The sequence below is a fragment of the Pogona vitticeps genome, chromosome 3 (assembly GCF_051106095.1).
Source record: "Pogona vitticeps strain Pit_001003342236 chromosome 3, PviZW2.1, whole genome shotgun sequence".
Lineage (NCBI taxonomy): Eukaryota > Metazoa > Chordata > Lepidosauria > Squamata > Agamidae > Pogona > Pogona vitticeps.
In genome coordinates, this window is record NC_135785.1 from 171,450,912 (window position 1) to 171,568,544 (window position 117,633).

Below are 117,633 nucleotides of genomic sequence, written 5' to 3' on the forward strand. Positions count from 1 at the left end.
TTCTCGGCGGTGGCTCCTCGCCTCTGGAACAATCTCCCTCCTGAGATTCGCGGGTCCCCCTCGCTGGGTATCTTTAAGAAACAATTTAAGACATGGATGTTTGGGCAGGCCTTTCCATCATATTCCTCTTGACCTCCTTCTTCCCTTTTTACTATTTCTGTTTTGCACTCTATGTAATTGTATTGTGTTTTTACTGATTAGAATTGCTTATTTATACTGTTACTGCATTTTATTGCTGTTAGCCGCCTAGAGTGGTCCTCACCGACCAGATAGGCGGGGAATAAATTAAATAAATAAATAAATAAATAAATAAATAAATAAATAAATAAATAAATAAAAATAAAAATAAAAATAAAAATAAAAATAAAAATAAAAATAAAAATAAAAATAAAAATAATAATAAAAATAAAAATAATAAAAATAATAATAATAATAATAATAATAATAATAATAATAATAATAATAATAATAATAATAATAATAATAATAATAATAATAATAATAATAATAATAATAATAATAATAATAATAATAATAATAATAATAATATGAGGAAGAACCAGACCCACTTTGGACTGTTATGATTGTCCCTGTGTTGGTCTTCGAAAAATAGCTTTTATAAAAGAACCGTACCACAATCTCAGCCCACACATGAGCTGCCATCTTTCAGTAGTTGGTTTTCCACAAAAGGATGCATATGAGATGCAAAAAACCAGTAAGCTTATTTTTTAAAAAAACTCAAGTACTTAAAAGAATTTCTAAGTCTTGAGAGAGCCCCTTGATCCTCATTCTAATGTCTGTGTGCACTGCACCCAGTGTCATTGTCGTGTTCACAGAAGAGCTTTTCAAATGAATATGTGGAGGCCTCCACTAAGGAAATAGAGAAAAACATTTTCAGCAAATCCTCTGCTTTCTGGAGCTCCCTGAAAATTTGCTTTGGTGGGGGTAGGGGAACCTCTGGCACAATGCCAGAAGTGCTAAGGGCACAATGCCAGAAGTGCTAAGGGCAGGAAAGTACGTTAGTGAAATTTACCAGTCCTCTTCCGTCAATGACGACTAGAGATAGGCACCAACTGCTGGTTCAGCAGTTTGTTTATTGGCTGAACAGGTGGTGGTGCTTCGGAGGGGGCACTCCTCCAGTGGGCACCCCCTAGAAGAGAGCACCCTAGCTTCCCTCCCCCACTTCCTACAGGCACTTCCTCTAAGTGGGTGCCTGCTGGGGGAGGCAGGTTTCTGCTATGCCAAACAGCTGTTTAGTTGATAAATGAACCCCTGAACCAGGGGTTCATGCCCATCTATAATAAAGACCAAGGGATTTCCTAAAAGAGAACTACTCCCATCCACATATGGGTACCATTTTAGATACAGCCCAGTCACATATAACTGTAGGCTGTTGCCATCTCCATAAAACCTGCAGCATGTGTGTAATGTATACTGTATATTATGCATTATTTTGGATCATGCATAATGTTTGTTTAGGCAGATGCTATTACCATAAAAGGGACAACGAAGCCTTCACTCTTCCCCAAATCCAGTTGATAAAATTCCAGTTTTTGAAAAGGGGGGGAGGAGGGCTGCGTGCATGGGAAGTGGGCAAGAAGAGAGCAGTAGAGCCAAAACAAAGTTGGTCGAGCAAGCTGTGCTTTCCACCAATTTGACATGTCCCCAGTAAGCACAGAAGGCCTCTGATTTCCATACTTCCTCTTTGCAGGACTGGCTGAAACACCACATTCTCTCAATAGCTTCTTTAAATCATATTTAAAGGTTGAATGTCTTTAAAGCCCTTCTTATTTCACAGATACAAGTGAAGTTTCCCTGTGCTTACTGAAGAAAAGCTGTATTTCTTCATTGATAAGCAGAGAAATCCTGACTCTTATCTCTAGCTCGCAGAGAAAAAAGTGAGGCTTTCCCGCACAGCACATGGGGAGAAAGAAGAAACTCACAGGCCAGGTGGGAACCACTGACAAGCTGGATCCAGTCTGTGGGGCAGAGGCACCCCAGTCTGGTCTATGTGCTACTTACAGTATCTAGCATAGAGGGAAATCCAGCTATTTAGTTTAAATCCAGCTGAAGATACTTTAAAATTTGTGTCTTCGGTTGATATTTAATCACTTTAACCATATCTCAAAAAACAAAACAAAACAAACAAAAAAACAACATTCTGGTCCAAACCGAACATCTCTACCCTTCAGATTGTGGTTGATTACTCAGATGGCTACTTCCTATGCTATGCACAACAACACAAGGCCAAGTTTACATAACTCTTTTCACATCCCTTTCTCTTCTAACATTGTCTCGAATGACATTTCAGTTGGCTCTAGAATTAACCTGTAGACAGGTGGAACAGTGCATAACAGCTATGGACAGTTTAGTTACTGACACTACCTACTGGGCATTCTAGGACATACATGAAGGGACTGTTGCAATAAAGCATAATGGTGCTATAATAATCAGATATTTTATTTAACTTTCTAAACAAATGTAAGTTTCATGAATACTTGTAAACAAGATGCGAGTCCACAAAATAAATACTATTTCTTCAAGGAGCCTTTGAGATAAAAGATATGGCCATGTAAACATGTCTTTCGTGCTCTTATGTTTTCTCACCAGCAATGAGATAATGTATATATGATGCACTTTTCAAAATTTAGTCACACGAAGAAAGCTATTGTTTTCATGTCAGTGATCATTCTGCAAATAGTCATGTTTCTGCCTTTAAATCATAGTCATACATTTTTTTCCAAAAGAGGGAGCACTGCTTCTAGAAATGGAATCACTGTCTCATTTGGTGAGGGCTTAAATCCTACTAGAAGTAGTTTTTAATTTGCTGTTACATTTTAGTCCTGTGGAAGTTTATTTCCTACTAGCAGACATTTCTGAAATTAAAGATAGCACATCAACACAATTATGTGCAGTCAGTCACACGCACACACACCAGGGTGAAATCTGTCCATAAAATGGAGATAATATATTCTTCATTGAGCCTTGAAGGCAACCATCTGCTTGGATGTACAGCATCTGAATCCTTTGCGATGTTCTTTCAGCCATCACAAGAATTTCTGACAAAAAGATATCCACTTTGCTCAAAGGAAACCTGTATAACATCCTCCTCATGGAAACCCAGAGCACAGTGTAGAATGCTTTGACTGCTGACATTCCAAATGCCCCAGTCTAGGAACAGCTGGTTTGTTTCTAAAGCAGGGCTTAGCAGGCATCATACAACGAAGCTTTTTCCAAAACCTGGAATTCAAAGGCAGCGATTTTTCTTCTTTCCATTTCAACACTTGGCTGGATGAAAGCAGTTCCAGAGACTCGGGCAAGAACTCAAAATTCTTTATAGGTGTGTATTCTATTAATATTACTTTAATTTTTCTTTCAACTAAAGCTTTATGGAGTCCCACTTCAAGTTCAAACATGACTTTGTCAGAGATGTAGTTTTTGCTCAGTACAATGATCAATCTTCGACTTCTGTCAATAAATGATTGCACATCATCAACAACAGCTGTAAACAGAAAGAGCATGGGTTAGCTGAAATAATTCAGAGAGAAAATTATGCAGTAGTAGTAATAGTTACAGTATATTATTAGTATATTGTCTATATTAAAATCATGGGCAACCTTTGGTTTCTAAGTAGCATTTAAAAAGTAGGCAATAAGTGATTACAGCTGGCTGAATAACTCAGAAATTCAGATAAAAAGTTATTTCTCTAAAGGAAGGAAGGTTTGCAAGATATTATCTGCAATACTACTAGAAAGTAAGTGGCTTTCTCTTGAAAGTGTGGCCATCTGAGTAGAAAAAACATCCTATTTCAGTCACATATTCTTGTTCTGCTCAGAGTAATTCAGAAGCAGCAGCACCTCTTCAGCAGCCCACATTTTTTGAAGAAAGCAACAAATGAGTAAGCTTCTCCCTCATGTCAATATAGCTAGCCCAGAGAGGTATCAGAAATTTCTTTAGTTTTCATCACCGTAAGTTAGAAAAGTTCCTTTTTGGGACTTCAAATCCCTTATTTGCTTTTTAATGCATTTGATTTCACTAACTGCTTCAAGGGACTGCAACCACAGCATGCAAGGAGGAGAGGTCTAGGGACTGGGCATGCTATTAGCTATTGTTTGTTATGCTTCAGGACCCTGGAGGTATAAGTACTTTTGACAACTGGAAGTAAACTTTTTATTGTTTTTTCCCCCAGACCTTCAAGTATAATGTTCCAGCTGATCATTTCATTCACATAAAATTCATTCAGAGAAAATACCATTGCTTTTAACTGCGCAAACACACCTTGCCTAGCGACTTCACATATAACATATCTAATTTTGGTAAAATCTGGGGAATAAAGAGTAAATATTGATCCCTGAGAAGACCTTATCAGGTGAGAAAACTTCTCTTTGGACAAGAAGTCTTGTATTTTGACCAAAAAAAAACCCCACACAAAACCCTACCTCCTCCAGACAAGATATCCCGTTCAAAGATGCACAGCTTGTATCCAAAATACTCCTCTAATGTTTTGGGTAAGGTTTCCAATGCAAATTTTCTCTCATCACACACAGGCATAGATTCTTTCAGGTAAGACACAAAAGCGTCATATATTTTTCCATCTGAAAAATAAACACACACGATCTCAGATAAATTCCCTGGTATGGCTAATCATTCTCCTCTCATTACCAAACCTGTGCTCTTACTTTTGAAGTAGATGAGATGGGTTTTTGAGTTAAAATCTTTTAAGGCATATGGGTTTTGTAATTAAGAAATAAGCCAGAGAGGTTCCATCTTGTTTCTTTGTATAAAATATCTTTGCTATGCTGACCAGTGTTTTCCAGACGAGCCGACAGAATGTTATTCTGAAAGGCCTGAGAAAGGACTCTGTGTGATTAGATAGATGGGAATTGTTGTGACTCTTTGAGAAACCACAGTTAACCCAAATAACATCTGCTGTGTATGAGAAAGAAGACATGTGATGTAACAGGACTGTTTGCCTAGTAACGAACTCTGATTGGATGACATCGTGGGAAGGTGCATTAAGCCCTTGCCAGTTACTCTTGAAAAAGGAACTTTTTCTCTATGGACTTTGTCTTTCCAAGACCGACCTTTCAGTGATTCGTGACCTACACTTCAGCCATTTGGGACTTACCCTGATGTCTTTAGAGAGAGTTTGGTGGCCTACCTACATGGACTGGTTTCTATGATTTGCTGGATTACTTTTGGACTTATGGGATTTTCCTAAGAACTGTACATGGACTATTTTCTATGGACTGTTACCTATGGAATATTCTTTATGGACTTCTTTTCTTGGAATACTCCATATGGACTATGCTCTTGTAATTTTGTAAGGACTATGGTATAATTACTGGATTTTTCTTTTCTAAGGACTATGGGACATATAAGGGATTTTTACTTTTGTTAAGGGATTTTTAGTCTATAGGATCACTGAGGACTATAGCCTTTTTATAACCTACTTGGATTATTTTATTTTACTAATGATTTCCTGGACTGGAACTGTTTTGATTCTTTTCAATGGCTTTTTGTATTTTTAATAAGGTTTTTGAACTCTTTTATATTTTTCATGTTTTCTTTGCCTCACTACATCTGTGTAACTAAACAGCACAATGCTAGTTTATTTGTTTTGGTTTAATTTGGCTTTGAATATTTAGTAACATGCTTTTTCTTTAATAAAATAAAGATTATAAAACTCAATTGGTTTCCTGAACAGTACACTTGTCATAGGGTCATCTGAGAGTGCTGCCTCAGCCTAGCTTACTTAGAGTCCTGTCAGTGGTGCAAGTTAAGTCTAAGGACTACAAAGCCCACTTGACCTTTTCACAATAATATCTGAGAGTACCAGGGTGTTCTTATGTGGGCAGACCTGCGAGAAGGAGTGTTGTATCATGGCTAGCTGAATTTGGACTCTTCAGCCTATTTTAGCATGTGCAAACTCCTGATTGCTCTCTGTCCAAGCTTACACGCGTGTTTTCGAACCCGTGTTTGCTTACAGGTTTTACTTCTTTTTAGTCCTCGCTCAGCCACTAGGAGAAAAGATTTTCAGAGGCCCCAGGCTAAGCTAGCCAAAACAAAACAAGCCAGAGTTTGGGAGCTCAATTCTCCACCGTGTATTCCAAAAGAGCCAGCCTGTGTGGCCTGGGGCAAGCTGTACAGTGTCGGGGCATCCCCAGAAGAAGGGAATGGTAAGCCACTTCTGAGTACTCTCGATATAAAAAACCCTGGAAAGAATCGCCGTAAGTCAGAATTGCCTGGAGAGCATCCAGTCAGTTAAGATGAAGAACAAGAAAAATGTTCCTTTCTGCTGCCAGTCCTGTGAACTAGGGTCATAGCAAGCAATTTTGACACCTGAGGTAAACAGCACTGTCTCCTATTTAATGCACTCTGAGGTATGGACACATATTTCACCCTCAGGTAAAAGAAGCAAAATGTTGTGTCCATCCAAAATCAAGAGAAAGTTTATGCTTTCAAGGAATCGTGGGCAGTGAATGGTACTGATAAATCTTACTATTTATTTTCCTGACATTCGCCAGCACATTTGTCTCTAGATTTTGATGCCCTCTAAATTTGGGGGCCCTGGGGCAAAGCCCCAGTTTTTCTGCCCTCATTACAGCCCTACTAAGTACAGAACCTGATTGGGCTCCCCACTAAAGATATCTTCATGGTGGTGATGGGGCAACTTCTTTTGTGGATGTCTGGAAACGTCAGAGTAGCTGCAACACAACACACATTATTTTGATTGTGCAAAACTTTGCCATTGCTACCCAGCAGCCTCCAGAGGATTGGCTTTTCTTCTTCCCAGAGCTTTAGAATCTTACTTATTCAAATGAGTAATTTAACTCAGTAACCTAAATAATAAGCCTTGACTCTGGCTGATGGTAGGACTGGCATGGGGATATATAATTGCCCAAACCAAACCCATGGAAAATTTTTAATATCCACCATTTCCTAAAATTAATTGCTTAGTCCTTACTATCTAATCAACTGGAAGATCCTCTCCTTCTGAATGGAAGGAACAGAAAAATTTCAGCCAACATGGCAAGCCCCTCTACTTGCACAGCAGGCATCTGCAAGATGCAGAAAGGGTATTTGTTTTTGCAAAATAATTTGAGTTAGTGTATCATTACCCTCCCCTTCATAAGATGAATCTCATTATGCTTTACCTCCCAGTGTTTCATCTTTTCCTGTTATATCTCTGTACAGTAACACAAGGTCCACTTTGAATGCTGCACACAGAATCACTGAAAACACTGCAGCAAAGGAAAATAGGATAGCCATGAGAATTCCGGTAGTAAAGGTATGAACAGGAAGATCTGGATTGGTCTCTGGATGACAGGGAAAGAAGGAAAGGAAAACATTATGGCTTGGACATACAGAATCATCCCGAGATGGCCAAGACATTCCTTCAGTAAAAATGTTCATGAAGCTATACTGATACAGCTAAAATATTCTATAGTCAAGTGTCTTCCCTTTACAATTTTAGACACAATAAAAGATGATAATAAAGGTTTGGACCTACAGTAAATTATATTATTAATCTCAGACACAATATGACCACCGAATCCATGGAACTTATTAATTCAACACTTCTATAAGTGGATTCAACGGATGTACTCTAATAGGAACCAATAATTGGATTTAGAGGTCTTTGTCTATAAATGGGATCCCTATGCAACAAGGCTATATTTTGCTTGCTCTCAAACTTCCCAACCATTTAACTTCAAGGAAGTTCATCTCCTCCATCTTGTTCACTTAGATGCCATTATTTCACTCGAGCAGGCAACCAAAGGTTCCCAAGACCAGTGTTTCCCAAGACAATGTGAAAGAGGAGTACAGGACTCCTAAGGCACACCTCATGGTGTCAATGCAGACCATTATCCCCAAATCAATGTGGCTTTAAAACCTAAAGTTGTGGCAATTCAGCACATGCTGAACCGCAGTGGCTATTGATGAGGGTTGATGGGAGTTATAAGATGGTACTTTGCTCACCCCTACTACTACGAGACAACACTGCAGTACACTGCATTTTAAATATCAAATATTCTAAAATTCTAAGGAGGTTCATTTGATTGTAGTGGGGAAGATGATTCCCTTGCCAGATATTGGACAAACTACCCCTGCATTGGCTTGTCAGACACTAGATTAAACTGTAGAGTACCTTTTTGAAGTATAGAGACATGATATGCAGGTTTCTGCCCATTGAAAGAGAAAACACAGGTATATGAAGAATTGATGTCCTCCTCTTTAACACTTTTAATCCACAATCGCTTTGAGACATGCTTTCCGCCTTTCTCACGACTGTTTTAAAAGAGGAAAGAACAGCTACTTGAGTGAGTTCCATCACTATTACAGTCACAAAACACAGAATTATCTGGAGATTGTATTATACATCCCCTCTCCAAAACCTACACCAATGGGAGGAGTGGTTGGGTGGTGATTTCTGTAAAATGCCAATCCATCCAAAGGTAGAACAAACAACATGTATCAGCCTGGGACAACATGTTATACTGTACAGTCAGCACAGCAATGGGACAGGATTACAATGAGGTCATTATTATAGATAAGCAGAGCAATGCATAGAAAAAATGTAAATAAGATGCCCAAAACTTGGGACTGTCCCGAAGGATTTGGGCACTTTAAATCCGAAAGAAAACCCATCCTTCTTTCAACCTGACTCCAGCATCTTTCCTCACTCTCCTGAACAATATGGCTGCATTCATCTCCTGTTCCCAAACCCCTCTGGCTTACTTCCCCCAAATGGTCCTCCCTGCAACTTAAACTACATTTGGAAAACATAGAGTTTCTACATCCCCAACATGCTCAATCGGAAGTATAAGAAACACATTAATTGTTGTCCTGCCCCTAGACCATGCTAATTGTGAACCGACCTTGGGGAAGGTGTGGACAATCTCCAGCTCTTTGGGGAGGATGCACACATCCACACAAGGAACATGAAGGGCTGATCTTACTTAACCGAACCATTTTTTAAAAAAATTAAAATGGCAAGGCACCAGAGAAGCTCCCATGTGTTTTCTAGTTCATGCATTTGTGTATCTGTTTATGCATCTGGTATGTTTATATTATTGTTGTATTTACTGTCTGTTTATTTTGTCCAGCTCTTAGATTGTTCACCACCCAAGATACTGTATCACATTAATAAGGTGGTACAGAAATAAAAGGAAATTAAATGGATAAATAGTGGATAAATAGTGGCCCCAAAGTTATTTTTTACTTGTTCATGTAAAAGTAAAGATCTGTGGATTGCTAGGGTCTACTCAAAACATGGAAAACTGGTCCCTTGTCTCACCTGGGGGGCAGAATTTTAGCCAACTTTGTTTTAAAAAATGAATGAGTCCACAGGCCACAGATTGCCTACCTCTTCCTCCATCCCCAATACTTCTCTATTTTGCCCAAGTCATGTTTCTTGTCCCCATGTGTGTGTTAAAGAAAAGGTCACCCATTATAGGAATGATCCCCCCTCCAAAAAAAATAGTATGATAGCATAATCTGAGATCCAAATATGCCTACAAGTTGAGTGCAAAAGCCTGTTACCTTGAGGTTACCCTACAGAAAGGGAAGTGAAAGTCTAACATGCATGTTTTCAGGTCAAAGTGTTATTAGTGACATTGATCTGAAGTGCTGGGGTAAGCAAAGTGCTGTCTTCCAGATGTTGCTGCATGGTAGCTCTCAACATTCCTCACAATTAGTTACACTGCTAGGTTTCAAGGGAGCTGCAACTGAACAACATCTGGAGGACCATTGCCACAGGGGTAAAAAGAAGGGAAAATCTGAAGGATAAGAGGAATAGGCTGGCTCAAAAAGGAAAAAGAGCTAACACAATTATCTTGGGAATATTTTGCAAAATATCTAGGATACCAGTGTATGTCTTTGGTGCAACTAAGCCTTACAATAACATTTTATTTCAGCTGGTTTGACAGCAGATAGCATAGGACATTGTAACGTGCTGAAATGCCAAGGGCTGCACTGAACAAACATGGATATACGGTATTTTTCTGTGAACGTTACTTACAAAATATCCTCTTTCATCAGACATGGAGATATGTTTTCCTTAGTATCCTGACACGAATCTATTAATTCATTATTGTGGACCCAGTAAAGGACAAAATTAGATTCTCTCGATATGTTAGAATAACCTAAAAACACTGTGCAATTTAGGATCTCTTCTTTCCCTGTGCAGAAATAATTTTGAAATTAAGTACTTGGATGTATTAATAAATGCCTCCTAATGCTTAAAAGAAAAAGAAAACAGTATTTCTGAAGACCCACTTGCTACCCTCACCCAGAAGTCTTTCTTTCTCATTTAACTTTTTGCAGCATTAAACCCACAATTAATACCTTTAAACTCATAAGTAGTGCTTCAGCCCCAACCCACTTCCTGCAAACTTCCAGGATAACTACATTTTGGGAATATGCAACAGCAAATCTAAATTAGCTACTGAAAGTCTAAAAAGGTACTATATTTTGTGATGCTCAGGGTGCGACTACACTAGCCCTTTTGGAGCAGGCTGGTGCAGGCTGGTAAATCAGTTTACCAGAGGTCATGAGAAGCAGCAATATGGCCTTTGGTGATATCCTTGCATTGAAATGGCATACCATCCTCAAGCAACCCTTTTTTAGTCTGGCTCCATCTGCTGTTAATTTCCAGCATTGTGAAGTGGCTTAAAAAACAAACCACTTCAGGATATTGGACAATTGAATATTTCCCTTGCTCCTCTATGGAGAGGCAGGAGAAGTTAAATTGTTATTACTATTAATATTGCCTCTGCTAGACCACAGCTGATGTGCCAAATTGTTCGGATTAAATTAAAAAATACATTTTCTTTGTAGTCTGTGTAATTCCCGTTGAGAAACTGCCTGCAGCCGTGGCTTTAATTAGCCCTTCACATAAAGGCAAAGAAAATATTTTTTAAAAAAATAATCTAAGTCATTCAGTGCATCAGCAATGGTCTAACAGAGGCAAAAATATAACAATATCACTTCCTCTGCATCTTCATAGAGGAGCAGGAGAAGTGTTCAATTTGCCGATATCCTGAAGTGGCTCACTTATGAAGCCACATCGCGATACCAAAAATTTACAGGAGAAAGAGCCTTGAAAGCTCTGACAGCTCCAAGGCTCTATTTTGGTCCACTTCCAGTGATTCCAAGCACTGGAAACATACCAACTAGAGTGCATCAAAAAAGCAGGTTGTCTGATCACCAGAAAAATCTGCCCGTGAAGTGCACCAAACAGCCTATCTGATCAAGCTCTTTGATTACCATACTGAATTTTGAAAGGCTGAACATCTCCATAACTTGCTTGTGCAATAAGATATATTATTTCATGTTAACAAGGGGCACCATAGGGACTCTTCAATCATTATGTGCTGTCAGACTGATTCTTACTTATGTGACCTTTGCTAGAGTTGTCTAGGTACAGAGTACTCAGAAGTGGTTTACTATGCATTACTATGTGGGGAATTGAACTGCCGACTCCTGGCTCTTCTTGCCAGGTGCTGAAACTCACTGAGCTATCCAGCCAGCTAGGGCTTGTGCAGTGTAACTCATATTATTGTTTAATATGTAAAAATAATGCTTTTTTATTTAATAAATAGTCTCATGCTCATGGTAGAAACTCTTGGAAACCTCATGTTTATGCAGTCTGGAAATTGGGATGGCAAACATAATAAAGAAAAGACAATGAAAATTAAAATTAACGTTTTTGAACTGATTTTTTAACCCATTTTCAACTAAGGTATGCAGTCTCACTTATGGCTACAGAATGATTAACATATTATAATTAAATCATAATACAACATAATTCCTGCAAAAAACTTTCCTACAACCCTCAAAAGGCCTGCCTTGGTGTTATTTTTACTATCAAAAAAAGTATATGAGTAGATCTGCATTCCACCATTCATAACAGTGCAAATATCTGCAGGGTAGGCCCTTTGAATGTAGAAAAACCTCTGTAACTGATGAAATTATCAGTCTTACATGGCATAATTTCAACCAACATGTGGCTCACGCATCATCCTCTGTCTATCAATAAATATAATGTCTGAATAGTCTGGTTCTGTAGGTATGTCTCTGACATCTATTCAGTTTGGGACAAATGTGAAAGTACCTGCTGAATGTGATAATACATACAAGCAAATGTGATGTACACAACACCACACTGTTAGAAGAAACAGTAAGACATACCTATTTCTGTTTTGTAAACTTGATAATGAGGTCCAATTAGCATTGGTCTTGTGCTTTCCTCAGCACCTGGAAGAGGAATAAGAACTTTATTTGAAACTCAAGTTCCAGTCTAGCAACAAATGATTCCATTAATCAGAAGTGAGTTTTTTATAAACTAAAATATATATTTTTGAAATAAGCTGGTCAATCCATTAAAAACTGCAATTCTTCTTGTAGGCTGCTGATATGCCTACAAAAAGACACAGACATTGATCATTCTGGGATATGTTTCCCATGGAATTCTGCAAGATCAAAAATACCCAAGCTGGAAAAAGTTATTCTCTCACACTACAATTTCCAGGATCTCTTAGACAATGCAGGCACTACCTGAATTGATTTGGAACCCAAAAAGTATCCTGCTTCTAGTAAAGGACACAGCATTCTTCAACATTCTGTATGAAATCCTGCTTAGCATAGTAAATCACTTCAACTAGACTAGGCCCAACGAATCAGTGAGGATTTGGTGAGTCAGCTCCTCCATAGGTTCCACAAATTCAATGGGCCTATTCTTACTACAATTCACTATGCTAAGCAACAGAATTTCAACTTCTGGGTTAGGGGCAGGCAACTACGGGCAGCAACAGATGTTACAAATGGCCCGTGATTAGAGTCATGACTCAGGCAGATATTGAAGTTCCCAAAATCTCATGTTTAAGTGATGGACCCCACTCACAAAACAAAGCATGTTAGTTTGCGAATTATGTGAGTTGAAAAAAATCTCCTGTGCAATCACTCTGAACACTTCAAATGACGGATTTGCTAATGATGGATTATCTGTAATGCCTCTTTTTTGCCCTAAATCTCTATTGTCCTCCACTCTAAGCTATGCACACAGAATTTTTTCTAAGCTCCTTATATGAGTGAAGGTGTTTACAACAAATTAGAAGAATTTTTACAACTCATTTTCTTGTTGTCTTTCAATATGGTATTTAATACACAGTATATTATATCTAATATAATATGTGAAAAGATAGATCTCAGTATTATTGAGTATACCAAAACCAGAGCTTGGAAATATTGTAGGGTTGTGGGTTTTTTTGGTGGCGGTGGTGAGCTACAGTGGATATATGACTGGGGGATCCTTTGAGCTGTAAATGAATCAAAATATAAGAAAACATTTCCAAACCCTAGCCAGAACTGACCAGCTTCACTTGGTATTTTTACCTCACCTTACCTTTCACTGTTAGGCTTATTGTATGTGTGCTGTTGTATATCTTTTGCCCATGAAGGAATGATGCCACACAAGTATATTTCCCAGCATCTTCAGCTTTTAACTGGTTAATGTGCCACTCTTCCTCCGTTTGGTTTACAATCCTGGTACAGTTCTGCTTGTAAGAATTTCAAAGGGGAATTAAGACTGCCACAAAACCTCCAAAGCCAAAACATGAACAAATACACAAGCCAAGCTATAAGCCATTCATACCCCCACTTCAAATCTGCAGACCCATTAATCAAGTAATTGTTTTCAGTTTGCTATTTTTTTTATCATGGGGAATAGCTAGATATTCCACCCAATTCCAGTTAACTGGGGGGAAATTACGGATTCTCAGGCCAATATCATCCACTTATACATATAGGAGCAAGTATCTTTGAGCATTGTTGGACTTCCTTAGTAAAGAACCCCAAGGACTACTCCACTAACATCAGTGGATGCTTTACAAACAAGGCACCCCTGTTACAAACATAGCTTCAAATCTATACAACTCATTTCCCGTTCCTATTTGGTGAAATGAGCAATCTAGACATTACTGCTGGAAACCAGCTTTCACAAAACATCCTTAGTGTCACAAAGAACACTTAAGGAAATATCAATTAGCTGATGAATCAAAGTAACACAAACTTTCTAGATGCACCAGAATAACAACTCTAAATGAGATCAAAATTCTGATACCAGATCATCCTCATATGATTAGGCACCCTTCAGTCTTGAGAGACTATGGTATTGTGCTCTTTATGGAGGACTTGGAACAGTGTCTAGTGTGGCTGAGAAGGCCAATTTGAGAGTGACAACCCCTTCCAAACTGAAGACAAATACAATCTGCACCCCATCTAGCTCCCTGATTTTGCTGCTTTCGTGACTGCCTCTTTGCCTCGGCCTGCTAGACAAGGCTCTCTTCAAGTTGGGAGAGGCCATGATGCACCGCCTGCCTCCAGGCTGAACACTCAGATGTCAAGGTTTCCCATCTGTTGAGATCCATTTCCAAGGCCTTCAGATCCCGCTTGCAGATATCCTTGTATCGCAGCTGTGGTCTCCCTCTGGGGCGATTTCCCTGCACTAATTCTCCATACAGCAGATCTTTTGGAATCACAGCATTCTATGGAACAGATTTTATGACATGAATCTCTTCACTAATAATTGATCACCCACTCAGCCATATGCTCTGAGGCCCTAGCTTGCGAGCTAGCAGTGAAGACCACTGTTACATTTCTTAGAAGCTAGGATTAGGTGGCAGCATCCTTATCATATTCAGTACAATTGATTTATACCGAAAATAGAGAAAGTCCTGGAAACAAGTTCTGCAAGTTGTTTCCACAACTTTCTCTATTGGTGGTAAGAAATGACTCTATTGGTTGCTTAGAAATTACATCAACACCAGAGTACAGGCTGTAAAGTTTAATGGTCTATGGCAGTGGTTTTCAATCTTGGGTTCCCAGATGTTCCTGGACTGAAACTCCCAGAAGCCTTCACCACTAGCTGTGCTAGCCAGGATTTCTAGGAGTTGCAGTTCGAGAACATCTGGGGATGCAAGGTTGGGAACCACTGGTCTATGAGAACAGGATTCTTAAATATAGAGTTATTGGTTCCATCTGGAAATACTAAGCAAGGTAACTTTTCTGGATAGCTCACAACTGTGATCAAATTATTAGGCATTATAGACAACAGCTGTGAGAAGCTCCTGCAAATTCTAACCCATATTTTGTTTATCCAGCCCACTATCTTATACTCAGTAATCTACTATATTTATACCAAAGCAACATTATTAGTACAAAACAAGACTCTTTCAGCTATACCACTGCCATACATTTCTTCCAAATATATACATCATTAAATGGGAGGCTGTTGGTTCCTTCCCCAGGGATTAAACTAGCTACTCGATTCTGCTGAAGTCATTATGCTCGTAAAATTATTTGGTTCAAAAGAAATTGACAGTAAGTGATTAATGTTGCTTTATCAAACTACAATTTCCAAATCCTGAGGCCTGCACAGCCACTAGCCTTGTTGGCTGAGGGATTCTGGGAGATGCAGTCCAAAAAATTAATTCCACAGCCTGACAGATAATGCATATAACTTGTCGAAGGCAGAGCCTGCCTTGATCTGCATGGACCATTTTATATATAAAATTTAAAACACAAGATTCGTTTTCCATGTGAATTGGATTCAGATTCTGCATTGCATATTTTAAGTGAAAAAAGCTCCCACCTCCAAAATTATTTCAAACTATTAAATTTCATACTATGTGTAACTATTAAAACCATAATTATTAATAAGCTCATCAGGCCCACAGTCTATCCAGAAAAACGTACCTCACTTAAATCTCCAGGATGATAACAATAACCTTTTCAAATTTAAAGACTTAAAGTTAGAACACATAAGAACCAAATTCCATATGATTCTCTGCCCTCTGAGGTCAGTTTTGTAAGTCCTGCTGGATGCATTTATGAGATCAGGTGCATAGAAAAAAGATTTAGGGCCTTCTTGTTAGAAGCCTTGACAATATAGAACTTGTGGAACAAGTTTCTTTCTCTTCATTTTTACACAATAAGGCTTTTACAGTTCTGACCTATTTTTAATTGTTGGAAGTAACAGCAATGAACAGACTATTCTGTTCTATCACATGATCTCTGGATGTTTACCCCACTTCATCAGGTAGCACATTACAACTTGATTTTAAACAATCTACCTCTCCACTGTATAATTAAAAAAATGTTTTTAAGTAATACCTTGTACCACATTATGTTGACAATATTTCCATACATGTGAAGTTTGTCACATTTAAACATATATGATCTTCCAACTATTCCAGATATTCCAGTTACTACATGATCTGCATTGAAACAGCTGTTTTTGTTTCTCTGGAGGACTTTCAGGAACCACTTGTAACAGCTGATGACCTGCGTTTCGTTGCTGGTGAGAAAACAATGAAGGAAGTGTGTGACTTTAAATGACACTTAAGTAAAATAATTATTTCACAGTAACATACATATTGTATGTTTGTTTTTAGGTTATCAACAGAATTTACATATGGATGAGAAAGGTATGTCTTAAACCAATCAGGCATTTAAGCCATCATACAGAGAAATTGTTGTTGTTGTTTAGTCGTTAAGTCATGTCCGACTCTTCATGACCCCATGGACCAGAGCACGCCAGGCCCTCCTGTCTTCCACTGCCCCCTGTTGGGTCAAATTCATGTTGGAAACTTTGGTGACACTGTCCATCCATCTTGTCCTCTATCATTCCCTTTTCCTCTTGCCTTCACTCTTTCCCAACATCATGGTCTTTTCCAGGGAGTCTTCCCTTCTCATAAGATGGCCAAAGTATTGGAGCCTCAGCTTCAGGATCTGTCCTTCCAGTGAGCACTCAGGGTTGATTTCCTTTAGAATTGATAGGTTTGTTCTTCTTGCAGTCCAGGGGACTCTCAAGAGTCTCCTCCAGCACCACAATTCAAAAGCATCAATTCTTCGGCGGTTAGCCTTCTTTATGGTCCAGCTCTCATTTCCATACATCGCATAACATAATCAGTCTGATTTCGGGATTGCCCATCTGGTGATATCCATGTGCAGAGTTGCCTCTTGTGTTGTTGGAAAAGAGTGTTTGTGATGACCAGCTGTTCTCTTGACAAAACTCTATTAGCTTTTGTGCTGCTTCATTTTGAACTCCAAGGCCAAACTTACCTGTTGTTCCTTTTATCTCTTGACTTCCTACTTAAGTCCCCTATAATGACAAGAACATCTTTCTTTGGTGTCAATTCTAGAACGTGTTGTAAATCTTCATAGAATTGGTCTATAATTATTCCAGCTCTGTATTTAAATAGCACAGTGTGGTATAAGTTAAGTACAACTGACAACCATGCCCTTCCTAAAAAACCCTGAAAAATGCAGTAGTTCATTAGTACAGCAATCTTTCTTTTTGTAAAAGTTGGGTCGTGGCAACTGGACTTCTTTCTTGTCAGGTTAAAATGTTTCGCTACTCATCCTAAACATTTCAACCTAACGAGAAAGAAGTCCAGTTGCCATGACTCAGCTTCCAAATAACCACATCTGGATGACTGAGAATCTTCACAGAAATATTTCTGTTTCTTTCAGACTTTAGATTATTTACTGAACAGAATTCACATCATCTACATAGGAAAAGCCCGTGTATATTTGTTGATAGCCACAAAAACCACAGTTTGAGTACTGAGAAAGGAAAAAGCCCACCACATAGTAGCCCAGCCTAAGATTTTTGAAAAAGATTACTTGTCTGCTACATCCCATCAGCTAGATAAACACATATGGTAGTAGAATAAAGGAAAACCCCAAACCACCAGTTTATCTTTATTTGCTAGATTCGCTTTATATTGTTGTTGTTTCGTCATTAAGTCATGTCCGACTCTTTGTGACCCCATGGACCAGAGCACACCAGGCCCTCCTGTCTTCCACTGCCTCCCAGAGTTTGGTCAAATTCATGTTGGAAGCTTCAGTGACACTGTCTATCCATCTCGTCCTCTGTCGTCCCCTTCTCCTCTTGCCTTCACACTTCCCAACATCAGGGTCTTTTGCAGGGAGTCTTCTCTTCTTTATATTAGGGATTATACTGTATAATATTTGCCAAGTACTGGCTGAAATCCCTTAGCTCCTCCCTTACTCCAAACATGCAGAGAAATGAAAGGAAGAACAAAGGTGCAACATTCAGACAGTGCTTGCAAAGTGCTTGCTGTCCATATCTGGAAGTCACTGGTTGTTTGCAAGCACTGGCTGAGATGCCCTGAAGCCCCTGCTTTCCCCTGCACAGGGAAGGGACAGGAGAAATAAACCAAGTCTGCGAGGTGAAAAACTTTGACTGGGAGCCCAATGGATGTCGTCAGACACCCAGAGAGAATCTGATCCATGCTCAGAAGTTGTTCTCAACCTTCAGATTAAAGCCAGGGTGGGGAAAGAGCAGCCCTCCAGAGGCTGATGAACTGCAACTCCCATGAGTCTTAGACAGCGTACCCAATGGCGAGAAGTGCTGGGAGCTGCAGTGCAGGAACCTCTGGAGAACTGCAGCCTACTATCACATTTTCCTTCCAGGTAAAGGAATACCCTTCAGTAAACCAAAGCACACTAGGCTCTCAACCCAGAAACCCTACATTGCAAGTATCAATCCTTTATCGGATGTGGAAACCCATCCAAATATAGAGATCAGCAACCAATGTGCAGTGTACACATGTTGAACAACTTATGTTGAGAACTGCAAGGCTGTACAGATTGACAACTGATGAGCTGTAGGCATGATCACATATACGTGCGCTGGGTGTCACATGTGTATGGTCATTTTGTGAGAATGGTGAGTAGTTACTTAAACATGAAATAAAGAAATAACCATAAAGAAGAGGTTCCAAGTACTATGGGATTTCTATGCTAGTTAACTGAAAGTATGCTGCCCCAATTCCTATGGGAATCACTATCCCTGTCTTAGTTTGCATACAAATCGTCCAACAACATCTTCTCACCTACTGCTGGAGGAAAGGATGTTTGCAGTAGATGGGCTCTTACACTGAAGCCAAAAGATTATGATACAGGTCTTCCGGCAGAGTCCTTGTGCGAATTATCTATTTATCTATTTATCTATTTATCTATTTATCTATTTATCTATTTATTTATTTATTTATTTATTTAACTTATATGCCGCCCACTCTACCCAAAGATCTCTGGGCGGCTTACAACAATTAAAATACAATAAAAGATAAAACGATTAAAATACAATTAAAATAGATACTCTAAAAAACACTTGTGAGTGTTACCCATACCAAATGCTGGCTCTTAAGCTTGCCTGTAAATGCATTTGCAGAAAGATACATACACAATTTAGCAAAGCACTACCGTAGTGGCATCAATGTATGCAATATCTGATACAAGTAATCTAACTACCCCATGTCTTGCAACACCCTTCCCACTGTTCACACACTTAACAGCAGAAACTGTGTCATTTCCTTCTGTGTCCTAGCAACTAATTGCTTCAAGTATTAGACAAACCAGAAAAGCACAACAACAGGTATGCTGTAATCTCTGATCCCACAAGGTCTGTCAATTGCACTTTATAAATGGAGCAGAAAACAGAAATTAGAAAGATCCAAAATGTTTTCAGCTGTACACATCCAAAGATCACAGGTCAGTGACTTTCCTCTTGTGATATGCATTGCATAAAATGCAATGCATATCACAAGAGGAAGTTTTGGATTGTGTTGAACACAGAAATAATTAAATAATGTCCATTTTTGGAGTAGCAATTGAAAGCTCCAGATAGATTTCTATGTAAGAAATTCAGTGTTTTAGTAGGAACTTGATGATTCTTGTAGTCGTGTCTATCCTGCACTAAACCTATGCAGGGGACAAGATGATTCATTCTAAGCATCCTTCCAGACAGATGGTCCCTGGTTCTTTCTGCCTCTCAAAAGGGATTTTATAGTTACTGCCTTGCCCATCTCCAGGTCAATCTGGATGGTGTCCTTCACCTAATATATTTTTTTCTTCAGGAGTGGTGAAAGAAGTGGCTGTGAAACACAAGGAGATTACAAGTGGAAGACACTGCCTCTGGACAACTTGTGAATGAGGCAAGGCAATGAGCAACAAAAGTCTCTGCTGGAAGCAGCCATGTATCAAACATTTGCCGAACAGTAAGGTAAAGGAATTCCAACTCATGTCAGCTGGAGCTCTGTGGGAGCACCATACAATCCTCTTACATTGCCATTTGTAGGAAGAAACTGTTGGCTGGCATCCTGAATAGGAGCCCTCAGCACTGTAAGTTCTACTTATTCCTCTCCTAGCCTCTGATAAGAAATTCTGAGGGACAGCAGAGAGCCATAGAAAAAAGTCAGGCACAAGGGCATGTGATTTTTTTTTAAAAAAAAAAACAACTACTAAGATGAAAAACTCGCCATTGGCCCTCCAACAAAACTGAGCCTTACACGGAGGAAAACATTGTTCAGCTTAACAGAATTCCAAGGTCCTATTAATAAGATCTATTACTCTGGTGTGATCTATTTAAAATGATCTTCCAGTTCACAGTTCATGTATTTTCTGAATAAACATACGTACTAGAAGGATGTGTGTAACTATTTAAAGATACTGAGAACTAACCCAGTGCTCAGAACAGGGTTTTGTTTATGACTTGGATTCATTTGGGTATTGTGGTTGATTTTTTTGGTTTTCTTTTATGGGTTGTTGTTTTTTACGGTGGTGGTGATAGTGGGTTGTACAACACTCAGAATCCCCAGTCTACATGGTCATTGGCCATAGTGACCTGGAAATTGTAGTCTAAAAAAATAGGATTTCTTAACATAGCCTCTATATTACCTAGAACAGCAGCCATGATCTCCAGAGGTCCAAGGGCTGCTGACACCCATCTCTGGATTTTGGAGGGCTTCACTCACCCATGTAACTTCCACTGTTTCCTCCTTTTTTTTTTTTTAAATGGTGCTTTGCTAAAAGGGCTCCTTACTTTCTCAGTAACAAGATTGGCACCAAAAGAGAGCACCCCAAAATATTTTTTCCAAGAATTATAATTGGGGCAGCGAGGAATAAATTATCTCCCTCAAATATGACAACAACGTTCCTCCACCCACTAGAGCAGAAGCGGATGTTCTGAGAGAATTTCCCCCACATTAAATATTTGGGGAGATGGGGGCTGGGGTTGCTCCCAGTGGTGGTGGGAGTGTGCATTAGAGTAATCTGATGAGACCAGGCAAGCAATTGTAAAACTAATTGATTTCTGTTAATATGTCATTACTAACAAGCAAGTATAATAAGCAAGAGCAATTACCTGAAGATGCCATCTCCAGAATTTTCCTGGTAAAGGAAAAATCCTACTTTTTATAGGACACTATGTTTCTCCATGAGATGAAAATTAAGTGTGCATGCCAAAGTTAAGCATATGTGTCACAAATTTCTATGAGAGAATAAGGATAAACTTGGGTATTTCCCCCCTCTGAAGTCATTATGACAGAAAGTTCCATATCTGACTGTTAAGATTAATCATAGTAGGTCACATAAAATTCACAAAATAGGTCATGTTTCTCGTGGTAAATCAATATGTACAACTGTCAAATAAGGGCTAATTTAGATGAACTTGTACTCTTATGTCTCAATCTGGTTTATAATCCAAGGTTTCCTAAAATATGTTTCATGAAATCATTTGGTTTGTGGTGAGATTTAAAGCTCTCTCTCTGCACACAGGCATAGAGGCTCAAGGCAGAAACTAATGTCACAAGTAGCTCCTCCTTAGAATAAGAAAAGCGCTAAAGACGTTGCGTGTCAATATCACTGCACCGTCGCAGGGCACCTCCACAACCACTTCTGAGTATTCTCTGCCTGGAAAAAGCTGAAAAAAGGGGTCACTGTAAATCAGAATTGACTTGATAGCACATGGTTATTATTAGCTTCTTTCACCTCCCAGAGTTTATAAATTAACTTGCTTTGTTCTGTGACTGATCTTCAGAACGGAAGCACAGGAATTTATTTATATATATATATATAAATGGCAACCTCAGTCATATCTGTCGACTTCTAATGATGGGCCATTACAATATCTGTTTCAGCCTTCAAAGAGTGTGGCTTGTAGAAAGTTATTATTGAGTTATTATTGAAGCACATGGCAAACACCTACAAGTGAGATGGAGCACGGTAGCCTTGCCCCATCTGTCACCACTTCCACCAAAGCGGGACAGACTACGATATCTGTTTATGGCTCCAGCTCTCCACAAGGGATGGAAGCCCAGTTTTTCCACATTCAAACTGCTGTAACAGTACTGAGATAACAGGATACATCCAACTATGTCTGTCCAGGGACCACTATAGGAATGGACTTCCCCTGCCCCTCTTGCCCCACCACAATATCCCAAATATACTCTGGAGTGCTAGTGGAGGTGGGGGGTCCCTCTGCAGCAAACTGAAGGGATGGGCAGGTAGCTGCTGCTGCTGGAAATCCTGGCAGATTAAGTAATTTTCTAGATCAGGTCAGCCATCTTCTATACTCTTTATGATCCAGACAGCAGTTCAACTATGTTTTGAAGCACTGAATCAAAATCCAAGAGAAATGCAACAAAGTTTAGACATATCTCACACACAAAACCCAGGAAGAACTATTTCCTTTCCCTTCTAGGTGAAACTGTGTGAAAACAGCTCGTACTTGCCTTGATTTAAATTATGATATGTCTTCTAAGAATGGGACCACCATTTCGCCCTACTTGACTGATGCCCTAGTTTTGTGAAGCCATTGTAGTAGCTATAGTTATTCATAATATTTGGATGTAGTTGGTCAATTTTACAATATATTTGTCAAAGGTATCTTTGTAAATCATAGCTGGTTTGCTAGATGGGCAGTATAAAAATCTAATAAATAAATAAAGCTAAAGGAGAGCCGAATGTTAATTATCATAATTGATAATAGGTTTTGACTGGTGTATCATTGGTTTAAGCAAGTATAAAACTAGCACATCAAGACAAACTACAATATTGTTTCCTTTGTAAACATAAGAACAAGTATGCATGTAGCTAACCAAGTGGCATGAACTGTGCCTACCTGATGCAACAATTATAGTTTCCTGTGTCATTCAGGACAGCTGGCCAAAACCGCAAATATGTCCCATTCAAATCAGTTCTGCTGTCTTCTTGAATTGCCATCCACTTCCCTTCTTTTTCTCTGTACCAGTTTACAGTGTATCCTTCATCTTGTTCCATTGAGGGGCAGCAATTTGAAAAATATTCATTTTCTATTACATTAATAGGCGAGTGTCTCCTGCAAAGCTTTTCTGGGGGGGGGGGGGGAAGGGGAGATAGAAGTTATTGATTTTCTCAAAAACTAGGCAATAATATGTTTCATTTTTTTCAGACAAACAAATAAACTTTTCTCTCGAGCCTTGTCACTCTAGCAGTATATAAATATTATTTGGCTATCAAATGATTGTCTTTTTATCTACTTTCCGATTAAGCTCATCAAATTTATCATAAGCTACAGCCCATTTCTTGGGGGGGTCCAAGAAATGGGCTGTAGAAATGGTCCATTTCTTTATCCAGTCTGTCCTAGTTGAAGGGAGACTTTCCCACTAATATGAGAAAGATGCATTTGTGTAGCTGTTACTAAATGCAGTTGATTCTAAATCTTCTGATTTCTTTCTTTACTGAGCAAAAAATATTAGTTACAGATCAGTGACAAAACATAATCAGTCATACTTTCAATGGCCTCCAAAACAGAAAGCTACCCTATTTCCCCAAAAATAAGACCTAACCTGAAAATAAACCCTAGTATGATTTTTCAGGATGCTCGTAATATAAGCCCTACCCCAAAATATAAGCCCCAGTTAAGTGAAACCCCACCCTCCACCATTGTGCAGCAACCAGATGAAGACATGACTGTATTTGAATAAATGTAGATTGTTATACATGAAAAAATAAAACATCCCCTGAAAATAAGCTCTAATGTGTTTTTGGAGCCTTCTTAGGCATCCTTCAGTCTCGAGAGACTATGGTAACATGCTCTGTATTGAGGACTTGGAACAGCGTCTAGTGCAGCTGAAAAGGCCAATCTGAGATGTGTTTTTTGGAGCAAAAATTAATATAAGACCCTGTCTTATTTTCAGGGAAACGTGGTAGCATTTTCTTAAAAATGCGTAGCGAATAACTGCAACGGAAAGTATCATCCACTGTTGCATGTGTGTTATTCTGAATCTGTGACACTTATACTTTGACCAGTATCCTATAAAGCTTCTCCTGAGTGAAACATCTTACAGTACTAAAGTAGAAACATAGAATTGTGCCACTAATGCAAGTATTGCCATTGGCAAGTGGCAGCAGGGTGTGTTTGTGGAGTGTGTGTGTGTCTCCAAGGAGATCGTTACTTGCACAATGTAAGTATGTAGGGAAGTGGCACAAAACAGTGTCACTAAACTGACAGATTTTTCTACTCTGCAGAAATGTTAAAGGCTTCTGGCTATGTTTTTAAGTTTATCATACCTTAATTGAAGAAGGTGAAAAGTCGAATTATTTTTACCTGGGCTGGCAAAGCTAAAGATCAGCAACAGCAAAACTGATAGCTTTCCAAAACACATTCTTAAATATATGGTAGCTGTAATTACTTCTCTGGCGGGGGGGGAGGGAAAGAAAGAAAAGGAGGATTTAATTTCAAAAAGCAGAAAATAAGAACAAACAATCTGATTCACCAACAGATTTTTAACAGAAGAATGTGAATATTATAAAAACTAAACTTTAAATTTTTAACATAATTTTTTAAAAGGACATTAGTCTTACACAAAAGACAGCAACTATTTGCATGACCCAGGTGATCAATTTAAACTCTTTGCCTCTACAGCTCATTCCTATGTCAGATTTTTTTTCCCGTGTCATGTACTATACACCTCTTTAAATAGGAAGGCTTCGTTTTAAATCAACTTGACCTCATTGTTCAACAGCTCTCACCTAGCTTTTACTGTCAAGAAATTCTTCCTAATGTTCAGCCAAAAACGATTCTACTGTAATTTTAAGGCTGTTCAATGTATTCTAAAGACAGCAAGTCTTCACTCTTCTTCTATGTGACAGTCTGTCAGGAATTTAAAGAATACTGTTATACCTTCTCTTTCAGCCTCCAGGAAAAAAGGCAAGTGGTTCCTTCACCTTTTGCTGGTGCAATGTTTTTTCCAACAGCTGACCATCTTCCCATGACTAGAAAAGCCCCACATCTGAAATGTTGGGGGTAAGCCTCTCCTATGTGCTCCTCAAACCAGCCCTCCAGTGACCACTCTGCACTGCATCTTCTATGAACTTGTTGCAATCCATCTCGCCTAGATGAGGCTTTTAGTGTGTGACACACACATTCAGGTTCAAACATGAAATTTTACAGTGAAAGTCCTGATGATACTACATTCCACGTTTCTATCTGCTTCTGTCTTTTGTTTACATGGACAAAAGCATCCATTAAGGAAGAACAGCCGCACAATGCCTTCAGCCATCCATCTGGAAGCATCCTTAATGAGGAGTACCTAAATATGGGGTGCTTCTAAGTGCAGGTCTCATGGAACTACTAATGAGAAGCCATTCCCACTATATAATGGAAATATCTCTCCCTCCCCCCACCAAGGTGTAATGGGAAAACACAGGAAGGTTACACATAGATCTTCATGAAATGCCAGGAGTAAGGCAAGGCAATTACACCATAAGAGTTACAGATGGATTTCCCTTGTTACTACAGGTAAAGTATTGTGCATACACAATTAAGTAAAAAGGCTTTTGGCCCACAAGTTGAAAAATAATGGAAATGCAATATAGTAAACTGAGGAAGAAGACAAAGATGAACTGAAATGAAGAAGAGATGTGTGGTCCGTACAAAATGAAATACAAACACAAGAATAGGCAATACCTGTACAGACCACTAGAAAATCATCATATAATACGTTACCTTTTGTGGCTCAAACACCAGTTCATTGGGCTTGTACCAGGGTGAAGAATTTAAAAGATCAAAAGTTCTTGGCAAGATGGATTTCGGCAGGAAAGTTGCTCTTAGATGTAACCTCCAAAAGTTCTTGACAAGACCGAATTTGCCAGAAAACGTCTTTCTTAAATGTAAATCAGGCGATGAGTTGGAAAATACTGCAAGAAGGCTCTGATGGAAACAAAAACTAGTGCCAAATAAAGCAAATTAGTCTTTAAGGTGCCTTAAGATTCTTTGAAGCGCTGTAAGACTACATCTATTGATACTCTCCCCCCGCCAATCGAAATAAATAAACTTTCAAGGATTTCAAGGAAACTGATTCTAAAGACACGTGTCGGCGTCACGGCATAAACCTTAGGGTCATGACATTTTCAGGGATAAGGAACCCACCGAGCAAGAGGAACAGGGTCGGGGAGAAGTACAGCTCCTTACCTTCACGAAAGTGAAGCACCGACCAAGCGGGACCGAGAGAGGACAGGTTTTCGACAAAAGGGGAGCGAAAACGTCAGAACGGGCAGAAGCACGGAAGGTCCCCCCCACGCCCCCTCAGAAGACACGAAGCAGGCGCTTCTTTTTCCTAGGTCCCCCCCCCTCCCGACCGCTCTTCGGAGGCTGTTTCGGCCAGGTGGAGGGGAAAGAGGCAGGGCAGGTCGGGGGTGCTGCATTCAGCAGTGCGCTCCTTCGTGTCAAGGAGAGGTGCTGACGGTGCCATTCCCGCTTGCTTGCCTGGAAACCCCGCCCTCTGACCTGAAGCCCGCGGTGACTCGGGGGAAAGTACAGTAGTGTATACTCTTCGAGGGTGGCGCTGCCGCCGCCTCACCGCGGACTAGTTGGGAAGAGAGGCGGGAGGAGGAGAAGGAGGGCGCCTCGTCGAGCGAAGACATTCCAGCGGGATACCCGTGTTTCGAGCAAGAGAGACTCCCGAGGCGCCTGGGCGAGCTTAAAATAGTAAAATAGGCGCGTGTATATCGACCGCCAACCTTGCTCGCGAGGAGACACGGAAGCGCTTGGAATCGGAGAGCAAGGTTTTCCAGCGAAGCTTGCCTTCTCATGATGAGCCCAAAGTCGGACAGCCTCAGTTTCATCATTTTTGGCTCCAGAGAGAGTTCCGGCTTGATCTGCTCTAGGACCCTCTTATTTTCAACACTATTTCAACAAAGTGCAGTATTCAGTTCCTAGGAAAATGCATTTCTTCCCAGACAATACAACCATTCATTTTGGGGTTTGTTTGGTTTTAATCAACTCTGGAGGACTTACAACAACCCTAATAGGGCTTTTCCTATCGTTTCTGTGATATCAAAAGGTCCTATATCACATTTCAGGTACCCTCCTAGGAGTGGAAGGTCCGCCTCGGCTCATGTCCTGTGTTCGAGAGTTCAGACTAGTCCGAAAGATAGTGCAAAGAGGGCCTTTCCTCCCCAGCCTTTAGAATTCAGGCTATGCTGCTTCAACAATGGAAGCTTGTATTTAGCACTTGTGGCAAATACACATTCACAGCCCACAACAAAAAGCACAGCACAGCAAATTAAAGGAAATTGTATCTTGCTTTCCTGTAAAGTACACAGGAATACTGTATTTGGTAGTAAAAATAAAGGCAGAATCACAGGAAACAGTTTTTCCAGTAAGAAAATATGATGTGGGCTGGTCTTAGAGTGTGTTCCAGTTCACATTCAGTACAGTAATTAAGAGGAGAAGTGCTAGATATTAAAAAAAAGTAAACAAAGACAATCGTGTTGTGGTGAAAATTGTGCACAGATCTATCGTGTATTGGAATTTCAAAGACAGGGTCCGGTCAGATAAAGTTAATTTCGGTGTAGCAACCAGAATGAACATAAGGGTCACCTTTCTCTCTAAAGAACATTCAAAATGATATTATGAACATGAAGTGGTTGAGAGGCCGTTGCTAAGAAGGACAGGTCACCCTGTACTTGTTTGGAATATGACTTTTTACATATACCCATGGGAGCATCAATTGCTGAAATTCTCTCAGTGCATCTGCTGCCATCCCTCCCCAGTGGTTTGTTTGGTCTGGATCATGATCTTCACAAATTACACAGTGGTGAATATGGAAGTTCTGTTTTCCTGCAGCTACCTTTGGGCTGCATGTTCTTTACCAAAAGGAAAAAACTGAGCATATTCAGAATCTATATGTTGATTCAGTTGTTTTCTCCTTCAGAAAGAAGCAGCCCAAATGTAGCTATAGGAAAAAGTAACTGAAAGATTTAAAATGTTAAGTGTGCATTTATTTATTTATTTATTTATTTATTTATTTATTTATTTATTTATTTATTTATTTGATTTATAGAGTGGGGACCTATCTGGTCTACTCGACCACTCTAGGTGGCTTTTAGTGTGTAACTAAAATAGTTACATTTTAATAAAATAAAATAAAACTGAAAGAATATCAAAGTTTGTTCAATGTAGTTTTACTATTTATGCCACAAGACACACTCTCCACTCTATCCTATATACCCTATAATAATAATAATTAAACATTTTATTGTCATAATTAGCCCAGTGATTACATCAGAAGATCCTTAAACCTGGCTCAAGGAGGTTCAAACTATGCTACTTTTGGCATATTCATTGTGTGTGCGAAGAAGAATGCTATTTTAGTGTTACACACTAAAAATTTATTATACAGATAAATGCATTTACCACATTCCAATTACACCAAGACCCAGTATGGATGTGCTGGATGGGGGCAACTCAGATTTGAAACTTCGTGAAGCTAAGAAGCCCCCTGGATAAACCTGGACAAGTCACTTTGACTTGCCTCATAGAATAGTTTCCTGGGAAGGAAATTGAGAGCCACATACACAACCTTGAGAATATTAGAAGACAGGTGGGATATAAATATAACTGATAATTAATAAAAACAAAAATCCTGTTCCTCACATGTGGAAGGTAACATTCTGCCTAGAAAGCTCATAGCTTATGGAAGAGATCTCCCCCATTGAGATACCTCATTGGTTCAAAAATACAAGAAAATACAAGGTTCAAAAATAAAAGAAAAACCTCAACGAGACAATGTTAGTTGTGAATGGGTACATAACTTGCAAAGAGAGTTTTCTTGAGAATCTGAACAAGCCACCTGTTTCTCACTCACCTGCTGCCACCTGCTGGTTATAGCCAATTGTTTCCTTTTATATTTATTTAAAATATTTTATCCCGTCTTTCTCCTTAAAAAGGATCCAAGGTTTTTCAAATGAAAATGAAAAACTTCACAGTTTTTCAGATGTCAGTCAGTTTCCTACTTTTACTGAAATAAGGCCCCCGAAAGACATGGGAATATAAATAAAGCACAGAATTTTCTCCTTGCCCACTTTTGTACTAGAAACAGAAATGTGAAATAATATAAGAAAGGGGGGGAGCAGCCACAGTGGCCAGAATCTTAGTGGCATTTGTGTGAAGCTTGCACAACTCACCACATCTAATTGCTGCAAGTTGAAGAAACCTTATATGTAAATTGGGCAGATATGTACACCATGCCTGTATAATCTCCAGAGCCTGGAAATTGTACTTTGTATCCTCCAGCCAGAATGGCCACTTGGGCATGTCTATTTTGTACCAATTTTCAAACAGTACCAAGCTGCTGTGTCCTCAAAGGTGTCTCTATATCCATCAAGCCAACAATCTACATATTGCGTGCCATACACTGAGGACTTTTCGTCTTAGGCTAGGCTAGAAACTATAATAGCAATCAGGTGACATGAAGTAAATTTTCTTATATGGTGACCCTTTTTATGGTTTTCCAGGTACAGAATACACAGAGGTAGTTTACCATTGCCTTCTTCTCGGGGTGCCTTGGGACTTTGCACTTTGCCCAAGGCCACACAATCTGGCTTTTCTCAGAGAAGGCACAATGGGGAATAGAACTCCCAACCTCTGGCTCTGCAAACAGGTACCTAAAGCACGGAGTTGTCCAGCCAACAGAAGCCGTATAGATGGAATATAATGGAGTGTTAATTTCTACCTTTTTTTTTTCCTGAACAATTTTGATTTGATAACTTGCCTTTTCCCAAAATACTCAAGTGATATCCACATTTAATTTCTAGAAGTTTTAGTCAGATCCGATAGACAAAAGAGCCCATAAAATTATTTCCATCTGTGTTATTTGTGAGATTTCTGGAATAGAAAACATATGCATTGTATATTTTCCCTTCTGTGGGAGAAACTGAGAAGGAGGCCCACAGCTATTATTGTAATGTAGGTTTTTCATCTTTTAGGCAGCTTGCATTAGGTTAATTGCATCACTGTATCCTCAATTGTAAACCATTTTCTATTTCTGCTCAGCACATTTTAAAAATATATTAGAAAGGATATGATGCTGTCTACGGCTGATGGGAATTTTAATACAACAATATCTGAAGGGACAATGCTACCCATCCCTACAAAGTTATTTGGGAAGTACTGCACTTATACAGTTTGACTAACAGGGAAATTAAGATTTCTGCTTGAACATACAAAACATTGTGCCCAATATAGTGATCAGACCAAGCCTGCTGTATCTTGAGGCAAAGGATAGTGTGGAGGCCCCACCTCCAACTTGACTGACAGCATCTGTCAATCAATTCTTATGCCATTTTGCTTCACTAGGATGGGACATCCTCCATCTTACATAGTTTTGGAGGCCACCAACTGTTGTGCTACCTGGAAGATACAACTCTGTCCTCCAATACAGGAGAAAGGCCCGTGGTAGGGTTGCTGCTGCTTCTGGTGCAAGTGAAATGCATACATTTCAGTGGTCAATTGCTGTCAGTTAGGGAGTCTATGTTTTTATTCCTCATCATACGCCAACTCATGGAACTGGTACTCACAAAAAATGCACGCTTGGACACTTTAACAGCAATCGGCTATTGAGATTTACACTACTGAATATATATGTGGCCAATAAGTTGTAACTTACTGTTACGCTAACTTCAGCTTCACACACATATATGAAATAATTTCAGTGGTTTCAAGATTCATGCTGAAATAACCCATTTTGCATTTCTTCAAAGTTGCTGCAAGAGACAGATCACCTTGCCTGAGAAATTCACATATTTGCATGCAGAGTCTTGCATGCTTAAAACCATGCATACATTTTAAAATGCAAACAATAGAAACACATATTACAGTATTGGAAAATAGACACAAATATGCATTAGTCAAGGAGTATAAAATATGTACAATATCTTTAAAATGTGCACATTAAGAAAGATATAGACAGATATATGAAATGTGTAACATCTCTGTGTGGCAGCAAAAAGCAAGATCTGGCAACCTAATGTAAACAGAAAGTGGGAAGGAATGCAGGCTGGATTTGGAGAAATGCAGTGAAATTGAGATATTTTCCATCCCTATCTATGCTGCAGCTGCAACTTTCCTCTATAGTTTTCCACCAGAGGTGGACAACCCTGAGTCCTCCAGATGTTTTGGGCTACAACATAGCTAGCACAGTCACTGATGAAAGACTGTGGGAGTTGTCCAGATACCTGCGGGGCAACAGCTTGCCTCGCTTTGCTTTACAAGAAGCTAAAAATATCCTTTGATGAGCTGTTTGGCAGAAGGAGAAGACACAAGATTCACTCCACAGGTCACCCACCACAGGAAAGTTTGGGTAACATGGCTGAGTTGTATGGGCCTCTCTTGACCAGCCATACTCTCAACACTGATTATTGTTGACTGTGGTTCCACACGTATTTAAATGGAACAGACTCATGGTGTAGATTTCTTCTTGCAGGAGAGCCGCAGCTGCTCCAAATGCTGTTCAGTTGTCCTTTCACATTGTTTGTTTGAAATGTCGTATGCGCCCTGCTCCTGAAAACGCCGATCAGTCATGAATCTGCTTGAACATGGATAAGCCGCCTTGTCCAAACAGGTGATCTAACAGTGTCCCGCCAGATAGCTGTTCAATGCTATCATTTCAAGAGTCAGCAAAAATGACATCATTCTGCATCAAGATGTTTCTGTCCTTTCACAAGTGTTGAGAGAGGATAGTCTCACAGATAGCGCTGGGGAAATAGGGCGTTCTGGTGGCATTAAATACCTGACTTTCTTCCAGAATTTGTTGTGTGCAGAATAAGAGCTTCTTTCTGTTAAGTCCCCTTTCCATCTGATGGCACCCTGCTTTTGCTTGATATACCTAATGGATTCTGGCATGTTGCTATAATCCTTTATTTTACCCATTTCGATCAGTATGACTTTCATTCCAGCAGGTACAAGGGCATGGTACATAGCTATGTGCTGCTCAGGCGCCTCTTCGGGACATGGCTCTAGTCCTGGGACTAAGATAATTATCAGCCTTCTGCTCTGTTGAACCGTTTCATCGACAACACTGACTACAGCTGTAACCGACAAAAGACAGACATCACCACCACATTTTTATTCCTACAAATAAATCACATACTTTGGGGACACGCATATGGTGTTTACAGTGCAGTGCATTTTTGGAATGAGCTAGAAAAATCCCAGAAAGTGTCTTATGCAAATGGCTGGTCAGATTTCAGAGATGTTTCCTTTCAAATCCAGCACACATGCTTTGCTTAAAAGCAAAATCATGTCCTGGTATCGTTTTCTAAGGAAAAGCTGCAGGCTTTGCTATTGCTGCCATGATGCCAAATTTGGGGGTGTGGGGGCAGCAGCTTCAGGGTGTAATGCAAACAGCCCTGACCAAGCCAGTATGGTGTACTGAGATAAGAACACAGCCCACGGGGAGGACTTGTTTCATAAAAAAAAAAAATCATTTCCTTCATGTCAGCTTAAGGAGGGACTATTTTTTTTTTGTTTAATCATATTACAGAGAAAGTTCGCCAGCCCCCCATGCACCCCAATGTCAACACACCCCACTCTAAAGCATTTGCCAGGGTTCCACTGCTAAGACAAAAAAGTATCCAGGCCCCTAGCTATAGTTTTATTTATGGGAACACTATTTGGGGGCCCATTCCCTGGTTTGGATACAAGAGCTGTCATTTGTAAAACTGGATCTGATTTATAAATCTGGTGCTCCACATAACCCCCCCCCTTTTTTTTTTCTTTTTTCTATGAGATGGCAGCCCTCTGTCTAAATTGCCAGGCATTGAATGAGCTCAAAGCACCATTTTGGTGATTCACTGTCAGATGCTGCCGACAGAGAAATCCCTGAAGCCAATCCAGCAGTGACACACATTCACGTGGGTAGAGCACACCCAAGATTGAGTCTGTGTATTACATAACATCTCTGATTTAATATCAACAAGATTAAGACAAGCCTATTTGTTTTATAGTAAAACCAACGAAGGGGAAAAAATGATTGTCACATTTTACCTTTTCCTGGTAAATCATCTCTCCCAAGTATAAAGAGATTATAGCCACACTGTTTCTCCAAAACCTCGGGCAGCACTTTCAGGGCAAAGTGATTCTGAGTATCTGATTTTGGGTACAACACATACGCATCATAAATCTTCCCATCTGAAACTGAACATTGCAAGCAATGATAATTTGCCAGGACTCAATGATACCTTAAAGTGCAATAATTGCCCCTTTCCCCCTTCCTCGCCAGTATTTGTCACCAGCATAAAATCTCACATGCAGGGATTGTTTGCCCATCCATTTCATAGGGAGATACCCCCCTCACTCCAATCAGAAGCTGCCTTTGTGCAATGTTTTATGGCACCCTCCGGATTTGAACCGAATTCTTACAATCCAGAAACAGTATTGGGGGCAGCTCTGCCATTAGCCTTTGACTGTGTGGACCACAACAAACTACGGCAAGTTCTTAATGAAATGGGAGTGCCTGACCACCTTATCTATCTCCTGAGAAATCTATATGTGGGACAGGAAGCAACAGTTAGATCTGGATATGGAACAACTGATTGGTCCAAAATTGGAAAGGAGTATGGCAAGGCTGTATATTGTCTCCCTGCTTATTTAACTTATATGCAGAATACATCATGCGAAAGGCTGGACTGGAGGAATCCCAAACCAGAATTAAGACTGCCAGAAGAAATATCAACAACCTCCGATATGCAGATGATACCACTCTGATGGCAGAAAGTGAGGAGAAATGAAAGAAGCTCTTAATGAGGGTGAACGAGGAGAGTGCAAAAAAAAAAAAAAGCTCAACATCAAAAAAAGTAAGATCATGGCCACTGGTCCCATCACCTCCTGGCAAATAGAAGGGGAAGATATGGAGGCAGTGACAGATTTTACCTTTTTGGGCTCCATGATCACTGCAGATGGTGACAGCGGCCACAAAATTAAAAGACCCCTGCTTCTTGGGAGGAAAGCGATGACAAACCTAGACAGGACCTTAAAAAGCAGAGACATCACCTTGCCAACAAAGGTCCGCATAGTCAAGCTATGGTTTTTCCAGTAGCGATATATAGACGTGAGAGCTGGACCATAAAAGAGGCTGACTGCCACAGAATTGATGCTTTTGAATTGTGGTGCGGGAGGAGGCTCCTGAGAGTCCCCTGGACTGCAAGGAAAACAAACCTATCCATTTTGAAGGAGGGCTTTAAACTGAAGTAGATGAAGCCTTACTCACAATAAGAGGAACAGATCAAAAAATTATGGGGGTCATAAATGGGCGTCATAAATAAGATTAAAATTTAGAATAATATTCAGAAAGGTGTACAAAGAAAAGCAGACCACAGTTCACACAATCTCTGATGTCTATATACAAATGCCAGGAGTATGGGAAACAAACAAGAAGAATGGGAAGTCTCAGAAGGGCAAGTGTGACTTCGTAGGAATAATTGAAACTTGGTGGGATAACTCCCATGACTGCAATAAGCAACTGAAAGATATAATATGTTCAAAGAGAACAGAAAGAATAAAAAGGGCTTTAAAGAATTTTTAAAAGACACAATGTAGTAGTGGTGGGAGAGTTTAATTATACTGATATCTGTTGGGAGGCAAATTCTGCCAAGTATGGCCCTTCCAAGAAATTCCTGGCTCGGTTGGCTAATAATTTTCTCCTACAAAAAAAATAGAGAAAGAAACTACAGGACTAGTTATCTTTGACTTGATTCTAACCAATAGAGATGACTTGGTGGAGGAAGTGGTAGTAAGGGAACTCTGTGCAATAGTGACCATGTTCTACTAGAATTCTTGATTTCAAAGGAAACCAAAGCAGAGTGTAGCCACACATATATGCTGGATTTTTAAAAACCCAATGTTAATGAACTCAAAACAAGGATAAGTAAGGTCCCATGGCCAGAAATCCTAACAATGAGTCCAAGAATCATTGGAGCTTCTAAAAAAGGAAAATCTAAAGGCACAACTACAAACAATTCCAACAAGAAAAAAAGGTGGGAGAGAGCAAAAAAGGCCGATGTGACTTCACAAAAAGCTCAGAGAGGACCAGAAAACAAAAAAGGACACAAATAGGAAGTGGAAAGAAGGCTAGGCCACAAAAGGTACAGACAAGTAGGAAGGAATTGCAGGGACATCTTTAGGAGGGGAAACGCTGTGAGTGAGCTGAGGCTAGCTAGACAATAAAAGCTACAAAAACACATTCTTCAGGCATGTGTGTAGCAAAAGACAAGGAAAAGAAACAGTGGAAAGAAACTGACTCAGTTACTAAATGGAGGTGGAAAAATGATAACAGAAGACAAAGAAACGGCAAAAATGTTCAATTCCTATTTTAACTCAGTCTTTTCCCAAAATACAGACTATGAACCTCCAAGACAATTGTGAAGTGCAAGTGGACAGGACAAGATTACAGCTGAAGATTGATAAACAAATAATCAAGGAATACCTTATTACCTTGAATAAATTCAAATCTCCAGGGCTGGCTGAATGGTATCCAAGAGTATTGAAGGAACTGATTGAGGAGCACTCGGAATCACTCTCCATCATTTTCTTGAAATCATGGGAAATGGGTGAGTTGCCAGACAAGGGCTAATTTTGTCCCTATCTACAAAAAGGAGGAACCTGGGAACTACAGACCAGTCAGCCTGACATCAATCCCAGGGAAAATTCCGGAACAGATTATAAAACGGTCAGTATTCAAACACCTAGAAAACAAAGCAGTAATAACTAGAAGTGAACACGGATTTGTCAAAAACAAATCCTGCAAGACTGATAGACAGAGGGAATGCTGTAGACATAGTATACTGATTGATGCGGAAGCTAAATGGTGCAGAAAGCGGCAGCCAGACTTCTCAGTGGGGCGAGAAAATATCAGCATATCTCCCCAACTCTGGCTGCCTTGCACTGGCTGCCCATTCGTTTCTGCATTGATTTCAAAGTGTTAATGACATATAAAGCCCTAAACGCTTTAGGACCCCGATATCTAGTGGAACACCTTCTCCCACCTAGATCTACCTGAACCAGTCGTTCTAGCCAGGAAGGGTGGCTGAGCGGCCTAAAGCTGAGGGAGGCCCAGAGAGAAAGAACAAGAAACTGGGCCTTCTCGGCAATGGTCCCTCCCCTTTGGAACACTCTGCCCCCAGAGATCTCTCTCACTCCCTTGCTGGGTGTTTTTAAGAGCAAACTTAAGACCTGGCTCTTTAGGCAGGTTTTCCCTCCTGTCATCACTTGAATTTTTTCCCCCATCTTGAACTATATTACTATTGTTGTTTTTTATTTTATTATATTGTTTTTATTCCATTTTTTATTGTTAGCTGCCCAGACTTTGGTCTATATGGGCGGGGTATAAATTTAATAAATAAATAAAATATATCTTGAGTTCAGCAAAACATTTGACATAGTTCCCCATGATATCCTGATTAACAAATTAACTAGGTGTGGGCTGGATATAACAACTGTCAGGTGGATACCAGTTGTCTACAGAGTTGTACTCTGAGGGTGATGATTACTGGCTCTTTCTCAAAGTGGAAGGAGGTAATAAGTGGGTACCCCAGGGCCTGGATCAGGGGATACAAAGAACGTTAATCAAATTTGCAGATGGTACAAAATTGGTTGGAATAACTAACATCCTGGGAGACAGAAATAAAATTCAAAGTGATCTAGATAGTCTTGAGCACTGGGCTGAAAACAACAGAACGAAATTCAACAGAGATAAATGCAAAGTAGGAAAAAGAAACCAAACACACAGTTACAAGATATTTGGCTCAGCAAGATCTTAGAGTCATTGAGCCAACAGTGTGATGTGGCTACAAAAAAGAGCCAAATGCTTTTCAGGCCGCATTAACAGAAGTATAGTTTCCAACTCCCACGAGGTGCTAGTCCCCTCTATTCAGCACTGGTTAGGCCTCACCTTGAGTACTGTGTCCAGTTCTGGACACCACACTTCAAGAAGGATGCTGACAAACTGGAACAAGTTCAGAGGAGAGCGACAAGGATGATCAGGGGGCAGGAAACCAAGCCCTGTGAGGAAAGACTGAAAGAACTGGGCATGTTTAGCCTTGAGAAGAGAAGAGTGATGGGAGATATGATCACACTTTTCAAATATTTGAAAGACTGTCATACAGAGGAGGGGCAGGATCTGTTCTCGATCATCAAAGAATGCAGGACATGCAACAATGGGTTTAAGTTACAGGAAGCCAGATTTTGGTTGAAGTATCAGGAAAAACTTCCTAACTGTTAGAGCAGTATGGCAATGAAATATAATTACTTCAAGAGATGGTTGGTGCTCCAATACTGGAGGCATTCAAGAGAAATTTAGACAACCAGCTGGCAGATATCCTTTGAGCTGTATTCCTGCACTGAGCAGGGGGTTGGACTCGACAGCCTTATAGGCCCCTTCCAACTTCATGATTCTATGTTGTTGTTTGCTTTGTCTGATCAGGAATAAAATGTTACTTTTTACAAAGTTCTGTGTACACTCAGGGTACTGACACTGATCTCGGGGGGAGGTGGGCACCTGGTGCTCACCTTCAAGAAGCAATATATCTTGGGCCAGCCCTGAGTAGCATAGTTGCAACTTTTCTGTGGTTCTTCCTCCTACATTGCTTCTGTAGTGCACACATGAGGAAAAGGCACAAGAGAGAATTGTAATGTCACCCTCATGGTTTTTAGGAGTCAGCCATTACAATAATAGTGCAGTCTGGAAAATTTCCTTTTTTGAACTACAGTTCCCAGAATCCTTAGCCTATGCTGACTGGAGGACACTGCAACTTCTACTGAAAACAGGAACTTTCCCATCCTCTAAAAAACCAATTAGGGTTAGGCTTAATGGTAGCTCCTTTAACCATTATAACTGGCCCCAATTTTAGCAATTAACAATAACCTATTTTATTTTTTATTTATTTAATTTATATGCCGCCCACTCGCATCTCCTTCTGCAGAAGTTCATGCTACTGTCAGTTTTTCACTTTAAACACCATGCATTTATCTGTTGTGGCATGCTTTATTCAGTCCCGAAGGTAAATACCCTGTTTCCCCGAAAATAAGACCTAACCTGAAAATAAGCCCTAGTATGATTTTTCAGGATGCTCGTAATATAAGCCCTGCCCCCAAAATAAGCCCCACTTAAGTCAAACCCCACCCTCCACCATTGTGCAGCAACCAGAAGAAGTTGACACGACTGTATCTGAATAAATGTAGATGGTTGTACATGAAAATAAAATAAAACATCCACTGAAAATAAGCCCTAATGCATTGTTGGAGCAAAAATTAATGTAAGACCCTGTCTTATTTTCAGGAAAACAGGCTACTGCATTCCCCCCACATTCACATTTGCTTTAAAGCAAACAACACTGCATTACCTTTTTTATGACAAAAGGGGAGGCACATTTTTCGATACCACAATACTATCTCAATCTTCAACAGCAGGCAGATTAAAATGGGAATAATTATTAGAAGCACCAACGCAGCAAGTCCTGTAAGATTTTTGGCTGCGTTAGAAAATTAAAAAGAATAAAATTAAAAGTGGAGTCATTCAGACATTGCTCAAACCAGACAAGCAAGTGTCGATGAATCTTGCTATTGATTTGCTTCACTCTCTGGTTCTAAAATCTCAATTGATAAAGCAGGCTGTGTGTCACCTATAAGCAGAGAATATGAGGAAAAAATAGCCCACCATTTTCCAATATAAAATGTTATTGTATTTACACATAAAGGCTAAATCCTAATTGGACTTCCACCCAATATGAGAGAGGCTAGCACTCCTCGCAGTTTTGGTTAGATCCACAGTTCTTTCACAGACAGGACAACGAGGCTGTTCTTCTGCCAAGTAGGCCCTGACCTCTTCTGCACGGGAAATGCCTTTGAAATGCACCCAGGTTTTTGAAAGCAGACTCTGAATGGCTAACGAAAATGAGAACCAAAGAGTTGTGGCACTTCAAAGGCTAACAGATTTATTTCAGTGTGAGCCTTTGTGAATAACAGGCCACTTCCTCGGACATATGGAAGTGAACTGTAACACACATTGAGGTAAATTAGGTATTCTTTATGCTGCCACAACTCTTTGCTTTTCATCGCATTTTATTTACACAGTGCTAAAACAGCCTTACACATCTTGGTCTTGGTGAAGGGTTGGCCCTTTTTCGAGGCCAGCAGTCCACAGAGTTGCCATAAGTCACAATTTACTTGATGGCACATCATCATCATCATCATCATAAAAAGCATGAAGAACACTAATAATCCTACTAAGACTTTAAAAAGCTGGGAGTTGCAGTCAGTGGGTGACACTTTGCATAACCCTGATTGAGAAGATCTCCCTGTTCATACCCCTCTCCACCACTGTAATACGATGGCCCAAATCCTGTTGCTTATTGTAGTAAACTGCTTTAGAGCAGGCTTATCAACCAGTATTTGGTAAGTCAACTCCTTTATATGTTCCATTGATTCAAATGGCCGTACTCTAACTCAGACTTACTTTTGAGCCAATATTTCAGACATCTGAAATGCTATAGTTTCTTAATTTCTTCCAAGTCAACATTGTCTCCTTTCTTCCCTTATTAATTTGTATATTTCACAATTATACTTTTTTTAAAAAAAAAACTCATACAGGTAAGATTACGTACTTGGAGGTTGTATTGTGATGTATGCAGCAACTGTTCCAGCATGGCAAACAAAAAATTGGTTGTAATCCTCTCTCTCCAATTTTGTAATGTTCAGTGATACCACAGAAAGCTGTGCCCCATCAACAAGGTAATCTTTTCTGCACCAAAAAGTAGTGAACAAAGGATACCCTGAATAAATTTACTAAATAAATAATACTAGGTATAAAAATGTCAGCCCAGATGTTTACATTAGCTCTTAAGCAGACAAGGTCACCCCACTTAGTATCACTGTGGCCGATTCAGATATTCAGGAGCTGACCTGATCTGTTTGTCTCATGCAACAAGGCTAACTCAGGTTTTATAGGTGGCTGCTTTCAAAAAATATATACAGAGTTCCCATGTGAAATCCATATTATAGGGTACTTGTGGGGCAAGGCTATTCATTTTTATATAGAAAAATTTTTCTTGCCCTTCTGGTGATTACCCACCACTCCAACCAGCTAACAGCAAATAAAGCTGACATAAAACATGATACAATTCCAAGATAGCAACATATCAATAAAAACAACAGACACAGCATTGGATAAAATGTGTTAAGGCTGCCTAAACAAGAACTTGCTGTCAAAGAAAATAGCCATCCAGCCTTCCCAGGAGCGACAGATTCTATTGCTTTGGCAAGGCCACCAAGAAGGGCCTTTCTATATAAATCAGGACTACTTGCAACATGCAACAGTCATCGTCCCCTTAAAATGTGGCTCCTCAGCATCCTGAGCACCCCTAATCTTAAAAAAAGGTAAAAACTCAAAAAGTCCTCTTTTTCCTTCAAGTGGCACTAGGGGGATTTTTGCTATGTTTTCAAGTGCCTGAGTCGGCCTGCCCCATGCCTCCAATTTAAAAATGGCCACTAGGGATGGAATGGGGCTTTGTTACTTTAAAAACCCTCCCATTTTTAAAAATAAAAAATAAATAATGTGAAGGAGGTCACAGAAGCACCCCTTCAAGGTGCAGGGGCAAGAACATGCAATCCTTTGAGCCTCTGGTGATAACTGCCCACTCTTGCCTTAAACCATGTCTCCTTGATAGGACACAGAGAAAGGTCAGATCTTAGTGTGTGGGCAGCTGATATTGGAACAGGCCACCCTTGCCGTATCCTAGACCGAGCCTTTGAAAGTCATTGTCAATACACTGAATTCTGCTTGCAACAAAATCGTAACCAGCAAAGCTCTTGCAGGAAAGGTGCAACAAGATGACATGAGCAAGCACCCGTGGGAATCATCCCATGACAGTTCCCATTTATGCACAATGAGGAAACAACTGGGATTGTGTTTGTGGCATCAGCAGCACCATCTAGTCTAATAAGTTTCTTTAACAAAATGGAGGAAATCACAGTGCTGAATCCAAACAAGAAACAATCACATCTGGTACAACCAAGAGACTGAAGTGTACCATAATCTGTCCTCAAAATAATCATTTGAATAATAGGAACCTGAGTGACGCTACCGCACAATCCAGAATCTGGAGGAGATGTACGAAAAATGTAGACATCACGCTGCAGTTCTTTGTCTCTCTTTTATTCCTTAAGATACGTTTTTGTCTCATATTCTGGAAGCCCCGGGATGCTTAAAATATCTTTTGCAGGGCAAATATCATGTTCTTCAGGAGGAGGATAATCAAGAGATCAGTTAAAGAATACTAAATGGTTTACTGTTATGATTATTGTTTCTTTATTTACATTTCTATGCTGCTTTTCTTCAAATTACGGGATCTAAGGCTGATCACAAGTTATTTTAAAAAGCTGATTAAAACCACGAGAAACAAAAACTGTGAAAAAGCAATTAAACATACCACTGTATAAAAATGATTGATGAAAACTGCTAAAATACCTTTAAAAGGTATTAAAAACAAACATAAATTAGTAAGAATCTCCAGCACACAAGTTACAAAAACTGCCCAATTTGTTGTTAAAAGCCTGTCTAAAACAGTTGGACTTCACTTGTTGCCAGAAGGACAAGAGAGAAGGAACTAAACTAGCCTCTTGCTATTGCCCAACCTGGTAGCAGCCACACACAGAGAAGGTCCAGCCTCACATTCCCACCAGACACGCCCCCGAAGGAAGTGGGTCTGAGAGAAGGGCTGCCCCTGAAGAAAAGCTAAGAAGGCTTCATATGGGAAGGTCTTTCAGATTGCCTGGACCCAAGCTAAACAATCTGGAGTTTTTTGCAGGGATGTTGTTAAGTCTTTGGGCCCGAGTCCGAGTCCAGGTCTTTGGTATCAAGACTCAAGTCAAGTCCTGAGTCTTTGGTACCAAGTCCCAGGCCTTGAGTCCAAGTCCCACGTCTCAGATGGAGGCTAGGAGGGGACTTCCCAGAGCTGGCCCCTGCCTCTGTGCATCATGTTCAGAAGCAGTGGGCCTAGTTCCTGCCTCCCCACCGCCTTCCTGCTCCTGCTACCTGAGCATGCCCAGAAGCAGCAGGCCTGGCTCTTGGAAGGGAAGCCGACCCGGCTGCTTGCTTCTGAGGACAGTGGTGTGCAAGAGGAGGAGGAGGAGGAGGAGGAGGAAGGCACCAGGGCTGGCAGGGGCAGGGGACTTACTTACAGTGGTGCCTCGCTTAACGAGCGCCTCGCTGAGCGATGAAATCGCTTAACGAGGCGCTCTGGGCCATCGCTGGAGCATTCGCTCAGCGATGGCCCCTATGGCGATTTTTCGCTTTGCGATATTCGCTAAGTGATTCGCTTAGCGAATATTGCATAACAAAGCGGGGGGAAACAGCTGATCGGCGGTTCCAAAATGGCCGCCGGAAGGTCCGCACCGCATTTTCGCGCCCTGCCCTCGCTTACCGAGGGCGCGAAAATGGCGGCGCTATGGAGGAACATCGCTTAACAGTGAGTTTTCAAGCCATAGGAACGCACTGAACAAAGTTCAATGCGTTTCTATGGCTTTTTTTATTCCGTTTAGCGATGTTTCGCTATAGCGAAGGTTAATCCAGAACGGATTAACCTCGCTATGCGAGGCACCACTGTACTTACTTACTTACTTTCTTATTTTATTTATTTATTTATTTATTTATTTATTTAATTAATTAGTTTGTACCCCTGACTACTCTGGGCAGCTTCCAACACATATAACAATATTAAAATATAACATTAAACATCAGTAATAGAGTTGTTCAAGATGAAAAAAAAATAAATCAAATAATAACTGAGGGGAAGGCCTGCCTAAACATCCAAGTTTTCAATTGGTTTTTAAAGATGCCCAGTGAAGGGGCATCTTTAAATGACATACGACTTGGAAAAAAGTCGCCAGTCGAGTGTGAATCATTGGGGGTAAAAAACCAAGTTGAGTCTGAATCAAGTTGCCGATACAACTTACGTTGGACTTGACAGCAAGTTTTGACTCATGACTACCCATCCCTGCTTTTTTGTACTGTAGATTGTTTGTACCTTCTACATTAAAGAACTTCCCACATCACTCTCAGCAAAGCAAAACTGCATGTTGCAGAGTATTTTCAGAATTGAGCATTTGAGTATTCTCATTAACTTCTGAAATAGTTCATTGCCCATCCCTGTTGTCCTTCCCTGTCACCCCATGAAATTACAGGGAATATCAGGACTTTGATAAATCTATAATGTGCAGCCAAAATTCCTTATCTCTCTCTTTTTTTCATCGGGCAAGCTATCTTTTAGAGAAAGTTGTCTAACATTATCTCCTTAGGTTTTCTTCAAATAATTCATTTTGAAAACTTACAGCAGAAATAAGGAACAGGAATAATCAATTATGTCAAATACTGTTCTATAGCAAACAAGCGACATTTTAAATCTGGTGTTAGAACCTACCAAAGCTTAGGTTTGTTTTTAGCAACACAAAACTAGCATCCACTGAAATCTCAAGAGAAACAAACAAGTTGAATCTTCCTTTATTTCTCTACTTATGGAAGATGTATACTTACTGAATTCCTTCCTGAATTCTACCTTTAAAAAGATTATCGACTAAAGTATAGTTGACTCTCCAGGATATAGAAATAAAAGTGTTTCTGAAGCTCGACACATTGCACTCTGTAAATACGTTGGATCCTGCAAAATTGATACCAGAAAATGGCCATCAGAAACCTTTAATAAAATGCCATCGTTCAACATAACAAATGGCTTTCTTAGTGTGCTATGAAGAAGGGATGGGCAGAACTGGATCTCCTAGCAGTTCCTTATGTCATTTGCAGCAGATCAGCAGAGGTCACATAACAATAAAGGAAATCTGGAAGTTAAGAAAAAAAATCTTTGCCATATTTGGCCTCACGATACCTGCTTAGTCTTTGCATCACATGTAAAATATTAATATGTCTTGTCATTCCCACTAGGCTTCGCATCCCATACAGCCTCTTATAGCACCACACAGAACACAGAGTTTTCCCAGGCTCTGCAACCATAAAACATAGGAAGCACCTTTGTGCTGGCCTAGTGTCAACTTTGGATAGAGGCTCGTAACATTGTACAGGAGGCAGCAACAAAAACCATCCCAAAGAAAAGGAAATGCAAGAAAGCAAAGTGGCTGTCCAAGGAGGCCTTACAAATAGCAGAGAAGAGAAGGGAAGGAAACAAAATGCAAGGGAGATAGGTAAAGTTACAGAAAATTGAATGCAGACTTCCAAAGAATAGCAAGGTGAGACAAGAGGGCCTTCTTAAATGAACAATGCAAAGAAATAGAGGAAAATAACAGAAAAGGAAAAACCAGAGATCTGTTCAGGAAAATTGGAGATATTAGAGGAAAATTTTGTGCAAAGATGGACATGATAAAAGACAAAAATGGAAGGGACCTCACAGAAGCAGAAGAGATCAAGAAGAGGTGACAAGAATACACAGAGGAATTATATGAGAAAGTTTTGGATATCCCGGACAACCCAGACAATATAGTTGCTGACCTAGAGCCAGACATCCTGGAGAGTGAGGTCAAGTGGGCCTTAGAAAGCCTGGCTAACAACAAGGCCAGTGGAGGTGATGGCATTCCAGTTGAACTATTTAAAATCCTAAAGGATGATGCTGTTAAGGTGCTACATTCAATATGCCAACAAGTTTGGAAAACTCAACAGTGGCCAGAGGACTGGAAAAGATCAGTCTACATCCCAATACCAAAGAAGGGCAGTGCCAAAGAATGCTCCAACTACCGGACAATTGCACTCATCTCACACGCCAGCAAGGTTATGCTCAAAATCATACAAGGTAGGCTTCAGCAGTATGTGGACCGAGAACTCCCAGAAGTACAAGCAGGATTCCGAAGGGGCAGAGGAACTCGAGACCAAATTGCCAACATGCGCTGGATTATGGAGAAAGCCAGAGAGTTCCAGAAAAACATCTACTTCTGCTTCATTGACTATGCAAAAGCCTTTGACTGTGTGGACCACAGCAAACTATGGCAAGTCCTAAAAGAAATGGGCGTGCCTGACCACCTTATCCATCTCCTGAGAAACCTATATGTGGGACAGGAAGCAACAGTTAGAACTGGATATGGAACAACTGATTGGTTCAAAATTGGGAAAGGAGTACGACAAGGCTGTATATTGTCACCCTGCTTATTTAACTTCTGTGCAGAATACATCATGCGGAAGGCTGGACTGGAGGAATCCCAAGCTGGAATTAAGATTGCAGGAAGAAACATCAACAACCTCCGATATGCAGATGATACCATTCTGATGGCAGAAAGTGAGGAGGAACTAAAGAACCTTGCAATAAGGGTGAAAGACGAGAGTGCAAAAAACGGTCTGAAACTCAACATCAAAAAAACTAAGATCATGGCCACTGGTCCCATCACCTCCTGGGAAATAGAAGGGGAAGATATGGAGGCAGTGACAGATTTTACTTTCTTGGGCTCCATGATCACTGCAGATGGAGACAGCAGCCCCGAAATTAAAAGACGCCTGCTTCTTGGGAGGAAAGCAATGACAAACCTTGACAGCATCTTAAAAAACAGAGACATCACCTTGCCAACAAAAGTCCGAATAGTCAAAGCTATGGTTTTTCCTGTAGTGTTGTATGGAAGTGAGAGCTGGACCATAAAGAAAGCTGACCGCCGAAGAATTGATGCCTTTGAATTGTGGTGCTGGAGGAGACTCTTGAGAGTTCCCTGGACTGCAAAGAGAACAAACCTATCAATTCTAAAGGAAATCAACCCCGAGTGCTCACTGGAAGGACAGATCCTGAAGCTGAGGCTCCAGTACTTTGGCCATCTCATGAGAAGAGAAGACTCCTTGGAAAAGACTTTGATGTTGGGAAAGTGTGAAGGCAAGAGGAGAAGGGGACAACAGAGGATGAGATGGTTGGACAGTGTCATCGAAGCAACCAACATGAATTTGACACAACTCCGGGAGGCGGTAGAGGATAGGAGGGCCTGGCGTGCTCTGGTCCATGGGGTCACGAGGAGTCGGACACGACTAAAGTCATAGAAGATGAAAGAACCGTAACTTCTCCTTGGGCATAACTTATCTGGAGATTTGATACCCACCCAGCCCCATCCACCACAAGATCTGGGGAAACGTAGCAATCTCCCAAGCTATGCTTTTCAACCTGACAACTCTATTTACTGGGATTAAAAAACAAACAAACCTTGTTTCCATTTAAGAGGTTATTTTGCCAATTCTCTATTAAGGAAATACAACATTCCTCATGACTCACCAAGTTCTGCTTCAATTGTGATGTTTCTGGGATGCAGAATCTCAGTCCTCTTCCACTCATTCCCTACCAGTAAAAGAAACCAGAAGATTTTTTAACTATGTATCTTTCCTCAACAGAACAATATGGGGAAGTGGTGGGAACAAGCTACCCCAATAGGATGTCCAAATCAGATCACACTGGTATAAGCAGTCACTGTCTAGAGCCTCACCCTACTCTCAGCAACAACACCGAGATGTCACAGGGTGTGTGCCCTTGGGTAACTATTGTGAAACAATGGCTGAAATCCAGCAGTAAGCTGCAGCTAGAGGAGGTCCACTGGATCAGTTGAATTTACAGAGGACTTGATTCACCAACCCCCACTGATTTAATGGGCCTACTCTAGTTGTGACTTACTGTACTACATTCAGCCACTGTATATATATGCACATGTATGAGACAGAAAGGATAGATTTCTTTCCTGCCCTGAGACAACACGAACCACTTATGCAACTGTGAAAACCGCCATGTTTTGCCCACCCATGATTTACAGAGCAACTACATGCTGTTATGAGCCACAAATTTCAATAATAAATAAACAATGAAAAGGAGAAATGTTGCCCAACTACATAGTGCACTTTACCTGTAACAGTGACCAAAATGCTCCTTGAAAAGTTGTATTTATGTCCCAAGTAACTATACGATCCTTTGCACTGATATTTTCCTTTATCATCTTCTCTCACATTCTTTATTATGAGTTCCTCTCCAAAGAACTCAAATCGTTGGCCCACCAGCAGCTTACAATCCTAAATGTAACCAAGATACAACTTTATTCATTTATACATAATGAAAGTGTAACACTCTGATGACGGAACCTAGGCAAACCCTAAGACCATTAGCCATAGAAGGCAACAACGGAAGTGCTTTTAGGATCCTTCTGCTTTTTTGTAAAATATAAAATAACTCTGCAGCTACACACGCCACATAAAAAGTAATACTCTATACTGAGCTTTAAAAATGCCTCTCACAGTAACAGTTCCTTATGAAGTAACCTGACTGCCTTCTGCTGGGAAATATAAAGACATCTTTAAGCAAAAGAGCATCTACAGTATGTTGTTTCAGACGATGCCTGCTTGTTAAGTGGGTGAAGATGTATATACATATACATATGCGCCACATTATGTCTGGCATATTTCCAAATGTAATGCGCTCTGAGGAACTTTTTGTAAAATCACATTTGCATTCCATCCTTTTTTCCAAAGCAAGAGACATCTGAGAATCCCATGTCAAGTTGTTCTGACCCACAGCTCCTACAGTTTCCTGCGGTCACCCATCCTAGGTAGGTCTGGTGGACACTGCAAGCCAAAATTTCTGGAGGTCAAAGGTTCTCCACTCCTCCTTCAAAGAACCGTAAGCAATGAACATGATGCTACCTTCTCTTAGCTTTACTCTCTGTATTAGGCTACACAGAATATGGGATTGGACTGAGACCTCTAAGAGAACATCATAGCAGGAAACATTTTGAAAACCTAGGGAGTCTCCATCTAAGGGTACTTTAAGGGGAGACTTCAGGTGGAATTACCCTGTCTTGTCCATGAAATCTGACAGGAGGAGGTGAGTCCAGTCACCTCTTTATCAACTTGTTTTCTTCTTCCTCCTCTTCTTTTTCTTCTTCTTCTTCTTCTTCTTCCATTCATACCTCACTAAATGGAAATTTGATGGTTTGTACAATATCTTCCCTACATCTGGAAAAACCCTAAGCTCAACAATCTAACCACTACACCTCACTAACTCTAGAGGTCTGTTACATAACAGCACTGATGTTACCTGTCTGTCATGGGTTTGGAGGGAAAGTTCCATCCTATGGGGAGTGGAAGGCGGGACATCAGGAGGAGGGGCTGTACTGTATAAATATGTGATGCCTGTGTGGTGAAAGGGAGATGCTGAGAGACACTGGGATGTGACGAAGCAGCAGCTGGGAAGAAGAAGCTGTTGTGGGAGTCTGTGTGTCAGACAGGGTACTTCTGTGTGTCAGAGTACCAACCTGATAGGTTCAGGTGTCTGTTGGTTAGCCAGAACTGATAGGTTCAGGGTCTGTGCTTCAAGTTAAGGGTTCTGGGTGAACCAAACTGTATGCATGTATGAATGAGAATAAGCCACGTTACTTTATTTTATTCACCTGATTGTTTATTTTTCCCTGTGTGTATTTAAAATAAACCTTATTCTTTTTATTGTTTAAAAATCCATCCCTGGTCTGTGTGACTTCTTAAAGGGAATGGTTGGTGGCAGCTTAGTGTAACTGTGTGACATATCCCAGTAGGTCTGGGTTTGTCACATTGATTGGTGTCCAGCGTGTGGGATACGACTGGTCCAGTTGTCCAGCGGTCCAGCAAAGCCTTGGCAAGTGTGCCCAGAGCAAGGGGGGTCTAGTCAGGGACAGTCTGAGGCGCGTAGGTAATCTTCTAGGTGTACCTCACGGGGAGGTGCGCTAGTAGAAGAACGTGCCAACTGGGGAGACTTAGATTAAGGTGCTCTGAGGCAGCCTAGTTTTGGCGGGAAAAAGCTGAGGCAAAACTGCGTAGTAACAGTGAGCTAGCTTGCCAGCTGAGAGGCCCAGCAGAGGGGGGTAGGCTCTGACTCGATACTGTTGCAAGTTTAGTGCTGAAGAACAGCAGCAATCTCTAGGGAGAGCTGGTTCTGAGGCAAGAAGGAAAAAAGTGGTCGTTTTATTTTGAGGCTTGACTTTTAAAGCAGCCTGTTCTGAGGGGGGATTATGCCCTTGACTCGAAGCCAGATGGCCGAAATGAGTGAAGTGAAAGACCCCCAGATTGACCAAGGTTCTGAGGATGAATTTGGCTCAGTGCAGGGTGACAGCACAGTAGAGCAGAACCCAGAACTTAGAAAATTGCTCATAGCCCAACAGCATGAACTGAGGATGAGGCAATTTGAAATGGAGGAAAGGGAAAGAGAAGAAAGGGAAAGGGAGAAACAGCGGCAATTTGAAATACAGAGAATTGAATTGGAATTGCAGAGAGAGAAAATGGCGTTTGAATTAAAAAAATTGGAACTGATGAACCAGAACAATAATAACAATAGGGATTCTGAGGGAGGCCAACTGTCTAAAGCTGACCTGAAGAAATTCCCTGTGTACCACAAGGGAGATTGTCCTGAGGTGTTCTTTTCCTTAGTGGAAAGAGCGTTTGTGGACTTCTCAGTGAGGGAAACTGAGAAGATGACCATCATGCGGTCTTTAATCAGTGGTAGCCTGGCTGAGGTTTATGCCGAGATGCCTGAGGAACTGATGAAAGATTTTGCAGAGTTTAAAAAACTGGTGTTTGCCAGACATGGGATAAATGCAGAGCAGCTGAGACAAAGATTCAGGTCCCTCACAAAAAAACCAGAACAGACTTTTACCCAAGTGGGGGCCCAATTGGTGAGGCTGCTTGAGAAATGGCTATCGCAGGAAGGAACAGAGACCTATGAGCAGCTTAAAGACTTGATAGCACTGGAACAGTTCTATTCAGTCCTGCAGGGGGAATTGAAATTCCAGGTGAGGGAAAGGAAACCGAAATCTGTGGCAGCAGCCGCAGAGATCGCAGATTTTATTTCTCAAATAAGAAAGCCCTTGGGTAAGGGGAAATCTGTAGGTAAACCCAAAGAAACCTACAGCAAGTACTCTCAGGGACCAGGGAAAAGCCAGCAAGGGGGAGGGGCCCATGGTGAAGGGAAGCCCTCAGACATGAAACAAAGACCTCAGATTTTGGAGGGAAAACCAAAACAAGATGAGAGAGAATCAAAATACACCAGAAAATGTTATTTCTGTCAGGGAAAGGGTCATCTAATCTCAGAGTGTGAGAAATTAAAGCAGCTAAAAGGAATGGTGCCTCAGAATTCTAGTGGGACCAAGCCAAAAGCTGTGTTCTGTGTCCAGAAAGAGCAAGGCTCAGTGTCACTGAGGGAGCCTGTTGCCATGGCTACTCAGTCTGGAACAGCTACCTCTGTTGATCAGGCTGAGGAAAATGGTCCTCTTGTGGAGGTAAAGCACTGCTTGCTGGTGAAAACAGATTCTCAGTTGTTTGAGACAGCCGGGGTGGACGTAGGAATACTTGACCGTCAGTATAGGGGGCTGCGGGACACTTGTTCCCAGGTAACCCTGTGCCATCCAGATATCATCCCTAGGGAGTTTATAATCCCAAATGAGAGCATGAAGGTGGCAGGGATTGAGGGGCAGGTAATCTCTCTGCCAGTAGCAGAGGTACCTGTCAACTTTCAAGGCTGGAGGGGAGCTTGGCGGCTAGCGATTTCATCGACTCTGCCAGCAGCCGTGCTCGTGGGAAATGACCTGGCTGAACATGTGAAACGGGTGCTAGTGATTACACGCTCACAAGCCACCACGGGGACAGTTCAGGGGGGTAATGATGAGCCAGAGACGGAAGCAGAGGGGAGTTCAGAAGCTGTGGTGGAAACATTAACCACAGACAGCAGATTTGGACAGGAGCAAAAGGCAGACGCCACTCTCCAAAAGTGTTTTGAACAGGTGAATGACGCCCAGCTAACACCTGAAACCCCAGTGAAATTTCTGGAGAAAAAGGGGATTTTATATAGAGAGACCCTGAGGAATATCTCAAAAGGGGGAGATGGGATCAGAAGTCGGCTGGTGGTACCTGAAAAGTATCGCCCAATGATCTTACAAAGGGGTCACTCTGACATGTTTGCTGCACACTTAGGGGTGAAAGAGCCCCTTGATTTGATCAAACAAAATTGGGAGCAGATCACCCAGGATGACCCACAAGACGTTGTGACATACATAGACACCTTGATGAATGACCTAAGGAGAAATCTAGAGCTGGCAGCAGAAAACCTGCAAGCTCAGAAGGTCAGACAGAAAACATGGTATGACCACAAAGCTAGAGAGAGGCACTTTGACCCAGGGGAGGAAGTGCTTTGGCTTAGGCCCTGCAGAGAGAATAAACTGCAGCTCAAATGGGCAGGACCATATAGGGTCATTTCCAAGATGTCAGACCTGAACTACCTTATAGAGCAGGAGGAGAACCAGGCAAGGAGGGTGGTTCATGTGAATGCCCTAAAACCCTACTACAGAGGGGAACAGAGGGTTTTATTCGCAATAAAAGCAGCTGAGAGTGAGGAAGCTGAATTACCCTTCTGGGAGGGTAGAGGGGAAGTAAAATACAACCCAGAGGAGGTAAAGATCAGTCCTGCACTCACCCAAGACCAGCAGCAAGAACTAAAAATGCTGCTTAGTAAATATCAACAGGTGTTTTCCAACAAGCCGGGGATAGTGAAGGGAGTGATGCATCGGATCCACACAGGGGATGCACCCCCGCAGGCAGTATCCCCATACCGGGTAACGGGACCCTATAGGGACAAGGTGCGGAAGGAGCTGGACGAGATGCTTAGAGAGAACATAATCGTCCCCTCTTCTAGTCCTTGGTCCTCTCCGATAGTCCTTGTGGACAAGCCTGATGGGAGCATTAGGTTTTGTGTCGATTACAGGAAATTAAACCGTGTAACCACTCCTGATGCCTACCCAATGCCCAGGCTAGACAACCTGATTGAAACCATAGGGGGTTGTCGGTTCATCTCATCATTGGACCTGGTAAAGGGATATTGGCAATTAAGAATTGATCCCAGGGATCAAGAAAAGACTGCCTTTTGCAGCCCTTTTGGTCTCTATGAGTTTCGAGTCCTGAGCTTTGGTCTCAGAAATGCACCAGCCACATTCCAAAGGCTGATGGACCAGACCTTGGCAGGGCTCAGTGACTTTACAGTGGCCTACATTGACGACATAGGGATCTTCAGTAATACCTGGGAAGATCACCTGATACACCTGGAGTTAGTGCTGCAGAGGTTAAGTGCAGCAGGGCTCACAGTAAAGGCCAGCAAATGTCAGCTGGGTAGCCCAGAAATAAAATACTTGGGTCACATGGTAGGGGGAGGAATGATAAAACCCCTGGAGGCCAAAATAGAAGCTGTTCGTGATTGGCCTAGACCCAACACCAAGAAAAAGGTCAAATCATTTCTTGGGTTGGTGGGCTACTACAGAAAGTTCATCCCGAGGTTTAGCGAGATTGCGGCTCCGCTGACCGATCTGACGAGGAAGACGGCTGATGACCGCATCCCGTGGACCAGCGACTGTGAGGCGGCGTTCCAGAGGTTGAAGGAGGCGTTAATCAACTATCCTGTCCTGCGTGCTCCAGACTTCGACCGGGAGTTCATCATCTACACCGATGCGTCTAACAGCGGGGTAGGAGCAGTTCTGTGCCAGGAGGATGAGAATGGTGACCAGCATCCAGTGTCCTACCTGAGTAGGAAACTTCAAAAAGGTGAGAGACATTTGGCAACCGTGGAGAAGGAGTGTTTGGCCATAGTCTACGCGATCCAGAAGGCCAAGCCTTACATCTGGGGAAGACATTTTATTCTGTGTACTGACCATTCACCATTGCAATGGTTAAAGACAATGAAAACCCACAATAGCAAACTTATGAGGTGGGCTTTAAACCTACAGGACTATGACTTTGAAGTGAAGGTGGTCAGAGGGTCAGTGAACTGTGTTGCTGACGCCTTATCAAGAAGACCTGAAGATTGAAGACGGCGAAAGAAACATGGACTATGTGTATATAATGATGACAAAAAGTAAAATGTACCTGTTTTTGAATTGGTTTGTATGAATAAAGGTAAATTGATGTAATGTATATGGTAAATGTTTAAATGCATCATTGCTATGGTTAACTTAGAATGTAAGTATGAGTAAGTATAATAAGGTATGTATAACTGTTGTTGTGTATTTTACCCAGGTTGTTTTTTGGTGAAAAGCACCTTAGCTTTCCCCCTACAAAACAACTTATAAAGAGGGGAGGTGTTACATAACAGCACTGATGTTACCTGTCTGTCATGGGTTTGGAGGGAAAGTTCCATCCTATGGGGAGTGGAAGGCGGGACATCAGGAGGAGGGGCTGTACTGTATAAATATGTGATGCCTGTGTGGTGAAAGGGAGATGCTGAGAGACACTGGGATGTGACGAAGCAGCAGCTGGGAAGAAGAAGCTGTTGTGGGAGTCTGTGTGTCAGACAGGGTACTTCTGTGTGTCAGAGTACCAACCTGATAGGTTCAGGTGTCTGTTGGTTAGCCAGAACTGATAGGTTCAGGGTCTGTGCTTCAAGTTAAGGGTTCTGGGTGAACCAAACTGTATGCATGTATGAATGAGAATAAGCCACGTTACTTTATTTTATTCACCTGATTGTTTATTTTTCCCTGTGTGTATTTAAAATAAACCTTATTCTTTTTATTGTTTAAAAATCCATCCCTGGTCTGTGTGACTTCTTAAAGGGAATGGTTGGTGGCAGCTTAGTGTAACTGTGTGACATATCCCAGTAGGTCTGGGTTTGTCACAAGGTCTACAGTATAAAATGAGCCCATGATGACCTTCCACTGAAGAGAACAGCGTTTTACAGCCTTCATCCCTGTTCCTTTTAAAATTACAGTACATATAGAATCAAGCAGCCACTTTAAAAGAAAATGAAAAGACAATATACCCCATTGAATGGGAGAAAAGCCATTTAAAATGTAAACTAAGAAAAAAAGAAGGAATTATTCATAATCACTCTGGTTCAGACACAATCAGCTCCTGTAATGGTTTCCTATGAGGTCAAAAAGCCATGGAAAGGAGCACTCATTTCTCTTTCATCCTTTCCTCTTGAGTGTCTGATGCATACCTACCTGTACCTTTTTTTACTCCATGAGGGGCTACTGATTTTTCAGTGTGGGTAAGATCCTCTGTTTTGGTTCAGTTCCAGCAGGTGTGATTGCTGGGATCGAATCAAAGCAGACATGTAAGCTGTCTGCTTAAGTTGCTTCATTATCTTTGGAAATCGAAAGCTTCCTCCTTTTCCTTCATGGAAGAAAGAGAGAGGAAGCAAAGTGTTTTGTTTTTAAAAGCCTTGTAAAGCAGCAATGATGTGCTATGCCTCTTAGAAAATTTTTTTTTTAAATTGAAAGCTTCTTCCTGGAAGGACAAGGAGACAGGAAGCCTTTCTGAATAAGGTTAGTTACAACTGAACACTCCGTTTAATTCATCATAGAATAAATACCTAATTAGTGGTTTTATTTTTCATAGAATAAATTTCTGTATTTTCTCCTGTGTTATATTCCTGAAAAAGATGACAAGCATACTCAAATCTTACAGCATTTATTGCTAAATGCCACGAAAAGAAATACCTTGTACCAATAAATTGACAAATCATCCACTTCTCCTAAATCATCCAGGTAATAGCACACAAGCTTCGAATTTGTTGATACCGGTAACTTTTGTGTATGGGAAAGCTTCTCATTAAAACAGAGAGCACCACTGCTACTGAGAACTTCTATTTGGACAATGCTTTTGTAACATCTTGTTGAATTCCTGTAACTATACATTAAAGAAGCATCTGTGTTAACATGACTTCAATCTCCCCCAGTCGAATTTCGTTGTCCCCGACATTAAGTGCATCCATAGTACCAACACCCACCAGTTCAGTAGAACTTGCATACACATCATTTTAAGACAAACATTTTCCCTCTACTCTTCTGTGTCTTTCCTCTAATTAAATGCTTGGGGCCAGAATCCTGCTCAAAAGCTACATGCATAGAGTTTGTACTGCAGCAGCCACTGATGAGGTAGCAGTTGTGCATGGGCACATGGCTGAGTGTGTTACTGGGTTGTGTCACCGCAGCAACTTCTGCAGTTGGAATCCTATGCATGTAAATACTGAACAAGGTACTAGCCTTACGATCTTAACATTAAAATGCGAAGCTTGGCCACTTTCCCTCTGTATAGCAAAGGTAAAAAGGACAGCTCCTAGAATCAGATAAACCCACTGCCCCTGCCTTGAGGCAGGGAACTTGAAAACACAGTCAGTGGACCCTATGGGGTGTACAGTACTTGTAAGTAGAGATGTATACAACTGAATGCTGACTCACTTCTCTGAGCAAATATACAAACAAAACAAAATGGAGATAAATATGATTTCAAAATGAGTACCTTTTGCATGTGCCCACTAAAACATATAGAGCTAGTTTCAGGATTGATCCCAAGATCCTATGGGTAAAAAGTGATTCAACACTGCAGCCCATTAAACTAACTTGATCTCCCATTTTATAGGAAATCAATCGTTACAGCATTTGCTTAATATCTTCTGCAGACATTTTGAACTGGTCACACCACCAGAATGTATATTTGTTCAAGTATTATACTGATTCAGGTATATTCTGAAACTCTTTATACATTTGGACTACTGTATGAGGTTTTGAAAACTTCAGAATATTCGTGGCTTTAGTCCATATCGTTGTAATTTGAAAAGAAAAACTGAACAGTACAAAAACGAGAATGTGCACATTCCATATGCCAATCACTGTTTATGCCTGAAGAAAGATTTCCACCTTTAGTATCCTCCTCAAGCAAAATAACCAGTTCTGGGTAAATCTAATAGGGTAAATTGCTTGGCCTTTAGAAAGCAAAGGAGAAAAGTTAGTGAAGTTTAGTTTTCTAACTTCCAAATATTCAGTCAGGGATAGGCAACCTATAGCCCTCTGGATGTTTCTACCCTAGAATAGCCATAATCCTCACTCACAAAAGGCTGTGCTGGAGGAGTTGCAGGCTAACATATGGATTCATATAATGCCCACTTCTGTCTTAGACAGTGGAAGTTAATTGCCCCTCTAGATATTTTGGACTACAACTCCCATAATCCCACACCATTACTCTTGCTAGGGCTTTTCTGGGACTTGAAGTCCCACACATTTGGATCAAATGTTCCCCAGGTACGAGTTAAAGGCTGCAAGTTAACTTTAACCAGAAATTAATGGCACATTATTTTGGTTTAGGATTGAACTGTTTCTTACAGATATGAAGTCATTAGAAGCTCAAGACTTTAAGGTTCCAGAAAAGTCATACCAGCAAACCTTCATAACTGAGCACTAATACTTGGAAATAAAGCCTATACATATATCCCAAAAATGAGGGACAAACAAGTTAATTTGTAAACTACAATGTGTGGAAAGCTCCTGCTGTGGCAATCAGATGTGTTTAATACTTCAGGGATTCCTTCTTTCAATTAAGTGCTCTATATATGTAATTCAACACACCATTAATTACGTTTGTAAAATACAGGGGCATGAGTTAATCTGGAAGTTTGCTAAACAAAACTATTTGTTATTCTTGTTGTTTTGACTTATATACTGCCCCATAGTTCTAGACCAGTGGTTCTTAACGTGGGCGATAATGCCCCCCAGGGGGCGATTTCATTTTTCAGGGAGGCAGTAGAACGAAAAGGGGCGGTGTGGGGGCGCTGGAGCAAGCCCAACCTGTTAAGATGGCTGCAGCCTTTTTACAGTGTGCATGAATATATATTTTCCTCCAATCTTAATTTAGTTTCAGAGTTTTTGTCTTGAAATTTTTAGTTCCTGCATTGCGGTTTGTTTTTATGCCCTTTTTATATTTCTTTTTGCATCTTAAAATTCGCTTACAACTAAATCATTAAATGTTAATTTTTGGGAGCATTTCATTTTCTTGGAATTGAATTTTGTTTTCAGCGGTCGTTGGATTTAAGTGTCTTAAATAAATAAATAAATAAATAAATAAATAAATAAATAAATAAATAAATAAATAAATAAATAGATAGATAGATAGATAGATAGATAGATAGATAGATAGATAGATAGATAGATAGATAAGATAAGATGATAAGATAAGATAAGATAAGATAAGATAAGATAAGATAAGATAAGATAAGATAAGATAAGATAAGATATCATCACCGTGGGGAGGGGGGTGATCATAACTTCTTCAATGGCTCAAGGGGGCGTTTCTTTCAAAAAGGTTAAGAACCACTGTTCTGGGCACTTTATAACATAATTATACGAACAACACTTTTATCTCCCCAGCAAGCTAGGTACTCATTTTCCTGACCTTGGAAAGATGGAAGGCTGAGACAACCTCGAGACAACTACCTGAAGCCATTATGATTGAACTCAAGTCACGAACAGGGGCTTGACTGCAGTACTGCAGTTTTAACCACTGCCCCATGGGGCTCTGTTTGGGTTTTGTTAAGACAATATTAGTTAATTTCAAAGAACGACATTATTTGTGAGAAGTTTAGAGAGGAACAGAGAGTGCTGAGATCTCTCAATGAGAGCTGCCAATGAAAATCTATTTCGTGAGGGGTAGCTGAGCTTCTGGAGGAAAGAGCTAAATGACATAAAAGTCAACGGCTCTATACTTCAACATATATTTGTAGGCAGAATAAAAAGCAATGATGTTCAAGCATCCTAAAGGTTAAGTAGAAGAACGATTAGTGCCACTATGAGCCCTGGAGTTTTGAACTGGGGAAAAAAAACAGAAGCCTTTACTGCTTAGATTGAGTACCAGCTAAAGTCTGAAGAATGCCCATGGACAACTCAAATCTGCTGCCACTTCCTTTTGCTGCCTTTGAGACCCAGGCACTGATCTGCAGTAGTGGGGGAAGCAGTAGATGCTTCGGCTTCCTAGTGGAGCACCCTCAGTGTAAGGCCTGATGGGAAGGAAAATGGACAATGGCTCAGCATCCCCCACAAAGATCAATGTGAACAGCCCCAAAGTCATTGTCAGCAAAAGAAACCACTGTAAATAACATAGTTTTCCCACTGAAAATGCTGTCCACTAATGGAAGTGGGTTCTCTTGCTTCTACCTTTGCCATTTACAGCAGCTGGTAACTCATTTGCTCATCTGGGGAAGAAGGTAGCAGGAGACGTTTGAGGTAAACACAAAACAGGTCTGTTCATGTGGGCTGCGAGAGCACAATCCTGGCTCAGTCTTTGCAAAGATTCAGGACATGATAACTTGCTAAGGCAATGTTTCTCAACTTTAGGTCTCCAGATGTTCTTGGACTAAAACTCCCAGAAGCCTTCACCACTAGATGTGCTAGCCAAGATTTCTGGGAGTTGCAGTCTCAAGGTTGGGAACCACTGTGCTAGAGTGGAATGTCTCAGCACCAGCCTCTTTACAAAATGTATTCCAAGTAGCAATTCAACATGATTTGTTACCTACAAACTTCTAATGGCAGATGAAAAATCTCACACATACCCCGTCTCTCCCCAGGTACACAAATAAATGCAAATCCTGACCGTGCAATACATTCATAGGATCCAGAATCTTGATAGAGTGCAGGAAAGAAGCAAAGCATGCCGTCGCGCTGACGAATTCTTGATGAATTTTGTTTACTTATTGCCATTTCACTTCCATTAATGTACCAGTGGATGCTGTAGTTTGCATGCTGAAGATATGGTGTGCCGTAAAACCCACAATCAATCCCAAGAGGCTCTCCTTCTTCCACTTTCTTCTGGTACTCTTCCTGAATAGTACACTTATCTGCTGACAAGATGAGTTAGATTTTAAAAGACAAATGAGATTTTTTTGAATCTTGAATATCCTTATAACAGGAAGCAAAATCCAGCTTTGATGGGAGGCAACTGCAACAAGACAACTAACTGTATGGCTTATACTGCATATGTTTTTGATAATTTGCCCCATCTCACCCTTTTACCACTACCAACTCACATTCCACAGGGCCACAGAGCTTGCCAGTGCCCCTACTTTTCTCATACATTGATCCGACCACGCACCTCTTAGAACAGACCACCAACTGATACAGCAAGTTATCTACAACAATGGTCCTCAACGTTGGGCCTCCAGATATTATTGGACTTCAACTCCCAGAAATCCTGGCCAGCAGAGGTGGTGGTGAAGGCTTCTGGGAGTTCTATTCAAAGAACATCTGGAGGCCCAAGGTTGGGGACCACTGATCTACAACAATGAGGATGAGGACAACCGGATGCTAAACGCCACAGACATATCTCCCCTTTTTATCTTTTCTACAACTATATGCAGACTGGTACTCTTGGGCTGCCTTCTTTCTTTCTTGGAAGTCAATTTCTGTTTCTTCTTGCTGCCTTTCCATTGCAGTAGTTCAGTGGCTGAAGGCAGATTTGCATGCATAGAACTCTCCCTTCACTACCTAAATTGGATTAAGATATTTGCACTTGCATTTCAAATTCACAAAATCGAAATTTCTCATTTTCCTTACTACTACTGTCCATACTGGGCAAAAGTAGTCACAAGCTCAGCACTTAGCATTTGCAGTGCACCAGTAAAGTGCCAAAGAATAGTACCATACCCATCAAGTCACTGAAATCATGGAAGAACACAGATCCCTGAAGGGCTAAAGGAACTCAGGAATCTGAATTCTACGCTTGTGTATTTACAAATAAGTCCCAGGTAACTGCACATAAGATGGTAGTCTAAGGCGATAGCTTACTGGGGAACATACTTAATGGGGAATTGTTAACTTTGGTGTCATCTAAGATCTGTAAAAACATAATGAAGCAGCATTCTTTTTCTTAAAGGGGAAACTTCCTTCTTTTCTCAATATTGTTTCAATTTTTTCTTGCTCTTCATCAAGTCCAGAAAGCTACTAAGAGAACAATCTGAGTCTGCTATGAGTGACAGTCTGTGTATGTGTGTGTGTGTGTGGGGGGGTTTCCAGAAATACCAGGCCTGAAAAGAAGATGGAGATTCGCAGGGGAAGATGGGATGGTGAGCCTGATATAAATATGCAAAGATTTCCAATATTTCAAGTTTCTATATCAGCAAGAAACCACAGATGCGGAAAGAACATTCTAAATGTGGACTTGTTTGTTCAGATAAAAAAAGGAAGAAGGCTGCCTATAGCTAGTTGTCCTGACAAGAAAGGGGAAGCAGGCTAGCTGAAGCCAAGTCTGTGGCAGATGCAACAAACTATACACATACCTATAAGAAGGATGACCCAGGAAGAGATGGTGGGCTTCAACAGCCCTGCGACAATTGTTCCCATCACTCTTACCGAAAGACTGATCATCTATTGGGGAAAGGTCCGATTGTGAGTATTGTGTGAATGGGAGTGAATGAAAGGGGCCTCTTGATACCTTACATATGATGTCTTACGTCTTTTCAATAAATGTTACATGACTAAACTAAAATATTTTGTGTATGGCCTTGTCAGTAGCCTGGCTAGGATCTCTCTCCTCTCATGGTCCCTCTCCCCAGGATATAAAGAACAGTAACCCATTTGGGTAACAATTATTGAACTTTTAAGGAAGACATGGCAATGTCTCTGGTTATTAAGCGTCAATGTTTTACACTGTTGTTTATTAATGTGTATCTTCCTCCACTCCAGCACAAACAACAAAATAAGGGTAGGTGGGCAGACCTGCAAAATGTTATTAGTAGAATGACATCTTTACACCCCAAAGCATCTGTAATACTGAGAGGAGGCTTTAACGCCAGAATTGGTCAAAATGATAAAGCCCTTTACAATCATTTTGGTGAACACGCTCCTGAAATGGAAATGGGACATCCGATCCCTGTTAGACAATCCAAAGTTAAGATTTGTAACTATTCCGGTCTATGTCTTTTACGGATGATAAATAGTTTGGATTTAGTGCTATTAAATGGAGGAGTGGAAGGGGATAGATCCAGGGAATATACCTTCCTGAGGGTGTGGTGCTTCAGTTATTGATTACTGTATCATTTCCTATGACCTGTTAAATCTGGTACTCAGTTTTGAAGTTGGTACACGCACAGAGAGTGACCATCTCCCCCTGATTACAACACTACCTGGTCAGAGCCAAAATGTTCATGCAGACCACGAACCGCAACTCAGTATAGAGGCAGAAATTGGAGTATCTCGGGTGATATGGTCAGCCAAGGCAGAGTATGTTACAACTGCATTCCTGCATTCGGAAAGCTGTCTTAGAGTGCGGGAGTCCCTTTTGAAAACAGGTTCCCCTGAAAAGGTTCTTGAACTACCGTATATCAAGAAATAGTCACAGCACTACAAGGATGTTTGATTCATCCAATAATGATTACTTATTACAATATCTGGGGGGGGGATGTTAGTGAAATATTTAAGAACTGGTTTTACCAGTTCCACTCCCCCAGTAAGTTTCCATGCCCAAGGGGGGATTCAAACCCTGTTCTACAGAGTCCTAGTCTGTCAGTCTATCTATTACACCACACCTGAATCCCTCAATTAAGCATAATTTATTTGACATTATTTTATTCATATTAATTATTTTAATTAAGCATAATTGATTTATAAGTGTTTACTTTAGACTGAACAAAGCTGCTCCATCAATACCTGTTTTCCCCACCTTGGGGCATCACAACCCACCCTCCCCTCCAAAAAAACCTAGTACTGATGCTGCATCCATACAGTGTCCAATTAAGTCTTTAGACAGCAATTCTTGGTTTTACAGCAGGGAATATGATTTAATCAACTTTCCCCCAAATATTTGTCTGGCATCTGAAAAACTATTGCAAGGATGGGCCTTTCAACTGTGACTCTTGAAACAGAAAGCCTGTTCACAGACTTTAGAAATAGCAAGCCAGGGCACATAATGAAAAAGTAATTATTTTGCCTCATGCTATTCTTTTGCTACAAATGCTGGAGAAATAAAGAGGTGTAGGAAAAGAACATACGTATGAAGTACAGGAGAATTAGCTAGCCCCAAATTAAACGTCAGGGTATATCAGAGTGATCATCATCTAAACACCATAAATCATGACTTCTTCAACATCTGCCTGCTTGGATCCTAAACTGAAGAGGTTATAAAATATTATTACAGTTTTTTCATGCTGAGACTTGATGAGCAGGTGGTGTCCCAGAGAACTGCCGTTGAACACACTTGAGAAATCAAAACGCTCGGATCATTTCTTGTCCATGCAAATTATGTGCTGCTGTTCTAAACAGAAAATTTTACAATTCAAAAGAATGCATTTCATAGAGGTGTTTTTTTAATAAAGGTATGCTTGCACACAAAAACATAATTTCATGTTAAGCAAGTTTTAGAAATCTATTTTTAGGAAAATCTGCATTTATGACTGCAGTATTTGAGCAGGAAATAAAAAGGTGATGGCTTTTCACTGTCATTTAGTATTCCTATTTAAAAAAAAAGAAAGAAAACTGCACAAACACTGTTACCTAGTGGAGCACTCACCTGATTTGAGCATAGCAAAAAATGATATCATAACAGTACAAGTAACTGCTAATGTAGACTTCATGTTTTCCTACACAAAAGAAAGTAGAGAACAAGATTCAGTAATGTCAGCCCACTTCATCTCATGTAGGACTCAAATTTATTCTATAAACAACTATAATATGAAATTATTTCCCTCCTTTTCTCTGAAAAAGAGCACAGCAAAATAAACTAAACAAAATTTGGTTGGTTTCCTTATATCTTAGTCAAGAGAAACTGTGCAGTCAGTTCAAAAATATTCAGTCTGCCCAGTCTCATCTATAATGAGACAGCATGATGCAAATATTCCCGTTCACAGAAAGAAACAGGAATGCCTTAGTATAATTGGCGGTCAGTAACATGTCATGACCTTAATAAGTATTTCATCATAACAGCATGATATGCTGAAAAAAAATTGTTTTTGGAATGTATGTCAAATGCTAGCCCAAGAGCTAGGCAACAAATAATAAGTGTGGCTGCTGTTAAAATCAAATTACTGTACAAACAAATGAAGATAAGAGATGGTAGGCAAAGAGAGAATCATAGGGTCAGAGAGTTGGAATGGACTCCTGGGATCGTCCAATTCCCAACCAGAAGAGGTGCTTTTCATTCTTCTTTATCATCTCTTACTATTACTGTTATCACGAATCAACATTATTATTACTTTTTTTACTTTACTTTTTTTGAACTTATACCCCACCCCTCTAGACAAAGTCTACTCGGGGCAGCTTACATGAGTAATAAAATACAATAAAATGACATATATAAAAACCTGCTAACTAATATCTATATACATTGGCAAGACGGGACAGTTAAGAGACAGAAAATGAGTTAATTGACTATTAGTTAGTCCTAGTAACACATTTTATTATTTTGCTGTTATTTTTTTTCTAGTAACATTTTACTACCTTGCTATTATTTGTTTACTGTATTTCTGCACTGACCTACTCTAATTAAAGCTTGTTATCCCTAATATGCTCAGAGTAACCATAGCTCAGTGAGCTGGAGCACCTGGCAGCAGATCCAGGGGTTGGGAGCTCCATCCTCTCCTTTGGCTGCTGGAAGAAGAGCCAGCCTGTGTAACCTTGGGCAAACTGCACAGTTTCAAACTGCCCCCAGAAGAAGGCAACAGTAAACCAATTCTGAGTACTCTCTACCTAGAAAACCTTGGGAAGGGTTGCCATGAATCAGAATCAATTTGAGAAAGCATGGTTATTATAATCCTGTCATTTATTCTGGTAATCCTACAATAAAACCATTGAAGAAACAGTTTGGTTAGCTCCAAAGCATCCAACATCCAATAGAGAACCAAAGCATCCAACAGATCATCCTTTTCCGTACCTTTCTGAGCACTTCTACTTTTTAGGTGTGTGAAGGATCGATCACACTGTTTTGGTCGGTTTCCAGCAGACCAAAAGCAAGCCCTCCAACGGTCTAGGCTCCTTCTGTGTTGAATTTCCAATACAGTGAAGTGTCTTAATAAATCATATTAAGGATATCAGCAGATTGAACACTTTCTCAGCAGAGAAAGAGAATTTTTTTTTTCCAGACTCTAGATTCATTGCTGATCTACTGTATTGCTTTTTAAACATTTTAAAACGATCTTCACTGTCTCTTAAAGGTCCTGCCCGTTGCCGAATCCGCGGGTCCCTATTTCCTCAAGATTAGACAGAGGGTGCTGCTGAACCCTTGGGAAGGATGATAATAGTTCATTCCAGAAGCCTGATTGTCTTTAACCCTGCCTTTTTAATTTCTCCAATAATCACAAATAATATGTTTTAAAAAAAACAGACTCATCGAATCGTCGAAGGGTTGGAAGGGACCTTTGGAGGTCTTCTAGTCCAACCCCCTGCCCAAGGCAGGAGACCTCATGCCACCCGGGAATGAGGTATGAGGGTCATTACCCTTATAGGATATTTAAATATGCAAATCGTTGTTAAAGATTTTTTTTTAAATGGCTGGATTAAAGGGCAACGCCGGCAATTCCACGTGGCGGCCCATCTCTAAATGCAAAAATCGTCCACACTGCGACGCCTCCCACGCGGGGATCGGCCGGCTCTCGTGTTCGCGTAAAGCTGAGAATACAAAAGGCACAAACCTGGCGGGAGGAGGACAGGGCGCTAGGTCGCTGCCAACCCTCGGTCGCTCCTCATGATGATGAAGCACCGAAGAAGGCTGTCATCCCAAGAGTTTTTTTCTTCCCCACTGAGCTGTAATCCTTCAGGGAAAACAGAGCAGGAACTTTTACACGGGGGGGGGGGGGTTAGAAGGGTCCCACGTGGCGAGACTGAAACACAGAAGAGAAGCTTGGCCGTTCAAAACAGGACTCCTACACGTGTCGGCCCCTAAAGAGTGTCCCAACGTGTCTTGGCTTGCTTTTCAAGGCTCCGCAAACGAGCGCCCTGACCAGTTCCCGCCTGTTGAGGGCGGCGGGCGGGGAGTTGTTCGCCCTTCAGCCAAGCTGCGCCGAGGCTTTAGGGAGAGGCCGCGACGCGCACCTGCTGGCCCGGGCGGGGGAGCGAACAGGCGGAGACCCTTCGAAGGGGTGCCCTCTCCCCGGATGCCGGACACCGGCGAGAGGTGACCTCCCGGGAGAGGGCCGTGCATGTGAGGAAGCAAGACACGGAAAATTACAAGAGGAGTTTGGGAAGAGCTCTTCCACCCCCGCCACCCCTGTTTAAACCCGTTTAACCGGATGGGGGGGAAAGGCTCTTCAATTTAGGAGAGGGAGAGATTGAAAGGGAGGAGACGTCCCGGCGCTTCAGAATAATTACAACGCAGATCAAAATTCGGAACAGAATTACTTCATTCGCCACATGATGGAGACGGGCGGGGGAGAAGAGGAGCCCAGCTCAACAAAAAATAAAAATCCATTTAAAAAAATAATTTATTTGAGATGCCTGGCCGTAACTGGCGTAAAAATTCGTAGAGAAAAATCTCTGCCTAAGAGGAATGCATGTTGGAACTTAGCCGCTGGAGCGATCCAACAAGTTGCAACTCTGGTGCAACTGAAAATGCTTCAGATCAAGGCAGGCACTTAAAAGGCACGAGAAATAATATACAGTGTACACATATTTTAAAGCAAAGAACTAGAAGAAAAGAAATAAGAGGGCTGCGGAACTCCCGAGGGAGGGAGCGGAGCGAAGCCAGTTTTGCAGCTGCAATTTCATCGGGGTGATTTTTTTTTCTTCTTCCTGCATGCCGAGGCCCACACCTTTCCTCCTCCCAGCACCCCCTCCCAAAGGCTTTTGCAAGGATGGGTGTAATCTTCAAAAAGGCCTGGGTTGCAGGAGGGGGGGGTGTAAGGAGAGGATGGGACAGCGTCTCTAAAACGGGGACAGCAACCTGCTCAAGGGTTTATCCAAACGAGGTGTGTGGCTTGGACGGATGTAGGCGGGAGACTTTCTGTGTGGAGAAACTCGGGGTGCTCAGAAGAGGTTCTGCCAAGAGCCCAGAAGGTCTTAAGAAAGTCTAAAAATGCCTAGCAGCAATCTGTCAGGAGCACCTGCTTTGTAAAGGTAATGCACCTTAATCCTCCACAGAAGTCCAAACCTCCCGTGCCCATCCTTCACATTGCAGCAAGGAAAACTCATGGCAATACATTGTTGGAGGGTAAACCACCCTTCCCACGTGCAGCAGTAAATATTGCATTTAAGCTGGAGTGAGAGGAAGGAAGTGTTGCCCAAATGACTGATGATGATGTAACCCGGGCTTATGTGACTTTAGTGCCATCAAGAGTGAGGTGGATATAAGAGAGGCTGCTGCACGTATAAGCCACATACACCATCATCCCTGTCAATTAAAAAAATCTGCATCTTTCACCATGCAAGCTTTGGTTCCACCTATTTTTATTTATACTATTTCAAGCATGTGTTATTATAAAGTCATATAATACATTATCTTTAAATGAAAACATCTGATCAGACCCCGAATCTGATTCTCACTATGGCATTATGTTCCATCTCTCTCACCATGATTCATGTGATCGGAAACATGCCTGACTGTTTCTTCATGAGTGGCGTGCAGTGCAGAGGAAAAAAACAGGGAAAGTTTCCTGGCGTAACCCAGCCATCCTGCAGCCCTCTCGCCACTTTGCTGGGACAAAACCACTCAGAGGGAATAGTCTAAGACAGTAGAGGAACACACTGCAAATTGTTAACTTTGGTGTCATCAAACAGAAGACATGCCTAAGCCTTGTTGTTGTGAAATGTAGGATGCTTGCCAGCCCTTTCTCCCTCTCTCTCTCTTTTAAATAATGGTTTGAATATTTTTAGGGATAATGTTTCTCTCTCACACCCCTCCATGCTTCCAGTTCCATGTTTCAGCAAAAAAAGCTATGATGGCAAGGAGTTTGCAACTGCACTGTCCTCTAGGAAAGCTCTTGTTTACCATCTATGCCAATTCCCTGATTTCAGACTCATGAAATATATTTTTATTTTGCTTTGTTTATTAGAACCTAAAAATGCAATCTCTGGTCAAAAGACATATACTGTACTTAGATTTAAAGAAACCTGAGTTCAGTCATTCATTGTATAGAGCAGAACTGAATGTGCCTTCCACATAAAACCCACTCCTGGTTACAGCAGGTTTTCTTCCCTTCAGCAGTACAATATGAAGGCTGTCATTAGGGGGAAGGGAAAGACATTCTGTTGCTTATCTATTATAAATCATCCTATTACAAGTAGCTTAAAATCATATCTGTCTTCTGCCCTCCACTATGCCGCTATAGTGCCACAGCACTATGTTAGCAATTGAGCTAAACAGGCCAGCTAAGCAAAAATGGGCATTGGAGCAAACAGAGGACCATGGGATGAGGAATGGAGATTTAAGGATGGCAACTTACATACGTTTTCTTCCCCCTCTTTGTAATTCACAAGAAGTCAGGACCATATCACAAATTCAGACTGATCCCCTATAGAAAATACTGTTTTGGAATAGGTCACTAGAGCAGTTCCAGATAGTGCTTTGCCCTGCCATTCACTGAATTTTATGACCTCACCTTCAACTTATAAACCTCCTTTCTTCTTCACCTTCTATCTTCTTACTTGCAGGGAGAACCCACTAAGACTAAAAGGGTGGAATAGTTGCACAGTGCCTTTTGATTGCTAAAAAGGAGTCCTCCTTTTGGAAATGCCCACAATAAAACACAAGCTGTCAGAAGGGCCTCACATTGAGTTTTGCAGGAAGAAGCAAAGAAAGTAGTAAGCAAAACTGAAGAGCACATAGACAAATACTGCACTGTATTCACGAAGGCTTTCACGGCCGGGATCTAATGGTTGTTGTAGGTTTTTCGGGCTTCTTGGCCATGTTCTGAAGGTGGTTTTTCCTAACGTTTCGCCAGTCTCTGTGGTCGGCATCTTCAGAGGACAGTCCTCTGAAGATGCCGGCCACAGAGACTGGCGAAACGTTAGGAAAAACCACCTTCAGAACACAGCCAAGAAGCCCGAAAAACCCACAACAACTAAATACTGCACTATTTACATTTCTAAAACAGAACTGATTTCCACATCCTAATGTACAGTATTTTCATCACAGGGATTAAGTAAGACCTAGAGTTCAGTTCTTGTTCACTGTAAAGACTCAGGATCACGCATAACTCTGTATCATTGATAGTGGGAGGGCGGATGAGTAGAAGGATGTGTGGTCTATGCAAACAGAACTCATTGCATCTCCAAATATAGTGTGTGATGGTTGATCATATAGTTTGGGATGAATTGGAATAGTATGATGAAGCCTACAAATTCCAAACAACTATTCAGTGGACTAAATGAAACCCTCTAGGCCTACTGGGTCAGAAAACAAAGAACAGGTTGCCAGGAATGTGTATTTATGATGACTTAACTTCCCACAGCTGTCAAAACAGTTTTACAAGTAGCTGTTTCCCAGATAACTTAACCTTAGGCATGACACTGCATCTATACTTGATGGAATGTGCTGATTGCAATTTTATCTTGAGCTGGTCTGAATTCCCCACACAACTCCTGTGGGGTCAGGGGAAGGATATTGGCAATTTTCAGAGGCAAAGAGGAGCAGGAGGGATTGCCGAAAAGAAACTGCTGTAGTGATCCACTCTGAGATCTGTAGCATATTCTGATAAGGCCCACAACTGCCTTCTATTCAAAACAAAGGCTGCCTATTAAAATACAGTGTTTTTGAAAGCATGAACGTGATGTGTAGTTTGGACTCTCAAAACCTTACCATTAGATTCCTCAAAAGTCCGGTGTAAAGTGAAACAGAACCCATCCGTAAATGCTACAACTATACCACAGAGCTTAGCCGTTGATAGCAGAGAGAATGGCCTTCCCACCTAGCAATGAATGAGACTCCCCAGTGAATCATGAACTTGAAGGACACAAGAGGCTAGGCATCTACAGGCAGATGGCTCAAGAGAGTCATGATTGCTGGTTACTGCCTCCAAGCACTTTTGCCTATGATAGATATGGTTCTTTCCTAGTCTCATGAAAGTCTCTTTCCCTCCACAAAAGCCATGTATCTCACCCACTTTACTATATGATGGAGGCAAAAGCACATTTCTAAGGCAAACTTTCACATAATGACCAGTAACATAACTTTGTTGGATCAGTCCAAGGTCCAGCCCATAGGCTGCACATGAAGAGATGTTGCTGTTCCATTGCCCTTTATTTCTAGCATCAAATAAATTGATCTCTCTGCATATAAGAACCACTTAAGCAGAGATAATTTATTTGGCATACATGTGTACTTATCCTGCAAATGAGCCATACATACAGAGTTCTTTCCTGAATAGGTTTTAATAAGTTCATTAAAAAGATCCCCACTTGGTCAGAGGGGCTGGATCCAGGCTAGTATCTTCTCTGGACCATCACCCATCTAAGCAAGCCAATAGAGGAAAGGAAGAGCACTCTTGACACTGTGTTATCACCAGGCTTTGATATACCTAACTTGATAGGCATATACGTGAAAAACAGATCCCAGCTTCTTTCTGAAATCATGCAGCTAGTATGACATTGATTGCAATCCCCTTGAGTGGTAAATTCCAGAATGCAACTATGCACCATTTGTAGAACTTCCTTTTCTCATGCCAGTCAATTTAATTGGGCGGTACAGGTTCTAGTATTAGGTAAGAGGAGAAAAATAAGTCTGCCCTTCATCTCCACACTAGACATAAATTCGTAGCGCTTGCATCACGTCAGTCTCTTTTTTCTAAAACTATAAGAATATAGGAAGAGTTCTGCTGTGTCAGATTTACCAAGTCACACACCCTGCTCACACTGCAACCAACCAGCTGTCAATGGGAGGCCAGCAGCAAGATGTGACACAAGTACACAAAGGCTGAAATCCTACTGCTTAGTGTAGTTAAGTCATAACTAGAGTAGACCCACTGACTCAATTAGCCTAATTCTAGTTGCAACTTACTACACAGGATTTCAGCTTATGTCTTAATGTTCTTCAGCAAATGATATACAACACATTGCCTCTGATCCTAGAGATGAATTTATCTGATCTCCTTTTAAATTCACCATTACTTCTTATGATAGTGAATTCAACAGTTTAGGCTTGTGCTATTTAACTAGGTCCCTTAAACCATTTCTCATAGGAATCATTTTAACTGCTCTCTTCTATATCATCTCTCTAACCCTCCCCAACAATTCTTTACAGAATTCAAAGTGGAGTTGTAAAACAGTTTTATGAAGATACTGGTTTGCATCCAGGTCTAGTAACAGGTGTCTGGATGGGTGGACAGAGACTTCCCCACCCTTCTCTCCCCCTCCATGCTACTTTGGAGTATGGCCAGGAATCCCAGATCCTCAGGTAGCTCCTGATAATGTAGGGGAAGGAAGAGATCTCCACGGTTGGCTGAGATCTTATTCTGCTCACAGAATGTGCCTCTACAAAACTTTTGGGGGGGTCTCCCTTCCCAAGGCCCCACCTCCTCCTGCAGGGTTTCCTCAACTTCTGCGTAGCATGGCATGGGTGGGGGAGCAACAGTAGAGAAGGAGCAAGACAGTTGGCTCCACAGGTACAGCTATACTCTATTCAGAAGGCTATCGTGCTCCTAAGATCTCCTTTCTCAGTAATGACCACCCAGTCAGGTGCCTATCAGTGTACACATCATCAGGAATTTTTGCTTCAGTGTGTGTGACTTCACTTTTACTGTATGTTAAGAGCAAAATTACTTGTTACAATAAAAACATAGCAGTGAGCTGTTTTTTACGCATAGATTTAATTCTTTCCATTTCTCATATAAAAATCCCCTCATATGGATTTTTTTAAAAAAAAAAAACCAAACATGTCTATTCGTACTAATCAATCATTTTTCTTTAAAATCTCCATAGATTTTATGATATTTAATCCTAAAGGTATAAGAATGAGCACATGAAGGAATTTGTTCATGCCTTCAGTTTTCCATTTGTCAATTAATTACAGAATATTTTCCCACTTAGCTTGTGACTCCTAACTTCACTCAGAAGACTTTATGCCTCAGTTTTAGCAAAGGCTTTTCTCCCCCCCCCCCCCTTTTCTTCTTTTTTTTGGAAACCCGGATGTGTGTCTACTACATTGCCACCAACTATAGAGAGAGAGAGAGCACTTTGGAAACGGACAAATTTATTTTAGAACCAGATTTCTTAGACTGTAGCTCAGACAATCAGAGGGTCAGTGTGCTAGTCAAAATTCAGATATACATAAGAAGGGATAGAACTGTGGATAGTGATCTCACAGGAGAATTAAATAAAAAAATTTTTTGACAGTGTTGATCATATCACTGGCAGTCATTCACACAATTTTCTGGTAACAGAAATATCCAGATAGTGGTAAACATCCATCACCCCTACATTAAACTCTGGTGATACAGATGTATTGCCTAATTGTAACTTGGCAGTCAAGTTCTCTCTCTCTCTCTCTCTCTCTCTCCCTCCCTCATTTCCCTTGGAAGTTCCTTTGTTCTAGAAGGAAAAGTTTTAGATCAGTGGTAAAAGTGTCACTACATAGCAAGACTTAGGAAAAGGCCACATGGTTCAGAATTATACAGATGCAGGAGTAAGGAGATACCTATTGAACCACTAAAAGACCACACAAATTGCAAACTTGAATGGGTAAAAAGAATTCCACTTCTTCAGGCTGGGCACCACCCTTTTGCAAATGCCATGCTGTTTACCCTCAGCAAAGCTAATGGAAAATATCTACATCCTGCCTTTTCACTGATTCACAAGAAAAAGAGGTGATCATCAACAGAAGTTAAAAATCACAACACTTTTAAGCAATGGAATTTGAACAAGCCACATAACAACTGATAAGGAACAGTGTACAAAGAAAACCTGCAAGCAAAAAGCCAGGAGAAAACACTTTAAATGCTAACCAAGCTCAATTAAACACGTTTTTCCTTAGTGTCTGAAACTCATTACAGAAAGAACAAATCTCCGAAGCAAAGAATTCTGTGGCTTTTGCACCATAGCTGAGAAGTCTTGCTCATGTGGATCGACAGGACTGTGAAGGAGGAGTCAGTCCAAGTAACCTGATATTAAGCCCTTCAAGGGTGAGAAATGAACCAGAAGCTACTACAGCTTGAACACCAATGTTGTCACATGCTCCCCATCCAAAATGCTTTAGATATTTGACTCCTGAATCACTGAATGTTGCAACACCTCCAGTGTTCTGCAGTGAAAACAGATGAAATGAATTCACAGAAATAGCTTTTACTTTGGAAGTTACAGGAACTGTTGCATAATTATACAGATGTGATTTCATTAATAGGAAAAACGCATAGTTTCTGCCAAAAGTGATGAGTTACCTTCCTGACTTTCTGATCCTACATATATTGGGGCAAATTTAAATACTTAAATCTGGGTAACCATCCTGCAGAACAAACATAGCTTGCAAAGTATTTCGAAAATATGAAACCTGATGAAAAAAATTTGGAGTCAAAATGAACCAAATAAAATATTTTTTCTTTGTAATTGCTTTCTGGCATGACAGTCTATTTAAATACTCTTTTTCACTTTTTCTCCTTGGGAGATACCACAGTAATAATGCATAAGTATATGCAACTTTATTGCATTTCTTCCCCTAGCTCCAGTTTATTGCTGGACATGGTGATGCATTTTGCCCCAGTTCAGAAGCAGGAGAGAGAAATATCATCTGCAAAAACAGAAGGCACTGAACACATGTGGGCCCATGTGGAATGTTTGAATCTGTTACTTTGCTTGAATCTGGCTTATATGGCCAGAAGGGAGCAGGGAGACCTCCACTTGGAGCACACTTGTTTGACTTACACAAAACCATGGGGCTTGCACAAGGGCAACATGAGAGGAACCTGCACAGCACTTAAACAGGAAGGCTTGGAAGAGTCTTGGCTTAAATGGTTAGCTGTTAACCCTAACCCTAGAGAGATGGGCGAAAAAGAGACTCTCACTCTTTCCTTGAGAGAGTTAAAGAATGTCTCCCAAAGAAAGTTTTTACTTCTTGACCACATTGATTATTTAAACTCTTTGTAAAACTAACAAACACTATTGGTTATGGAAACCCAACAGTGAACAAGCCTCTCCTCCCCCCCACCCCCGTCTCTCTCCAATTATATTTTTAGAAGGCCAAGTCCAGTAGAAATGAGTCAGCTAGCAACTGTCTCATTCAAACACTAGTGTTTCAGATGAAAACTGCACTACGTACATATAAAGTCTTCATATGGGATGAATACCCATCCTTTCCTTCATATTCACATCCCTCATGGGTAAAATGGGAATATATAAACCATTTTTAAAAATGTCCTTCTGTTCATGCATTCACATGACTTTGCTTCTTGCCCAACTGGCTCACAAATCCAAAAGCAAAACCTCAGGGTCCATGACTGTGTATCTTCTTTGGGAGGCAGAAAATCCCAAGTATGCTGAACTTTTCATCTTTGAACAGTTCCTAATAATGCACACTGGCAGTATATGTGTGCGTCCATATATTTCTTTATATGGATCTTATGGATCTTTATACCATCCACTGGAATAAGGTTCAAGAAGATTGCAAGAGGGACCTTGTTGTCATCCTTCTGACCTATGATACGAATTTGATGTTACCATCGATGGGTGAAGATCCAAAGAAGGCGAATTAGGGTTGGCTGGCATCTGGTACCGCACATTTTTCCAAAACCTTGTTGTTGCCATTTGAGATTTGACTGAAAAGTCTCCTTGCCACGTGAGCACTCCATGTTTTTGTTTAAGGTATCTGATAGATTCTGGCAAGCTGTCATCATCTTTTATTTTATCTAGCTCAATCAGTATAACTTTAATTCCGTATCGAATAAGAGCGCTGTATACGGCAATTTCATGCACTGAGGTTGAGGACTGCAGCCTGCAGCAGGATGAATTAGGTACTAACACAATGATCAGTCTTCTGCTTCGTTTTATATTCTCCTCAACTACATTGACCACAGCTGTTGAAACAAAGAAGCATTAGTAGAGATCAGAAAAGGTGTCAACTGTTACAGGAATTTAAAACAACGAACATTTTGTGTGTGTGTGTGTGTGTGTGTGTGTGTGTGTGTGTGTGTGTGTGTGTGTGTGTGTGTGTGTGTGTGTGTGTGTGTGTGTGTGTGTGTGTGTGTGTGTGTGTGTGTGTGTGTGTGTGTGTGTGTGTGTGTGTGTGTGTGTGTGTGTGTGTGTGTAAAAGTAAAATATTTACATGCCGACTTTCTCCTAAAGGATCCAAGGCAGCTTACCATGGCTGGTGCTTTAGACCACTGGTTCTTAACCTTGGGTTACTCAGGAGTTTTGGACTGCAACTCCCAGAAGCCTCCACCACCAACTGTGCTGGCTGGGGTTTCTGGGAGTTGCAGTTCAAAAACATCCAAGTAACAAAGGTTAAGAACCACTGCTTTAGACTAAAGGGAGTTGTAGTCCAGAATACCTGGAGGGCAACAGATTGGAGGGGTCTGCTGTTTCACTTACACATAGTAGTGTCTAACTCAAGGAAACCCAGTTAGCACCCAGTAAAGGGCATTTTTCATTCCCCAAGGCAGATGGAACATGCAAAATTATCGGATTCTTATCTGGAAGGTGCTTCTCAAAGGACAGTGGAAGGCTACTCATCTCTCACTTGAGGCTAATACTTGCCCAGTGAAAATGCAGAACACAGAAAGATCTCAAAAGGAGGAGGGAAAGCAAAGAAATGCTTCACCCAGAAGAAATACTGAATATGTTAAGAAAGAACCAGATAAGAACATAGCTGTGTGAAGGCCAAGAGCATGAAAAGGAGCCAAACATAAAGAGAGTTCAAGGTGCATGATCTGAAAAGGATTAGTGATTTAAGCACAGCCAGTTACAGTGGAATGCAAAGGATGAAGGCAATAATGTAGAAAGGAACTACAAGACTGAAGTCATGGCATAGAAGCAAATTGTAAGAAAAGTCATATAGTAGTTACAGGGAGAGTGGTAAAGTTGCTGCTCTTGTTTTAAGACTGAGAAAGTATGTATGAACACAATTTTGAAAAAAAAAACAAAGCAGATGGTAGGATGTGATTTGATTATCTGGTGGTAATGGGATGATACATGAGGGTTAGTAGAGGTCTGATCATGGGGAATTCTGGAGAGGTTAGAAAAAGTCTCTAGCTTAATCAACTTATCAAGAGTTGATGGAGATACAGGAGGCAGAGACAGATGTGGAGCAGAGAACAGGAAATGGAGAAATCAAGATGGGTCATCTTAATCACTGATGAAGGAATATGAGACAGAGGGAGGGAAGGGAGAGGAGAAGCTAGCCACAGTAGGGAACTACCAGACTAGTGTTAAAGGTTCCTGAAATTGCTTAATGTTAAAGATTTCTGGAATTGCTTAGCCAGGAAAATGCCAGATGAAAATGGACAAAATGAGCAAACATTTTAAAATAATCTCTGAAGTAATGTGAGGGCATTAAACAAAACAAGGAGTAGAATTATTTTCTGAAAGTAGAAATTAGAGTGAGAAATGATTTTATTGCAAGAGGCTATACAAGTTACGGATACAGATGAACTGAAGGTGGAAACTGGAGAGCCTAAGACAACGTTTATATGGCAAAGCAGTGAGAGGGAAACTAGTGCAACATTTAAAAGCCTGGAGTGACTAACAACAGACATGTGTGCAAACCATGGCCTTCCATCTTGATGCTGTAATTCATCAAGTGGGGAAAAGAAGAGGCGAGGACAAAATTTTTGAGAGTCCTACTGTATCAAGTAGCATGCACGTAAGGGCAGGAGCAAAGAGGGGAAGGGTGGATAGCAATGTTGAAGGTTAAGAAAAGGTGACAATCATATGAGGGGAATCCCAAGATGGGAAATTCCACAAAAGAGAGGGCAGAGAGTTTTAATTTTTTAGCAAAGGCAAGATAAGGGAGTGCCCGAGGCAAGCCTATGGGGGACTTTGTTCCTTAAAGTGACATTAAGTGTGTGTGTGTGTGTGTGTGTGTGTGTGTAGAGACAAGATCAGAGAGAACATCAATACAAATGTTGAAATCTCCAAGGTGAGCACTGTGCATAGCTGAGCACTGTCCATAAGTCTTACAAAGCTGTAGACGAAGTAGCACCCACACTCATTAAGTGGTTCCTTTTCCAGCCACCAGCCAATCCAACTGTACTTAGTTTCACCAGCATGGCAGAGTAATTTGCTGTCATGCCTGCAGATCATCACTTACTAATTTAGGACTGGGAAACATGTAAAACCCCCTTCCCATGTTTGCACCGCAAATCCTATTAACCCTAGCCAGCACAGCCAGTGGTTAAAGATAAGAGAAATGGTGGTCCAGCAACACATGGAGAACCATCTGCTCCCCAGCCTTGGGCTATCTGGTTCTTTTAGATTCAGATCCTTTGCATGCAAATCATGTGCTCTGCGATGGAGATGAAGTTGTGACGTCACATGGTTTAGCTCAGGGTTTGTCTTCAAATATATCTCTTTACGATGCAATATAAGATACATACCTTGCCCTGGGAAATCATCTCTTCCAAATATAAACAGCTTATAGCCACACTGGTTTTCTAAGACTTCAGGCAGCACATCCAAGACAAAGATGTCAGAAGAATATGTACAGTCTGTTCCTTTTTGGGGATACAACACGTATGCATCATAGAGCTTCCCATCTGAAACTAAAGAATGGGGGCAAAAGTCTTTCGTTTAAGACTTTGTGCTAACCAGTTTTTCAAAACAAAATACCTAATTTATAGAACTCTTCCTCTTGCTAGAGAGGTAAAGTTCTAAACACATTAATTAAAGCACTAGTTTGATGTGCTCTCCACAGAAGCACATGTCACTTGACCTTTCCAAAGGGAAAATACCTATATTTCCTGTACTAATCCTTGGCCATGTCAATGTATTTGGATTGTAATATCCAGAAGTCTTTGTTAATACAGCAAAGAATCTATGGCACTTCTCGGGGTTTATGGGAGTTATGATCTATTACGACTAAGGGGAAGCAGCAAGACTGACAATAATGTCACTCTTCCTTTTACATCCTCATCACTTGCCATGCATTGAGGAACATCTCATGCAGCAACCTCTGTGATTTATAACACAAGGAACCTATACGTGGAGGTGCCACCAATGCACAAAGGGTGACAGAAATGGCAACAAATCAGCTGTGCTCCTCCTCATCCTTCTCCATTTACCAGAACTCTATTTATAGCAGCTGAACCAGACTATCAGGTCCCCTAACTGCTAGCAAACTTTATAATCAAAGGTCCAACGAGAAATCATGACATATTTAAATAAGGTATAAGTGCAGAAGAAATGTAAGCCATACTGAATCTCCTTTATTCTAACCTGAAAAACAAGCAAATAATCCCAGTTATCTTTGGTAGGTAGCAAATCTGTCGTAAATGCACTCATAGGCAACCTAGGATAGTAAATTTTAGACTCCCTAAAAAGCATTGACTCACTTTGACCAACAGAGGGCATCAAGTCAGCACCAACCTACCTTCTTTATGAAGAGAGTAACAACTTTCCCGATACCGGAGCACAATGTCAACTTTGAAAAACTTGTACGCAAACAGAGCTGCCAGAATAACAAAGAGCGGTGAAGCAAGGCCTCCGATCAAATAACCCTGAAAGTTTGGAGCTGTGTTGACAAAGAGGAAAAAGAGAATGAGGCATAATCTTACTGTACTTCCGTAGATTGAATAAGAGGTTAGCATACACAAGCAGAATAAAAATAAATAAATGAACACACAGTTTTCTTTTAGATACTATTTGGCTGAACAAATTCCCATAATGTATCATTAATGTTCTCGAATTTCACATCAAAATGTTTGGAGCATTTTATGGACAAACAGTATGTAACTAAAGTAACTGATTGATTGAAGATTGCATAACGTTTTGTGACCTTTCAAGAAAGACTCTAATGGGTGGACTATAGATGCTCTTCTAAAAACATTTTCTATTTCCAAGTGATTATACAACTGATGAAGGCAACAAATTCAAGAGCAGACATCATTTGACCAATGAGAACTTAGGACTGGGAGTTTCCAAGCAAGCACTGGGACAGCTTCCTTTTTTTAACAGGGAGCTTGGCCATCAAGCCTTCCAGTTAGGCCTTTCTCCAGGGGAGTCACACTTGGGCGTATCTATGTGTCGGTCTGTCAGGTGGAACCTCCAGAATGGAGAATTCTGAGAGCTGGAATCCAAAATTCTGTGTAGCAAATTTCTCCCGGACATGTTATTTGGAGGAATCTGGAAGTTGTTGTCTAAAAAGTATTATTTCCCCTTCTTTGACCCAAGCATTTCTAGGGAGCTCCATCCCATAAAAGGAAAGGCCACTGAGAGGAATCCCCAGTTCAGTCCCATTGCAAGAACTTCCCAGCAATACCATCCAATCAGGTGCAGCTTTTGCTCCAAGTGGCACAGCACTTTACCCCTAAATTTCAGGTTTAGGTACACCACTCTGCTCAGACTACGGGCAACCTATAAATCCAGCCTTATCTATCCACCTTTCCTGCTCTGTCAAAAATGCCCCCTGTCAGGACAAGCAGGTACAAATCTTTACCTGCCACACTTTCTCTGCTACTGATAGTGTTTACTCCCAATTTAACAGCATTTCCAAAAATAGAAGTGATCATAAGCCTCCATTGCTTGTTTTGTTTCAAAGCATCTTATATTAACTCTGTGTAAGAATACAATGAAATATTGTGTACCAAAGACGTCCAGAACGCACCCTATCTAGCAATCTATGAACAGCTTACCTGGGGGCTGCAGCTGGACGTACACCACTTGTTCCTTCAGGCCAAAAGATGATACAGCACAGAAGTATTTTCTGTAGTCCTTATACTTCACATTAGAAATATTAAACTTTGATCTCCATATCATTTTTCCGAGAAGTGGTTCACTATTGTCATTCATTTTAAAAAGAGAAAAAAATATTGCATATATTATGCAGAAGCCACTGGCAATGGTGCGACTAAAAAATATTGTAAATAAATAAATAAATAAATAAATAAATATCATAAATTAATTTTGTGGAATTCTGCCACCTTCTGCTACTGTACAGCTGACAACATTGAAATAATTAATTATGATAGAACTTAGCTAAAACCAGAATTCATTAGCCAAAATCCTGCAGAATATTTATATTTGTGCAAGAAGAATGACTGAAGCTGCCCCAACTTATTGCAGCTCACCGGCAAGGTGGCAGGCACCAGCTGTGTGACCAACCCCTAACCACTTAAGCTGCAGCAATTTCCATGTTTCCTTTCATGCACACATACATCTCCAGCATAATTTTGGCCAGTATTTCAGCACAGTTTGGAGATTGCTCGTTCATAGGGTCACCATAAGTTGGATGCAACATGACAGAGTGTAACATCCTCCTCCTCCTTGAACGGAGGCTCAGGCATGGATGCTGCCAAAAAAGGGAAGACATCCTCTTCTGCAATAAACATATCAGGATATATATTAGTCAGTCAGGCACCAGGAAGTTGTGAGTTCAGTTCCCTCATGTGACTCCTAGGACTGCTAGTCTGTATGGCCTTGTGCAAACTGCACAGGCCCGGAACATACCCCAGAAGAAGGGAGCAGTTAACTAGATAACCTCGGATAGGATCGCCATTAGTTGGAATCAACTTGATAGCATATTGCTGCTGCTGTTGCTGCTTACTATTGCTATTGCTATTACTGTTATTCTCCCTATTCAGAGCCCACCAAATACCTGTCTTGAGTCTCCTTATTCTCATTCTTAATATCTTTTGTGAGGACTGTCAAAAGGAAGAACTGACTGTTTAGATCAGAGGCAGAAAACATGTGTCTCTAGATGTTGTTGTGTCGGGATTTGTTCCTTTAAGTGAACAAGAGGTTAAATTTAGTACTGTAGTGAAAATGCAAAGTCATGCCTGCAGCATCAAGTCAATGGATGACTGATAGCATACAGATGGGACAAGCCTAGGTAATGCTTGTCAACCACGCATTCAGCTGCTATGTCTGCAGTGATAGGCTGCTCTCACTATTTAAGCAAGTTAAGTGAGAACAGTACTTTGCCACTCAGTTGTGAGTCTGGTGGTCATTACTTTACTTGAATGTGAATGTTGTGTTACTCTGAGAGATCTATGCCAATATATATATTGCCATGTATATATGTCTGACCAAGTCTAATATATAATGCTATAAGTCTTATTAGAACTCTCTCTGTGCATTTTCTCATACGTCCACGTCTTTACTCCGCTTATTAAGGAAGGATTTGAAGCTATCAGATAAGAGACTCTGTGCAACTTGGGCTCCAAGGTTTGTTTTCCCTAACAGAGTGCTCTTGGAAGCTTCATTATCCAAATCTGACTCCAAGCTTCAGGAGAGGCAATACACCATATAAAACCTTTGGAATTGGCCCCACACCAACATGCTGGACTATAATTCCCTTCAATCTTAGCCAGTTTCGCCAGTGTGAGGGATGATGCGAGTTGCAGCCCAACAAGATCTGGAGGGCCACAATTGCTCATCCTGAAGCAGACAATACAAATATATCAGGAATGCTCTGACATTCCTGTTTGGTCACTGGATGCTATAATTGCTTGAACACTATCAATATTAAACTTGGTTGATTATTTACCACTCAGATTAAACTGATGGAAGAGGACATCAGAAGATGTCGGATGAGATTGCAGTAGTGCACAACAAATGCCAGTTCTGTTTGTCTTTGTTATCAGAGTTATCTGAGGTTGCGCAGATGCTGAATTGCTGCCAAGACCCACTGATGAGGCTGATGTCAGAGTAAACCCGGATAAATTCAAAACCCTGCAGTGGCTGGTTCTCAGATATGGGAAATGCTTAGACACCCTGCTCTGACTATGACACACTGCCCCTGAGAGAGCATGTTTGCAATATGGGGCTATTATTTGATCAAGCTTTGCCACTGGAACCCCAAATGGACTCAGTCGTGGGAGGGGGAGTGCCTTTGCCTAGCTTTGGTTAATATGCCAGCTATGACTCTTCCTGGACACAGACAACTTAATCACAGTGCTCCAGCAAAATCTATGTCCGGTGCCAACTTTATTGGCTTTTTCACATCTGACTAATTTTATCCAGATGCTTACAAGAGGTTAGGTGCTTCTGTTTTATTGTTAATTGACTGTTTCATCATTTATTGGTTATTACATATTTGTTTGTTTGTATTTTATCAGTTTACCTGACATTCTTACAAAGGGTGGCACAAATGAAAGGTTGGGTGACTATATAGATTCAGGGTGTGTGTGTGCATACACATGTGCATGTGTGTTAAGAGAGAGAGAGAGAGAGAGAATGCATGTGAGATAGGATAAGAAACAGGTATTTTTAGCATGGAAAATACTCTTCGCTGGACATATTTCAGATGTTTAGATCCACTATGACAAGTATGTCCCAGCCACCTTCATTCTAGTAATAGGAGGAGGAGGAATGCATGCTACAGGACTAGAGATGGGGACTCACCATTTTGGCGAGTTATCCTGCTTCGTGATTCATCAAAGCTGATGAAGCATGAAGCTCCCCCCATGAACCAACAAAGCATGAATTTATTTGTCAATTCGTGGGGGTTACTAAAAAGAAAACCTAACCCCCGCACTGACGCCCCCACCATAATCACCATGGCATGGGCAGCAGATAAGGCACTGATAGGAAGGGTGTGGGGGATAGACTGTGGGGTGGGTGGCTGCCTATCAGCTTGCCAATCAGCTGATTGGTGGGCCGGTAGGCAGAATGGGAAAGCCATAGAAAGTGAGGGAAGGCTAGCTTTCCCTCTCTTCCTATGGGAGATGAGTAAAAATGGGGAAATATTTATTTATATTTATTTATTTATTTAATTTCACCCCTTCGTATTTGTGGGGGTCTCTGGAACCCACGAATATGAAGGGACGAATATTTAACGAATCAGCGATTTCTGACGAATATTGCAATCCATTTTTTTATTCATCCCCATGTCTATACAGGACTATTGGATGACCACACCAGTTCAAGTGCTATTATGCTGCAACTACAGATACATAAGACACAACCTCATAGTCTCTTCCCATTTAGCCCATTCCATTTAGCTCAGTATTGTAAATAGTCACTAGCACTACCTCTCCAGCATTCAGATCTTTCCCAGTCTTCCCAACAAATGCCAGGGATTGAACTAGGGAACTTTCACATGTAAAGCATATACGCTACCACTGAGTTCTAAAACACACTGCATCCTAGCTTTGTTCTAATGAGTCTTTCTGCCATCACTAGAGCCAAAGACAACTCCATCTTAAGGTGGCACATGGAACTTCAGAGCAGATTCTCACCAACACCCAGATACTGTGGATAAATAAATTCATAGAAATCCAATAGTGGAATATACACTGTTGATGACACAATCAGTTGTGTTGTTGCTGTTTTAATGAAAAAAAATTCCATCTCCCCATCCACCCCCAAAGGTCCCAAGGCTCTCTTGGCAACCCCTTCATCACTGGAAAACCATAGAGTCTAATTCTGAAAATTGGTCAGGTAAAGGTAAAGGTAAAGGTTCCCCTTGACAATTTTTGTCCAGTCGTGTTCGACTCTAGGGGGCGGTGCTCATCCCCATTTCCAAGCCACAGAGTCAGCGTTTTTGTCCGAAGACAATCTTCCGTGGTCACATGGCCAGTGCGACTTAGACACGGAACGCTGTTACCTTCCCACCGAGGTGGTCCCTATTTATCTACTTGCATTTGCATGCTTTCGAACTGCTAGGTTGGTGGGAGCTGGGACAAGCGACGGGCGCTCACTCCGTCACGTGGATTCGATCTTACGACTGCTGGTCTTCTGACCCTGCAGCACAGGCTTCTGCAGTTTAGCCCGCAGCGCCACCACGTCCCTGGTGGTCAGAAATTTCTAATTTACAAAAAGAAAAAACACCATGTAGTGTTAAGCCCTGTTACTGGATTTAAGCAATCAACTCACATAGATACATTTTAACAAAAGATATACAAAAGAAAAAAAAGAAGAAATACATTTTAAATTCCTGCATGCCTCCTATCAGATTACTAAATTAACAAACTACTGCACCTGAATGAGACCTTTCAACAATTATATGTTAATCTAATTTATAATTATTCCAGTGTCTTGTCAAAGAAGATAACCAGCAAAAGAGCTCATGCAAGTACCAATGGAATTTTTATGTAATACCGACCTATATTTTATGTGTGTGCTTTTAAAATCCTCAGGTTCTTCATCACCAAAATCCCAAAATAAAGACACTCTCAAAAAACCTCTTGAGGCATTACATTCAATGATAACACTGGATCCTACACAGAAGAAAAAATGGTTGCAAATAAATACAAATAAAGTTTTAGAATTTATCGGGATCATAAATTTAAAACCATTTTGAAATAAAATTGAATAGTAGCTTACCAAGTTTTATTTCAATTGAATTATTATTGGGATAAATGATCTCTACTGGTACTTTTGGTGGAGGATCTAACAAAGAAAATGTGAAAGAAACAATTATGTTACATTGCTACAATTTTAACTTCTTTAAACTTCCTGAATATTTCCTTTTTAACTGCGGACAAGAACATTAGTTTATGATGCATATTGAGACAGAACTACTATATAGCATTTACTGATAACCTCAAAACAAAATGTTTCCAGTTCTGGGACCAGACATTAGTATTTGTAACTAGAGATGGGCACAAACCAAAAAACAAACCAGGAAGTTCATTGAAAAATTGCTCATTCGTTGGATCAGGTTGGTTCAGGCTCGTCAAAACCGACAAAGCAAAATGAAACAAACCACCAAACTTTCACAGCGATTTTCGGTTCAGTGGTTTGGTTTTGCCCATTTTCTTCCCCCCTCGCCCCCACAACCTGTTCCCATACCCTTTCCGCTGCCCCCAAGTCCTACCTGGTCCTGCCTCCTCCTCCTCCTCCAGCGTCATCTCGGTGGTGGCAGTGCAGCCTTCCAGGAGCCCAGGCACTGCCTTCTGTGCATGCACTGGGGCCCCAGCTGATCTCCCTGATGCATACACACAGCATGCACATGTGCAGAGATAGCAGGTCCAGCTCATGGCAGCCAGGCCGCTGTCTCTGCACATATGCACACCTGTCAGCTGATATGTGTGCCACACACAGGGACAGCAGGCCAAGCTCCTGGAAGGGAAGCCAGACCGTTTTCTATGAAAAGGGCAGTGGGGGAGGCAACATTACCTCTAAGCCATGTGGCTGCACAGCCTCACAGCACTAGATCAAGGACACCCATTTGCTTCTGGTTGTGGCTGGAATCCCATGCGCACGGTGGGGCTCCACCCAGTGATCCGGAACATTAGAGGGAATACTGGGCAGAAGAGGAAGAGGAGAAGGTTGTAGCACAAGGTAGGGTTTCAACAGGAGCAGTGGGGATGGGGCAGGTGGGTGGGTGGAGGCTTTAGTTTTCCCTCCTCCCAGACATGAACTTTTTAAAATAAAAACTGGTTTGTGGTTCAGTTTGTGAAAAAGTTCAGAAATTTTGTGGTTCGCCATTTTTCTGGTTCATGCCCATCTGTGTTCATAATACTGTATAAATGTGCACACTAATACCATGTTTCCCTGAAAATAAGACATGATTTTATAGTAATTTTTTTCCAGAAAACACATTAGGACTTATTTTCAGAGGATGTTTTATTTTTTTCATATACAATAATCTACATTTATTCAAACACAGTCATGTCATCTTCTTCTGGTTGCTGCACAATGGTGGAAGGCGGGGTTTCACTTAAGTGGGCTTATTTTAGGGGCAGGGCTTATATTACAAGCATCATGAAAAATCATACCAGGGCTTATTTTCAGGTTAGGTCTTATTTTTGGGAAAACAGGGTACTTCCAAATAAAGTTAGATTCAACTGATACATATGTTTTATATAGTTATGCAACACAATGCAATACTAATTATCATGGCTTCCAACCAAAAGAAAAGCATTTTGCAACTGGGCATACATGGACATGTCTATCTGATCTAACATACATTCTGTGAACAGTCAGAGACATATTGCTTTTGAATTTTCCACTGCTCCAGAAGCTGCACGGGCATCAGAGAACAACAACTAAAAAGATCACACATTGTTATTCAGAGACAATTTTTTTAGGAACTATTGAATAATAATTAACAATAGGATGCCATCAAGTCAATTTTGATTTATGGCAACCCTTTCCAGTGTTTTTAGGTACACACCAAAGACAAAAATAAGAAGTAAAATAACACACATACCCAAAATTGTCAGATTAATGGCCCGTGAAACATTATACTGTTTTCCCATGTAGGTATATTTTGCCTGGCATATATACATTCCTTCATCTTTCTTAGACGGGTTATTAATAAAGAGACTATGTCCCAAAGCCTGAAATCGCTTATCTTCCAACAATTTAGGACTGCAATCCTGAAACATAAACAAATTTTGTGAAAGTTGCAAGCAACAAACCTGATTCCTCGATAGAGTGTGGAAAGAAGTTGCACATAAAAGCAAAAGCACATGGAGTATCAATGCAATCCATAATAATTGAGACCCATACGGCAATTCATGTTCTACATTTTTTTTGTTTTTAAAGCAAATTTGCTTTTTACAAATATTGTTTTGTTTCTAATGTCATCTACATACTTTAGTCATACACAAAAAAGACAAATAATTTATGATTATAGTAACTGATTGCAGCACATATACGTACATTGTACAACAGTTCAAGGTATAGTGTAATGCAGTGGTCCCCAACCTTGGGCCTCCAGATGTTCTTGGACTTCAACTCCCAGAAATCCTGGCCAGTAAAAGTGGTGGTGAAGGCTTCTGGGAGTTGTAGTCCAAGAACATCTGGAGGCCCAAGGTTGGGGACCACTGGTGTAATGCAGTAATACCCCCATTAACCATGGGGGATTGGTTCCAAACTCCCCCGCCATGCTGAAAGCCACAGATAATGCTATAAATAGCATAATCTTATCATAATTATCTTAATCTTAGCATAATTATCAGAACTCGCTACTAGAGGGCAAAAGAGATCATGCTATGATGCTCTTCAACAAAGGGAATTTGTTATACAATCTCTGTCTCTCTCTAGATGCCAATTCTGGTAATACATGTGAAAATATTTTTTCTGAATTTTTCTTTTAATATTTTAAATATTTTCAAAGTGTGTATAAGTGAAACCATAGATACTGATCCCGCAGATATGGAGGTCCTGCTGCACATGTTAGAGGTTCTACAGACATTTCATCCAAAGGTATCATCATCTTTCTCCTGTTATGACTACTATTCTACACAGTGGTTCCCAATCTTCGGTCCCCAGATGTTCCTGAACTAAAACTCCCACAAGCTATAGCTATTCTGGCCAGGATTTCTGAAAGTTGTAGTCCAAGAACATCTGGAAGTCCAAGGTTGGGAACCACTGTTCTACAAGAAAGCAAGATATCAATGGTCATTATAGACACACTCACACATCTACCTTGTACCACTGCAAATCAAATTCTGTGTTTTCATCTTCAAAATCATTGAGATCAGGACAAGCCAAGTTTCCATTTTGACCCAACACTACTTTCTGAGGATAGGTTGCTTCTTCATTAAAACATAAGCCATCGCTGTTCTCAACAACTTTTAGTTCCTTGCTGTCTCTTGTTGAATTACTGTAACAACAAAATAATGTCAGTATTTCAATTAATCATGTAGTTAATATGCCTCACACACAACACACCAATGTTAATGTTTAGGAGCAACAGCAAAATCATAACCGGATCTGAAATGGCTGCCTAAACTGTTATGATCAGGAATTATATCAGGATCCCATACAGTAAAACTCTGTTCCAATCTTAGGTTGTGCTGTTTCATATTACTCTGCAAGTGCCTTGAAACTTAAATATTTCTATTATATTCTTCTAGGAAATATGGGAAGGACACTTACAACCAAATGTTTAAGAGTCAAACTACAGATTACACTGAAGATGAACTCAACGGAAACTCTTTCCCCAGGGCAGCCACTGGTAGCTTCGAGGTGCAATTATTGGTTGGAAAAGCAGCTGGGGATGGAAGAGATAAGCTTTTCCTCACTCGTGTTGCATTATAATAATACAACTGCCCCATGTGACAGTAATTAATCTAACAAAGGAATCATGTAGTTAATATACTGTATATACAGTAATCATGTAGTTGAGTGCTAATGGCCTTTCCTTAGAGCTGAGCTACATACATGTTCATAGAGTTGGATTGCAGATTTGAAAGTTATCACAAGGTTTATCTTCTCCAATGCCCTGTCAATGTAGGAGATGCACAGCTAAAGCATTCCTAACGGATGGACGACCACCTTTGTGGGGTAGTTCATTCCACAGTTAAACAGTTCTTAAGTTAAATACATTTTTCATAATGTTTAATTGAAACCCCTCTCGCTCCCTCTCTGTCTCAGAGGAGTGACTGTTTGTTTTCAACTGGCAAGCCATAATCCTAGCTATTTAACACACTGACATTATTTCCAGTTAATACCATTTCCATAACATACTTTTCCTAAATTAGATGCAGTCCTTTTGCAACTTACAAAGCTGCCCTGTGGAAGGTACAGTCATGGCCAAAAATATTGGCACCCTTGCAATTCTGTCAGAAAATGCAACCCTTCTCTCAGAAAATTGTTGCAGTTGCAAATGTTTTGGTATTCACATGTTCTTTTCTTTGGTTTGTGTTGGAACAACACAAAAAAACAGAGAAGAAAAGTCAAATCTGATATAATCCCACACAGAAATCCAAAAATGTGCTGGCCAAAATTATTGGCAACCTTAACTTAATATTTGGTAGCACCTTTGGAAAAAATAACTGAAACCAATCGCTTGCTGTAACCATGAATGAGTTTCTTACACCTCTCTACTGGAATTTTTCTACCACTCTTCTTTTGCAAACTGCTCCAGGGCCTTGAGATTTGAAGGGTGCCTTCTCCCAACTGCTGTTTTGAGATCTCTCCACAGGTGTTCTATAGGATTCAGATCTGGACTCATTGCTGGCCATTTCAGAACTCTCCAGCGCTTTGTTTGTAACCATTTCTGAGTGCTTTTGGAAGTGTGTTTCAGGTCATTGTCCTGCTGGAAGACCCATGACCTCTGTTGGAGACGCAGCTTTCTGGCACTGGCCACTACGTTGCACCCCAAAATTCTTTGGAAATCATCAGATTTCATGATACCATTCACACAGTCATGGCATCCAGTGTCAGAAGCAGCAAAGGAATCTCCAAACAACTTTGAAGCTCCACCGTGTTTGACTGTAGGGACTGTGTTCTTTTCTTTGAATGCCTCATTTCTTTTTCTGTAAACGGTGCCATGATGTCCTTTATCAAAAAGCTCTACTTTTGTCTCATCTCTCCACAGTATGTTCTCCCAGAAGGATTGTGGTTTTGTCACATAAGTTTTGGCATACTCCAGTCTTGCTTGTTTATGGCTTTGTTTCAGCAGTGGTGTCCTCCTGGGTCTCCTTCCACAGCGTCCCTTTTCAGATGGTGACGGATAGTGCAAGCTGACACTGTTGTACCCTGTGTCTGCAGATCAGCTTGGATTTGTTTGGAAGTTAATCTGTGTTTTCCATCCACCATTCGAACAATCCTTTGTTGTAATTTTTCAGTAATTTTGCTCTTCCATTCACGTGCAGGGAGGTTAGCTACAGTGTCATGAGCTGATGACATTGCGCACAGTGGACACAGGGACATTAAGATTTCTGGAGATGTAGCCTTGGGACTGTCAATGTTTTTCCACAGTTTTTTCTCTCAAATCCACAGACATTTACACTTTACACTTCATTCTATTCTCCATGCTCAGTATCACAAACAATGAAAAGGTTGAGTCAACATTTATCCATCTTAACTGGTTGCAAGTGTGATTACTATATTGCTCACACCTCTTACTTGAGACAGGTGTGTCTAAATACAAATTAAAGGAGTATCACATGCTTGAAAAGCAATTGTTTCTTACTATTTAGACAGGGTGCCAATAGTTTTGACCAGTGCATTTTTGGGTTTCTGTGTGGGATTATATCAGATTTGACTTTTCTTCTCCGTTTTTTGTGTTGTTCCAACATAAACCAAAGAAATGAACATGTGAGTACCAAAACATTTGCAACTACAACAATTTTCTGAGAGAAGGGTTGCATTTTCTAACAGAATTGCAAGGGTACCAATATTTTTGGCCATGATTGTATGTTATGGTAATCATACTGCCACATTAAGAAAGCCACAGATTGCCATTCTTGTGCCTTTTGGAGATAAAGCATCTAGAATCCTTTCTACCAGCTGAAGCTAAGAAAAGAACCCAAATTTGATGTTGTAACCCAACAATTAAGGTAGACCAATGCTGGGAAGCAGAACCAAAAATAAATTCAGAGGCTGGTAATTCATCTTCGTTATGATTTCCACTTATGCCATTATAGATATCATTCAATCCTCCATCATACCATATTGACAAAAAAACCACAACGAAAGGGAAGAGATTGTCCGCAACTTGACCACCCTCTCTGTAACTAACATTTTCATATACAGTGGTGCCTCACAAGATGATTTTAATTCGTTCCACGGAAATCGCTGCCTTGCGAAAACATAGTCTTGTGAAACCCAGTTCCCCATTGGAATGCATTGAAATCTATTTAATGCGTTCCAATGGGGGGAGGGGGAAATCATTGTCTTGCGAAAATTGACCATAGAAGACATCGTCTTGCAAAACATAGTTCCCCATACCATATTGGGGAAAAGCAATCCCCTCACCTGCACTGCCTTTGGAAATGCAGTGGGTCTCAGATGGCCATCCCCCTCTTTCTCTCTCTAGCAAAGAAAGAAGATGAAAGGAACCAAAGCAGCCCCCTTGCTCCTGATAATGATGACTCCTTTTGCCCTGATCCTTTACCACAGGGGAGAAAAAGAGGAAGAATGCAATATAAGACATCACCAGGACTTGCTGCCTTTGTAACACTTCCTGATGAGGAAAAAAAGAGATGAAAAAAAGTCTAGTGTGTGTATATATATATATATATGCTAATATATGCTAATACCTGTGCACTAGAGGATTGTGGGAGGAACACCCAGCCCCTGATGGGGGTCCCGCAGGGCACCACAAAACACTGAGGAGCTCTCTCGGCCTCTGGCAGGACTGGGGCTGTGCAGCCAAGGGGTCACCATGACTTGGAGGGTCAGGGGACAGAAGGGGGTAGGAGGTGCAAGGGCCGTTCCAACTCATACCTTGCAGGGGAAATACCATGTCATAAAAGTAACTTTCCCAGGGGGAGGATCATCCATTGTACTTTGGGTGTGCTGCTGATCCCTGTGATTTCCCCAAATGTAGGGAACTCAACTGCATAATTTGTGTTAATGGGGGATTGTGTTTGTGATTATCCTGGTGTTTTTCCAATCTCTTTGCCCTTTGGTTCCTGGCTGTTTTCACCATCCTTTATCATTTGAATTTGCAGCCATAGCCCCCATTGGTGATGCTTTATAAGATGTTTTTTTTTCTCCTGTTGAAACACATAAATTACATAAGACCTACCTTTTTATCCCAAAAAAGTGGGGGAGAAAGTGTATGCTGCTGTTTTTCCAGGAGGCAGACCCTGGAAAGCCAGGAGCACACAATTTCTCCCCCACTTTTTTGGGATAAAAAAGTAGGTCTTATGTAATTAATGTGTTCCAATGGGGGGGAACCGTCTTGCAAAGACATAAATCTGAACACCTTTGATTTGGATTATCTTAAATCAGATCTATGGAGCTACATTTTCAATTGCTACATTGCAGAACAATTAACTTGAACTTACTCAATGGTACAGTGATAAAATCCCGAATCTTCTATGTATGTAGGGATAAACCAAAGCAATTCTCCTCGTTGATGGATCCTAGAGAAGTTGTCTTTAGTTATAGGTATATCACTACCGTTTCCATACCAAGTAATACTGTAGTTGGATTGTAAAGAAGGTAACAGTCTTAGTGGACAGCGAATGGCCCACGGCTCTCCTACAGGCACAAAGGTGGGAAAGTTTATACCTAATAAATAAATAAAATGGATATAATGTTTATGTAACTACAGTAGTTTTATCACTGTGACAACTGATGTAATACATATACTGGAATCAATACACTGGCAAAACGTTTGCACACAATAATGGTAAATGCTGATTTGAAAAATAATGTGTTTTAGGTATTCAGTTGCATGCAGATTTGTTTGTCCTCAAGACTGCATACTTAAGTACTGGCATTCTCTAAAGCAGTGGTTCCCAACCTCTGGTTCCCAGATGTTCTTGAAATAAGACTCCCAGAAGCCATCACTGCTAGCTAGCAGTGAAGAATTCTATGAGTTGTAGTCCAAGAACATCTGAGGACTCAAGGTTGGGAACCACTAATCTAAAGTAATAAGAAGAAGAAGTAGAGAAAAATATCCTTGTCAGTGAACATTCATTTCAAGCTCACCCATCATCCTCTATTGCTTCTAGCCTAATTTCTGAAAACATCTCTCTTTCTTTAATTCTGCAATTAGTTTGCTCAAAATTTGAAATTATTTAGCTAGTCATATTAAATCATCCCACTTAAAGCACAAAGGGATTAGAAAGCAAAAATGGCTTGCCCAAACATTGTTCCATGGTTCAGATTGTATCCTTGCCGAAGCATCTGAGCCCTCTCTCCCTGTCTCACATCCTTTCCTATAACAGGATATCTTGATGGAAGTCTTTTGGGAGAGGCTTCCTCCCCCTTGCTCAGAGCACAGGGAGATCAACCTGGAGCCCAAAGAGGGCGGTGTTAACATCTGGCATCTACTACATTCCCAGTGGAGGAACAGAGTAATAAGACACAAAGCAAAATATTATGGACTGTGGAGTATTCCATTCTTCATACTCTGCAGCATATACAGTTTGAAACCACAGAGAAGGAAGTGAAGGAAAATGTAGAAAGGGGTCCAAATAAGAGCTTAAACAGTTCATTTTTATCAGCCTTCTAGGACTTGCAATAAAAAGTAACTTTTTCAAGCTCTATTCCCACTACGGAATTTGGGAATAAACAAGGTTCTCCCACTTTCTCAAGTTCAGAAGTGGTTCACCCTGTTGAATTCAATGCCAACCTTAACCAGAAGAGGGAGTGTCCCGACCAACACCTGCATGCATAACTCACTGCTGAAGTTTATAAACCTCATTAAAAGGTGTAAAGGAAATTTATTTGATGCTTAAATTTGACTTCCTTGCTTTAAAAAAAAAAGCTCAAGAAGCCAGTTCTTTCTTCCATTTGATAACACAACACAGGCACATATACTGATTTGTAAGGCAATCATGTAACCTTATAAGTGGTCTACAGATTATAGTTATCTGCTTCAGCGAACTAAAGCAAACATTTTTAAAAAGTCTTCCTGTAACACTTATATACATATTTGATGGAAGAACTATGAAATAAACTGTAGTTCAACCCCACTGTTTTGAAATGAAACTATACGTGAAAGAAACAATGTAATTATCTCCTCTTAAAGCAGCTCGTCCATTTTCAGGAATGTTACGGCTCATCTAGACAAGGCATTTGTTCTGTAAAATGTATCTGATTGGTCTCTACAGGTTCTTTTTTTTTAATTCCTATTATCCAGAAGACAGCTTATACCAGGGATGTTGGTAGTTTTTTGGGTCTGAGTCTTTGGTACCAAGTCTGAGTCCCTATTAAAAACAAGTATTTTTCCCCGGGAAAAAAAAGGGAAGGGTGAATTTCCGAGTCGTGGATCGAGTCCAAGACATGGGGGAGAGAGGGAACAAGTCGTGTCCAAATCAAGTCACCGGTGTGACTTAAATCCAACTTGACAGCGAGTCCCATGACTTGAGTCCCCATCCCTGCCTTATACTAACACGAAAAGGAGCTAAGTGGGCTTGGCTATTTTCTGAACCCTTCTCTCCTGCCTGAACTCACTGGGTTTTTGTTGTTGTTCCACTTTTCCAGTCCAAAGCTCATCCTGAAAAACACACTGCTCTTTTTAGAAATGACCTGGCACCTGAATGATATAACAGGGTGGATGGGGTGATTTTGCACTGTGACAATTCTCCAAATTAAAAAAACAGAGTGAAGTAGGAGGCATCAGAGACAGCAACAATGAGAGCCTTATGGAAGAGAGTGGAGGCAAAACAGAAAGCAAGGAACCCAGGAATGTCTGATGTGGATGAATCCATCAGAGGAAAGGAAGCAGAAAGGAAAATAAGGTGCTGGGGAAGCTTAAGTGCTAATCAGTCACCCTTGCCACTGGTGGTTGTCTAGGGTAGCAGCTAAGTTCCAAGAAAGGTCTTAAGTGGCAAGGTTGCGGGGACTAGAGATACCAGGGATACTGTACGTCAGTATGCAACCCCCTGAAATGACTGGTGTACTGGAAGTGGAAAATACCTATACAGTGGTGCCTCGCTTAACGGGCACTCTGTTTAGTGACGAAACCGCATAGCGACGAACTATTTGCGATCACAAAAGCAATCGCTTTGCAATGTTTCCTATGGGTTTTTTAAATCCCTATTGCTATATTTAAGGGGGAAACAAAATTAGACATGAAGCAGACAAACCAGCAATTTGTGTGAGTCTGATTAACTGATACAGTGGTGCCTCGCTAGACAATGATCATCTGGTCCACTGAAATCGCTATTTAGCAAAATCATTGTCTAGCGAAAAGCATTTCCCCATTGGAATGCATTGAAACCTGTTTAATGCAATCCAATGGGGAAGAATTGTCGTTGTCTAGCAAAGATCGGCCATAGGAAAGCCGCTTTGCGAACCGCCAATCAGCTGCTTAAATCACTGTCTTGCGAAGCTTAGGTCCCGAAAACACCCGTTTTGCGAGCGTGGAGGAAGCTGTCAAAATCATTGTCTAGCGAAAATCGGTTCCCAAAGCAGGGACCAAACACTGTCCAGCGAAATTCCCCCATAGGAATCACTGGTTTGCGAATCGCTATAGCGATCGCAAAAAGTCAACGTCTAGTGAAAAAACTGTCATGTGGGGTAACTGTCTAGTGAGGCACCACTGTACATGAATTTCTGTAATTGGGAGTGTGACAACATTCATTGTAATGTGGCTAATAGCAGTTAAACAAACTGACAAGTAACAAAGGTGACTTACAAAGACCGAATGAAAAATAAGCAAACGAGATCCAACAAGGCCATACCGATGCAAAGATCATCTTCTCCTAAAGGAAGAGAAGAAATGTTTAAATGTTCAAATGTTCTATAATACAGCAAACAAGCTTACCACATCTGTAGAAAGGACAGCAGTGCCCATTGAGGCACTGTGACTAATCAGTTAGGGAAAAAATAAAAATGGACTAACCAAAAGCCAAATTCTGTGTTACTATTATACTGTACCTTCATTATGTCAATTTCAAAAATTTTAAAAAATGTGTGCAAGCTTTTGGGGTCACAATCCAATCATCAGGCATGGCATTACAAAAGCTGGAAAGAGGGAGAAGGCTAAAGAGAAGAGATATATAAAGTTTTTATTAAAAAAGTCAGATATTAAAGTCACAGTATGTCCCATCCTGTTCCAGTTGTGATAGTTGAAGAAAGAAATAGCAGATACTCTAAGGTAGTTTTCTCAGGTAACAATCTGGGTGTTAAACTGCAGCAGGAAGTAGCCACTCATGGCTGACAATAAAGGTCTTCCATTGTTGCCAAATAAAGTCCAGCTTTAAATAAATTCCAGGTGTGGAGTTAAAATGTTGCAGGAGGTAGCAGGGATGGTGGCAAATCTTTGGGTCCAAGACCCAAGTCTTTGGTACCAAGTCCCAAGTCCCTATTAAAAATAAGCCTTTTCACCAGAAAAAAAGAGAGGAGGTGGGCGGGTTCTGAGTCACGAGTTGAGTCAAAGTCATTGGAAAAGAAAACTCGAATCAAGTCCAGGTTGAGTCACCCGTGCGACTTAAATCCAACTTGACAGCAAGTCCCACGACTTGAGTCCCCATCTCTGGTAGATAGGGGGGAAGAAATCAATAAGCCAAACTGAGTCGTATTACCTAGCAATTCAAGCCCAGGCTTCCAGTAGCCTGTAACCTTCCTCTTCATCCTTGCTGCTGGATACCTAGATTTGGTATCCCTCAATCAGTAGGGATCACAGAGGCAGACTTGTTGACCGATAAACAAAGCTATAATTCCGATTTACATATCAGGATTATATATTTATTAAATCAACCTTTAGAAAAAGGGAAAAGCACTAAATTGTGTGCAACCTTTTAGGATCACAACTCCCTCATCAGGCTTCGCAAGACTTTTTTTCCCCGAGACCTATGCCTCGCAAGATGAATAAATTTCATTCATCTTGCCAGGTTCCCATAGGGAACCTCACAAAATGATTTTTTCACAAGACAGTGATTCTCATGGAACGAATTACATTCATCTTGCGGGGCACCAATGTATTTGGACAGTCTAAGGCAATTAAAGGTCACAGAAGCAGAGCCAAAAGACAAGTGTGTGTAGGGTTTTTTTGTTTTTGTCTTTGAAGGGTCAAAAAGAAAAACAGGCCTGCTTTAGAGAAAGTAATGGAGTGACAGTCCTCCAGAAATGGGGACATTTTGCCATGTATCGCCAAATAATTAACATATAATTTTGTAAGCCATGTTCAAAGTATTTCTGCAATACAAAGACACAGAGCCGTTGTGTTTGTCCCAGCCCTGAGTGCTTTCAGTAAACATTCTCTCAGGGTTTTTGTGACCAGGCTCCTGACACAAGTTTTCAAAGGAGAAATCAGCTCCAGGTCTGTGGCAACCTGAACTTTCGACTCAGTCAGGACCCAACAGAATTTTTGACTCCTTCCTGGATAAACTGGGATTTGTGCTCACAAATGGATTCTGTGCTGGTTGTAAAAATATTTTAAAAGGTATTTTAAAAATAATAGTGAACAAATATTTAGAAGCTCACTCATTTAAGTTGACTACTCCAAGGACAGCAATCAAGAGGGTCTGCAATATACCCTCTTGTGCTCCCTACCATTCACAAAGAGACACCAAGCAAGGGAAAAATCACAGAAGCAGACTCCTTTTTTTTTCATTAGTTAACCATTTCTCCCCCAAACATGAAGCAAATGTCAGGGCTGGTTTGGACATGGTAATGAAAACAAGAAGACGTCCTGTAGTCTAGTGGTTCCCATCCTTTCTTCACTTGTGTAACCCTTGGCAGTCCATTTCAATAAACTGTATCCTTCATATTAGCAACATGTTTGTAATTAATATGGTTGCTGTTATTTCAAATTTAAAAGTTGGAGCTGTAAATAAATAGCCCAATAATGAGATTAAAAAGCAATGACAAAGAGAAGAGACATAGAGAAGATCCGGAAGAACTCACTCATTGAACACTGCTCACAGGATTGAGTGAGGTACCTGCTTATATAGTAACCAGTGCAACAGCACTCTAATGTTCATTAAGTGGAGGAGAGTGAAAGTTGAGCCTGTTTGGAACAGGTTGGGAATGGGATTCATGCTGCCATGGCATGTTTGCAACACATAATTTAGGGAAGGACTCCCCACCGTCCGCCAGAATAACAAAGTGAGGGGATAGGGTTTTTCTTGAGGTTAAGTAACAAACTTGCTGCACCATTCATCATAATGTTCAATTAATTTCACAACTTTTTCATTGTATCTTGTCTTATACTGTTAAGGTATGCGGCTTTTGCTGCCATTTTTTTTTCACATATCCTGAAACATCCTGGTTCGTACCCCTGGGGGTACATGTACTCAAGGTTGGGATTCACTGCTGGAGACCATTTCATCTGCTCCAATCTATTGGTGATCTTAATATTCTTAATGGGAATAGAAAAAAAATGAAATGACCTTTAACAAATGTAAGTTGACCACAAAAAATTATGAAAAAGTTTAAAGGATACATTAATAAAGATCTAAATACAAATTGCTTCAAATATGCCATATGGAAGAAGACAAGTGGTCAGGACATTAGACAACAAACAAGTGGTCAGGACATTAGACAACAATAATTTCAAGAAAACCTCAGTGAGGGTTGTTTGTTTGGTATCTATATGAGGCCGCTGGGAGGGGTCATCAGGGGGTGTGGGGCTTCGTGCCATCAATATGCTGATGACACCCAGCTCTACATCTCCTTTTCACCAACTGCAGGTGATGCCGTCCTGTCCCTTCAGCGTTGCCTGGAGGCCATACTGCAATGGATGCAGGAGAACGGGCTGAGGCTGAACCCGGACAAGACGGAAGTTCTTAGGGTGGGTGGCCCTGTGGTTGGTGGCTTGGGTGACTCTCTCACATTTGGGGGGGTGACCCTGGCCGCGAAGAGGGGGGTCCGCAGCTTGGGCATATATTTGGACCCGACGCTCACCATGGAAACATGGGTGGCGTCGGTAGTCCGTACCGCCTTTTTCCATCTTTGGTGGATTGCCCAGCTGCGGCCCTACCTCGACACGGGGGCACTCACTACCTTGGTCCATGCGCTCGTAATCTCAAGATTAGACCACTGTAACGCGCTCTACGTGGGGCTGCCTTTGAGGCTGACATGGAAACTTCAGGTGGTGCAGAATGCGGCGGCCAGACTCCTCACCGGAGTGAGAAAATACCAACATATTTCTCCAACTCTGGCCGCACTGCACTGGCTGCCCATCCATTTCCGCGTCGACTTCAAAGTTCTAATGCTTACCTACAAGGCCCTAAACGGCTTAGGACCTCGATATTTGGTGGAATGCCTGCTCCCACCAAGGTCTACCCGGATCACCCGTGCGAGTCACGAGGTGAGGCTGAGGAGCCTGACGCTGAGAGAGGCCTGGAAGGAGAAGACACGAAACCGGGCCTTCTCGGCGGTGGCTCCTTGCCTCTGGAATAGTCTCCCTTCGGAGATTCGCGCGGCCCCTACGCTGGGTACTTTTAAAACCCAACTAAAAACTTGGCTCTACATCCAGGCCTTCCCTCCAGCTAATTCCTGACTTTTCTTTTAACTCTTTTCTATTTTATTTATTATAACTCCTACTGAATGATTATGTATATTTTGTGGTTTATTGTTTTATCTTGTATTGGAAGCCACCTAGAGTGGGCCACGGGTCCAGATAGGCGGGATATAAATAAATAAATAAATAAATAAATAAATAAATAAATAAATAAATACATACATACATACATACATACATACATACATACATACATACATACATACATACATACATACATACATACATACATACATACATACATACATACATAAATACATAAATAAATAAATAAATAAATCTGACTTCCCTGTAAGAAAAGTTGAAGAGAAACATTCCTGAACCATTTTCTCAAGGAAGGGCATTCAAAGATCTTCAACCCCAAATAAGGAAAATGCTTTAAAACAAATATTAACTTTTAAAAAACTTCAAAAAGAAACAATCAAAGCTAGAACTAACCAGCACTGATCGTATCTTTTTTCATTACTATGCTCCACTGATGTTGTTTTCTGACACTGTAGACCATCTAAAATCCAATAAATATAAGTACAGAATGTATAAAAAAATTAATATAAGACGTGCAAAACCTTCTGCAACTGACTTCTCTATGTAATTACAACAAAGTCCAAAATGACTGGTGCAAAGTGATCCCTAAAAGCTGATGGTCAGATGGAATTCCCTTTGGGTTTTATTTTGCGGACAGGAATTCTTTTTTGAAAAGGCACTGAAAGGTAGAGTTGCAACAGCCTACATATCTAAACTGTGTTTTTCCAAACCTAGCTCTACAAAGCAGAAATGGAAATTTTGAAGTTTTAGTCTTCAGGCTGTGAGAGCAAGAAGAGTTGTGACGATTGTCTTCAGCCTCAAAGCCCCAAGGCTAAAAAAAATAGGAATGGACTGTTGAAGCTGACGTCCTGACTATCAGTATTTCCAAATATCTTATTTCCCAATAAGTCCTGGAATGTAGTTTACCTTTTTCACATTTTTATTTGAAAATTTATGTAACTATGTGTTTTTATCAATTGTTTATATTATACTGGAAGCCGCTCAGAGTGGTTGGATAGACCAAAGGGGCGGGATACAAATCAAATAAATAAAAATAAAACAATAAAAATAAAAATACCTTTTCAGATTAACAATTTGCGATATGAAATATAATTAAAAATAATTATCTTAACTAGCCCCGAGGGTTAATAGTTGTGGCTTGGTTTAGTTCTAAGTTGATTTGTTCATAGTGTTTATTATCTTTGTTGGGGATTTTTTACTGTTTGGAAATTAATAAAAATTATATTTTAAAAATAATAATTCACATTTCCTCTTCTGAAATTCACAAAGCAACTTTATGTACCTCCTAGCCTCTATCCAACTCACTGTAAGATGTTCCTTATTCAGCTACACCATCTGCCCAATGGAATATATGGTTTCCTAATAATAATTGCATCCTGTCAAGTCAACTCTGATTTATGGTGACCTTTTCCAGGGTTTTCTAGGTAAAGAACACTCAGAAGTGGTTTACCATTCCCTGCTTCTGGGGGTGGGGGGCATCCTGGAACTGTGCAGTTTGCCCAAGGCCACACAGGCTGGCTCTTCCCTTAGGAAGCACAGTAGGGAATTGAACTCCCAACGTCTGGCTCTGTAGCCAGGTACCTAAACCACTGACCTATCCAGCCAGCTCTCTCCCCAAACATATACATTGATATCGTACATTGTAACCATCTAGTTTTCTTCCTCTATTTGTAACAATTCTTTGCCCTTTACATAACTTCAGTAGCTATATCTTTTTTTTTTTTAAATCATTTTTCTTTCCCTTTTAATGAATTATCCCTTGCAAGCTATGCTCACTTTTGGCTAAAAAGGAAAGTTCAAAAACCCTTCTAATGGCTCCCCCCGTCCCATGCTGTTTACCTTACACTGTGTACTCAATGTTCCTGCTGAAATTAAAGTTTACAGGAATCTTCATTTCAAAAGTTCACTGGCTCTGAGGAAAGCATTCCTGAACTTTGAGTTTGAAAGTTCTTTTTTGACTCTCAGGAATGCATTAGCCCTCAATGTGAAAGCCATCAATGCAAGCACCATTTCAGTCATCAAGCCCAGCAGCAGCCTTCAGACCAATGAACTCACTGAACATTAGTCACTCTGACCACTTCACTTAAATTGGCTGAAACCACACATGAAGTGGACCAATGCACACAGAAGCCCATAATGCATTACATGGCACAAAGCAAGGTTAGAATTCTATGCATACCTGTTCCATCCAACATAAGCAGACACATCAGATCCAGAGAAGAATAACACTCCCTGCCCTTTCATGAACACAACAGGCCCATACACACAAATTCAATGACCACTAAAATGAGTGGGCGAAATCTAATTTCAGTCTCAGCTGGAGTAGACCCATGGAAATGACTGGGACAGGTTAGTTAACACTAGTGTCGTTCCCATTCCCATTCATTCCAAGTGGTCTAGTCCACAATATACTAGATCACTACAAAGTTATCTGTTACACAAACTTCTACAAGAAAGGAACTCAAAACAAACCACACTTTCATCACCACAGAGGTAAACATTTCAACTGTGGATAACAACTAGTAGAGTAAGCCAGTAAGTTTCACTACTATAGTAAAAAATTCAAGACTGAGTTATCAATACAATGACATTTGGATTTCAGTTTGGTAGTGAATATTTGCTGCACATGTTAGTTCTTCTGATAGATCCTGCTTACTACCCTGTTTCCCCAGAAATAAGACCTAACCTGAGAACAAGCCCTAGTATGATTTTACCTCATCATATAAGCCCTACCCCAAAAATAATCCCTAGTTCAGTGAAACCCTGCCCTCCACCATTGTGCAGCAACCAGAAGATTTCCTTTTTGACACGGGAAATGTTAAATTTTGATTAGCACTTATCAGTATGGCAAAATATATCAATAACACTACACATAGTGTATATCTACTTGTCCTTCAAATCTTTCTTTCTCTCCTTCCTTATTTCTTGAACTCACACCTATATGTATTTTACAGCTAGAATAGCTCATAGTGCAGTTTTGTGCTAATAAGTTATTTCTTTATTTTTTAAGACAAGATATATAGTAGATAGCTCAATGGCTTAAGTATCTGGCTGTGGAGCTAAAGGTTGGGAGTTCAATTCCCCACTATGCCTTGTTGACAGGGGTTGGACTTCATGATCCATAGGGTCCCTTCCAGCTCTGTAGTTCTAAGCTGATGATGAAGAACAGTGTCAACAATAAGGAGTCAAGAAATAAGTAAACTAAGAAAAATAAGTGGCTTACTTTGAATTTCTTTCTTAATACTGGTCTTATGGACATTTAGACATATGCAACAAAATCAACAATATATATGTGCATACTACATAAAGATTTCAAGATGGCAAATAGCAAGTAGATCTAACTCTCTGAAGCCATGAAAGAGCAGAAGACCATACAGAACTGATATCAGGTACCAAAGGAAATAGGGAAATGGGAAGATTATTAACAGCGCACGTGCACTTAACAAGGAGTGAGATGGAATTAAACTTGTTAAATGATAAACTCTTCTTGAAAATTTCTAACTTTTAAATGCTGTGTCAAATGTACTTGCTTTTAGTTTCCCCACAAGAAGAAGAAATACAGGTGAAATCCACTGTTGTTTTTCTGCTCATATTGGAAGAGTCCTTAAAGACAAGGTAGTGGGTGGGAAGAACTGAGAGCTTACAGATCTTTGAAAAGTTAGTTTTGGACGACAACTCCCGAAATCCCCCTGAAGGATGGCCGTGGGACATTCCGAGTTGTAGTCCAAGTAGTCTCCATGACGGGTTCGAGCTTGCACTGATTTATTAATATGGAACCGCTCCTTCTTTAAAACACAATTTGAGAGAGAGAAAGGGAAAGAGCAAATAGAGCGATCTAGACTAGGGGGTCCCCCACCTTGGGTAACCCAGGTGTTCTTGGACTGCAGCTCCCAGAAGTCTTCACCACCAACTATGCTGGCCGGGGTTTCTGGGTGTTGCAGTCCAAGAACACCTGGGTTACCCAAAGCGGGGGACCCACTGGTCTAAACTAAAGAGGAGTAGGGAGTGCTGAAGGCTGCTCACAGTCCCCTTCGGCGTCCGCTTCGTCCCTCTCGCTCCCGCGCGCGCCTCCCAGTCTCGAACCGAGGAGAGGCAGCGCCGGGTCCAGAGGCTGTGACTCAACCAATGCCGGGAACGACCGTGCCCAAATTCTTTCCCCGCGAGCCCGGCGCTCTCCCCTTGCGACGGGGAACGGCCGAACCCCTACATGGCCCTCGCCCGAGCCAGCCGGCGCTCCCCGGTGCTTTGGCGGCTCACCCAGCGCGTGTCCCACGCCTCCGCCTTCTTCTCCTCCTCCTACCTCGACCAGCACCCCCGGCGGCGACTTTCTCCCAACTCGCTGCAGGCGAAACGCGGCGAGGAAAAACACCCACGCCTCCAAACTCCGCCCTCCCGCCCAGTTTGGAGGAGGCCGCGACGAGCGCGCCCCGACCGGGGAAAGGGGGGGGGGTAATCTCCGCTGCCAGGAGCCGTTTGGGCTGGGGAGAGGTGGCGGTGAGGACGCGCTTGCTTTGCTTCAGAGGACGAAGGCCACAAGGCGAGGAGAGGCTTGCGGAGGAGCCACATCCTTCGTAAATCGAGATTTATTCTGCACAACGAACTTGAGAAGGCCCCCCCCCCGGCGTGATGGGATTGCTGAGGAAACATTGGGAAGGAAGGCGGAGGGCTCCCGTTCAGACGACGGCTTCTTTGAGCGGTCCGGATGGCGTCCCTGAGGCGTTTCCAAAGGGAGCAAAGGGCTCCTGAACTTCGCAGTCACAGAAGGCGACGAACAGCTCCACCTCCTTTTCACAACGTGTTTCTTGGTAAGAAAAAGAAACGGAAGAAGCGAAGAAAAACGAAAAGAAGTAATTCTGAAGAGCAGCTGGAAAACTTAATGAACAAGGCAGGGTGGTGGCTTAATAGAAGCCATTCCGTACAAAAATACGCCTTGCTAGGAAAGCTGACAGGGAAAACATTGATTTGTTTGAAATATTACCCTAGACTGCCAGAAGGAGGAATAAGGGGTTCCGAGAGCAAAACAAGCCTGCACTATCTCTGGAGGCAAAAATGGTGAAACTGAGGCTCTCCTACTTTGGGCACATCATGAGAAGGCAGGATTCTCTGGAAAAGGCAATAATGCTGAGAAAAGTGAAAGGTAGCGGGAAAAGAGGAAGACCAAATACAAGATGAATCAACTCCCTAAAGGAATCCACCAACGTGAGCTTACAAGAGCTGAGCAGAACCGTTAAGGACAGGATATTAAGTCAGAGGTGACTGATAGCACATAACACCTACTAAGGTGACTGCCCTGTTACACCAAAGCAAAAGAGCACATGACAGTGGTCATACAGTTTATACTTCGTGGCATCTGTGATAGATCTCTGCACAAGCCAAGTTTCAGGCTTCGGATCGTGAAAAGCCTTTAATAATTGCAATAATGAACTGGAAAGTTAATCTGCAAAAAGCTAAAATAAAACATGGTTTTGGTGTTGCTGTGGGGACCCTTAAATATGAAGTCATTTAGGGTCTCAGGCATTTCATAACTAGAGATAGACACAAAATGAACCGCAAACCAAAAAGCACGATGAACTGAGCTAATTCATGGTTCATTTCATGACCCAGTTCAGGAATCTCTTAGTGTTGAAGCAAAAATAAAATGCAAAACTTTTTTCTCTCTGACATTTTGTTTGCTTCAGCAAAAGGGGATGCCCACCTGCCCCCTTCCCGCTGGCCCCCTTACCTCAGCCTACCTGCGCCTGCCACCATCATGGGCGCCGTGTTCAGAGGCAGCAGGGCCCAACTTCCCTGCCGGGAGCCTTCTACTGCTTCTGAGCAAGTGCCCCAAGCAGAGGTGGCAAGAGCTGATAAGGACCCCTCGGGCACAAAGCAGGAAAAGGAACTGAGAATCAGTTTTTCTGAGAATTTGTGGTGGTTCATCGTTAGCCATGAACTATCACAAACTACCAGTTTTCTAGTCTCTGCCCATCTATAGTCATAACCCATAGTTATGACTATAGATGGGCAGACCATACATACTAATATAGCAATAAACATACTAATATAGCAATAAACATAGATAGACAGACCATACATACTAATAAAGCAATAAACACACATAGTGTATTGCTATCTGGAAGTTGAGTCATAGCAACTGGACTTCTTTCTTATTACGTTGAAACATTTCGCTACTCATCCAAGTAGGTTTTTCAGTCAGTGTATGGCTACATCTTAAAATGTTGGTTGGCCATACAATAGCCCCTATTGCCATGCCCTCACAATTAGTCCACAGCTACGCCATGTGTATCTGCTAGAATTTTTCCAGAGAGAATAAGGTCTATACACACAGAAAGTGACATTTCTGGGAAACGTATACTCCCCTCTTCTTTACTGCCAAAGCTGACATTCAGTGTCAGCAGTGATTTCATGTTGTGTAATTATTTGTGAATTGTTGTATGTGAAGGATGAGGACTTTAGTCCTACACACATTTCCCTGGGCATGAACTCTACTTGATAGCTTTAATCCAGTAGTTCTGTTTCCACTATAGCGTACCCATTGAACTGAGTCTAATCTAGTAGAAACTTTGGTAAATCAGCAGTTACCCAAGTCCCATTTATTCAACAGAACTACTCTAGTGGAGACTGTGATGCCCAGTTATATTTAAATGTATTGTGTTTATGGTTTGGTAAGTATGTGATGAAAGGGGGTGGATGAGGAGCATGGAATTCTGCAAGGAAGCAAAGACCTTTCTCTTCAGGCAGGTTTTTCCTTAGTCTAGAAAACAATAAACTGGATGGTTTATAGTAGTTTCTAAATCAGTTACAGTATTTTAATGCTTTTACCTAACATTTTTAATATAATGTTGTTAGTTCTTTAATATTTGAATATTACTGTTTTTATTTATTTACTTATTTAGTTTTAATATTGTATTTTAGTAATGTAAGATACCTTGAGACCTTTTTTAGGAGAAAGGTGGGGTAAAATATTTCAAATATAAATTAATCAATCAATGTTAGTAAGACTGGTTCTGATTAGATGGGAGAAATGAGGGAGGCTGGAGTGTTGGTGAGGTTGGTTGGGCAGTCTTGAGTCTGATATAGGACAGTCTGGTGTAGAGCAGGTGGCTTTTTGAGTGCGGGGATCTGAGAGAGAAGTCAGAGAGAGCAGTATATGAGAAAGATTGCGATGAGGAGAAAGAGGTAAAAGAGTGTGTGAAAGATTATATTACATGAATGTAAAGCCTAGAAATAAACAACATTCTTTTAACACTGTTATTTTAATAAAAACTCATTTGCTCTATTCACGCTGAATGATGCCGAGTTCAATATTTGAGGGCTGATTATGTGGAAGGCGTTATAAGGACTGAAAATGAGATTCTTAGTTTGCTGCAATGGGCAAATAAATCACAACAGATAAACATGTCACAAGATCCATGGAATGAAAACACAATACAAAAGAAATAAGAGAAAGTCAATGAATTTCTGGCAAGATACATTACAGTGATGAAAGTCCAGAACAATCTGGATTTAAGCAGCAGATGAAATTATAGTTATGCAAAATGAGCCACTGTTAGCATTTTATAAAACATTACATTTGTCCCTAATCATCCACTAGTCCTCTAGCTGCAGTTTGCTAGGCTCCCAGCTGTTTCTCAGTCTTTGGACCAAAGATTAAGAAAGAAAGATGTGTAGCTACCTATTTCAAGGAACAGGTTCCTGAAGTTTCAGAGGGATGTACAAAATCATTTATCTAGGAGAACTCAGATGGGAAAAATCAGAAGGAACATGTAAAATATAGTAGTGACGTCATGGGTGAGCAAGTGGGGGATAAATAAAAGAAGACAGTAAGGGAGATGTACAGTCTCCCAGAAGGAGTAGTCTAGCCCATGGTAAAAACTGAAGCTTCTCTCTGAATCAAGACAAACTAAGACCCAAAGGCCCATCAAAATCTGCAAAACTAAACATTACATGAGAAAAAGTGAACTGAAAAGCATCTGCAGGTAAGTGTAACTCTGAATTCCTTTCTCCCAATCAGCAATTGCTCTCTGTTCCACTGATGCTCCTAATTATTGTGCATTCTGGCTGGCTTCCTTACCTTCACCCCTAAAATTCAGTTCTGTATTGGTAGTTGTCAAAAAGTGCATTGCACAACCTTTCTTTATTCCCAGAAAGTAAGGGAACAGTTAGATTATTAAAATGAAACGGGAGAGGGATGGGTTTTGTACTCAGTTTATAAAGTCATGTGGTTTTGAGGTTGATGTGTGTGTCCTGTGGGAAAACTTTAAATTAAAGTTTTAAAAACTTTTACAACTATGTTGTATATTGGTTGAGGTTGGCACATGGGCTTTTACATACAGTATATACAGTATATATGTTGCAATCTGGCATAGCACTAGTTCAGTATGACATAAGAAAGAAAAAAAAGAACAGAGGTTTCCCTGCAGCTCAACACATGGGCAGACACATACACAGAGGAGTGGAGAAGGAGAGGGAGCAAGGGGGGGAGCCAAAAATCACCAGAAACATTGACTACTTCAGCATTTCTAGGCTTGGAAAGGAGGGAGGCACACTCGCAGGGAGGAGGGGAGAGGGAAAGGAAGCATAGAATCACTGGCTGGGGCTGAAATTGACTACAGATTGACAAAATCAGTACTTTTAGGCGGAAGGGACAAACACACCTTGGGTGGAGAAGGAGAGAGAGTGTGGAATTGCCAGCTGGGGCTGGTGAGAGGAAAGGCACATCAGTTAAACCCTGCAGACACAATTTATATTGACACAGGCATTCACACGTGCCAAAATGATTCAAAATAAATTGATTTCACAAAGAATTTAAAATAAATAACCCTCTGGAAGTCGAGTGAAATGCCTCATGTTTGAAACAAAAGATACACCAAGATGTACAACAAAAACCTGCACTTCCATGTGTGTTGTGTAGTCACCTTTTTAAAAATCTATTTCAAACATGCTAAACCCAATTCAAATATTTTTCTGTGTGTAACTGCACTCAAAATCATCCCTTTGTCCTTCTGCACATGACATGCTTATAGCATCTTATCAGAGTACAGTCTGGTCCTGGAGCCATTGAAGGTATCCAACTTTGTAGCCGTTCCATACTCTTCCATTGTCTTCCAACTTAGCCAAAACCTTGTTGCCACAGCATTCATGTATATATATTTTTCTTTTCATTGTGCAAAAAGTCTAGACTGTTAGAAATCCTTGACCCTTTTTGCCAGTAGTGAACAGTCAGTCATGCTGTCTGTGAAATAAACCAAAGATTTCCTTGATGTCATTCCATAGGCAGGCTATTCTGCAGGTCGGTAGTCCACTCCATAGGCCTTATATCTATAGTCAAAGTCAAAATAACAACAATCCGCATGCCTTTTGTACTACGAAAGGTACTCTGAAAATAGGACCTGATTAACAAGGGCCTGAGTGAATGGTTAAATATACACACACATAGTAGCAGCTAAAGGTTGGTGGCAGTGAAAAAGGAAGAGAGGAAATGTGAAGATTAGTACAGAAAACACATTTATTCCTGTGGTGATTTAAAGATGCTTGGTGTCAGAGAGGAGAAGTACGAGTGGCAAATGTTGGATTAGCCCAATTTGACTTACTGTTGAGATACACATAGGATTGAGGAGGAAACAGAACAGCAGAACAATCATGTTCATACATGACAATTCAGAAGAGCATCAAAGGAACATTAAAATGCAAAACTGCTTATATACCACCTCATGCTTCTTAAAACACACTTTGGATTTAATTATATAGGCTACACATGAAAGTGGGCAGGGAAAATAAACACCATCTTCCCTGCCTACTTTCAGAAGACAATGAGTCAGCAAACCAAGAAGAACACAACATGAGCCAAAACAGGGTAAGAGCAATAGTATTCTCAAGGAATTCCTTTATACAGTTCAAAGAAAAGCAGTTTTCCACAAAGTAAAACACCCATAGCTGTTTTTAGGAAAGAGCACACCTTTTCTAAAGCTAACAGATCTTAATTGCCCATTCAAGATCAAGCCATTCTAAAACAGTTTGCATTCCTATAAGCCTAGCTCAGGACTGCATCTTCTTTCCTCTCACTTGTTCCCAAGCTACTGTGAGGATTGCACTTGTAAGCATACAGCAAGTAGGGAAGCCTATTGTTTTGATCCTGTGCATCAAACCTACTCTACACCACTGGTTCTTAACCTTGGGTTACTCAGGAGTTTTGGACTGCAACTCCCAGAAGCCTTCACCACCAACTGTGCTGGCTGGGGTTTCTGGGAGTTGCAGTTCAAAAGCATCCGAGTAACAAAGGTTAAGAACCACTGCTCTACACCACTGAGAACATTTGGTTAAAAACAGGTCTTGGTCTTGAGTTCCCATGTAATCTTACACTTCCTCTGAAATTACACTTCCTCTGAAACCATTGTCCCAACTCTGAGATTAATTTAATTTAACTTGAGTTAATTTAATTTAACTTGAGTTAATATTCTCCAGAAACGGTATTATGTGAAAAATTAAATTCATTTCCCAATGGGACTAAGTAACCACATGAGTGATTGCTGCTTAGCTCAGGATCATGAGCACCCTTAAGGGGAAAAGACATGAGTTTGCCTAGCTGCATTTGGCGAATTAGCTTGGTTTTGCATTGTACTGTAATTAGTCAGTTGGGATATAATAATAATTTGTATGCCTGGAAGAACAAAAGAACAAATACATATTTATTTTAATATGTGATCTGATACGTTAAGTAACAGTACAATTATCAGAACAGCTTGGCCGGAGTAAACAAAATATTTGTTCTTCTTTGGCTTATATCATGCAAATACATTCACTTGTACAATGGCTCCAGGAAAATGATTGAGTTACAAGCTGGTAAGAAGACACTGAGAAGGATATGCTTTGCTCTTGGATATGTTTCAATGACTATCTTTCTTTAAAATTTTCCAACACTGTTGGATTTTCTGTTTATTCATACTGACAGTGTTTGTATGATACAATTTGAATGTAATGATTCATACTTTGAATGGTTATTTATTTGGTTTATATGCAGCTTTTCTCTCAAAACACATTGATGGGCAGCAGGGGGGAATTACAATTACAGCAAAGATCTTATATGATTGGCAGAAACAGGGCCAAGTTACTTGCCATCAAGTTGTCTCTGACTTATGGCAACCTTCTGAATGACTAACCTCCTAAATGTTCCATCATTAACAGCTCTGCCCAGAGCTCGCAAACTCCAACCTATTGCTTCCTTTTTGAAGTCAACCTGCCTCATATTTATTCTTCCTCTTTTCCTGCTACCTTCAACTTTTCCTAGTGCTGTTGTCAGTTTGGGTCCACATTACTTGAAATAGCATCTTGTCCCAGTTTCAACTGCCTGACCCACCAGGTCATCACAGATGAGGTTCCTCCGGGTAGCCACCGCATGGGAGGCCCGTAAATCTACAAGAGGAAGGGCCTTCTTTGTCGTGGCTCCATCTTTATGGAAGCAACTCCCAGATTCCATAAAGAAGGCCTCCCTGGTGACATTTAAGAAGCAACTGAAGACATGGCTCTTCAAGAAGGCCTTCCACTCCAACCCTAGTTGAGCCCAAGTACTGTTACATTTCTGCTTAGTTATTTGTTTTCTGTATCTTTGTTATTCTTCTGTTTTATGCAGTTTTATTAATGCTCTAGTGCCCTCTGTTTTTATATGGTTACGTTGCTCATGTTTTTACTATACTAAATATTTGATTCCATGTTTTGTATGTAAAATTTGGTTTCTTCCACCAATTTTAGTCTTCATCTGAATCCATTCTGGCTTTCTATATATGTTTTGTGTACAGCTTGAACAGATAGGAAGATAAATAGCTTCTTGTTCAGTATATAAGTTACAAATCAGGGCAATCAAATAGAAGATGCACCTATTTATTCCAGAATGAGCCATTGCTTTTCATCATTCACAGAGGTTTTTCTATAAGCAAAGCAAAGCGTGCTGCTTATATAGCAAAGCGTGCTGCTTATATACCGCCCCATAGCGCTACAAGCACTCTCTGGGCGGTTTACAATTTAATTATTCAGGCTACACATTGCCCCCCCCCCCAGCAAGCTGGGTACTCATTTTACCGACCTCAGAAGGATAGAAGGCTGAGTCAACCTTGAGCCGGCTACCTGGGATTTGAACCCCAGGTCGTGAGCACAGTTTTAGCTGCAGTACAGCGGTTTAACCACTGCGCCACAAGGCTCTATAGTCTACAAAGTCCAGAGTGATATTCTTCTAAATTGCTTTGATATGCTCCAGTAGCTGATATATATTGTGCCTCTTCCTTTTCAGAATTCAGACTGAACATTAGTCATGTCTTGCTCCATATATGGTAAAAGTCTTTTTTGGCTACATGATGAAGCATCATGTGCTTTACAGGGAGAATTTGTGCAATGGTGCAATGGTCCTATAATATCTTTCTTGGAGAGTGGAATCTACTGTACAGTATACTGAACATTTACAGTCTGTAGACCCTGTTTTGTTTTCTGCATTGGTTGGCATATTCTTGTTAGGATTTTGACAGATTCAGTTTCTGTAGCTTGGAATAATTCTATTGATATCCCATCTACTTCTGAGCTTTATTTATTCCAGGCACTTTAAGAGTAGCTGTCACTTCACTTTTTAAATTTGCAGGTTCATCATCACATGATTCTTCTTCAAAGGAATTTGTCATTCTAGCATCTCTTCTGTACAGTCCTTCATCATTTAGTTTCCAAATTCTCTTATTTTATCCTCATCAGATAGCAGGTTCACCTGTTGATTTTTCAGCACCCCTAACCGGGTTTATATTTACTTTTAATTTCTTGGATCTTATTGGAAGAGATCTCTTGTTTTTGCTCTTTTGTTATTCTCTTCTTTGTACAATCAAATAAGTCTCTTTGTCGCTGCACAATAGACTCTGTCCCTGTTTTGTCACCTTTTACTTTTGCTTCTCACTTGTGCTTAACAATTTTAAATGTTTCTTCCATCTTTTATCTAGCCCATTCTTTTATTTTGATATCAGAATTGTCTTTTTGACAATTCCTTGATAACATCTCTGGCCTCAATCCACTGTACTTCTGGTTCATATTCAATTGATTTTAATGATTAGGAATAGTATTTTTCATTTTGCCACTACAACTACCAGAATTCAGCAGGAATTCCCTCAGTAGTTGTTTCTTCATTAGACCCTGGTGCCTCTAAAAACAGTAACACTCCCCTAATGTTTTAAGATTCCCATAGAATTTAGGAAGCTCCACCAATGACCATGCTTTAATAGCTGTCTGCAGAGAGAGACTTGGCAAGGAACAGGTGAGGATCCTGAAACACTTCTTAAAATTTGTCTAAAGCTACTAGAATTCTAGCTGGGGGGGAGGATTCCTGCTAAATTCTGCTTATTGTTGTGAAAAAGTAGATTTTCACCAAAATGTCCTTTCCTGTCCACTTTAGTTTGCTTACACTACAATGTCTAAATGCTCAATTTCTTGCTTTATGGTTTCTGGTTTACCTTAGTTCATACTTCTCACCCTCCACATTTTAATTGCATGTGTCATGCAGCATTGGACTTTTACCTTTGTGCATGTTGAACACTAAACCTACTTCTGGCTACAATACTTACGTTATTAGCAACAATTGTAATTGTATTCGTCCTTTGCTCTTCCCCAGTTGTTGATGGTGTGCCTTTCAACTTGGGAATCTCATCGGCCAGCACTCTCTCTTATTTCATTTTGGATTGTCTCACAATAGGGTTTTCAAGGTAAAAAATATTCAGCAGTAGTTTACCATTGCCTTCCTCTGCGCAGTTCGTATTTTAAATAGTTTGAGTGTCTGTGAAAGATCCTCCACCAACATAGCCTTCAGCTACTGCTGCTGCCTAGTAGTTGTCCCATCCACGTTGCCATTGGAACCATCCATTCTGTTCTACTGGTGCAGACATTACTCCTGAAGTGGGCAGATGCATCTTAGTCTGGTGCCTCTGCTGTGAACGTTCATTCTTGGATGACCCTACTAGGAGTCCAAACTCATAATGGAGTCTAGCCACCTGATGTCATTGTTCTCACTTCTCTGATGCATTTAAACTTCATTACCTCATTAAGCTGTGCACCCAAGAGAGGGATTCTGTCCTTAGTTATCAAAAATGAGGGGAAAATAGATACAAAGGGAATACATACACAAATAAAGCTAGGTGAACATTAGAGGATTCAAGGTACTCAGTGCACTGAAATACAAGTTCCAGTCTCAATTCTTCTTTCAATTCACTCAGGCAAGTAGGGGTGGGCAGCTCATGGCTCTTTACTTGAACTGCTTATCTTATTGTCCTTTTCTATTGACCATACTACCTCTGGATGTTGCAATCTAGCAAGATCTGGAAGGTCACAAGTTTTCTGTTCCTGACTTGAAGGATCAGGTATCAGGGCACGGCAATAAACAAAGTCCTACTCTTATCATATTGAACAGCGGCTGCCAGTCAAAGTAAGCACTTGTTTGTTTGCTTGCTTGCTTGCTTGCTTGCTTGCTTGAAATATTTTTACTCTGCCTTTCTCCTTAGAAAGGACTCTATGTGACTCACATCATTAAAGACTGTATTGAAAGCTAACGATGAGTATACAATACCGAAATGATCAAACAAATATTGCACAAAAAATTGTAAACAAAAGCAACACCAAAACATATTCAAAGTAGTAAAGGACAGCAGTGCATTTAAAAGCCCCACTTAGGCAGCCAACCACTGAGGGAAAGTTTGCCTGAAGAGAAAGGTCTTTGCCTGCTTGTAGAAAGACAGCAAAGATGATGCCAGACTGGCCTCTTGTGAGAGGGAGCTCCAGTGTCTTGGAGCAGCAACAGAGTAGGCCCTCTCCCATGTCCTCACCAAACACACCTATGAAGGTGGTGGGACTGAGAGAAAGGCCTCCCCTGATTATCTTAATACCTGGGCAGGCTCATAAAGAGAGACATAGTCCTTGAGATAGCTTGGAACCAAAATGTTTATGATTTCTAGGTTAAAACCAGCACAATTCAATTGAATTGAAAGCCTTTGAGAATACTTTGAATTGTGTCTGGAAGAAGATCAGCAGCCATATATGTATGTTCTTTATTGCGTGTTCATCTACACTGTCGTATTTTGGGTGTGAGAGCTGGGCATTACGAAAGCTGACAGGGAGGGGGAATTGATTTGTTTGAAATGTGCTAGTGGAGAGCTTTGTGGATATCTTGGATCACCAGAAGACAAACAGGTGGGTCAAACTGAATCAAATCCAAACTATCTCTGGAGAGAGAAATGTTGAAACTGAGGTTGTCCTACTTTTGGTATATCATGAGAAGGCAGGATTCTCTGGAAAAGGCAATAATGCTTGAAAAGATTGAAGACAGCAGGAAAAGAGGAAGACCAAATATGAGATGAGCTGGCTCTCTACTTGGAGTTGGGTTTGCAAGAGCCGAGCAGGGCTGTTGAGGAGAGGACATTTTTGGAGACTGCTCATTCATGGGGGATGCCATAAGTTGAGGGTGACTTGACCAGCACAGAACAACAACAACAACAACAATAAGTGACTGGCAGTATGAATGACAGTTATACAAAAAGGGTCGATAAACAACACATGAACTAACATTTGCTGGCATTATATTTCTACAAAGCAAGCTAAATATAAAGCCCTAAACAGCTTAGGACCTGGTTACCTAAAGGACCGCCTTCTTCCATATGAGCCTGCCTGCCCTCTAAGATCAGGCTCTTCTGAAGGTGCCATCCCTGAAAGAGGTGAGGGGGGTGGCATGTCAAAATAGGGCCTTCTCGGCTGTTGCCCCCCAACTTTGGAATGCCCTCCCTATAGAGATCCGCCTGGCTCTGACATTCTTGGCTTTTTGGTGCCAGGCAAAGACCTTTCTGTTTAGCCAGCATTTTAATTAAACAGTATTCCCTAGCTGGCCACATGAGCAGCAGGACTTATTAATTTTAATGTTTTAAGAATTATTTTAATATATGATATTTTATATTGTCTTTAAAAATCTTTTTAATGTTTTTAAGTTTTAATGTTGTATGCCGCCCAGAAGCCACTGGTAATGGTGCGGCTAAAAAATATTGTAAAAAAAATAAATAAATACATAAATCTGGATATAGTAACCACATTAAGTACAGCACTCCAATATTTTCTTCTCATAGGTGCTGTGCATCCCTTTTAGCACAACATGTAAAATGTCAGATAATGGTTCCCCCCCCCCCCCACACACCCCTCCATGTTCATATAATACCTTGTGGCCTTTTTAAAAATCATTTCAAGTCTGTCTTTAATAAAAGGTAGGATATACATCATTTTAATAAGAAATAAAACAGAAAGACTGGTACTTCAGGGTACCTGGCTTTGCTCCATCACACGGCTTGTTACTGAATAAATAATTTACTGGCACGCAGATGATTTAAAAGAATGACTCCAGGAAATCAAGAACTTCCACAGATGGAGGAGTCTCTTGCTAAACATTTACCGTATCCAGACTGTCCAGAATGTTTTTGAAAGGATGTGTGATAACTAAACATGTTGCCAGGTGCAATGTGATTTTTCCAACCTTTACTTACTGTCGAGCTGGGTGGGAGGGAAGCTGCAGATTATCCAGGAGCATGGCTTTGTTTGACTTCAAACCTTGTATTGACTCAGGGTATAGTTTACATCTAAGAAAACTCATGAAGCCAAAGCAAGAGGAACGGCTGGCTCCTTCTACGCAATTGTAGTTTCATGCTTTATATGCTTGACCTCCTGGACATCAGACTAATTTTAGGACGTTTTTGTGTGTTCGTGTGTGTGCAACAGTTTGAAAGAGCCTTCATTTCTTAAAGCAAGCTGTGTGGGAATGACCTTCTACCTCAAATAGCACTGCCTCCTGTGCCTATTTTATTTTAAAGGGACATTTGTGATCATATTGCATTCCAGTTCATCTTATTATGAGATAATCTGGACTCAATTTCTCTTTTCTCATAGTTTGCATATTGAGCGTTTGCTGTTTCTTTGTGTGTTATGACTGTTTTTCCTCCATATGACTGGAAATGCCTGGTCTTTTCCAGTTTATTCTGCTATCTTCCATTTTCCTTGGCTGTGCAGAGTTGCTCCAGTGTTTTCCTGGCATGAAGATGAATCGAAAGAAAATCAAGCTACCCTCCTTGGCAGGGAAGGTGACTTGAAGACAGCAAATGTGCTCATTGAACACTCCTAACAAGCTTGTTTATGTATACCTACGTAAGCTTATCATGGCAGGACACAGGGAGGGGAATATTTCACCTGTCTGTGCTGTTGGTTAGAGCAAATGATACATTGCCCAGCTGCAGTTTATGAGTGCAAATAGCAAATATGCTACCATTTCTCTTTTTCCACACATTGTTAACAAGTCTCTTCTCATTTGCATCCTTTAGCATATTAAAATCTCCTGTTTCTCCTATTCTTAAAAAAAACATTTTGTTGATCTTCTCCTCTCTCCAGTTATTCTCCTTTTTCTTTATTGCCATTTGCTTCCGGGCTATTGAAACATGTCATTTATTCTTGCTGTTTAGATTTCCTTTCTTTAGCTCAGCTCTTGGCTAGATCTACATAGTTGCAATGAACAGGAGGGAATGTGTAATGCGTGCCCACATTGCAGCACTGTTTTCTATGTTTTAATCAGATGTACTGCAGTGTGAGTGTGTGCCATGGTCATGTCACAGATTGGGCACAAAGTCATATGATGGGAATATGGTGCTCTGTTTCTGCCCCACCCCCTTAAATTTTTTACGTGTTTATGCACAACTTTCAATGTGCAATTTTAAATATAGGTTTTAAAAAAAGAAACCAGACCTCTGCATGTGGACTTGGAGGGACAAGGGGGTGGGGAGGCACAATGGCAATTAAGGGAGGAGCAGGGTGGTGGTGAACGGGGGAGGTGGGGAAGATGCAGACAGACTACTCATGGGGATACTTCCCAAAGCTGCAGTGTTCAAATTGAAGCAGAGAAGAACAAGATCAGACCCCATTTTGAACCACAGAATGATTTTGAGTTGTATGCAGCAACAGGAGTCACTGCAGATTCATTCCAGTTTTTCTGGAGAGCGTAGTTTTGGCCCCAGATTTCTTGCAATATGGGTTCTGCCTTTATATTTCATTGATTGGCTGATGTTCTCATGGCCAAGTCAAAAGACTAACATTTCTTCTGCTTGACTTTACTGCAGCCTTCGACATGTTCTTCATGCCTCTTTGCTGGGTTCACTTAGTGATTGAGTACTTATGACTTTGCTATAACCCGTTAGCTCCTTATTTGTCAGGCTCTTTGTTAACTACCCCCACTCTTTCGTCGAATATTCCCATCCATATTTCAAATTGTCTGAAACTTAATCTGGCTAAGACTGAGCTGTGTGTATTTTTTAGCGAACGGTCGTCTTTTCCACATATATTTTCTATATGCCCTCTACTCAGTGGGGCTCGCACACAGTCTTGGTTTTATTTTTTGCCACTTTCCTTTGTTGCTCATTTTCAAGACATTAATAGATTTTGTATTTTCTGGCGGGGAGGGAGGGGTCTGGTTGATCTTCCACAAAGTGATATTGGCCCTTTTTGTTTCTGTTCAAAGAAAGGGTCTTGGGCTGGGTTGAGGGGCTGTTGTTTCTCCTTTTCTGAAGTATCTTCACACATTTCCGTTAATTACAGGAATCAATATAAGCTTCTTGTTCTTATGATCAAAGTCCTTCCTGGTCTGTTTCCTTCCTATCTTTCAGGGTGGTTTCCTGCTGTCAAGCCTAGTTGCTCTCTAGGTTTATTATTATATGCAGTGCCTTTTGTTTTATTTGAACTGTGCATTTTAAGTTATGTTATTTATTCTTCCATCAGCCTTGTCCACTATAGCCAAAGGTAATGGATCATGAGAATTGTCAACCAAAAAACATCTGGAAGGCTGTAACTACCCCTATTATAAACACTAACATATGACCTACACAGGTGGGGACATATGTTCGAGAGGATGCTGGAAGCACATGGAGCAGATGTTATTTCAGTGCCTTATTCTAGTACTGGCATCTGTGTAGGAAGCAATCAATGGCAATGACTACACACTGAAGTTAACCTTCCTTTAGCCCAGGAATTGGGCCCTCCAGATGTCACTGCACTGCAACTCCCACTACCTCTAACCAGCATAGCCAGCAGAGATTTGTAATGCAATTAAGTGCATGTGGGGGGCCACTGTAAGGAAGTAGAACCCAAACCTATCAGCTTTATGAGTGTGCTGTCCCCTAAACATGACCCCACTGAGGGATTTGAGACTGTTTACAGCCTCCTGCCTCATATAAGAGAGTTACACCTGGGACCAGGAACAGATGCAGGCGGGAATAGTTCAAAGTCTAACAACAGTCATGGGGGAATTTAGGAGAAACCACAAAAGAACCCATCATGGATGGCTTCTTGGTGGTGGGAGAAAAGGAGGACAGTACCATAACAGAAGAGGAGATAAGAGAAGAGGTAGGAGGTAGAGCGAGCAGAAGAGAAAGAAAAGGAAGAATTACCTTTTGGATGGGGGTGGATTGACTTGGAATATCCCTGGACCAAAGAAATGGTCCTTATGAAAATGTCTTTAAAAGAGATAGAGTGCATAAACTAGTGCCAAAGTCTTCCTATTGGAGGAAGTGAGAACGACTGGAACAAAGGAAGAAAAAGAGAGAAGGAGTGAAAGTTCAGCTGTCTGAACCCGAGAGAGTAGAACTGAAGATTATGGTATGCCCGAACAGAGGAGGCCCCGAACAGGGAGGGGGGCCCTCCGACGCAGCCGGAGCAGGGGAAACCAGTAGAGAGAGAGAGAGTGGGCTCGCTGTCCCTG

At 40.9% G+C, this 117,633-nt stretch overlaps 3 protein-coding genes, 1 long non-coding RNA gene and 1 other non-coding gene across 17 annotated transcripts; 2 read left to right on the forward strand and 3 right to left on the reverse strand.

Moving 5' to 3' along the window:
• Positions 1-2,439: 2,439 nt before the first annotated feature.
• Positions 2,440-28,900, reverse strand: IL18R1 (interleukin 18 receptor 1). Of its 6 annotated transcripts, none has more exons than XM_072994511.2 (12): positions 26,327-28,900; positions 25,862-26,018; positions 24,461-24,549; positions 22,994-23,222; positions 16,177-16,360; positions 13,409-13,559; positions 12,196-12,261; positions 10,025-10,184; positions 8,153-8,292; positions 7,158-7,319; positions 4,440-4,595; positions 2,440-3,502 (listed from the first exon to the last, which is right to left on the reverse strand). In XM_072994511.2, exons 2-12 carry the CDS (start codon positions 25,885-25,887, stop codon positions 3,111-3,113), a joined length of 1,755 nt encoding a protein of 584 aa, XP_072850612.2. In that variant the 5' UTR covers positions 25,888-26,018; positions 26,327-28,900; the 3' UTR covers positions 2,440-3,110. The 6 variants fall into 6 exon arrangements, with proteins under 6 accessions (XP_072850612.2, XP_078246415.1, XP_078246416.1 ...); XM_078390289.1 differs by having other exon boundaries at positions 25,862-26,065; XM_078390290.1 differs by having other exon boundaries at positions 7,158-7,244; positions 25,862-26,081.
• Positions 28,901-30,656: 1,756 nt separating this feature from the next.
• Positions 30,657-66,243, reverse strand: LOC110090155 (interleukin-1 receptor-like 2). Of its 5 annotated transcripts, XM_078390294.1 has the most exons (12): positions 64,591-66,243; positions 62,475-62,544; positions 62,101-62,219; positions 58,566-58,809; positions 54,644-54,833; positions 47,051-47,213; positions 46,432-46,494; positions 43,719-43,842; positions 39,793-39,929; positions 38,533-38,661; positions 33,182-33,331; positions 30,657-32,223 (listed from the first exon to the last, which is right to left on the reverse strand). In XM_078390294.1, exons 4-12 carry the CDS (start codon positions 58,670-58,672, stop codon positions 31,835-31,837), a joined length of 1,452 nt encoding a protein of 483 aa, XP_078246420.1. In that variant the 5' UTR covers positions 58,673-58,809; positions 62,101-62,219; positions 62,475-62,544; positions 64,591-66,243; the 3' UTR covers positions 30,657-31,834. The 5 variants fall into 5 exon arrangements, with proteins under 5 accessions (XP_078246420.1, XP_020669370.3, XP_078246419.1 ...); XM_020813711.3 differs by lacking the exon at positions 62,101-62,219; XM_078390293.1 differs by lacking the exon at positions 62,101-62,219 and having other exon boundaries at positions 38,533-38,646; positions 58,566-58,812.
• On the forward strand, positions 47,727-54,990 carry LOC144588136 (uncharacterized). Its single transcript, XR_013543479.1, has 2 exons — positions 47,727-48,206; positions 53,822-54,990. It is a non-coding gene; the product is annotated as an uncharacterized LOC144588136 (long non-coding RNA).
• A 4,504-nt stretch (positions 66,244-70,747) lies between the features above and the next one.
• On the reverse strand, positions 70,748-102,271 carry LOC110090152 (interleukin-1 receptor type 1). Of its 4 annotated transcripts, none has more exons than XM_020813708.3 (11): positions 102,145-102,271; positions 93,969-94,035; positions 90,664-90,889; positions 86,348-86,525; positions 85,125-85,293; positions 83,294-83,359; positions 83,073-83,187; positions 78,661-78,803; positions 77,400-77,540; positions 76,408-76,572; positions 70,748-73,890 (listed from the first exon to the last, which is right to left on the reverse strand). In XM_020813708.3, the coding sequence occupies exons 2-11, from the start codon at positions 94,027-94,029 to the stop codon at positions 73,499-73,501; spliced, it is 1,656 nt and encodes a 551-aa protein (XP_020669367.3). In that variant the 5' UTR covers positions 94,030-94,035; positions 102,145-102,271; the 3' UTR covers positions 70,748-73,498. The 4 variants fall into 4 exon arrangements, with proteins under 4 accessions (XP_020669367.3, XP_020669365.3, XP_020669366.3 ...); XM_020813706.3 differs by having other exon boundaries at positions 102,102-102,190; XM_020813707.3 differs by lacking the exon at positions 102,145-102,271 and adding an exon at positions 101,868-102,043.
• Positions 90,090-90,255, forward strand: LOC144588517 (U1 spliceosomal RNA). The gene has a single exon (XR_013544127.1). It is a non-coding gene; the product is annotated as a U1 spliceosomal RNA (small nuclear RNA).
• Positions 102,272-117,633: the final 15,362 nt, after the last annotated feature.

What these genes read in the sequence shown, in the direction of transcription:
- IL18R1 (XM_072994511.2), bottom strand. Translation starts at nt 25,887, where the DNA reads ATGAACTGGTGTTTGAGCCACAAAAG. An exon ending in AGTTTACAAAACAGAAATAG is followed by an intron (nt 10,185 to 12,195) that starts GTATGTCTTACT and finishes ATTTCTGCACAG; the next exon opens with GGAAAGAAGAGATCCTAAAT. An exon ending in AAAAGATGAAACACTGGGAG is followed by an intron (nt 4,596 to 7,157) that starts GTAAAGCATAAT and finishes TTTATTTTTCAG; the next exon opens with ATGGAAAAATATATGACGCT.
- LOC110090155 (XM_020813709.3), bottom strand. Translation starts at nt 62,538, where the DNA reads ATGAAGTCTACATTAGCAGTTACTTGTACTGTTATGATATCATTTTTT. An exon ending in AGAATTCAGGAAGGAATTCA is followed by an intron (nt 39,930 to 43,718) that starts GTAAGTATACAT and finishes TTTTTGGTGCAG; the next exon opens with AAAAGATTACCTTGTTGATG. An exon ending in CCCCTTTTGTCATAAAAAAG is followed by an intron (nt 33,332 to 38,532) that starts GTAATGCAGTGT and finishes TGCAATGTTCAG; the next exon opens with TTTCAGATGGGAAGATTTAT.
- LOC110090152 (XM_020813708.3), bottom strand. Translation starts at nt 94,029, where the DNA reads ATGATCTTTGCATCGGTATGGCCTTGTTGGATCTCGTTTGCTTATTTT. An exon ending in TTACTCTCTTCATAAAGAAG is followed by an intron (nt 76,573 to 77,399) that starts GTAGGTTGGTGC and finishes CCCATTCTTTAG; the next exon opens with TTTCAGATGGGAAGCTCTAT. An exon ending in AGATGATTTCCCAGGGCAAG is followed by an intron (nt 73,891 to 76,407) that starts GTATGTATCTTA and finishes TTGTTTCAACAG; the next exon opens with CTGTGGTCAATGTAGTTGAG.